Genomic DNA, 113,178 nt, shown 5'->3' on the forward strand with positions numbered 1-113,178 from the left:
AGGCAGCTCCACTTGTGCCTCAGCATGGGCTGCCCTTTGGAATAAGGAACAGGCTGCCAGGGGAACTTGTGGCTGCCCCATCCCTGGCAGTGTCCAAGGCCAGGTTGGATGGGACTTCAAGCAATCTGGGATAGTGGAAGGTGTCCCTGCCCATGGCAGGGGGTGAAGCTGGATAGGCTTTGAGGTCCCTTCCAACTCCAACCATTCCATGATTCCGTGATCTCAAGCATGGGCTTCCCTTTAACTCTCACCAGGTGGTTTATTTCCCTATCAGTCCCTCTGCTCTTCCAGAAACCATCCATGAGTGCAGGCCAGAGCATCCTGCTGGGACAAGCCACTGGCAGCTGGATTTGGAGCAGAAGTGGACAAACCATGTGTGACAGGTGAGGTCCAAATCCACTCTCTGTGATGTGGTTTGCAGAAAGATGAGACAGGAGCCTTTACACAGCCCCCAACCCTTTCAAAGGGAGGATATTTCCTGCTCACAACAATTTCTGTGCCCTCTTGCTTTCTCACTCTGCAGGAACAGGACACCATCCCCCAGAAGAGGCTTTCCAGAGCCTTATCCAGCCTGGCCTTGGACACTTCCAGGGATAGGAATTCCCTCCTGCCTTTCTCATAATCCGTGTAAAATCCATAAACCAAAATGTCACAGTCAGACAGCAAAGTTGTGGCTTCTCCCGGGCTGGGACATGGGACTGGAGAGGATGAGAGTGTTCCCACTCTCTCCAGAGCCTCCAGGGGAGGATGGGAGCTGACAGGTATGGACACAGCACCATGAGCACCACTCTGAGCCCGAGGGTCTCAGGGCTGGGGCTGGGGCAGAGGCTCTCTCTGCTCCCCCGGGCTTGGATTCAGCACTCCACTGATTCAGAGCGACCCTGCCTGACTCACCCCAGAGCGGGGCTGAGCCTTTCCAAAGGAAAACTCGCATTAAACTGTGCCACAAGACTCTGGCGACCATATGGAGCTGGGAGAGGGGTGGGGGCCAGCCCTGACCTTTATTGTAGGGAGGGCAGCAGTGCTGACCCTGTCCCTGCCCCCCGGGGTGGCTGTTCCCAGGGCACTCAGGTTGTTCCACAGGGCTCCCTGCTAAATAAGACAATTAAATCCTTGAGCCCAGGTTTTAGTGTTTCCATGTGCAGCCAAGTATCTTAATCTGGGCTGTTTGGGGAATTTTTATCCCGTGGATCCCTTGGTATGCCTGGAATGTTTGCTTTTCCTACTGTGTGCGTGTGTTTGAGGCACTCCTGTAAAAACAAGAGCTTCCTGCCTGCCTTGTAAACCTTCCCTTGATTGGCAGAGTGGCCTTTGGTGATTAATCAAGGGGCACGGCGGAGCTGACACCCTCCAGGAGCTTGCTCCTTGCAAATCCCCAGCACGGTGGTGGGGGACCTGGGAAGGGACCCCGGGAGCTGGCTGCTCTCCAGAGCCGTGTGGTGACATCGGTTTTCGGTAAGAGCCTGGGAGAGGAAGGACCAAACGGAAATTCCAGAGAGCTAAGGAAATGCTCCAGAGGGCCGGGACTTCAGAGGCATTTTCTATTGTATCATGGGGATAAAACACGCGGCTCCGCTCGGAGGGATTCGCTCGGTGGCCAAACCTTCCCACCTTGGCTGGGCTGGGAAAGAGGAGATTCATCCCAACCAAACCTTCCCACCTTGCCTGGGCTGGGAAGGAGGAGATTTGTCCCAACCAAACCTTCCCATCTTGGCTGGGCTGGGAAAGAGAACATTAATTCCAATGAAACCTTCCCACCTTGGCTGGGCTGGGAAGGGGGAGGTTCACTCCATGGATGGGTAAAGGTTTCTCCAGGAGATGGACACAGGATAGGAGAGACTGCAGAGAGGAACCACCTTGTTGGTGTTGCTGGGTTCCTTCATGTTCCTGTTGGAGGCTTCCAGGTGTCACAGGCTCTGCCTGGATGTGGCACAGGGGTTCCAAGTTAGCACTAACCCCTGGAACAGCAAAAACAGCTCCAGCATCTTGGCCAAAGGGCTCTAATTTGTCCCAACTGACACAGCTACTGCTGTTCCAACCCTGAGCTTGGCTGAAGCTGGCTGTGGGATCTTGGTGTTGGGTTGTGCAGGCCACACTTGGGCTGTCCCCATGTCCTCATGATCCCAGGAGGGTCTCAGCTTGGGAAAAAAGCTGGCTGCAGGCTGCCAGCCCTGGGGCCAGCCCCAGACTCGTTGTTGTAAGCAAGGAGACCTTCAGTGTGGGAGCCTGGTGGAAACTTGCCATGGGAGAGGTCAGTACTTGGCATTTTAGAGGGAATAGTGAGATTTAGCAGGAAGTTTTTTACAATGAGGGTGTTAAAACCCTGGCACGGGTTGTCCAGAGAAGCTGGGCTGCCCATCCCTGGAAGTGTTCCAGGCCAGGCTGGACAGGGCTTGGAGCAGCCTGGGACAGTGCAAGGTGTCCCTGCCCATGGCAGAGATTTGGATTGGGTGACCCTTAGAGGGCCCTTCCAACCCAAACCATTCTGTGATTTTTCAACTTCTGGTGTTCCCACCTTTTCCCTTGGCTTTTGCTCACTGCTAGAGGCAGGATCTGTGCTGTGTGCCAGGACAGGGCCAGGGTCAGGATGAGGAGCTCCAGGAGCAGAGCACTGTGAGCAGGAAGCCAAGGAGGGTCTGTGTGTCTGTCCCAGCTGAGCTGTGGGAGGAGGGACAGTTGGGAAGGAGCAGAGGAGCACTCAGGGCACGCAGGGGCACTCAGGACCTGCAGGAGCACTCAGGACACACAGGAGCACTCAGGGCACACAGGAGTACTCAGGACACACGTGTGGCTGCTCTCTGGACCATAGGAAGCTGATCTTTAGGGCTGCTTCCAAGCCAAGCCATTCTGCGATTCTGTGGAAGAGCATTTCAGCCACACACAGCAGTGACAGTGTGGGCAGAGCCCTGCAGCCTCTCCCTGCTCTTGGACAAACTGCTCTTGAGGCCCTGCCTGTTTATCCTGCTGACATCAGAGGTGCTGGTGATGGGTCCCCCTGGAGCCCATCTCTCCACATCTATGAGTTCATCCCTGCTCCATCTTTTGCAGGCAGTGCTGGGTTTGGAGGTGCTGCTCCACCCTCACACCATCTGTGCTCCCTCCATGCACCTGCCTGGAGGATGCTCTTTGCTGCCCACTCTCCACACCTGTCCCGAGGCCACTCCAGCCTCTCTCCCAGCCATCATCAACAGCAGCTCAAAAACTCATAGCAAGAGGGTCAGGGGTGTTTTCCAGGCTTTTTGTGTCCCCAAGCAATGAGCCCCACAGCCATTCAACTCTGTTGACTGTGACCATCCTGGTGACAACCTCACTGCCAGGGGATGTTCAGTGCCATCAAGGCCACCTCCATGTCCAGCACATTGTTCCCTTGTGTTCTCACCACCACAGAGGTGGCTCCAGTGTTTGGGTGCAGCTGACAATGATCCCAGAGGTGACACAGAGCTGCTCTGTCCCACCCTGTCCCACCCTGAGTGGCCTCCTGGCCAGCTCTAATTCATTACCACAGAGTGTCTGGAAGGCCCCAGCACTTGTGGGAGCCCAAGGGAGCAGGCAGCAGACAGGTGAGGCAGCAAGACCATGACAATTCCTGCTGCCTTTGGGATCCTGGGATGAAGAACAACCCCTGGACAATGCTGTCCATTCCCTTTCTTGTTTCACTAAGCCTCTCCCTGCACTGGGGACAACCTGCCTTTTAAGTGTCATCACTGGGCACTGGAGTGAACAGCCCTTTTCTCTCTCCTCAACCTCTCCTCAGCCAGGGTTGCTCTTCCAGCATGAATAGTTCTCACTTATTCTGTGTTTGGGAACATGAGTCTGAGCTGATTTTGCCCTGGCTGCATCCCTGTCAGGTTTTCCTCATAGCCAGGAAGATGTGACATTCGTTAGGGATCCAGATATGTGGGCTTATTTTCATCCCTAAAGAGCAACGGGTGTCTTGTGTCCCCCTGTCCCCCCCGGGTTCTACCCCCTCCTTTTGCAAGTGGTGGCTCCAAACTGGGATTTGGCCCTGGGGAGGGGCCACAGGCCCATCCATCCTCCTGGATGTGCTCCAGGGTCAAGTGGGCAAACATGGTCAGCCAGGGGCTGCTGGTGGCCACCTGCCTGTGACACTTGCCCGGTGTCTCTGTGTCACCCCACGTCCCCACCGAGCTCTGGGGCACGGGGTGGAGCCTCCCCTCTCCCAGAGCCACGGGGAGTTCCCTGCCAGGTGGGCAGGAAATCACACCCAGCACTTTGAATTTCTCAGGAAAAAGAGAAAATTCCTCAAAGGTGCCAAAAAAACAGTGAGGGGCTTTGCTATGGAAATGTGGAGCTGTGTCCCCTGGGGCTGGTGGCTCCACCTTTGTCACTGCTGGCATCTCCTTGGCAGTTCCCTGGACTGAGTCCCACTGGGGCTGGCAGGTCAGGAACAAGCCCCTTGCAGGAAACAGGGAAATAAAGGAAAGCAGAAAAGAACAATTTAACATCCAAGAATGGAAATGACTCAGTGAGATTAAAATGCAGGGAAGATGAGAAAGAGGAGGGTCCTGGCCCTGTTTTCAGCCACATTTTTCCCCTCTCAAAATTCCTGTGAAGGGGCTTTGTGAAGGAGCCTGTGGCATCACCTCCCTGAGTGTCTGATTGATCAAGAACTGTGGCAGGAGTTCCTGGGAGTGGGGATGTGCCCTGGGTTATCCAAGGGACAGATATGGAATCTATAGATCAGCTATAGAAGAGGAGAGAATCCAGGAGAAGGTGGGATTGGGAGGAGCAGGAGCATTCCAACTTTCTGTGATCCCTACCTGGGGCAGATCCAGCATCCCTCTGAAAAAAGGGAATCTCAGGGGTCTGGCTCTGGGACAGACACCTGAGGCATGGAGGGGCTGGCTACCCCTAGAGCGATGGGACAGGTGGGAACAGTGCTGGATTCATGTCTTGGGGGTGGCTGCCCATGGGGATGTCCCCATCAGCCTCTTTCAGATGGGATCGGTTCTGGTCTCCTCATTGCTCCAGCTGTGTGGGGACACAGCATCAGTCTTGATGGGGACTGCTGGGGTTTTTCCCTGGTTTGAGGGGGATCTTCCATTCCTTCGTCCACTGAGGAAGAGCCATATCAGTCACCAGCTCACAAAGCAGGAACAGGAGTGAGGGGATTTGGCACAACCAGGAGCATCCCAATCCCAGCCATGCCCTCCCCAATGACATCAAGATGTGTTCCCTGTTGGGGCTTTGGGAACAGAATTCACTCTGTTGCACAGCAGCACCCCAAGTCACACATTCCCAAGGTGGGGGGCAGGGATAGACCTGGGACACCTCAAAATGATGCATATTTCAGAGAAAGGACAGGGAAGATGAGTTGACTGAGGCCTGGCAGCTTGAGGGGGCATCTCCAGGAGGACAGGATCCCTCTGGCTGGGATGGTGGGAGCAGGGGAAGGGCTGGGGTGGTGCCTTGGCTCCCTGCCCATGGGGATGCAGTTCCCTTTGGGGGCAGCTTGGGGAATCCTGTTCCCACACAGCACTTGTGTGATTCCTTGAACTCCAACTCTCCTTCCTACCTGGCTGCACTTTGAATCCAGAGTTTGGGACAGAAGCAGGTACTTGGAGGAAGCTTTATCAGGAAGATTGCCATGAAGAGGTTTGGGGGGTTCAGCATGGTCACAGGACACTGCCACTGGGGCTCAGTGGTCACAGGATGCTGTCACCACTGTCGCCCGCACCCAGGGAGATGTGCTGAGGCTGCAAACCCCCTCTCCATCCCAGGCACCTTCCTCTGCCCACAATGCCCCAGTTTTCCAGGCTCAGCACGGCTGAGGGCTGAGGCATTTTGGAAGCCTGAAGACAGGCGAGGTGATCTCATCCCGCGGGTATTTTCTTGGCTCACTCTCGGCGCTCCAACGCCTCGGCGATAAGGCTGGGCTGAGGTCAGTGGGAGGGATTGGCATTGCGGAGCCGTGTGTCACCCCGCCGAGCCTGGGACACCGCACCTGCGCCTTCCTGGCTCCACACAGATCCCCCAGACCCTGCTCCGTCCTCCAGGATGCTCCACATGGGAAAAGGGTCCATGCAGGCACCCAAAGGTGCCCCCACCACTTCCCACAGGTCCAGCTGCTAGTTCACCTTCTCACGGAGGAAACAAAAGGTTTGAGGCTTTTCTTACCTTCTGCATTAGAAAGAAGGAAACTCTTCAGATCACTTTCCAAAGGGGTGTTATCAGGCCAGGAGGGGTTTCCTGCTGCCAGAAATAGAGCAGTGTTAAGATAGGGAGGGAAGCAGGATGACACAGGCACAGATAAGGAAGGCCAGGGGGATGAGCCAGGAGAGGAACCCTGGCTGCTGGGGGAGCTGGGCTGGCTCCCTTGGAGCTCAGGTGGGAGCCCCATCCACCTGGGAAAGAACAGGGCCAGTTGGGTCCTTTTGGAGATTCTGCTGCTGGCTTGGTATATTGGAGTGGTACGTCATCCATCCATCCATCCATCCATCCATCCATCCATCCATCCATCCATCCATCCCTCCCTGTGGTGCTGGGCCTGGGCCAGTGTTCCCAGACTCTGCATGTGCCTGAGGACACAGGGACAAGTGTTGTGCTCTCATCTCCTCCCCACACAAAACTAGACTCTCACTGGGACTTCAGGGTTGGTGCCAATTCCCACATTTCAACTTGCATCAGGATTTGACTTGTCACTGGGAAAACTGGGCTGAAAAACCTATTTCTTGAGCTGCCAGGTGCTCCTCTTCCTCCAAGCACTGACTCCATCTCTCTGCATTTTCTTTCCATCCTCTCCCGCCTTTGAGTCTGGCACTGCTACACGTTGGAGATTATTTTTCCCCCCATCTTTTGGGAGATAACCCAGAGGCAGTGAGCTGTGCCTGCAGCCCTGTGCCTGCTATTGCACCAGGGCTGATACCAGAGTGTGATGGAGCAGAAAAACAAGGAGAGGAGGCTGGAGACCCCCATGTCCCCCTCCGCAGATCAGCCTCCCGGCTCTGTGCCAGTCAGAAGATGCCGAGTTCCCTCAAAAGAATGGGAGCTTAATGTCCCGGAGCTAATAAGCAATTTTCCCCTGCACCTGCCTCTCCCCACCGCCTCCCCTGCAGCCATCTGCCATCTCAGGGCCTCTGGACTCTGCACTGACAGCCTGGGGCTGACACAGGGCTGGTGTTTCACTGCTTTGGGGATGGGGGTGCTCAGTGTCCCCCCAGAGATGAGCTGGGTGCTTTGAAAGGGGAGTTTGGCTCCTGATGGCTTTTTCCATCCCTGTGTCCCCCCAGGGAGGTGAAGGGGAAACCGAGGCTGGGAGAGCAGCAGGGGAACATCCAAAGGTGCCAAGCCAGACATGAGCTGGCAGGAATTACTGCACCCACAGGGAGCTGGCATCCCCAGCCAGGGGTGTGTGAAAGAGGGGCTCTGGGGAAGGAGATGTGAGGATGGAGGACACAAGCAGATGATGCAAGAGGGAGGAATGCAAGGAGAGGGATGTGAAGAGGGGATGCAAGGAGGGGGAAGGTGAGGAGGGGGGATGCGAGGTGGGGGATGCAAGAAGGGGGATGTGAAATATGAAGAGGGGGACATGAGGAGGGGGATGTGAGGAGAAAGACACGAGGAGGAATGTGAGATGGGGAATGAGAGGATAGGGGTGTGAGGGGGGATGTGAGGGGGGGGATGTGAGGAGGGGGATGTGAGGAGAGGGACACGAGGAGGAATGTGAGATGGGGAATGTGAGGATAGGGGTGTGAGGGGGGGGATGTGAGGAGGGGGATGTGAGGAGAGGGACACGAGGAAGGGGAATGAGAGGAAGGGGAATGAGAGGAGGGGGGATGAGAGGACGGAGAATACGAGGCGGGGGGATGCGAAGAGGGGGAATGTAAGGAGGGGGGTGCGAGAAGGGGGGCCCGCGGGGGGCAGAGCAGATGGGCCCGCAGACTGGGGGTTGCCCCGGCCCCGCAGACAAAGGCTGGGGCAGATTTACGGCCCGGGACAGCTGGCGGGCACAGCCGCCCCCCCGCCCGCAGCTGCCGCTCCCGCTCCCGAACGCGCTCCTGCGCCGCCGGCGGCCCCGGGGCGGAGCGGGGCGGGCCCGGCCCCACATTCCGGGCATAGCAGAGCCCGGCCCGGCCCCCGCGGCCCCGGGACGCTCAGAGCCGCCGCAGCACCGCTCCGCTCCGCCATGCCCGGGTGAGTTCTGCCGCCGGGACCCCCGACCGGCACCGGGAGCCCCCGATACCGGGACCCCCCGGCTCCGGGATCCCCCCGACCGGCACCGGGATCCCCTCGACGGGCACCGGGACCCTCCAGCGCCGGGTATTCCCCGGTACTGGACCCCCCCCCCCCCCCCGGCACAGGGAACCCCTCACCACTGGGACGCCCCAGACCGGGATCGGGACCCCCGACAGGCACTGGGAACCCCCCGACCGGCACCGAGACCCCCCCGGCAAGGGGATGCCCCTCGGGGAAAGGCCGCCCTCCCGGCACCCCAAACCCCCAGCAGGGATCGGGACTCCCTCGGCACCGGGACCCCCCGGACCAGGACCCCCGGGACCCCCCCGGACCGCCATCCTCCCGGCCGGGACTGGGCCCCCCCCCGGGACTGGGACTCTTTGACCGGGATCGAATCCCCCCCGGCCCAGGGAAGTCCCCAGCCGGGACTGGGATCCCTCCACGGGAAAAAGACGCCCCTCGGAACCGGGACCTTTCTCCTTGGGACCGGGACTGGCCCACCTCGGCACCTGGACCCTCCCGGGGAAAAGACCCTCTCCCTGGCGGGATCCACCCCCAGGGACTGGGAACCCTCCCAGCCGGGGCCGGAACATCCCGACGGCATCTAAAGCCCCCCCGGAAAAATCCCAGGACCCTCACCGGGGCTGGGACACTTCTGCAAGCCCAGGAGCTCCGTGTCCGGGGATGACGGGTCCTGTCCATCTCCCGGCGGCTCCTGTGGGGCCGCTTCATCCCCCGTTCCCGGGCCGGGGCCAGTCCCGGCTCCGTGGGGCTCCGGAGCCATCCCAGCCCCAGCCCCAGCCCCAGCCCGGCCGCGGGTGCGCTGAGGGTGCCGGGGCTCGGCCACCCCAGTGCGGAGGCTGCTCCGCCACGGGCTCCCACCCCTCCGGCACGTCCCGGCCACATTCCTGGCAAACAATCCCGCGTCCATCAGGATCCGCGCCGTCCTGCCCCGACCGCTTCCCAACCCTCCCGTTTGTCCCTCTCGCAGGTGTCCCGGCGCGGCCACTTGCTGTTGAGTCCCCCGGGACGGCCTTTCTCGGGTGGAAACGTGGCTCTGCCGCCGGCACGGACGGACATGAGGACGGCGGAGGACTCGAACGGGACGGTGCTGCACCGCCTGATCCAGGAGCAGCTGCGCTATGGGAACCTGACGGAGAACCGCACTCTGCTGGCCATCCAGCAGCAGGCCCTGCGCGGCGGCGGCGCCGGGAGCCCCCGCTCCTCCCTGGAGAGCCTCAGCCCGGAGGAGAGCCAGATGGTGCAGCAATCCACGCGGCAGGAGCCGCAGGGCCAGGAGCATCACTCCGACCACGTCTACCTGGAGAACAGCGTGTATCGGCTGTGCCCGCCCAAGGGCGAGGAGCTCCCCACGTACGAGGAGGCCAAGGCGCATTCCCAGCTCCTGGCCTCGCAGCGGGGAGCGGCGGGCGGGGGGCCCCGGGCCGAGAACGCCCCTCGCGGGGCCGACAGCGGGGCCCGGCGCCCCGACGAGGCGCTCAAGGACCTGAAGCACGGCCACGTGCGGTCGCTGAGCGAGCGGCTCATGCGGATGTCGCTGGAGCGGAACGGGGCCAAGGCGCAGAGCCCCATCAGCGCTTCCCACAGCTTCCCGCAGCTCTCCCGCCAGCTGGTCCCCCTGCGCGGGCAGCACCCCGAGGGCACGGAGCCGCGGGGACCGCCCCCGGAGTATCCCTACGTCATCCCTGCCCAGGACGCTTACCTGGCCGAGCCCCGACCCTGCTCCCGGGAAGGTGCTGGATTTCAGCATCCTGAGATCAGGTAAACGGTGGCCCCTGGGCTCTGCTTTTGGATGCCTCCCAGGAATGTCCAGGATTGGTGTTTGGAATTTACAGCATGTGAAGGGCAGTGGGGGCCCAGAGCAGCTGCTCCTGCGCTCTCTGGCTCAGGCTGTGGAGGTCTACTGGGAACCCCCAACTCTGCTCCTGTCCCCAGTTCCCCCAGCATGCCCGGGCTTTTCCAACCAGTGATGAAAATCCCATTCCTACAGACCCTGTCCCCTCCCCATGCACCAGAGGACTCTGGGGGTAACTTAGGGGATAATCTAGGAGCTGGAAGCAGCCCAGGAAACAGCTAAATGTGGAATAGATATGGGGCAGGGTGGAAGACAAATATGCTCCCTTCTCCACGAAAACCCATCCCATGGTCCTGAGCTGGGAATGTCCGTGTAACTTGGAATTGCTGCTGAGCAAAGTCTGGGCTGGTGCCAAGTGGTCTGTGGCCCTTTGGCAGCTCAATGCCTCCGGCAAGGCCCCAGGCTGACTGTGAGATGGACATCTGGGGGTCCAGGAATTTGGAAACAACCTCTTCCAGTGTGAAAAATGATGGGAAGAAGGGAATTGGTGGCTCAATGGGAGGACACACTGCTCCCAGCTCTGCTGATCTATCCAGGCAGAGAGCGATAGCATCTCCAGCAGGAAAACCTTCTCCTTCCAGGGAACAAAGAGGGGAAGGGGAGCTGCGAGGAAGATGTATTTATTCTTCCTTGCTCCTATATCATCCCGCAGGAATGCAGGCCCTTGGCGGGCGGCCCGCGGGGAGCGCAGCGGGGCCGGGCCGTGCACAGACACCCTGCCCAGGGCTTTCCAGGAGGGATGTTGGGATGGGATTCTGGGGCAGTGGCACAAGGGGCAGCCAGGCCAGTCTGGTTCCTCTGAATATAAAAAGGACATATCCATAGTTTGGCAGTGAGGACCTATGTCAGGAGCCTTTGCTTTGTCCAGAAAATAAAGAAAATGCTGGCTTCCAAGGTGCATCCTATGCCAGGTTGCCTGCAGCACTCCCAGCAAGAGAAGGGCCTAGGGGGTTGGGAGCCCATCCAGACCCACTGGCCAGGTCCTTGAGGGGTCAGGTCAAGGCATCCCTGCAAGATGGGATTTGTGGTTAGAGAGCAAGCGCTTCCCAGTTCTAAAAACCAGGACAGGCCCTTCCACCTCCTTCGAGGTGACCTGGAGTCAGCAGCGCGTGCTTGATGGGATGCTGGAGCTGCAGCCAGCTCTCCCACCCTGCCAAACCCTGACAGCCTGTCCTCGCTCCCCGCAGGGTGCTGCCCACCCCGGTGCCGGCCGCCTTCCTGCCGCTGTGTCCGGGCACGCTGGGTCCGGCTGGCGTGGAGGCGCTGGTCAGTGCCCAGGCCGTGTCGGCCGGCAGCCGCCTGGCCCGGGCTGACGCCGTCCTCAGGGAGAACGAGAGGCTCCAGCGCGAGAGCGAGAAGCTGCGGCGGGAGCTGGAGAGCTGTGCCGAGAAGGCCAGCCGCATCCAGAAGGTGAGGGGATGAATGGTGGCAGCCCCGTGTCCCCCTCCCCTGCCCAGGGGGATGCTCGACCAGCTGCTGTGAAAATTCACCCCCTTTAGTGATTTAATCCTTTCTCCTCCTCCCGCCGGCGGCTCGTTCCCCTCGGAGCAGCTGCAGAGCGGCAGCCGGGACTGGGGAGAAGGAGCCCATTCTCCAGTGGCCCCCATCCCGGCCACCACAGAAAGCCCTTTGTGTGGCTGTGTACAAGGGGAGGCTGTTCCCTGTGGCTGGGCTATGGCAGAGCCAAAATCTGTGGAGAGACTCTTCCGTAAGAAAAAACACTGAAAAAATCAGTTCCCCCCAAAAAAATATGTGCTAGGGGTCAACTTGGGGTGCACTTGAGCTCCTCTGGCAGCTCAGGTTGGGCTGAGCACCCTGGCTGGGCTTTGGCCAGCATCTCCCTTTCCTTTCCTCATTCCATGAATATCTAACCCTGGCCTGTCCCTTCCTCCACCCCAGCTGGAGAGCGAGATCCAGCGCATCTCAGAGGATTACGAAAACCTCGTCAAGGCATCTTCCAAGCGGGAAGCCTTGGAGAAAGCCATGAGGAACAAGAGAGATTGTGAGATGCGACGGCTCCAGGACTTCAACCGGGACCTGAAAGGTGAGGGACCCCCCTGTGTCCCCATCCCTCTGGGTGCTCAGTGTCCCCCGGCTGTTTCCATGGGAAACCAGATTTTTCCCACTTCCTCCTGCCCAAATCTTGTATTTAAATCTTAATTGGCTTTGATTGTTTTGTACCAGAGCGGTTGGAATCAGCGAACAAACAGCTGGCCAGCAAGACCCAGGAAAACCAGGAGAGCAACCAGGGCAGCGTGGCCAAACTCCTGGCACAGAGTAAGTCCCGGGGGACACCATCCTTGCCCGATTCCCCGTGGCGTCTGCGAGCAGGGCTCTGCTGGAGGAGGAGGCGGGTGTCGGCTCGGGCGGCAGCTCTCGCCCTTCCCCAGGGAGGATGGAGCAGCTCTTGGCGCTGGACTCGAGCCATTAATCCCGGCGGCCGGCCGGCGGCGTGACCCGCATTCCCCACATTCCTGCCGCAGCGCCGGCTCTTCCAGCACCAAGCCCGCACTCCCGCCCCACGCCAGCCCGGCCGTTCTCTCCCTCCTCCCTCCTGCACTTCGCAGCCATGCCAGCCTGGGCTTTTTTGGGAGAAAATGTACTTAAATTTTAGCATAGGGACGTGCTGTTGGTCAGGAAGAATTTCCTCCCCCATTCCCTAAGGTGGCTGGACTCATGCCAGGCAGGTTTCACCCTTCCCGAGCAAAAATTTAGGCTGGAATGTGGCACGTGGAGGCTTTTGGCCATCTGCCCGGGTGGCTGGAATGGCCCTGACCCCCATTCGATAGAAGAGCTGGAGGAAGGGGTGGCACGGCCAGATGACGGGAAGCAAAAAATCCCCGCTGGGTTTCACGGGCCAGCCTTGGGGAAGCCAAACGTCTGAGATTTGCGGGGTTCCCTTGCAGACTATGAGCACCAGCAGGAGAAGGAGAAGCTGGAGCGGGAGGTGTCCCTGCTGCGCAGCGCCAACGAGGACCAGCGGCGGCGGGCAGAGCTGCTGGAGCAGGCGCTGGGCAGCGCCCAGGCGCGGGCGGCCAAGGCAGAGGCCGAGCTCCGGAAGAAACGAGCCTACGTGGAGAAGGTGGAGCGGCTGCAGGCAGCCCTGGGGCAGCTCCAGGCCGCCTGCGAGAAGCGGGAGCAGCTGGAGCTGCGGCTCCGCACCCGCCTGGAGCAGGAGCTGAAGATGCTGCGGGCTCAGCAGGTGGGTGCTGGCGGCCGCGGTGGCTCCGGCGGGACACGGCGGTGCCGCCTCCTCCCGGCGCCTCCTCATCCTCACCGGGGCTTTGTTTTGGCCGCTGCAGAGGCAGGCGGGCACCGCCAGCGGGGGGACGCCGGAGCTGAGCGCCCACACGCTGTCGGAGCAGCTGAGGGAGAGGGAGGAGAAGATCCTGGCGCTGGAGGCCGACATGACCAAGTGGGAGCAGAAGTACCTGGAGGAGTGCACCATGCGCCAGTTCGCCATGGACGCCGCGGCCACGGCGGCCGCCCAGCGCGACACCACCCTCATCAGCCACTCCCCGCGGCACTCCCCCAACAGCAGCTTCAACGAGGACCTTCTCCTGGCCAGCCACAAGCACCAGGAGATGGAGAACAGGTAAGTCCCACCTTGCCAGAAGCATTTAACGCACATCAAACTTTCTCTGGGGTCTGGTTGGGCCGCGCATGGATCCTCCTCTCCCTATCCAGCTCCTCTTCCAGCTTCTGCCTTTCCTGCTCTCCAGGTTGAAAGCCCTTCATGCCCAAATCCTGGAGAAGGATGCTGTCATCAAGGTCCTGCAGCAGCGCTCGCGGAGGGACCCCAGCAAAGCCCTTCAGGGCTCCCTGCGGCCGGCCAAATCCGTGCCCTCCATCTTCGCTGCCTCCGCCGCCCCGAGCTGGCCAGGGGCTGGCCAGAGTGACCGGCCATCCGAGGGCAGCTCCCGTGGCAGCACAGGTAAATAGGGACATCTGCCTGCTCCCTGTTATCACTAGGCAGCGGGGACCTGCTTGCAATTTTCCCCTGTGGTTTTGGAGTTAGAGAGCGTGGGGAGGGGTGATTCCTCCAGGACCAGCCAGCAATCACAGAATCCCAGAATGGTTGGGGTTGGAAGGGACCCTTAAGCTCATCTTGTTCCACCCTTTGCCCCATGGGCAGAGACACATTCCACTAGACCAGGTTGCTTCAAGCCCCATCCAACCTGGCCTTGAAAACTTGAATCCCTTGCCTTGAATCCCTAACAGAGTCTCCTCCAGCAGGCAAAGCCACCGCTGAAGGGACAGCAGTGTCCACGGCCCTTCCCCTGCCATCCCACTCGAAGCACGGCAGTAAGGATGGCAGCACGCAGACAGACGGGGCGGCCGGGAGCAACGGGCAGGGCGAGGGCACCGGAGTGCTGGGTGAGTCCCCTTGGATGCCACAGGGCAGGGAGTTGGGGTGTCCCAGCCACCACGTGGGTTTAGCATCCCTGGGATGGGTATTGCACAAGCATCAGCAATTTTTTAAAGGCATTTTTAAGGCCCCAGTTGAATTGGCTGGGTTCAAATACCTGTGAAATCCCTGTAAATCAATCCCTTCTTTCTCTGCAGAGAGCTTGGCCACTGCCAGAGCCCCGGACCTGTCTGACATGGTGGAGATCCTGATTTAAGGCCACCCAGGGCTGCACGGTGGCCCCTCCACCCTTCCTGCCAGCACGTCGGGATGGAGAAGCGTCTGGGAAGGAGGGACCGAGCCGGGAGCTCAGCAGTGTCCCCTCAGCCAGTCTCGGCAGTGACTCTGGGCTGTGGGAGGGTCACTGTCCCCCCTGGGGCCCACAAGGGTTCCCGGCTGCGCAGGGCGCGCTGGAGCCCGGAGACCCCATGGTGGCTTCATCCCCGTCCCAGCTCCATCCCAGCTCCATCCCCATCCCAGCTTCCACCTCTGGGTTTTGGCCACCCAGGTGCTTGGCTTCTGACTGGAAAATCCCTCTCTGATGGCCTGAACTGTACCCACAAGCTGAAGTCTCTGCATGAGGGCAGAGCTGGGAGGGATCCTCTGTGGGTCCCATCGGCCACCTGGATCCACATGGCCGAGCCAAGCCCTGGGAACACCAAACTTCCACCACCTGCATCCTGCCCCTGGGTTTTCATCATGGGCTTCGTGATGGGGTGACAGTGAAACAAAAATGACAATGGAGGGGATGAAAGGTTGAGGTGAAAGGCTCCGAGGATGCCAATGGAGGTGGTGGGATGTGCTGCCCCTCTCCTGGCCACATCCCATGGCTACAGGCAGCTGGCTTCTGCCATAGCCAGCGCCAACATCCCGCTCCTCAGAGCTTCCCATTCTTGCCCTTCGTGTAAATATATATATTTTTCTTTATTTCTATCCCCTTTCAACGCGTGCATTTGCTGGCCAACTGCATTTTTTATTTTTCTCTCTCCAGACACGTAAAAAATGCGTTCGGTTCTCGTGCATTGTTTACAAAATGGAAAAGAAACAAAAAATTATGAAAGAGGAAAAAAAACCCCAAACCCCATGACTTAATATATTTTATATTAATATTGGTATTTCTTTTTAAGTATTTTTTCGTGCTGTGAACTTTTTTCCTGCCAAAGACGACAAGTTCTCGTTTGTGCATTTTAAGTTATCTTTAAGTATTTAAACATAAACCTGGCTGTTTCGTTACGCCGCCCTATACCGAGATTGCTGTAGCATTCCACTTGGTATAACAATATTTTAATAAAAAAACTCAAATATTGATCCATGGATTCTCTTTTCTTCCATGTAAGGTGGAGAGATGAAGGTGCTGCCAGGGGAAGAGGGTGTGGGATTGTTGATCCCCTGGTTCACATGTCCTTCCCAGCTCCCCAGGGCAGAGATTTGGGGTGCAGCTGCATGGGAGAGGGGAAAAATGCTCAAGAGCATTTCTGCATTCCCCAAAATCCCATTGGGGATGTCCCCTTACCTTCATAAGGGAAAAGGATGGAGTTGCCTAAAAGTGTTGATGTCATTTCCCTCCTGCTCTGGCATCCCTGCATCCCTGTGTCCTTGGTTTCTGCATCCTTGTGACCCTTGCACCCTGTTGTCCTTTATCCCTGCATCCCATAACTGCATCCTGATGGGATCCTCCTCCTCTTCCTCACAAAGCCCCTTCCTGCCCTCCTAAGCCCCTGCCACAGGGACTTCCTGATGCCTTCCAGCATGGATGGACCTGGTTCCCAATCTCTCCTTGGCTTTGTCAGCCATCTCCAAGCCCTCCCCACTCTGCCTGGCTCCTTGATCTTCCAGAAGACCAGAAGTTTTCCAGGTGTTGGACTTTTCTTTTTGATGACTGTGGTGTTAATGCTTCCCAGGGAACATCCCTGGGGACTCTGCCATCTTCAGCCAGGCCAAGGCTTTCCTTTGTGGCACCCCTTTGTGGCACCCCTGGGAGCTCATCTTTGTTATCCCACTGTCCCTGGGGACCAGCAGCTCTTGTGCTCTGCAATGGGGTTTAGCTTGGATTGTGCAGAACAACAGCATCAGAAAACAGTTTTGCTGCCAGCTCTTCCATGGAATTATGGAATCATGGAATCGTTTAGGCTGGAAAAGCACTTTAAGGTCATCAAGTCCAACTGTTAACGCAGCACTGCCAAAGCCACCACTAAACCATGTCCCCAGGTACCACATCTACATGTTTTTCAATACTTCCAAGGATGGTGATTCCATCCCTTCCCTGGGCAGGATGCCTTAGGACTCCATTGAGGATCACTGGTCTCGGTGGGACAGTGATGCTGAATCCCAGCTGAGCCCCAACCTTCTCACTCAGGAAGAAGTATGGCTAAAAAATGAAAATCTGGGTCTTTCTATGGCTGTAGGACAGGTCCCCATCGCTGAGGAGCAGGTTAGGGAGACTCGGAGCAGTGTGAAGCTTGGAGCCGGGATCCTCCTTGCACCTCTGGCTTCTCCTGGGTGTTGCAAGCAGGGAAATCAGCTCCGCCCATGCAGAAGGCTGAGAAGGACCCTGAAACGGGGCCAGGGATGGGAAGAACAGGGTGGGAAGTTCACAGGGAACTGCTGAGGTTGGGAATATGTCCAGGGGATCCTGGCGGCCTCCAGCCAGGGCTGTACCTGCCCTGCCTCCCCCAGCTCCTGCAGCTCCAGAGCCCAGGAAGGCCGGCAGCATTCCTGGCATACCGCAGCTCTCACACCCCACGCTTTATTTACCCGAATCCGGATGCAGAGTGGCCTGGCTGCAGGTCTGGCTGTTTGCAGGGAGCCTTCTGGGGCCAGGGATTCAGGGAATGGGCTCCTGTGGAGAGCTTTGCCCATTGATCCTCACCCTCAGGGATCTCAGTCTCAGGCAGTTAGAAAAAAAGCACAAAGCCCACCTGTGGATACAGGAATTGGGCTGTAGGGTGAGGATTCCTAAATCCAGCAGGTAGAGCAGGAGGTCCCAGTTCTGCCTGCCACAGTTTTAAGGAGCCCTGTGCTTTGGTAGGGATGCTGTTCAGCCAGAGCAACATCCCAAAGGAGCTGCACACCTTGGCCATGGAAGCTGCTGTGGGTTGTGTTATCACCTGCTCTGTCCTCACAGCCATTTCTGTCTGCCCTTCCCACACCGTCTCCCTGGATTTCACCATCAGCATTGCCTGGACCCACTGCCCTCTATCCCATGTCTGTCCTTTACCCCATGGCATGGCTGAAATCCCACGTGGGAGCCAAACCTCCTGCTCCCATCCCTGTGCCTGTGATCTCTGCCCTTGATCCTGGCATCCTTGTGTCCCTGCATCCCTGTGTCCTTACATTTCTGTGTGCTTAATCTCTACACACCTGTATCCCTGCATCCTCAATCCTCACATCCCTGTCTAGGACACAGGGCTCCCATGCCCTGGGAGGGGTGCTGGAGATGCCTGCAGAGCTGCTGGCTGGGCTGGCACCTGGATGTGATTCCTCCTGTGGGCTGCACATCCCCGTCCTTGGAGAGATGGGAAAGGCCCAGCAGGCTCTGCTCGAAGTGCCACCAGTGTCACCTTGGTGGCTTTGGGTGGAATGCCCTATCCTGGGGCAGCAGCTCTTGTGGGTGACAGGGAGATGGCTCTGCTGCTCCAGGGCTGTCTGGGGAGTTCTGGTCCCTCTGTGGTCACAGTGGGCTGGGACAAGGCCCAGGATCTCCTTGGGGCTCCCTGGCTGTCCACCAAGCCCCATTCCCAGCCAGGAACACTTCATTCCCTTGGTGCCACACCACAGCAGCCTTGCTGTAGCTTTGGTTCCTGCTTTTCCTCATTTCTCTTTGGAGAACACTGGAACTCAGTCCTTGGAGCATCTTTGAATTTTGGCATGTCCTTTGTGGGCCCTGGTTCCTCCTCCTCATGTCCTCGTGCATCCCCACTCCTTTTCCACTTGCTGAATGCTACAGCTGAATGGGGAGAGACAAGCTCATCACACTCTCCTTTGTATGGAAAACTGTTTTTAAAAAAACCCCAAAAAATCCTCACTGGAATTTGGGAGAAAGGGAATTTCACCCCCCTTCCAAATAATCCCGATCCTGGTGGAGGAAGTCTGGCAGGGCTGCGGGCCAGCCCTGCAGGCGCTTCCCAGCAAACCAGTCAGGCAAACCGGGTGCTTTCTCTCGCCTCAAGTCCCGGCTTGCTCGTTGGACCGGCAGGAATGAAGCTCTCCCCGCCGGTCCTGCTGAACCCTTCCCTTCCCCCTCCCTCCCTCTCTCATCCCACCCCTTTCCCGGAGGTCCCCCAAGCCTCCAGGCTCCTCTCTGTGTCCAGAGCTTGTTGGGGGGTGCCCCCTGGGCTTTCTTCTGCCAGGGGGTCAACGCTCCCTTCCCGAATTCCTTTCATCGGGATTTGCATTCCATTGCAGAATGAGGCACCCCAAGGTATCCCCTCCCTTCAGAACATCAGCATGTCTTGATTTTTGCATTCCCATGGCCCTGCACCCCTCTTGTCTTCGATCCCTGTATCTCTGAGTCGCCAGTCCTTGCATCCCTGTCCCCGTGGCTTCCCGTGCCCCTGCGAGGGTGTGGCTGGAGATGCCCCTGTGACAGGGATGGGATGGCAGGATGGGGGTTGTTGTTTAGGGGTTGGCCATGACACCCTCCGGGACGCTCCATCCCCTCAGCCTTGGAGCACGTTCCAGCTTGGGAGCCCCCTCCCCATCGCCCCCAGCCCCAGGGCCACCTGAAACCTTTCCTGCAGGACCCTTGGTGGGGTGGGGACTGCCCAGGTGTCCTGGTGGGGCTGCCCAGCTCCTGCTCCCACAGGCAGGATCACCAGCCGGGCTTTGCTGGGCTCAGCAGGAGCGGTCGGACCCGCGGTGCGAGCGCGGCGAATTCCTCATTCCTCTTCCCTGCGCTGTGCTGCCTGCCTGCCATCTTTGCATGCAAACAGTAAACAGGCTGTTATTATCCTGGATGCTTTGAATAACTGTGGCTATTTTTTCTCTTCCCAGTATTCTAAAAAGGCAAAAAATTCCCTGCGGTTTCTGAGTCAACTTTTTTTTTTCTTCTCCTCCCTCTCTTTTCTTTCCTTCCCACCACCTCTGTGACCTTGAAAAACCAGGCGGATGAGCTCCCTGGCTGTCTCTGCTCGCACCCTCTCCCCGGCCGTGCTCCGGCTGCCGCTCCCGCTGCTCCCCGTGGCCGGAACGATGGAATTCGGGGCTGAGCCTGGTGGTGGCGGCAGCATCGGCGTGGCAATGGTGGGCAGGATCCGGCCTGCTGGGCATCTTCACTCATCTCCTCCCTTGGATGAGGAGCTAGAGATGCTCACCGAGGAGTTAGGGATGCCAGAGGAGGCTGGGGATGCTTGAGGAGCTGGGGATGCCAGAGGACAATGGGGATGCTGAAGGCACTGGGGATTCTGGAGGTGCTGAGAATGCTGCAAGGTTCTGGGGAGGTGCTGGGGATGCTGGAGGCATCCAGGATGCTCAGGGTGCTGGGGATGTTCAAGGTCCTGGGGATGCTCGAGGAGGTTTGGGATGCTCAAAGATGCTGTGGGTCCTTGCAGTTCTGGGGATCATTGAGGTGCTGGGGATGCTGGAGGTGGCCAGGGATGCTGAAGGCACTGAGGGGGCTCCAGTGGATGCAACTCACATGGACATCTGGGGCATGGGCATGGGATGCTGCCTGTGCTCCTCACTTTGCATCCCCAAGAGCTGGAAGGTGTGTCCAGGAATGATGTGGTCAGTTGGGAGTTGAGAGGGACATGAGAACAGCCTGACCATGCAGCCCTTGCAGGCAGCAGGCACTCCCTGCTTCTTTCCACAGGTCTCCTGACAGGGCTGAGACTCCTTCCTTCCCTTCTCTGCCTCCTCATCCTCCCTTGGAAAGCTTTGCCTGGACCAGGGCCTTTGGCAGAGGGTGTCAGGGGCCAGACAGAGCATGGGATGGGATGGGATCAGGCATCCTGCTAGATCTGATGGGGGTTTTTTTGGGGGTTTTTTTGTGACAGGTCCTGGCACACAGGGGTGGATCCAGCATGTAGCAAAGCAAAAGTCCTTGGGGTGATGGGCCACATCCCACCACAGGGTGCTGCAACATGCTCTGGAGTAATATCTGGAGGGAATCAGGAATGAATTAACTGGATGGGGAAAAATTGTGGTCATTAGAAGCTCATTTGGAAGCAAATGGGCTTGGAAAGGGCATTTCCTCAGCTGGAGGGGGAAATGACATCCAGCTGCAGGAGACAGGGATGGCCAGAGCCATTGCTCCAGGCAGGGAAAGCTTTTAAAACCCACCCAACTTCATTTCCCAGGTCTCTCTCTCCCGGTACAGAGTCATTATACACTAATGCTGCTCAGGCCATTTCAAGTGAAACTTCAGTTTCAAGTTTTTTCCCATTTTCCAGAACTGCCTTGGGGGTTGTTTGTTTGTTTGTTTTAATTAAAAAAAAAAAAAAAAACTTGTCTTCTTTCCTCCAGGAAAAATGGGATGTTTAGCCTCTCTGCCCACTGCAGGGGAAACATTTCATTGTGATTTTCCTTTCCTCTCCTCCCCCCTTTGGAGCTGAAACTCTTCCGAATAAACAAGCATTTAAGAATGTGTGTTGGTTAATGAAAGAGAAGGGGCCCATATCCCACTTCCCCAGAAAATCACAGAAATACTGAATTTTCGGGAAAACATTTGGCTTCAGACCAAAGGAAAAATGTAACTCTGGACACTTGAAACTGTATATGTACAAAGTTTCCTTGAAACACGGTGGGAGGGAGAATCACTTTCCTTGACTTTCCTAATTTTTCATTCGAGAAAGCTGGAGAATAAAAAAAATATCCAGGTTTCAGGGAGAAAAACACAAACAGAGAAAGGCAGAATGTGAATTTTGGCCTCGATGGAAAATGACACAGGCTGGAAAATATTCCCACCCGCATTTTTACAGCCTTAAAGTGCGATCCTGTTATTTTTTTTCCCTCTTGCATTGGGTCCAACATGAAGTAACACTACCCAGCCTAGAGATCCCATGGCATGTCCCAGGAATTTGTAAGCAATGTTGTATTTGCCGAGTAAACAGGGGTCGGGACAGAGGGTAGGTCAGGGCCACGTGTGTCCAGAGCCACTGGAGAGCAGCTCCTGCCACTTTTGGGAAGGGAGGGCAAGCCCCCACCACCCTGACTGGCCATCCTGGAACTCCAGGCATGTCTTGGATCTACCAAAAGTTTAGGAGCGTGTTTCCAAGGCAACCAAAACATTATTTTTTCCAGCTGCCTCAAAAAAAAAAAAAAAAAAAAAAAAAAAAAAAAAAAAAAAAAAAAAAAAAAAGTGGAATTAGAGAGAGAGAAAAAAAAAATGGAACCATCAGAGGAAATTCTAAGAAAGTGAAATCACATGGAAAACTGGCAGGCTGATCCCTCTCCCTGGCCCTCTCTGAGGAATGCTGGATGCATACAAGCAGGGAAGATGCTCGTGGTTGTCTCTAAGCACACCAGGGCTGCCCTCGCCAGCCGAGGCTATTCCTGAGCTGCTGCCCCATGCCCAGACCAGGAGCGGCTCCATCCCGGAATAGAGGCCCCCATGGAGACGTTACCCCATGGCAGCTATTCTGGGTTGTGTCCCTCCAGAGTTAAATGTGTCTCCAGCACCAGGGAGGCTCTGTCCCTGTGGCCTAAACACAGCTTGTCCTGCCCAAAAGCCCCAATATTTTGGTCCTTGCTCCTTCCTCTTCCATCCTTTTTCTCCCCATCTCCCGCAGCTTTGTGTCTGTTTAATCAGCAGCTTTGCTTTCCTTCCCCATGTTCAGCTGTCTCCAAGGCTGAGCAGTGCCTGGAGCCACCATGGTTTGGGAATGCCCATGGATCAGTGGGGAGGAATGCTCAGCACTGCCCAGCACCCCAGCACAGGGCTCACAGGCAAATCAGGAAGATTGGCTTGCAAATCCCAGGAATTTTTTTGCACTCTGCTCTCTTGTTTACGGCTGCTTGCAGGGTGTAATCCCTGCTGTCCTCCTCTTCTATGTCAGGCATTTGCTGGAAGTGATTCCTGTCCTGCCACAGAGCTGCATGCAGGAGAGTGTGAGGGAAGCTGGGCAGACAATGCAGGAAAACCCACTCTGGATTTGCAAGGTCCAAAACAGCGGTAAGAGAGAAGGAAACCCATGGAAAAGAGGGATGTCTGCCACGGCTGCAGCAGAGCTCAGGGAGGCAGCTCATGGCTTTGTGGTCAGGGAAACAGGAGTGAATGGGAATGGACATCTCCCTTGAGAGTGCTGCACCATGAGTTGGCTTGGGAGGTTCTGCAGAGAGCTTGGAGAAAGTGTCATTCTGTGGTGAAGCAAGACAGTCATTCCATCACATCACACCCCTTGGCCCCTGCCTGCTTCCAGGCAGGACAACCAGTCCTAGCCCTTCCAAACCACACACTCTTCATGCTCCACCAAACACCATCCCCATTCCCATGGTCCAAAGACCATCTCCAGTCCATGGTCCACCTCCACTCCCAGTGCTCCTTGGAGGCTGGTGCCCTGCCAGTGGGAGAGCACTGAAAACAACCCCAAAGCTGGAACATTTCCAGCTCCACAACTTCTCCTGGCTTCAGCACCAGGGAGCCTTGGGGCTGGAACCAGGGATCCTTGGGGTGACTAAACACTGAGGGATGGAATCCTGAGGAACACAGGTTCCTGTCAAGCTGTGGATCCCTCTGGCTGTTTACACACACACACACACACACACACACACACACACACACACACACACAGTCATGGGCAGCACAACCAAGGCACGGCTGTGCATGTCCCCAACTGTCACATCTCACTCACAGGCCAGGGAACAAAATCCTGGGATAACAAAGCAGGAGAATTTCAGGGTGAGCTCTACCACCATGAAACAGTCTGGAGAAGAGAGAGCTTTGGGGTTACCCAACTGCAGCCTTCCAGTGTCTGTAAGGGGCTCCAAGAGAGCAGAAAAAGGACTTTGAACAAGGGCATGGAGGGACGGGACAAGGAAGAATGGCTTCCTGCTGACAGAGGGCAGGGTTAGGTGGGATACTGGGAAAAAATTCTTCCCTGTGAGGGCAGTGAGGCCCTGGAAGAGGTTGCTTAGAGAAGTTGTGGCTGCCCCGTCCCTGGAAGTGTTCCCGACCAGGTTGGACGGGGCTTGGAGCAACCTGGGATAGTGGAAGGTGTCCTTGCCCATGGCAGAGGGTGGAATGAGATGGCTTTAAGGTGTCTTCTAACCCTGGGATTCAGATCTGGGGCTTCAGTGATTCCCTCCTGGAGACAAGAATTTGCCAGGTAACCCCGTGTGCTCCCCGAGCCTGACTTTGAGAGCACGACTAGAAAGCGCTGGCTGGCTCCAACGTGCTGAGGCAAGCGCTGCCTCTTCCTGCAGGTTCTGCAACAAACTGCTGCTGCTTTGCTTTTGTGCAACACCTGGAGCCTTTCCAGAGGCTCGGCAGGTAGGGAGGTATGGCAGGCTGTGCTGGGAATGCTGCTGGGTCAGCCTGCGGTCCCACACCGCCAGCTTACTGCCGAACCCCGTTCCTGGCACAGCGTGTTGGGAATGCTGCTGCACTCACCCCCTCCCCAGGAGCAGATTTTGTGATACCTTCTTTTCTTTTATCCTCTTCTCAAATGGTTACCCAATGCACTGGGGAAAACACTCTTCTCGTATTCAGATTTTGTTCAAAAATTCCACAAATTCTTTCAAAACTCCCCAACTTTCTCAGCTTTGCTGTAATCTTGGGGCTTCACCGTCCTCCAAAATCTGTGGAATGAGCAGCATTTCCTGGTGTTGAAATGCTGATGTAACAGGGTGGTGAATCAGTGGGGATCTTTCTGCCTGAACCGTGTTGTATCACTGTTAGTGCTGAAGTTTTGCTATTTTAATCCACAAAGCCCCACACAATCCAGCCGGAGTAAATGGCGAGTAACCTCGCTGTATCCAGTTTCAAACCTAGGAACTGGTGAGAACTGTATTAATGCAAAACTATTCTGATTCATGGGACCCTGCTCCAAACAGACTGGATGCCATGCAGTAATCCAAGTAACATTGTAAAGTGTATAAATAGCCCTCGCCGGGTGTGTCGGAGGGGCAGGGGGAATTAGAGCAGCCCTGTTTGCCTTGGAAAGATGAGCTGAAAGCCAGCTATGGGCCTGGGGCTTGAATTCACACTCAGTCCTGGTTCCTGCCATGTTACAGACACTAAAATGAGTTGGCTTTGCTTCATACCTTCAGCTGCACTGCCTTTTCCGGGTCTCTAAGTAACACCCATCAACCCGGGGTGCTGGTCCCTAAATTCTGATTTCCTTCCCTGCCAGCAGCTCACTGAGGATGGGTTTGGCTTCTCCAAAGTTAGAGCTGCCTGCTGCCCTGAACCCAACTCCTCAGCTAGCAGCATCCTCATGTTCTCCCAGCTTTTCCAAGAAAAAGCTGACGCAGCTGCAGATTGAGGGGCAGAGGCCACAGAGCCACCAAAACAAGGACAAACAAGGAATGAGTCCCCAGATGCCGTGGCATGACGTGGGGAGATCTTTGCAAGTGACAGGGGAGCTCATCCCCCCAGGTTATGGCAGCCTGGTCACCGGGGGCCGAGTCTTGCTCAGACCCCAGCGTCCCCCTCCTCCAGGGTGAATGAACTCCAGTGCTGGAGTTTGGAGCGGACACTATGTCCACATTCTTCAGCGCAGGGCCGGGAATGTCAGCTCCTGTCCCGACGCCAGGGGCTTGCATTCCTCCCCGATGCTGCTCCCAAAGAATGCCAGCCCAGAGGGTGCCGGGGAGAGGGTGCTGCTCACTCCGGGGGGATGAGGGGAGACGTGTTCGACCTGCAGAAAAGCCTTTCCCGAGCTGGCAGAGCCGGGCAGGCGTTAGCACATGTGTGCTGCCGTGTGTTTACTAAACACTGCTCCCAGCGAGAGGGAATGGCTGGAATTCACCCCCTCGCTCCCCACCAGACCCCAAGGACATGCAGGCGGACCAGGGGAATTCGCTCCTCCAGCCTGTTGCCATGGCTGCATATTTCAGAGACTCAAGCAGCGAAAAAAATAAAAGAAGAAAACCAAAACATTTCAATGGGAGAGAAGAAAAATAGGAGGGGGAAAAATGCAGAAGAGTAATGAGAAGGATGAGCGAGTCCAAGAAATGTATTAGATCATCCTTAGAAACTGGTGTCTGAGGAGTTCTCCGCAGCTCAGGCTGTTCCAATATTTATTGTGTGTTATTCAAACCATGACTCCTGGCACCAGCTGAGGCTCTGCAGCACTGTGCACTGCTCAGGAACGTTGTTAAAAGTTGGTCCCGGGCTCCAGGAGCGCTTGAGAGGGGCTGGAAGCAAAACATCCCTGCTGGCTGAGGAAGGCAGCGTCCTCCAGATGAGCTGCTGGCAGGATGGCAGCAGGGCTGGATCCTGAGAGCAGGACCCACTGTGGAGCTGGCAAACAGCAGTGTGGGATATAAACTCCTAAGTTATAAGATCAAATCCTTGGAGAGGCTGAGCAAGGACAGGCAAGGGCTGGCTCCAGCATGAGAGTAGAGTGAGCTGAGCAGCAAGCTGAGCCTGAACAAAGGGGAGATGCACACCTGTAGGCAGGAAGGTATCCTGGCTCCTCTGATAGTGGAGGGATTTGTTACTATCAGTGCGCTGGGTATTTAAAGTCACTCTGTGGGCAGTTTTCTATGAGTAGATTGTGGCACACAGATTGCTCCCTGTGCTTCGTGTCTGTGACACTCTGGAAAAGCATCCCTTTCTTGTGCAGAGGCAGTGCACAGCATTGGGAGCCTGGAGTTCCCACTCTGGCCAGGGTGATGCAAGTCTGGCTCATGTATCCCTGTGGTACCAATTGGAGTTCACAGGGGAGCCACAGGCATGCCAGAATCCAGCTGGGTTTAACACCCTGCAATGATCTGGCACCTTTGGCTCTCATATCTCCTGGAAGAAACTGGATTTGCAGCAATGTTTATTCTTTTGTGGGATTCCCACTGTTAATTACACGATCTGGAATGATGGTGCCATGGCCTCTGCTCCATGCCAGGAATGCCAGGGCTGTCTGACCACATGCAAGAGCTGGTCAGGAGTTGGATGCAAACAGGAACCATTTCCCAAGGGGTGAAATCAGAAAATCAGGTTTGGGTGGGAAGGGACCTTAAAGACCATCTATCTTCACCCCCTGTCATGGGTAAGGACGCCTTCCACTATCCCATGCTCCTCCAAGCCCTGTCTAACCTGGTCTGGAACACTTCCAAGGATGGAACTGGGGCTCCAAGCCCTTCCAACCTGTGCCAGGGCCTCTCCACCCTCAGAGGGAAGAATTTCTTCCCAATATCCCACCTAACGCTGCCCTCTGGCAGTGGGAAACCATTCCCTCTTGTCTTGCCACTCCAGGCCTTTGTCCCAGGTCCCTCTAGAGCTCTCCCGGAGCCCCTTTAGCTTTGGAAGTTGCAGTGAGGTGATCCCTTCCCCTTCCCCTTCCCCTTCCCCTTCCCCTTCCCCTTCCCCTTCCCCTTCCCCTTCCCCTTCCCCTTCCCCTTCCCCTTCCCCTTCCCCTTCCCCTTCCCCTTCCCCTTCCCCTTCCCCTCCCCGCGGGTCCCTCTCCCGCGCCGACAGCGACACCTGGCGGCCCGCGCCGCCCCTGCACCCACGCACGGGGCCCGAAATCCTGGAGCGTGTCCAGGGAAAGAAACGAAGCTGGGGAAGGGGCTGGAGCACCAGGAGCGGCTGAGGGAGCTGGGAAAGGGGCTCAGCCTGGAGAAAAGGAGGATCAGAGGGAACCTTCTGGCACTGCACAACTCCCTGACAGGAGGGGGCAGCCGGGGGTTCGGGCTCTGGTCCAGGGAACAGGGATAGGACAAGGAGGAAAACAGCCTCGAGTTGTGCTAGGGGAGGTTTAGATGGGATATGAAGGAAAATTTCTTCATGGAAAGGGCTGCTCAGTCCTGGAAAAGCTGCCCAGGTGGTGAAGTCCCCCCTCCTGGAAGGATTTAAAAGCCATGTGGGTGTTGCACTTGTGGACATGGGTCGGTGGGAGCCTTGGCAATGCTGAGGGAACAGTTGGATTCTGTGGTCTTAGAGGGCTTTTCTAACTTAAATGGTTCTGTGAGTCCATCTTTACATTGTGTTTAGTCACCCATTCCCCACAGCGGAGTGTGGCAGTGGTGTTTTCCAGCCAAGGCCTTTCCCCCATGATTCATTCAGGAACATTTCTCCCTGTCTGGTTTCATTCTGCTCACAATAATGAGTCTTTAATGACAAACCCATTGCATGTTCAGGACAAAGCTTAGAAATGAGGAATACGGAATCTGTTTCCCTGTCCAGGTGAGGTTGTGAGCATGGGCAGTGAGATGCAAATATCACTAACCTAAAAAAAAAAAATTGAAGTGAAATGCATGGCTGTAAACTGTCCATACAGCTTTCACCTCATGAAAATGCCCGTGGATGGTTTTCTAAGACCTGCCTTTTGCTTTATGTGGAGTTCAAGAGATATTAAGCAGAAGAAAGTTCCTTTCCAGCTGACCTAACCCTCACCCTGCTCCACAAAGAGATGCCTCCAGTAGGAAACGGGACAGAATTAATTGCTGTGACCCATCCGTGTCCAGCCCAGCCACCCGCAGCTCAAGAAAATGCTGAAATAAGACCTATGGAAGTGGTTCAAGGTCAGACTTCTGCTTCACAGGGAAAACCCAAGGAAATGCAGCTTATTTCACTCATGCAAGCAAGACAGCTGAGCACAGTGATCACAAAGCAAGAAAATGTCCCAGGATTTTTGTCATCACAATGGAGGCAAAATTTTAATCAGCTGGTGAAAATGTGTGAGGATCCTGCAGCCATTTTTCCAAACAATGGCAAGACCTGGCCTGTGCAAGTTCCTGCTTCCAGGACCCTCTCTTGCTTCCAGAATCCCTTCTCACTGTCTGTGGGGCTTTAAAAGATTTCCTAGCACAGAAATCAACGTGGGAATATCATAGGTTTTACAAAAAGCATTTGAAAATGTTTTGGATTTTTTTTTAATTTTTTGAGAGAAGTTTTCATTGAATTTTGGTTATATAGGTCTTCATGTGGTGGGAGCTGCTGGAGAGCAAATGGTCTGGCCAGAATTCTGAAATCACCCAGGAATGGCTGGAGGAGGACAGGTTGCCTTTCCAAATCCTTTTTTCTGACTCTTCCCACAATTTCAAGATGAGGATCTATGAAAGCACAGCAGCACTGAAAGAACAGAATAGAGCCAAAGGCACAAAGCATTTTAATGAGGCAAAAACATCCTGCTAAGTCTTTTAGTTTATTGGTGTTGAGCCTGTTCCAAGCCCAAAGAAAAGGATTCTGAATCTATTAAAATAGTTGGCTTGTGGGATCTGCAATGTAAGCATGATTAAAATCCATCTATTTTTATCCATATGAGAATATATTAGCCAGAGGAATCTGGTTTTTTCAGAAGTAAAATATATTTGTCTTCAATAAAAGCGTGCAGGTGAGCTCAGCTTGAAACAGCATTGTCCAGTGCTGGGAAAAGAGAAAGATACCTGGGTTTGCTGCTTCCCAGCCCCTTTGTTGGCTGCTGCTGGTGACATTCCAAGAATTGTAATGCCACTTGCACAGAAAATGGGAGACAAGAGTTAGATCTCTGTAACCTGAAGAAATTCAGGCTTGCTGCTGCCCAGAGCAATCTAAACCCTGCGAGTAGTGGGAGAGTCCTGTTCTTTCCTGCTTCCAGTTTTGATGGATCCAGGGGGGCCACAATCTCTTCTGTAGAGGGTGTGGGATCTGCTCAGTACTTCGCTCTGCTTCTCATTTATTCAAGTGAAAATGGGGATTTTAATACTTTCTCAGAAAGAAAGTCACATAAATATTTTCCACTTCCTGGGCAAATGCTCCAATTGTGCCTTCTGTAGAAGAGGGATGGGATACAGTGACTCCTACAATTAATTATCTCCATTCCTGTATTGTGTGTGGGCTCTGAAAAACCGTGGTAAACCATAAACCAGCTTTGACTGCCAGAGCACAGAGAAACACTTGCATAAGTGACCTGTAAAACACAACCACATCAGTTTATAACTGCTGCTCTGTTGGCTTCCCAAGGGGAAAGGGGAAGTAATGGAGAAGACTGAGCTCTCTGGGGATGGGTACTGTGTTTGGACTCATGTGCTGAACTACAATGAAAGGTCTGCTGTTTGAGAAGACACCTAATAAAACCCGTGGAGACAAATTTTGAAGGATCATTTGCACTGAAAAGCCAACAGAAGACCAAGCAGGAGCAGGTTCAGGTGCCTGCTTTCCTTCTTTTCTCCCTCTGACAGATACTCATCCAATTTTCCCTCAATTTTTTCCATTGAAAATGGTTTGATTTGTCATTTTCTGTCCCAATACCAACTCTCACCTGAGCATCAAGCTCTGATTGAGTGCAGAACAAATTGTAACAGCATTATAAGCCTTGTTGAGCAACATCCATGGCCCATATCCTGGCATCCACTGGCAAGGAAAATGCTCCCAATGTCACACACATCAGCCAGCAATGCCTGGGTGTCCTAGGGAGGGAAGGGGTGAGACAGCCAGCCCCCAAACACAAACAATTTATTTCATATTTAGCAATATCATGGCATGCACACTCCCCTTATAAGGCAAACACAGGAATGGCATGTGCCTTCCCAACCACATGCTGAAACCGTATTCCGAGGCTCTGCTCTCCCCCAGCCTCCCTTGCTTAATGCCACAGCAACTCCAGCCAGCTTCATGTTCTCAGGATGTTTTTTCCATTAAATGCTACATTTCCAGGAACTTGTACACACATTTCCCTCTGCTGCTCTGTGAGTGACTTTTCATCTTTGTATATCCCAGCCCGAGCAGTCCGACTGCAGCAATGGAGCAGCCAGCCCTTCCTTCTCCAGGGAAGCTTTATGAACCTGTTTGCACAATTAGGAAATAAATAAGGGGAAAATAGAAGTCTGGTGCAAAGGGGAGCAGGTTGGAAGGCTGAAGGCTTTTATCTTTGCCTCAGTGTTATTCCAGAAACAGGGAACACCAGCCTTCCCAGTGCTGCCTGTTTACAGTTGATGTAACAGGACAAAAAGAGTTTGAGGGAAGGTCTGTACATTTTAAACTTTGAAATTTCAGCTCTTCCCTTCCCTGGAAGACTCCACGGGTCAGTGCTGATTTGAGTGAAGCCATCTGTCTATTTATATTACTCAATATGTTGTCCATTCTCTCATTCTCAGTTCTCCTCGTGCTTTGAGAAAAGGCATGGCAAATTCAGAGATGTGGGAGAAAACAAGCAGCAGGCTGCCGGTTTGTTCCACTCTGATGAGTGAGGAGAACTGGAAATCCTGGGGCACTGCGCTCTGTGAAAGACAGAAGTGAGAAAGCCCTCAGGAAATGGCAGGAAGTGAAGCAGAACAAATGAATGGTCTTATCTCCACTCAGAGTTGTATGGACACATCCTTGCCCATGGATAGGGGCCAATAAAAACTATTTTAAGGGGAATACTAAATGATAAAGAGGTTAATCCATACTAAATAGCTTAGGGAGCCTGCCGCTTGCACAAGCTCAGCTGTGCCATCCTTTCCTAGCACACCTAAATCTGAAGCCCCTCTTGCCCATTTCTAATGCCCATCCATGAGCAAAGCCAAAGCTCTGGAGCATTTCTGCAGAGAAGCCTTGGGGGCAGAGATCCTTGTGCAAGTGATGAGCTGAAGATTCCAGGGACACAGAACCAAGGTGCAGTTGTGCTGGAAGCCATCCAAGCACTGAGGTCACCTGGTACTCATAAAGGAGAGAAGCTGTTTGACGGGAAAAATGTTGGAAGACTGATTGGAAGAAGCAGCAGGACTTCATTCCTATGTCTATGTGAAGGGGCCAGCTCTCCTCTCCAGGGAATGCTGCACAGTCACTTACAATCATAAAGAGGAGGTGGGAAAAGCCACCCCCCATTGCAGCAGCATGTGTGAGCGAGTCTGGACACGGAGCAGTCATTCCCAAAGCCCTGTCTCCCATCTTCCAGCACCCACGTAAACATCCCTATATCATGTGTCTTCCATGAGGCCCTCATGTATCAAATTCCTATCAGTGCCATTAATTGTCAGCTATTTGCTTTTACAGATTTGTTTTACATCAGAAATGAATCCCAGCTCTTCCGTGTCTCTTGGGACATGGAGGTGGTAACTGCTGATACAATCAGGCTGGGAGCACATGCAGTGAGGCATCCCAGTGTCTATCCAAGCAAAACTTTTCCATACGAGTGCTGCAAGTTCACAGCTATTGCTAGCAGCTTGCCACAGACAGACTTTGTGTATCCTCTTGCAATATAATCTTCCCCAGAATGGTTTTGAAAGACCGTGAACTCGATCCTGCCAAAAATAGTCTGTGCAGCCAAAAAAAATCAACACAAGGTCTTCAGTGTTTGAGCTGGCCTGTGAGTTGCATTTTTCACCTTTCTCCAACGAGATGTTTCTTGACATCCATGAAACCTTCATTTGGCTTCTAATACCCCCAATTATCCTTGCAGCCTGCATTTTAATTACAACATCAGAGCCCAGCCAGCAATTGGCTTGATGGGCAAGAGGGGCCCAGCCAGGCCCGTAGCCCCGTGAGCGGCTGTGCACAGGCTGGCAGCTGCAGCCCAAGAATGTGTTTATTTGTGTTTGGTTTATGTGGCTTTGGTGACCTTTGGTTAAAATCAGCCAGTGGCTTCCAGGAGGCAAAGTTACATACTCACTGAAAAGAAATGCAGGGAAATAACCCCGCACGGGCCCTTCTGCTGAACGTCACATTTGTGCTGAATATTGTGTCCCTATGCCCAAGGCAGGGGTGGCTAAGGTTAAAGTCATGTTTGTTATCCATGGTGGCTGCATGAATATTGGTCCTTGTGAAGGACCAATAAGAAATAAATTTGGGGAAAATGGGGCTCAGTGGAAAATGTAAAATGGACCCCCATGCTGGGGTTCCTGTGGGTCCTGCCACTGTTACAGGGTGTTACAGCCTAGGAGTGTTCATGTTTTTCTGTCTCTTCTTCTGACTCTTTGAGAAATTAATGGATAAAAGGAGCTGTTTGTCTCCTGCCTTGTACCAACACCATGTTTTCAACCTTGCTGGTCTCGTCCAACGTCCAGAGAGCAGCAGCAATTTCTGCTGTTCCTTCATGCTCATTGTGAGTGAAGCAGGGACCTCTCCAAGTGATAAATCCATGCCAACACTCGGGTGGCTTTGGCAGTGTCTTCCCACACAAGCTGCCTGCTAATATCACCAGAAAAGGGCATTGAAAGTTTGCTTGGTCTCTGTCTGGTGAGCCTCAGTCTTGGTTTTGATCACATCAGATACCACACGTTGTCTGTCTGTCCGCGAGTCCCTCAGTGAGGTGCATCAGAAACCACGTGGAGTCTGGGATTTAGGCTACGTCTGCAGGGCAAATAAACACAGATGCCCAGGCGCCGGGTCTCCAGGCTGAGGAAATGGCCTGTGGAGAAGCTATGATGTGGAGGGCTCTCTCAGCAACCAGCACTGTGCAGCCTGGGCCACATCTCCCAACTACAGACCTGCATGTAATTTCCAGCTCCATTCCAGTTTCGTATTTTACTTTTTTTATGCCTGACACTGTTTAAGTAAGTGATGGATATTGTGGGGAGGAGTGCGAGCAATTTCTCTTTCACCTCAGCAATTAGAAGAGCAGAACTTCCTATACACTTTCCACTCTTATGATTATGAGCTGAAAGACTCAGTGATTAAACCCCACCATGGCCAATTAGCCTGCAGTGTCCTCCTGTCACAGTATCCCACAGGAGAAAATTCCTCCCAGCAGGTCAGGAGGGAGCATAGAATTCAAAGCCATTAAGGGATTTAATGGTCATAAGTGAATATTGTGATGCTTCTGCTGAAAATCTCAACCAAGCAAGCAGCTCCCAGTGAGGGATTTGCTAATAGCAAAGCTGTCACTGCTCTGGGGGTTCCAGAGGAGCTGGAGAGCAGACAGGTGTGACAGCAGGTGGGAAGGTGACAATGCAGGTGGCTCTTCAGCCCGAATGAGGTGTGTTTAGGTCAGCAGCCAGCTCAGAAAACCAAAATCCCCTTCCTAAGCCTATTGGAACAGAGGTTTTGTGTTTCAGGGGAAAGGTGGACACCTTGAAAAAGAGTTTTGCACCAAACTGCCACAGAAATCCTTACTTTTGAAATTCTGCACAGCAGATGATTTTGGGAAAAGGTCAGGAATGTTTGTATAGGAGATTCAAAGCCTCACACTGGAATTTAATGTTGTTTGCATCGTTGGACTTGATTATTATTGCATTCTTTTAAAATATATCAGCTGTCAAGCAGCCCTGCTGCTGGCATTCCATACTGTAACGGAACAGGAGATGTGTTTACAGTTTGGATTTTACTTCAGGATCATTACAGGCAGCAATGGCTTGGCTGGAGCTGAAATCCCCATCCTCTGTGGGCCAAAGGCCCTTTGTTACAATGAAATGAAATGCTGCTGCTTCTTTAGCTCTGAAAGGACCGTAAGATAAAAAAGCAGATTAAAACATTAAATATAACATCAGTATGTTTTATATACTTATAAACAGTGCATTAAAAAAAAAAAACAAACCAAACTTTTTTTTTTGTTAAAAAAATTACCAAAAAAGGAAATTCTCTTAAACTAAAACACTGGTATTTCAGTGGTATTTCTAGTTGGGAAAGCTTCTGAGAAGTGTGTTGAGTTTTGGGTAGTGGGGGAGCTACAGGAGTGGCTTCTTTGAGAAGCTGCCAGAATCTTCCCCTGTGTCTGACGGAGCTGATGTCGTCCAGCTCCAAAACAGACTTCTCATTATCCTACCAATCTGATTGGTAATAAATTCCATACATTTCCTCAAACTGAGTCTGATTTGCCCATGACAGTAACTGCTGAGTGGTCTCTCCCTGTTTTTATCCCAATTTAGGAGCGTTACATTTTTCTCTCCCCTGTCCAGCTGATGGAGCAGCTTTGGTGGGCACCAGGCATCCCACAGTCTGTCATCCTGGGATTATCTTTTATCAGGGATGTTTTGCCAGAGCATTTCCAGTCGTGGCCGTGACCCTTTGGCCCATCCTGGATGGATGGCTGGGGCGGGCTGGGAGGGTTTAGGGATGGAGGCAATGACAGCTAAGCCGGAGCATGGGGATGTGCAGTGTCTCAGGGCGAGCATGAGGTGATTCAGTGGGTGACCCCAGGATGGGGTCAAATGCCACAAAGGACCAGGACAAGGCTTTGGAGATGCTGGTCAATGGTGGCTGGACACGAGCCCAGGTGTGCCCGTGTGGGCAAGGGGCCATGGGGTCCAGCAGGACCAGGGCAGTGACTGGGCACTGTGAGGCCCCTTGGGTGCTGTGTCCACTTCTGGCCCTCACAAGAAGAAGGGCGTTGAGAGGCTGCAGCGTTGTCCAGGGAAGGGAATGGATCTGGGGAAGGGGCTGGAGCACCAGGAGTGGCTGAGGGAGCTGGGAAAGGGGCTCAGCCTGGAGAAAAGGAGGCTCAGGGGGAACCTTCTGGCTCTGCACAACTCCCTGACAGGAGGGGACAACCAGATGGGGGTCGGGCCCTGCTTCCAGGGAACAGGGACAGGATAAAAGGGAACGGCCTCAGGCTGTGCCAGGAGAGGTTCATATCGGACATCATGGAAAGGGTGGCCAGGCATTGCAAGGGAAGTTTGGAGTGCCCATCCTTGGAGGTGTCCAAGGAAGGCCTGGACGTGGCACTCAGCGCTCTGGGCTGGGTGACAAGGTGGGGATCGGTCACAGGTTGGTGATAGCCTTCGAAGTTTCCTCCGGCCTCAGTGATTCTGTCACTCTGTGACCGGCACTGAGGCAGGGACCGGGAGGCTCTCCCTCCTCCCCTTCCTCCCGGCGGCGGGCGGGATGCGGGAAGAGGCGGGAAGAGCCGTGAGGGGGTCCCGCCCCCCCCGCCCGCGCTGAGGGGGCGCCCGCGGCGGCTGGAGCGGCGCGTGCGCGGGGCGGGGCCTGGCGGCGGCCGCGCCGTGCGAGGGTCCGGCGGGGCGGGGGGTTCCGCCCGCTTCCCCCCGGCCCTGCGTCCGTCCCTCCGTCCCCGCGGAGCGATGGTGCCGCGGCGCCGGGAGCCCGGCGGGGGGCGGCGGGGCCGGGCCCGCCAGGCGGCGGGGGAGGCGGGCGCGGGGCCGCGGCGGGGCCGGCGGGTGCGGGGCCCGCGCCGCCATGTCCTCCGCCTCCTGCCGCCGCCGCTGCTGCTGCTGGTGCTGGTGCTGCCCGCCGGCGTCCAGGGCCAGCCCGGCCCCGGCCCGCACGCCCCGGACTGGCCCCCCGGCGGCCCCGGGCCCAGCCTCAGCATCTACCTGAGCGAGGAGGAGGTGCGGCAGCTGATCGGTGAGTGCGACACGGGGCCCGGGGCGGCGCGGGGCTGAGCTGGGGGAGTCCGGCCGCTCAGGAGGGGCTGAGGGGAGCTCTCTGGGCCGGGGTGGAAGTTTAGGGGGCTGGAAAAGGATAAGGGACTGCGGGTCTGGGCTGGGAATGGTGGGCGTCAGCAGGACCCGAGGAGGCTGTGGGGTCCAGGAGGGAATTGGGGGTGTCTGTGGGAATGTTGGGAGGGAAGCAGACCTGGGATGCGGGGGAGGGTGGAGAGGGCTCCTAGTGGGGATGAAGGCTCTCGAGCTCATGAGGGGATGGGGGTCTGTGGGTCTGGGGTGGGAATGGGTGAATCCAGGGACTTGTGTGGGTTCTGTGGGAGTGGCTGTGAGCGAGGATGAAGGAGTTGTGGCTCGGGAGGGTGGGGGTGAGGCTCAGGGTGGGGATGGTGGGTGTCAGCAGCACCAGGGCTTTGCTATGGGCTCTGGGAGACGGGGGATGTCTGTGGGACTCCTGCGGGGAATGCAGATTTGGGGGTGCACAGGAGGATGGAAAGGGTCCCGAGCAGGGATGAGGGGATGGCGAACTATGGGACTGGGGTGGGGATGGGCGATTCCAGGGATCTAAGAGTTTTGTAGCACTGGGGTCATGGTGAGAATGGATGAGTCAAAGAGGTCTCTGTGCTGCCTTGTGTGTGTGTGGTTGGGGGAAGAAAAGAGCACATTAGCTTCACCCTAATGGTGAGGGGCTCCCCAGACTGGAGCAACCAGGGATGGTGTCCTGTGGGAGCAGGGTAAGCCCTGGAAGAGGTGGGCTCTGGCCCATGATTTAATTAGCCAGGCAAGTGACATGCAGAGGGCAGAGGGGAGACCTGGCAATAATTGGGTGTGTGTGTGAAAGGAATCTTAATTTCTAGGCAGGCTGACAATTGCTGCGCAAGGACTTGGAGGCAGTTCTTGAAGTCCCCCATCTGGCCCGCTTTGGAAGGCTTTCACAGGAGTTCTGTGCTTGGAGAGTCTGACTTAAACAAAGATTTGTTTTCTGTAGGCTTTGGCTTGCATAGGCTCTTGTTTAGAGTTGGTGGCTGGACTCTCAAAACAAATCTGTTGGTGTCTCCGGTGATTTGTTTTTCCCAAGTGCCCTGTATCTCTGCAAGCTGGAAAACTGGCAGTGCAGGACTTTATTTGCGTCAAATGGACAAAATAAAAATATCTCCAGTCAATTTGCACTCTGTGAGCACACAGCTGACCCAAGTCAGGGGCTCTGGGGACTGAAGAACTCTGCAAACATTTTTCCCTCATGGTTTGCCCTGGTGATCAGCGTCCTGCTGTTGTCATTTGTACGTTGCACGTGCCTGCTGCCAGATGCTCCTGTACAGATAGAGGTTGGAAATGTCTGCCTTGCTGGTGAGCTGGGATTCTAAATAAGTAGTTCATCTTGGGAGTACTGAATGGCAAGGTTTGAGCTCTCCCCTGTCTAGTGCCTGAAATCTCTGTTAGTTGAATTTGTTCATGTTTCTGTGGCCCACTGGCATAATTATTCATCATGGAGTAGCAACTGAGGAAGCAAGATGTGCTGTTACTATTTTTTAAGCTAAATTTCTTCCTGTAACCTCCCTTATGGGTGTCTATTACTGCATGGCTGAAGGGCACTTACTACTCAGCTGTCTGTAGCTGGTTTATATCACTTTAAGTATCTGACATGAATGATCTGTTCTGCCTCTGTGACTCCAGAGTCTCAGATAAATTGGAATCTAATGTGGAGGTAAACTGGGACTTCCTTCAGTTAGTGGGATTCAGATCACTGGAAATCCGTTGCACACTAAACTTCCAGGATCTAAATTGTGTTGTTGGCATGAGCAGATTTCATTTTAGGGGTATCTCTGGGTGTGCTCTCTGCTGTAGGTGAGGTGTAGTTTAAGGAGGCATTTAGACACAGGCCAATTTACCAATAACTTCATGTATTCCTCTGGCAGAATAAAATCCAGAGGGACAGACAGTTTTGTTCCAGGTCTCTACAATTCTGGAAACAAACGTAGGTTTTAATGTGTTCCATTTTGTAGTGTCTGATTGGGGTTTACCTCCAATCAAGTTCATGGTTTAAGGCCTCATACTGATGTGTGAACTTGGAAAGAGCAGTGAGGGGGTTCAGCTTCTGGAACTTCCCTGAAAACCCGTGGTTCAGCAGATGCTGGGATAGTCAGTCACGGGGGATAGAAAAATGAGGTTGTGAAGTGAAGTGTTAAGTTCAGTGAAGCTGCTAATAGAAACTGGATTCTTTCACCTTTTGTCTCTAAACAAACTCTTGTCTCTGTTACCGCCTTGCTGTGCTGAACAGAAACTCTCAGACTTTTCTGCTTATAAACCCAAGTGTTACATGGAATTACTGCAGTTACTGTGCTGTTTTCATGCTTCTAAATATCGTCCCTGTACATTTTCAGGTGACAAATCTGGTTAGGAATAAAAGTAAGCACACATGCTGAATTAGTCACAGGCAGGGATGCAGAGCTGGAGCATCCCCAGGGGTTGGTGGCAGCTCTGTGGGGCCGTATCCCCACATGGTCTCTCCATCAGCCAGGCTGACACGGCTCAGTGGAGTGTCTGGTGCTGCTGCTTTCCCTCATCCTGGGCTTCAGGGTCTTGCAGAACCATGGTTTGTGTTTTAATCAGGTTGTGGCTCTTGTAAGTGAAATAGGAACGTGTTGCAGATTATTTGTGGCTGCTGTTTTTTGTGGCATGAAGGAAGGACAAATATGGTGATTTACAGTGAAAACTGCCTGCTCCTTTCCTGTGTGCTCACGCCAGATTTCCACCATCGGGGTGTGGAATTCTGACCATGTGTCTGCCTTAGGAGGAATTGTTTTGTATTCTTCAGGAGTCTGTGTAGAAGAAAACTGGAGGAAACTGGCTCATCTTGTTGTGTGAGGTGGATCTTTATTTCGAAACGCTGCGGAATTCTCAGGGTCTGAAACCAGGGCTTGCTCTATGGCAGGCATATGGTGTCTCTGTCAGAAATATCTCTTGCCATTCCCATGGAAAATATTCCCAGCCATCCAGACTACAAGCCTTTGGGAAAAATATTGTGCGGTTTTCACATAGTTGGATGTGTCAGATTCTCCTTGCACCCGGCAGGATTCCAGCAGGAGAGGGGATGGAGCAGGAAGGAGGTTTGGCTGAGATGACTCTAGCGATGGCAGCAGGAACCAGAGGTGTCAGGGTGAGAGCAGTGATCAGGTACAGCCTGAGGGGGAGCTGGGAAGGAGGAAGGGGAGTGCTGCTTTTTGGGGAGAGACATCCAGAGCACCATAACCATTTTAGGGGTGTCTGTGAACTCTCTTGGCACCATCATCTGTAGCTTTTTGGAGCTGATTTATCTGGAGAATCCTTCTTGGTGTTTTGCTTACACCTGAAGAAAGTTTTTTTTAGTCTTACATAGTGACTGTACAGATGTGAGAGCACCACCTGATCCTATCCCTCTTTCCAGTGACCACCTTGTGGTGCTGGACACGCAGGTGGTGTGAAGTTAGTGGTGAATTACTCAGTAGGAGGTCTCTATTTGATTTAGTGACTTTCATTCCAGTTTTCCCATGAAATAAGAATGTGCTGTTTGCCTCATGTTGAAATGCTCCACTCTTCTGCTTTTCACAGGATCCTGGGATGTGAAGGCTGGTATCGCCCTGTTTAGCAGGTAGCAATCTAAGGTTTAGAGAATAAGGTAGAAAATATTCATTATTATTAGATAGCTCATTTTTGTAACTAAGGATTAGATCTAGTCTGTTTCAGTACGTGGTGTTATTTGGCATTTTGTGCATTCCCGGTGTATCTTTTAGACCTTGATTTTGAGTTCCCAGCAGTTCTGAGCTCAGCCTCACAGGAGACCTTAGGTTCTACCCTCTGATTCTGAGGACCAGAATCAAGAGCTGCCTGTGAAAACTTAGCATAAGCAGTTCTCCTGGCATTGCAGGCTGTTGTTTTGCACCATTCATGGCAGCAATAAGGTGCTTAAGCAGTGAGGACAACCCTTTTTGTCCCTGCAGGGTTGATTTTTTTTTTTTTTTTTGCAGACTTCATGTATTTCAGCTGTGAAATTGTCTCGTGGATAACCCTCCTGTCACATGGCTCTGGGTCTTTTTAGGAGTCTGGTCTGGCTGTTAGCTGAGACTTTAGTCCCATGGGGGGAAAATACCACCACGTTATTGTGTAGCTAAGAGCTATCATAATGCATATATATACAGGGGCTAAATTAGAATTGCAGGGGAATTTAAAAGTCAAAAGTCCTACAATGTTTACATTGAGTTTCCAAATTTAGTGTTCTCTGGCCTAGTTCCTTCTGAGCAATCACTGAATGCTGTCTGTTGTTAGTTTTATATTTGCACTCACTCAATTACAGAGTTAAATTAATTTCACTTATGTGACTTGTACTTACGTGTTCTAGAATTTCATTAAAAGCCATTGTGCAGTTTACTAAAATGAGTTGTCTGGCTGGAAGATGCAACATCAATGCGAAATCTATTACAGCAGAGGGTTGTTTGTTTGGTTTTTAAATTGAGGTGGTGACTCACAGGGTGGTTGAGGTTGGCAGGGACCTCTGGAGGTCATCTGGTCCCACTCCCTGCTCAAACTGGGCCACCCAGAGCTGCTTGTCCAGCACCACATCCCAGAGCTTTTGAACATCTCAGAGCATGGAGACTTCACCCCCTCTGTGGGCAGCCTGTGCCAGCACTCAGTCACCCTCACTGTGTGAGTTTTCCTTGCTGTTCAGGCAGACCCTCCTGTGTTTCAGTTTGTGCCTGTTTTTTGGATCTTGTCACCGGGCACCAGTGGGAACCTGCTTCCATCCTCTCTGCACACACCTTTGATTATTTCTATACATTGATGAGATCCCCCTGAGCCAGCTCTTCTCCAGGCTGGACAGCTCTAGCTTCCCCTGTGTCTTGTCATGGTTGAGGTGTTGCAGTTCCTTTAATCCCCTTTATGGTCCTTCAGTGAACCCTCTCCTGTAGCTCTGTGCCTCTTCTCTTGGGAAGCCTATTGCTCCAGGTGTGCCTTCACCAGGGCTGAGCAGAGTCCTGGGAAATTACAGGCCAAATGCAATTTTATATGTTAGAAATGGAGTCTAAACATCATCTTATTGCAGCAGATGATGTTAATTGACTTCATTTTATACTGTGAATCAGCAGTGTTGGTGTCTCGGTTTTGGGGAGTTGACCACAGGAGTTCCCATCAAAAGTGCTTTATGGCACTTGCATTGGTCTATAGTGGCTGGAAATCCTCTTTTTCCTTTGTTGCTTGGTTGTTATGAAAGGGAGCTGAAAGTGTGTATTCTTTGTGATTCTTGAAAAGCTTCAGGGCCTTGTTAAAGTCCCACTCAGCCTGTCTTGGACAGCATCACAGCCTGGAGCTGTGCTCTGAGTGAGGGTTGTTAGCAGCACCCAAGATCATTTTCCCTGGGAGTTGGGGAACTCACAGGTACTAGAAAAAATGCAGCAAAGAGCCTCTAAAGTTGCGGGAGAATGAAGGAGATGTCCCCCAAGGAGCAGATGTTTGAGTGTCCCAAGATATGGAAGCAGATGTGTGTGTGTGGTACATGACTTAACCATTCAAGATCAGGTTCTCTTGACTATGTGTTCTGAAATCTTCATTTCATAGCTTTTAAGTGCTTGGCTCTGAAGAGCAGAAGCTTTTTGCAGGCTGTATTTTTGCAGCGTTCCACATGCCTGTCTTTGCAGGAGTACAAAATCCCACTTCATGGCACCAGTAGAAAGAGAAGATTTACATAAGTGCACACCTGCATGGAAAGTTATTTCTAATCCTCACAGACACCACACACTGAAACAAAACTGAACTACTTAAAATGTTCTGATATATCCAGTGAAGTGCAAGTGCTGTTTTAGGATAATAATCATTTTACCTCACTCTGTTAAGCCCTTTAGCCCAGTGACAGTCTGTGATGGCTGTACAGTAGCCGATGGGTTTGGGATTGTGGGCAGGTGTTACCCAGCCTGGTCTGGAGCAGTGGGCCCGGGGACAGGCAGATATTCAGGGCTGTGCTGCAGCAGCAGGTCGTGACAAGTTCTCTGCAGCAGCCTGTGTCTGTTCTGGAGCCTCCCATTGTGCCTGGGTGTCTGTTGATGTGATTTTCCCAGCACCGTGGTTCACATCCATATTGAGGCTTCTGGGAATGAGCTGCAGTTGGAGTTCCTCTGTCCCTTTCCATCCTGTTACCTCCCCTTTAGTTTGCACAGTTCTAATAACAGTGCACTGCCATTTCTTTAGAGATATGCAAAATTGTATAATCCACTGCAATATTGGTAATGCTTGCAAACCTGCAGAAGAATAAGCTTCTAGAAGGTTGAAATAGCCAGTGGAAGGCCTTCCTCCTAGAGGAGGCAGGCTCTGGCCTGGATTAGGATTGCTTTGAAACCATATTCTGTGATGCCACTAAGGTGGAAGTCTGTGAAACAAACCAGTCCTTGCACGTGTTGATGTGCTCAGCATTGCTGAGGTGGGTGGTTGATTTCTGAATCCTGCTTTACCACGTCAGCCGATGTGTTGGGATTTACACTGCTGGGGGCTCTGTCTGAATCCTGCCTGGAGAAAGCTCTTTCCATCTGCAAACTGGTGTCCAGGCGGGACTGCACGGGCGGAGCGTGGCTGGGCTGCCTTGTGCAGCTCTGTCTGTGCTCAGGCCTGGGAGGAAACAGCCATTTCAGCTCCCCAGAGGCCAAGGTCTGTCTAGTGATAAATGTTTGTGGCTCTTATAACATTTGTGTGTCAGGGACTTGGAAGAAACCTGACCTTTGAGACTGGAGACTGTCATGGTGGTAGTGAGGGGAAAAATTCCCAAAGCTGCATTCCTCACTCCTGTGACTTTACACCTGCATTCTGTTTGGCAGCATCCTATTTATCACTGCTGATTGTTTGGCTTCTTTCTCCCTCCAGTGCACAGACCGAATGGGAGTGAAAGAGAGGAAATGGAGGCACAGCTCCCTGCATGCATGAGAAAAGCCAGCAAGAAGGGCTCAGGATACTGGGAGGAAGGCAGGGACTGAAACTGCTCCGAAACACCACCTGCACAGAGAGAAATACAGGAGATAGGGGTCGTGTTCACAGGCATGAAAAATCCCAGGGTGGTGTTTTCCTGAGAGTGGGAGCTGTGGAGGCAGCTGTACTGTACACTGAGTATTTTAAAGGATGAAGCCTTGTGTTTTTCTCCTCCCCTTCTGCTATTCAGAGTTGTGTTTGGATACTGGAAAAGCTGAATTAATGAGACGAATTCCAAATGCGTTGATTCACGGTTGTGCTGAGCTCTAGTGAAATGGCTTGATGACTAATTCCTACCTGAAACTATCCAGACTGGAATATCACGGAGGCTCCTATTTCCTTGCAGTGGATGGGTGTTAAGTCAGAGTTATTCCTCTGTACTTTGGTGTGCAGGATTGAACCGCACTCGACGTCTCAGCCGTGAGAGCAGGGAGTACAAGCTGCAGTGCATTTAATGAGTTGTGCCTGGTGAATTGAGCTTTTTTCCCTGGAATGGCAGCAGCACCAGCAGCTCCCATGTCGGGATGAATGCTAACACTCTCTGCAAACGCCTTATGGTGGCACAAAGGGCGCGGTGGCAGAGGCTTCAAATGCATTATTCCTCTTCCATCGCCGCCTTTGTCCTTCTTTCAAGCGGATAACTCACATATTTGCACTGACTGCTCCCGAGAGCTGGGAGCAGAAGCAACAGCATGAAACTAATGTGATGCTTTAGAATTTCCCTGCCACTTACTGGGTGTTGAATAGCTGTAATTAAATTAACCAGTATATTGATTTCAGCACGCTGCTTGGGAAAGAGCAGAGTGGGAACACAGGCATGGGAGCTGCTGCTTGGGAGGGTTGGAAAGCTAGAGGAGGCTGATAAACTAATGATGGTTCTCCTCTCCAGTATGTTTGGGCCTTTTTTGAACTAAGTTAAAGGCCTTGTAGAGTAATTCCTAATTAAAAAAAAAAAACCAAAAAACAAACCAATAAGCTCTGTGGGTTTAGAGATGGCCACAGGAGCGAACAGACCTGGGTTAGTTTGTTTAGAGCTTGGTTTTGTATTAAACAATCACTCTAATGCTGTTCAAAGCATCTCAGAAAATGTGGACAGTCCATATGCCTTCAGCAATCCTGTCAGGCACAGGACCAGGAGTATGGGCTGCGAGGCTGAGAGATCTGAAACACTGAGGGAGAGGATGTGTCTGTTCGTCCTAATCAACATTAAATTCGTTTGTACATTGTCAGGTACTCATTACTGGAATAGCCATGGCATTGGCCTGGACGCTCTTCTGGAGGTGACTCAGGGTCTTTTCTACAGGGACAACCAAATCAACATGTGGATTCATGTTGCTTTAACTAAATGAAATAAAAATAAAATGGCACAACTTCTCTGGGTAGGTGACACTGAAACACCACAGACACACGTTACTCACGAGCCCAAATGACACCCGGCACACCTCTGTGAGGTGGTGGTGTTTTAGCTGGGAAGATGACAGCAGCTCCTTCCAAAGCTTTGGGGCACTACTGAGCATTTGATCAGAGGCTGTTTTATTTTGAGGGCTGTGCTCCTGGCAACTGCAGTTCATGAGGAGGGAACCTTTTGGTTTTCTGTTCTCAGTGTTTGCTTTCATTCTAATTCAAAAGGAGCATCAAACTTCATATTACAGTAATGATGAATTTTGCCATAGCTGCTAAGTTAAATTTTTATTTCATAAGAATATAAGTTATTTTATAAGATCTTTCTAAGAATAAAGCTGTTTTCTATATTTCCCTAAAGTTAGGAAACTCTGTAATACAAAAAACCAAATCTTTCAGTTGCTTCCAACCTTGTACCTGTGCCATTCCTATTCCCACTTGTCCCATCTCCCCTTGCCCTCTGTGTAGGTCCTTGCCACTAATTTTCCTCTGCCTTCAAGTATCCATTTTATGCATCTCAACTGCGTTTTTCCCTTTGGAATCTGTGCTCCAGGTAATTCATGTACACCATCCTGCCTATTAACAGCAGTGTGGGTGCTGATTTTGGTGAGTTTTCTAGGTTTGCTTTTTTTTTTTTTTTTCTTGAAATGGCCGATTTTCATTTAGAAAGGTGTTCTCAGGGGGAGAGTTCAATTGCATTTTCCTCTGAGGTGAGATATGATATTTGGGTTTTGGTTTGGGGTCCCCCCCCAATTAAGAAGTGTAATTTAACTATTTCTACAGGGAGCTTTATATCCTACCTAGCAGAAAAGTGAAGATTTTTTTCCTGTAGCTGAAGGAGAGAAGAACAAGCAGGTGGTTGGAATGTAATTGTTGTTGCTGTTCAGAGACAAAGGGTAAGCAGGTGGGTCCTAGGAAGAATAAATATCCTCTATTTAGTATGGATTGAGGAAAATATTGATTATTCTTCAGCAGGTGGCATCTCCTAGGGGAACTTCTTCCTGTGGAAGTGAAGAAGTCTTCCCTCTGACTTTCCAAAAGGCCTTTCAGTGGATAAAATCCCGTTTGCCTGGGGTGTTGAATTTGCAAATTGTATTTAACAGTATCAATGAGGTGAATTGGGGGTGAACTGCCTGTGAAGATTCACAAGGACTTAATGAGAGCTCTCAGCTCAGAGTTTTTCTCTCTCTTTTGCTGGATGTTGGGCAGCTTCCTACTAAGATTTCCTGCCGAGGAGTCTTGGTCGGTTTTCAAGGGTGCATTAATCGCCTTGAAGTTATGTTGGGTATTTCCTCAAATTGAATGCCTTGCAAGTTGTATTCCCACTCAGCTCATGAGAAATTAACTCTGCACAGGTAACAAACAACCACAGCCCATGTTCCCTCTGCTGTTGCTCCTTGGGGTTGAGTGAGCTTGCAGAGCTGTGAGTATTGCTGCGTTTGTGCTGCTGCTTTGTCTTTTGGGTTGACACTGATCACCATCCTTTGGCAGTCCCCGCTGCCTGTGTTAGGAGACTGAAAAGCTGCTTCTTCATCATCTCCACGTTGCTGAAGGTTTAACTTGGTTTTGCCCTGTTCTATATTTCATCAGTCATCTTTTCCAGAGACTCCTAATGTTTAAGATGTTTAAAAACAAGTATTTCAGCCCAAAATCCTGACCAGCAACTCTAACTGGCAGACTGTAGCTTTGTGGAGAGCTTAAGTAAAAATGCAGGTGGAAGGCTGTGGTCAGTTATTTATTTTAGTAAAGCAAATTTCACTTGGTTGTTGTATACACTGGATATGCACAAATATTATGTGAGTAGTTTTTTGTGTGTCTGTATTTTCAGAGGTTTAGTATTACGTTCCCAATAGTTTGCTATTTTCTAAACTAAATCGATCCACGTGGATCAGTTTGCATTTTTTTCCTTGTATCTTTGAACTCCCAGCTGTATTTTCAGCCCTGGGCAAGCTGATTGTTGAATTAATTAAGTCCATTCAAACTAATAAGGCTTGCTGTGGGAACGTGCTCTTTCTACCCTGTAAAAAAAAAAAAAAAAAAAAGGTAAATTTCAGTCATCAAGAGCTGTTTTTTAATTCTGCAGTCACATTTCCTTGTGTTTGGGCTGTATTTTCCAGTGGGCATTTGCAGAACCTGCTGCAAAACCAGCAAAGTTTAGCATTTAAAGTCAGTGTTTCAGACTTAGGGTGCACTTTAAATGAAAGGAAAATGGAAGTAAGAAGAAGCTGTCTTTCTTCAGTAAGGTAAATTGTCCAGTGGTGGGAGAATCCAGTGTGTTTATGGAGTGGGATGAGCAGGCTTGGGAGAGGGGTGTTGAACCTTGAGGTTTGTACTCTAATGAGTGTTCATCCTGGTGTGGAGGCTTCTGGTCTGGCCAGAGAACTAACCCCAGAGGAGCTGCTCAGGAGCAGAGGCCTCATTCTCTGGAGTACATTATAGAACAAATAAAATATTTATATAAAGATCATAACTCACTGAACTGGGTAAATCTTCCCTGTTAATTGGTTTCAGTGGCTGTGAGTCAGGATCAGGAGTGGCTCTGCTCTGGGTGGGCTGTGGTGGTTTGATGTCACACACTGTGGAGATTTCTCAGCTGCTGATGAAGAAACTCTTCTAAATTACAGACTAGAGCATTAAGAAAACAGTCCTCAATTTCAGTCATTTCTCTGCTGGGGAGCCACTGGACAGATAATTGTCAGCTGTTGTTACCAGACTGCTTTTAATGAGATGCTGCATTTTGCAATATTCTGACCCTAGTCCAATAGGAAACTTTTGCTTTGCACACTCATTTTGGATCTCCCCATTTAAGACAAAATCTGTCAGAATTATGTTAGGGAGGTTTGAAGTGTTTTAGTAATGAAGTGAAACCCCAGGTAAGAGACTCCTAAACACTGTTGTCATCATGAAGAGCATCATGTTGGTGCTGGTGCATGTTGCAGGATAGATTTGCTTCATGAAAGTAAAATCCAATTTTCCCATGGTGGCAGAGACAAGTTTCTTTTGCGTATTGTGCTTAAAATGAAAAAAAAAAAAAAAAAAAAAAGAGTTGAAGCTATACTGCATTTGCACAAGGACATTTGCAAAGAAGTGTTTTGTTAGGCTGCGAGACTGACATGATTCAATTTTGTCATGAACACAAGGGCTGCCCAGCATCCTTGGCATCTGGGAATGAAAGTTGGCCTCTCCCCTTCCTTTCTGAGCTTCTTCAGATGCTTTGTTATGTTAAACAGTGCAAAGAATGACAGACTTTCTCTGTGCTGCTGCTTAAATTTACCTTTTTGTTTGCCTTCAACTTTAATTTATTCTTTCAAGTCTGTGCCCAAGGTACAAAGATGGGGAAGTTAATAATGAGATTCAGAGGTTGCCTAGGTAAAAGGTTGGTGGTTTTGCCTCGAAGTCCAGCAGAGCATGAGCAGAGCTTTGCTCCCAACTGATTTTGTGTGTGGTGGTGTAGGTTGGTCAAGTCCAAGTAAGGAGAAACCAGATCCTTCCTTGCTGTGCCTTGTCTGCATATGGACTTGTTTAGGGAGCTTTGCCAAAGCAAAGCTTTTCAAACTGGTCCGCATCGATCACCAATATTCTGCTTAAACCAACACAAGCTACTTTTCCTCCTCTGCAATTTGTGGTATTTCTTTGTAAGGCTCGGCACCCCTTTATTTAGGTTTTGCCACTTTGCCTAGGAAATTGTCCAGGAGCTGCTCATTTCCTGGAGCTCTTTGTATTGCATCTGTGTTTTCCTCCTAGAGCTATCTGTTTTCTCCTTTTATTATTCCGTTTAGGACACAGAACATTAAATCCATCTTGGATTTGCCCTACTTAGTGCAAAGGAAGAATTGAGCACTTTCAGAGGAACCCAGCATCTTGCAGAATGACATTTTCCCTCCCCTCACCCACCAGTAAGGAGGTTTAGGTTTAGTAGTTTACTGACCATTCTTGAAATCTGAAACAACTGAGAAACTAGAACTTGTTTCTCTTTTCCTCTGCAACCTGCTACCTCAGCTGGTGCATCTTATGCTGCTGCTGATTTTGAAAGAAATTTACACTAAAAAAGTGAAAAGTTGAGGTCACTGCTTTAGGCTGTATTGGCAGTGACCTGCTTCACTTGATGCCATTTTTCTAAGCTACCTGTGTCCAAAGCATGCCTTGGAAAAACCTTACAGTATCTGGTGAAGTCACAGGAGTGTTTTATTTTAAGATCCATCTAAGTGCTGCTGCAGTCTCACCTTCCCTGTGGAATGCTCCTAGGCATCTTCACTAATCCAGGGAGTTAAACTCACTGAGGAGTGTTCCCCCACTTGTTTTCTCTTCCTGCCGAGTGCCAGCTTGACTCCTTGCACTTGGCTCGCTGAAGGCTTAGATAAGGAACGTTGCCAGGCATGTGTGAGTGTGCAAGTCTGAAGGAAAAAGGGGAACTGCAGAATTAGAGCAATTCTGAGTTAGACTTCAGCTGTCATGGTGAGACTCAGATCCCACACCCCATCAGTGAACCACGGCTCTGGCTCACACTGCTCTTCTCTGCAGTGCCCTGTGTGATTCCTGACCTGGCCATGCCTTCCCAGTGCCTTCCCTTACAGCTGGAATGTGGTGCAGCTCCTGGGATCAGGATCAGCCCTGGGCTCCCCTGTGCTGCAGAACACACTAGCCTGCCTGGCTGCCTGCCTGCAGCGCAGGCTGGGCCTTTTTCTCGCTGGCAGGTTCAGCTGCAAAGTTTTGTGTGTTTTGCTGGCCTGATTGAGATAAATTATACAGGCAGAGTGCTTGGGGAATTCGAGATTGAGTTAGGGAAGTAGTGAGGGGGTGAAAAATTAGGAATGGAAGGATGGTCTGGAATCAGATCTGTCCTGTGGTGGATTGGAGGTGGAGAGATGGGAGCTTGCTTGTCTGGGGAGGGCTCTGGTTCTTAGCTGTGCGTGGGAAATAGAATTTTGTCTGTAGTTCACTGATGGGAAAAGATGTTCTAGAGAGAAAATGTCTTAATTGTTGATAAGCTTAAAAAAGGGGAAATTACTGTACGGTATTGAAACAGTGACATTTCCCAAGGATGTATCCATTGGTTTCCAGGCTTGGAGAAAATATTTACCCGGATTCCTAGGAGAAAAAAGATCTAATGAGAAGCAATTGGGAGATACTGCCTGTGAGTTTAGTCACAGAATCATGGAAAGGTTTGGGTTGGAAGGGACCTTAAAGCCCATCCAGTCCCACCCCCTGCCTGGGGCAGGGACACCTTCTACTGTCCCAGGTTGCTCCAAGTCCTGTCCAGCCTGGCCTTGGACACTTCCAGGGATGGGGCAGCCACAGCTTCTCTGGGTAACATATGCCAGGGCCCCACCACCCTCACAAGGAAGAATTTCTTCCCAATATCCCATCTAACCCTGCCCTCTGGCAGTGGGAAGCCATTCCCCCTTGTCCTGGCCTTTGTCAAAAGTCCCACTCCAGCCTTCTTGAGGAACTTCCTAAAGTTTGTGATCCACGAGCACTGGAAGCACAGAGGATCTGCTGTTAAAGTGTCACTGTGTCCTCTTTAGCTCCCTGATGGGAACAGAACTCTGAGTCAGACAATCTTCTGCCTTTTTTAGGAATTCAGAGCTGTAGTACAAAACCTCCAAAATTATTTTTCTATTACAGTCTTGAAGCATAATATTTTGAAGCAGTACAATACAACATTGATTCTCACGCAGCTCTTCTATTTTGCTTGTGAAGTTCATATAATTAGTGTCTCCTGTTAGTGTGGAGCTTTTTCTGGCAGTCAGCACAAAACATTAGTGTTCTATAAAATGAAATTACTCAGTGTTGTAGCACAATTAAAGCTTAGAGATTTGATTGATCTTCTGTAGGGTAATTTGCTTTTGTACACTTTTAGATGATATTGCACATCGAGATGCTTCTGGCAGCTTCAGGATTGAATTTTATATTGCTTTTATGAAGCTGGGTTTTGCAATAGGTAATTTTTATTGCTGTTTACCTGTTTGATTAAAATGACCGGTTTCTCTGCAAAGTTTCTATTGAATCAAGGATTATCATCCTGAAATTCTGAAATGTTTCTGTGAACCTCGGATTGCTGGGACCACTTGGCAACAAGAGGTTTTCTTTATTTTAGAGGCAGTTTCTTTGTTCCAGTTGCGTTGTTTCACATTGCTAATCCTTTTGTTTCCCTAATTTTTAAAATTATTTGTACTTAATGGGGTTCATTTGAATGAAGGTTCTGCCTTTAAACCTTCCCATCTTGATTGGATCTATTGCCAAGTCTCTGATAGTTCTGAGCTCTTCTCCAGGCTCCTTCTGTGTTTGCTAACTCTGAGTTGGGTTTCATGTATAAACATGCAGACATATAAAAATTATCTGGGCAGGGATTTTTGAAGTTTGCTGTTGCTTTTAAGTGTTTTCAAAATTTTGTGTCTGGGGCTGTGTGGGCTTCACCCTCCTCCCTGTTTTGCTGGTTTTTGCATTTCCCATTTATTTTTAAGTGGAAATGGGGACTTTGTGTACAAGGACTATTGAACTTCTCTTTCAGATACGGTCTCAGACTGTTTGCATTCAACACTTAGATGCTCCTGCATCTTTTTCTGCTCAGTATCTTGTGTGAGATCATTTCTCCCTGGGATTACTCCATTATCTTGATGCCTTTCATGCATTCAGTCTTAGGAGTTCTCCCCCTCACCACTCCCAGTATCTGTGATTAAACTGTGGGGATTTGGTTAAGCTTTGGGACCCTGATGAGCCAGCAGGGAATAAAAGTGGTTATTAGCAACAAGAATGAAGAGGAACATCTTGACTGCATTTTTGTATCTTGTGGAAACAAGGTGGATTAAATCAAGTTCTGAAATAAGAGAAAATGTCACTTTGTACTGGTCTGTACCAGTTTTTGCACTAAACAGGAGGACTTACTTCTTTTGAGCTCATGCTCCCTTTCTTCAAATGCAGCTTATCTACACAGTTCATTGCTCTTGGATTTATTTTTCCTTAATTTCTTAAGAAAACCCAACCTCTCATGATTGCCGGGATTCTTGAAATTATTTTAGGATGCCTTAAATGCTTGAAGTCACAGCCTCTCCAAAAATCTTGACTTTCTAGCCATAAAAAAAATAATTAATGGAATTACAGAATGGTTTAGGTTGGAAAAAGCCCATCCAGTTCTACCCCCTGCCATAGGCAGGGACACCTTCCACTATCCCAGGCTGCTCCAAGCCCCGTCCAACCTGGCCTGGAACACTTCCAGGGATGGGGCAGCCATAGCTTCTCTGGGCAACTGTGCCAGGCCTCATCACCCTCACAGGGAAGAGTTTCTTCCTGATATCCCATCTAAATCTCTCCTCTCTTAGTTTAAAACCATTCCCCCTTGTCCTGTCACTGTCTCACTTTGAAAAACATTTTCCTGTTTTTTAAAAGCCCCCTTTAGATACTGGAAGGCCGTGAGGAGGCATCCCAGAGTCTGCTATCTCCATTCCCATTTGCTCTGTTGCTGTTTGATTTGAATTCCTTTCTCTGTGTGGAATATTCACTGTGATTTACCCCATTGTTCTCCTGCCATGTCCGAGAGCCTTGGTACCTGTAACTGGGAGCACTGCAGGAGGAGCCAAATGGTACTGACTGCAAATCCAGTGTGGTTTTGTCCTGAGGATATGGAGCTGGGGTTAATTTAACCCCTGCAGGGAAGCAGTGCTTACCCTCCCACCACTAATTGCTATTGACACCCAGGGCAAGCTGCAGGGTCCTACCCTGTGTTCAACGTGACCTTGGATCAAGTGCCACAAAAAATAACAGCAGCTGCAGTGTCTATAATATCAGAGACTGTGTCTTATCTAGGGAAATGCACCTTAGTGCCCTGAAATGAATAGTTTTGTGGGGCTTTCAGGTCTCTAGGGGTATTTAAATGGTCAGAGAGCAAAGGGTAGACATGAAATGTTGGTATTGCTGGGTGTACAAATGTCACCTCTCACTCTGCATGAGGATATTGGTATTGCTGGGTGTACAAATGTCACCTCTCACTCTGCATGAGGAAGAGCGACTTCTTACATGAACAGACTGAGATAGGACAACGGGGAATGGCTTTAAACTGTTAAAGAGAGATTTGGATTAGATATTAGGAAGAAAGTGTTCCCTGTGAGGGTGGTTAGGCCTGGCACAGGTTACCCAGAGCAGCTGTGGCTGCCCCATCCCAGGAAGTGTCCAAGGCCAGGCTGGATGGGGCTTGGAGCAGCCTGGGCTAGTGGAAGGTGTGGCAGGGGGTGGAAATGGATAAGCTTTAAGGTGTCTCTTCCCACCCAAACCATTCTGGGATTCTAATTACCTTGAAGTTAATTCCATAATGCCTAAGTGTCTCGGGCTCAGGAAGTGAGCTATTCCAGAAAGAATTACGTGTGATAACCAACTGATAATCCAGAGCAGTTTGGTTTGAGTGAACACAGTTGTAAAGAAAATGAGCTGTGATTCCCAGAAGCAGAACAGGGGATGTTCAGGAGAGCCTGTAATGACTCTCCTGGATGTTTGTATGAAAAGTTGTGTTTCCTTCCATTACATTCCAGCTTTTAGCTGTTCCTTAGGCTGTGGCACCTCTCTGAAGTGATTTCTCTGTCAGGCTTTGGCGCAGTCTGTGAGAGCTGACAGCTGTGAGTGAGCCTTGGTCTCCAAACCTGCCTCGGAATTTATGGACTGGGGGAAGTGTTTGCTTAAACATGCACATATAAGTGGAGCTGGTGGTCCTGAAAGTTGTTTGTTCCAATGTGTTTGGTCCTGTTCTTCCTTGCCTTACTGTTCTCTTTCTTCTTACAGGTCTGGATGCAGAGTTGTCTTACGTGAGGAATGATGTGGTCAATCACTATGCCTTGTCCTTCAATCTCCTCATACCCAGCGAGACCAACAATCTCCACTTCACCTGGCATGCCAAGTCCAAGGTGAGCAGGCATGATTTCTGCTCTGGCTACTTGAGATACAAGCTGTTCTACTTGGTGAATACCCAAGTTATCATTTAATGACTTTTTTTCTCCACAAAAATTAGCATATGCAAGGTGCAAAATACTTGTTTGTATGACTGCAGGCAATAAGTTATAATGGCATACATCCAAGCTGTTCCTTAGAAAACTGAAGCACTCATTTCAAAGTATTTTATACTTCTTGCTCCTGGCAAGGTCTGTGTATGCACACAAGCCACTGGCTCTGGAATCTCTTCCCTTGGTGCATTGGACACACAGAAGGGCAGCCATGAACTAAAGCCTCTGGAAATCATATGCAGAGCAATTGTTGTAGAGATTTCTAGAAACATATGCTTGGAGACAAGGAGAGCCTATAAAAGCAGCATCCAGTATGTTATTACTGAGCCCTGATTAAATGGAAAGGGTTTTTATGTCACTTAATCACCGTGCCTGGAGCATGCAGCAGCAGCTGTCAGAGAGATTGCGTATGCTCTTACATTCTGAAGCATTTCCAGTTACTTAACAATTTATTTTCATATATGAAATGATCTGTTTAGTCTCTGCCAGATGTTCATTCTGTTTTTTTCAAACTTGAGTGATGGTTGTTCTCCTGCCCTTAAGCAGGAAAGGCTGCAGTAGGAGCAGTATCATTGAAAACTCTACCGGTGCAGGTCCTGAAGATTCGCCCTGCCATTGTTCTCTCCTTTGAGGTGTAACTCGTTAAGAGGAGTGACTTTTGGCCGGCAGAGGAGTTGGGTTGAGTGCCAGCCAGCCTTGATCCTGTATTCCACATGCACAGTGGCAGTTCAGTCACTTGTCATTTGAGTAGGACTTCTCTTGTCACAGCTTCAGCTGAGGCTCCCTGCATCCCTGGCCCTGCCCTGCGTTTCCTTGGGCCTGGCTGTGAATTCTGGGGAGGAATTTTGGAGCTTGTGTAGCCCTGCTTCCCATTCCTGTGATTCTGCCCCTCAGCATCTTCCCTTCTAACTTGGTGTGGTGAGACTTGGAGGAGCTCAGAAACTGGGTTGTGTCTCTTCCCTTGGCATCTTGACTGAAGTAAATTGATAACAGAAATGAACCGTATTATGTTTTAGAAAGGGAGAAAAAACTATTGGGATGAAGTCAAACAAATTAATTCAGCTGAGGGTGGAGGGGTAGGGTGAGTTTCCAAGAGGAGCTTATAGCTTCGAGTAGATCCTGTACTTCTATTTGAATGAATGTTTGCAGAGTCAGCTTCTTAAGTGGAAACAAAATCTTGACTATAGTTGAAAAAACTATTTCTAAGCAATTTTTTTTGTAAAACTGACTATGGGAGGGGGAATTTTTTCTAGCAGCTTTAACAAACTGTCTTTTTTGAACAAGTAAGTTTAAAAGTATCATTGAGTGAGATTTGTAGGGGAATTGTTTTAATACAAGCACTCCAAATTCTGCCCCAGATTTTAAGGAATGATTTTGAGAGGAGCTTCTGTTTTGGCTTTCTTAATTTGAACTGTCACAACAGTCTTGATACTAAAATGTCACGTAAAAGCTGGAATATGGACGCCTAAAATTACCAGCATTCATTGAAAATAATGCATGGCTTTTTATTTTCAAGAAGAGTTATGAAAAGGGATGTTGCACTTCTTTATACTCCTAGACAGATTTCTGATGTGTTTTTTCTCTCCCAACTCTTGTTACAGGTTGAGTATAAACTGGGATTTCAGGTCCATGATCCTATGGCTATGGCTCTGCCCCAGGCCAACATTTCTCTTCAAGGAGAAGTTCCTCGCACCCTCTCAGGTAAACTCCCCACCCCCATCCAGCTCTTGGATGAATAATGATCATTTAGCCACAAATCCAGTTTTAGTAATCTGTGAATGCTTAATAAAATTGACAAAAATGAATTTAAAATCCCTGTCCTTTAATGCTCTAATAGCTGAAGTGATGAGGCATGAAGACTAAAATAGCATTTCTTAGGATCGAGTTCTTCATAATGTGATCCTTTACGATGTTTGTAATGTACTTCAAAAGGCCCTTATTTAACTGTTCTCTGATCCCAGTGTGTGGGGCTGCCCCACTCCCCTGCTGAGCTCTGTAACCCCTGTTTTATGTTCGCAGTGTTCCGTGTCGAACTCTCCTGCACCGGCAGACTCGACTCCGACGTCACTATACTGATGCAGCTCAACTTAACGATCAATTCCTCAAAAAACATCACAGTTTTAAATTTCAAACGAAGGAAAATGTGCTACAAAAGTAAGAGATAAAGTTTCGAGTGTTTAAAAGTTTTTGCTGTTTAAGTGTGGTAGGAAAAGGAAGTGGGATGGTTTATATCCAGGACAGGAGTAACAGAGTGAGTTTTGGGGAGGATCAGAAGAAATCAACTAAAATTCTGCCTTTCAGAAAGGAATGGGGACTTTTGGTTAAAGCAGAAGTTGGTGAATGAACAATTTTCCCCAAGAGTTCTGCTGCACTGACTGACCTTTTTATAGCTATATAACAAAAAGCATTTTCTCTCTGTTTGGAAAGATAAAACCAGTTCCCTCAAAACTGCAACATTCTGAGAATTCAAAATGTTCTAAGAGTTACCAAGAAAATCAACTTACTTTATAAATTATGATAAAATTGGCTATTTAGTGAGTGTAGGAGGTGTTAGTCTGTTAGATGTGAAGTACAAAATGATCTTGGGAGTTAATCCAGATTTTGGAAATCTTAAATTGACTCTTCTGTGTTACCACTTGGGAATCTGCAGGCATAATTTATTCTTGGGTTGTTCCTGTTTACTGTTGCTGCTTCCTGGAATTTTCATAGGATTTTCTAGTATTTTCATAGACATCAGAAGAAAATAATTTTGAAGAATCCCAAAATACGTTCCCTCCTTAAAAATGCCTGTGGTGTCCCATTCCTAGGCAGGATTTGAGGATGGCCATTTCTCTCTTTGCGTGCTCCTTCTGCTTCTATTTAGCTTACCTGGAGCCTTTGAGGACAGTATTTGTCTTTCCACAGGGGGGGTTATAATTTTTCTTGAGTATAAATATTTAAGGATGAGCTCAGGGAAGGTGGATGAAAGAGCCAACCATGCCTTGTAGCACATAACATTGAGGCACTCATCTTCCTTGCATTGAGGCTTCAGGAATACCATTCTTAATTCAAAGTGTGTATCTCCTTCTAGTAAAATGGAGGTCTGGCTGATAATGTTGATATTTTTACCTTTATTTCATGTTTTTTGGGATATTTTTTCAAATACTCCAGATGGGGCAAGTCAGCCCTGCTGGTCCATTCACGGTGTACTGAGCTGTGGATGTGTGATGGGGCTTTCCATAAGCACCACACAGTTGTCTGGGGGGTGAGACAGCTACTGCCTGAACCATCAAAAGTGCTCCTTACAAGGATCTCGTATCTGCAGGTTCATAAAAACAAACAAACAAACAAACAAAAAGGCTTTCTTTGTTGTGTGTTGATTGGTGTAGAGCATATGGGGCTTTCTGATTGAATTTAATGCAGAAGTTAGGAATATGCAGGAACTTGCTAGTGGTTTTGCTCAGGGCATTCCTGATAGTTCCTTCTCAAGTTCAAAAAAGAGATGAAAAAAGAAAAATTCTTAGATTTTTCCCTCCCTTGGATTACTTTTTCCTAAGCTGCTCTGGCTTACCAAGGAGTGGGAAGGGGCTGTGCTGTGTTGGACACAACTGAGAGCAGGAAGGGGGAGTATGCAAGTGAGACTGTGCCTGTGCAGCCACAGAAATCTGTGGGATTCCTTCAGCTGCCTGCACATCCTCAGGGGGCTTCATCTGGAGGCATCTCCTGCATTCCCCAGGTTTGCACTGCTCCTCTTGGTAGCCAGACTCAGAGTAAGCTTAATGAAGATTTGCCCACTTTCTAAAGGACTGCTACCACACATGAGCTGAGTATTGTCCTCCTGCTTTCACTTGCATGGTTATGAGTATTTCAGTGGACATCACCTCTTCCATCCGTCTGTTTTAACTCTTTGACTCCTGACTGGCATCAGCTGAGAAGGCACAATGCCTGTGGTTGCATCTCTCATCCCTTCCTAGGGCGGGCAACATTAGACTGGAGCCAGGATTGCCTCTAAAAGATCAGGGTAGTCTTGCCTGAACATTCCAGCAATGATTTTCTCTCCTGTAGGAACTGATTCTGTGAGGTCTTTGTTTAGTGCCTTAGCAAACTCATTCTCTGCAGCTCTTCTTTCTGCTGCTTTGGACCTTGGACAAGCTGCAGGGTTTTACATGGATTCAGTGGGTTCAAGCTTTGCCTCCCTGCACTTGTGTGTCAGTGGTGAAATACCTGACCTGTGTGTTTCAGTGTGATTTTAATTCTGCCTGGTTTGGTATTTAAATGGAAACGTAGGGATCAGTGTAGTCCTTGAGTCAACTCTTCTCTTTGGAAAAGCAGATGTGTTTTTCCATACCTGAGACAATGTGAAGGGCTGCAGTAATAAATGTACTCCAAACTTAATGGCTTTCTCTCATCTCTTTAGAGCTTGAACCAGAACTCAAATCTCCAACAGCTGATAAAAACAACAGCAAGACTATCTGTAAGTAATCCTGAATGTACAACTTGGAGTGTAAAAAGTGAAAAACTTTATATGTGCTTTGATTTAACAGCTTTCCCTATGAACGCAGTCCCCAGGTAGTCTGTACTATACCTAGTATTGCAGTGGTGTTTTGGTAATTAATTGTTTTAATTGGTGAAGAGGAAAAAACCCTATTCCAAGTCTTGTAAAAACTTTTGTATGGTCTGTTAGGGGCTCTGGTTTCCATACATGACTCTGATCTATTTTCTTGACCTTAGGACCTGTCTGGTTTGCTGTTTTAATTTATCACTGTTGAAGGAATAGAATGAGGTAGTTTCCTTTCCTCCCCTTCTACCTGGAAATGTCATTGGCTGACTGTGGCTCCATAATACGCAAAATGGGAGTTGGAAAGCAGTGGGAAAGAATGCTCAGTGCTCTCTTTACCTCCCACTGTCTCCTCCAGGGTAGTTGTTCTCCAGGATGCCTTATTGAACATTTGGGACGGCTGAGGCTGCTGCCTCTCCCTGCCTCCAGCCCCCCTCTGCTTTTGTTGCTGTAACAAACTAACAAAATGTCATTTCTTGGGGGTTTTGTTTGGGGTTTTTTGTTGGTTTTTCTCCTTTTTGAGAAGAGTTCAGTAACTTCCCACATCTGTTGCAGTCGATCCTGTAAACGCAGCTCCCACCACTTCGACGCGGGTGTTCTATATCAGTGTGGGTGTGTGCTGTGCTGTGATATTCCTGGTGGCAATAATCCTGGCTGTCCTGCACCTGCACAGCATGAAAAGGATAGAGTTGGATGACAGGTATGTGTTCAAGCTTTACCAGTGTGGTTTTGGGACATATTTACTCAGATTTCAGGTCTCAAAATGAGCACTCTGTGGTAGTTTGCGTTTTCTGCTCTCAATGGCAAGCTGTAGCAGATAGTGCCTGTGTGGGGTTGTGGTGAGAGCTGTGCTGCAGAAAGGCAGCAGTTGGAGGTGCTCTGCTGTTTATGAGGTGGAAGGATTGTTCAGGTTTTGCCAGAATATTTGTGTGGAGTGGGAAGATTCAGATAGAATCAGATCTGCAGGGATTGTCAGGATTGAGGGGAAAATTGACACTGGCACACTGGAAAGGCAAGCTGAGGGAGCTGGAGGTCTTCATACTGGAGAAGAGAAGGCTCCAGGGAGACCTTAGAGCCCCTTTTAGTGCCTGAAGGAGCTCCTGGACAAGGGCCTGGAATGCCAAGACAAGGGGGAATGGCTTCCCACTTCCAGAGAGTTTTTACCTTTATTTTACCTTAGATGGGACATTGGGAAGAAAATTTTCCCTGTGAGGGTGAGGAGGCCCTGGCACAGAAGCTGTGGCTGCTCCAACCCTAGAAGTGTCCAAGGCCAGGCTAGATGAGGCTTGGAGCAACCTGGGACAGTGGAAGGTGTCCCTGCCCCTGGCAGGGGGTGGGACTGGATGAGCTTTAAGGTCCCTTCCCACCCAAACCATTCCATGATACATGATTGGATGAAAACATTTGGGTTTTGCTGACATCTGCAGGAGACTGAATTTCAATTTTCTCTACTTTGATCGATTTCCCAGTATTCCCTTTGGCCTGAGGGTACAGTCTGAGCATTACAACTGCTTGGTTAGAAAACTGGCAGTGTTGGCCTCTCCCAAGTATATTTCCAATCCGGAAAAACCGTAGCACATGCATGGAAAAGGGACTTGTAACTTGAGTCCAAGGGCATTGGAGTGGGGATTAAACACTGAGGAGAAGGGAGGCTGGAAAAGCAGGTGGGCTGAGGCTGTGTGAACAGCCTGCATGAGATGCAACTGTTCAGGAGCAGGCAGTGTGAAACTGGATCCCTTGGAGAGCAGTCGGCCTGTGGGTGGTCACCCCTGTGAAAGGATATCTTGAGCTAAAGGATGTCTTGAACTGCTTCTGTGCTGCCTGCAGCCTCATGGAGTAGCTTTATCTTTTCATCCTTCTCTTTATCCATTCATCTGTTCCTTTCAGTTTTCTCCCTGCCCTTCCCTCCCCTGGTGTCCCCAGCCCATGTGGCTTTAGTGGTGCCACTGCATTGAGCAGTTGTGGTTTCTCAATTGATTGTAACAAAATGAACTCTTCAGCCTCCCTCAATTACTTTGTGGCTGATTGTTTGAGGGGTTTTAATCAGCTGAAGGTGTTAAAGGATGTGTGGCTTGCTTTAACTCAGAAAGGAAAAATGTTACATTTATAGTGTGGGATAGTGTCATCTGTGAGGTTTTGAGATGTCTGACCCAGCAGTGTGATCAGATACCCTTTCATCTACTCCATTGCGCTGGATTTCTGTGGAGATACAATGTAAAAATCTTGAAAAAACAACTGAATTTCTGTGGAGATAAAGCTACAAATCCATCTACTCTTAGTGCTCTGTGGTTTGCAGGTGTCAATAACTTCCTCTGAATCACCACATATATACTACTGATAAATTCTGATAAATTCAGGGAGCTCTCCCTGTCCATGGAAGAGGATTGGAACAAGATAATCTTCAAGGTCCCTTTCAACCCAGACCATTGTGTGATTTTATGAAGTTTGTGCACCTCCTGGGTTTAGCTCTTCAAGCATCCTGTCATGAGTTGGTTTTTGAGCCTGAAGGTGCCTGGCCTGGCAGAGCTGTGGATGTGCTGCTGTGTAAAAGCTGTTGCTCAGGCAGTGCCAGAGCGAAGGTGTAACAGAAGCAAAATGTGCCTGAAAATCAGGAGCTGTGGGGTTTGTTTTGAACAAACTCACAGAGGGAAGGAAGAACTTCTGATTTGTTTGTGAAAAATAATCTCAGACTGTTTCTGTAAAAGGTTCCTGAATGGAATATCACAGTGTCATTAGGATTAACGACCTCCCGGGAGCAACAGAGCCTGGAAAACCCACTGGTGCTCTTAATTTCAACCACCAGAACTAAATAAAATAGAGGAGGGTTGTTAACTGGAAGCTCAAGCCAGGCAGCTGAGTTTACAGGCTGCATATGGATTATTTAGGAACATTGTATTGGAAGTCCACAGAAATGCTGCAAACCTCAGAGCAAAGGCACTGGAAAAGTGCCAAGGAAAGCTGGCATAGCTTAACAGCAGGATAATGGGAATCATTAGAGCAAGAAGGCATCGTTCAAATAGCTGACAGAATATGCAAGTGAGGAAGCTCAGGAAGCGAGTTAAACCTAAAAACCAGAATGAATCCAACCCAAAAGGGAGTTTTTCAATCTTGAAACAGGCATTCAAAGAATAATTCCTTCCTCACACTTGCCTCCAGCCAAAGGAATCTGCAGGGCTAGTGGGTGATCAGGTTACAAAAGGAGTTTCCAGCCGGAGCAAGAAAAGGAAATGCAAGTTGTGCCGTGGTGTTTGATGTGGTGACCATGCCAAGACTCTCCTTCCTGGGGAGCTCGCTGCAGAGTGGATCATACTGAAGCAGCTTGTGGATACAACAGTGGGAACAGTTTAAATAAGTAGTAATAAGTTGCCAGCACCAAAGGATATTGATTCAAAAACTCTGAAGGAAGTTTAAAGGGGAGGAGCCTAGACCAGCATCTGTGGCTTTTAGGCTCATGCTAAATGCTGGAACCCTGCACCTGGAAGAGAGGGAATGTGGGAATAACTGTAAAAAAAAGATTCCAGGGAGAGATTGAGGCCAGCTATAAATGAGTAAGTTTGTATAGTGAGATTCAGTAGATTCTGTTCCAAAGAAGAAAATGTCAGTGGGTGCATCCATGGTAGTGGTGTAATGGGGAAGAGTGGACTTGGATTTCTGGTTTTTAAAAGAAGCTTGGCTTCAAAGGTAGCAGTGGGCCTGGAGGGCATCACCAGCCATGTCTGACAATCCTACAGGGATGGCTGGCACTGCTAGGTCAGTGCTCAGCAGCAGCCCAAGAAACCTTAAATGTTGATTATTTGGCAAAGCAGAGGCTGTATCCCAAACCAGTTTCCTCTTTGTCCTCCCAATACAGTCAGCAGTGGAGAAGCTTTGAAGTTGGATTAAGTCGGGGGGACGTTTGTGTCTATTTGGGGGGGAAGAACATCAGAAAAGCTTCTGGCCCTGCCATCTGACCTGCTAACAGGGTTTTGGTCCATTACAACTCCAACAGCCCTTTTTGTAGAGTTTTGACTATGAAAATAAGACAGAAGTTTACCTACTGTGCTTTAGGCTGGGGTTTACGTGTCTCGTGGGTACTCTGTGGACCCCTGGTCCTTCTGCCCAAAGAAAGCATCTCAAAAAGCACATTTTAGGTGGTGCTGGTACCCTTCAGGGGCAACCCTTTAGGTAGAGCTGGTGCCCCTTTAGGGGAAACGGTGCCCTTAGGGAGGGGCATGACAAAGTAGGGTAGAGCACTTTGGGCTGTAAAATAGAGCCCTTGTGTGAATGAGACATCAGTGCCACAAGAGAAATGTGTTCAAATCTTCCCTGGAATATAATAGTTGTTCTTGGCATGACAGGGTAATTCTGGCAAGGAATGTTTTGTCACTTTGATTATTCAAAAGTGGGGAGAAGCACTAGGAGATAGAGCAAATTATGGAAAGCAAATAGGAGGAAGCTGTTCACGCTTAGTGCCAAGATTTTTGAGTTGCCTGAAATACATTTTCATGTGGGAGAGACTTGAAAAACTCTGCTCTTTTAAAGTCTTACCTGGAAAATCTCCTGGTCTTGACCTCAACAGGTTAATTTGGAATGTGTTGGAATGGCAGGCAGTGATGTTGATCTGCATTTCTGTTTCCCCACAGCATCAGTGACAGCAGCAGCTCTCAGGGGCTGTCGCAGCCCTCCACGCAGACGACACAGTACCTGCGAGCTGACACGCCCAACAATGCCACACCAGTAACCAGTAAGTGTTAATCTAAGCACAGACCCTCCTGCCACGCTGCTTTGGGGTCAAGTGCAAGACAAGAACATGAATAATTCTCTGGATCTGTCACTTTGCCTCTTGAATTCACACAACGTGTGTTTTATCCAGCCACGCCATAGTCAGGAGTGAGTTTGGGGGGCATGTGAGTGCTCATATGAGACTGGGTTTGTCCCTTGGGTTGTTCTCCCTGCACCCAGAGCAGTCAGCCAGCCAGACTTCACCAGGAGCTGGGAACCATCTGTGTTTTAACATTGGGAAGAGCCTGCCTTGTGCAGTCCAAGCAGAGGAGAGAGAACAGGATGTGTCCATCCAGCCCTGGGATCAGTTACTAAAGCAGGTGATGCCTTGCGCATGAATCCTTATGGTTGTGTTATTCTTGTCATCTGTTGCTTACAGCTTTGCTTTGAATGATATGCAATAGCTGAAGAGGGCAATGAGTGGAAAGGAGGGGTGGTAGCAGTTTAGATACTGAGCTGGTAACTGATACCACAGAATATCCCAGCTGAAAGGACCCACAGGGAGTGTCCAGTCCAACCGCTGGCCCTGCACAGACACCCCAACAATCCCAGCCTGTGCCTGGGAGCATTGTTCAAACACGTCTGGAGCTCTGACAGCCTCGGGGCTGTGCCCATTCCCTGGGGAGCCTGGGCAGTGCCCAGCACCCTGTGGGAGAAGAACCTTTTCCTGATTTCCAACCTAAACTCCCCTGACACAGCTCCAGCCATTCCTTGGGGTCCTCCTGTCCCTGGTTACAGAGAGAAGAGCTCAGAGCTGCCCCTTGGGAGGAGTTGCAGGCTGGGATCAGGTCTCAGTCTCCTCCAGGTTGAATAGACCAAGTGCTCTCAGCTGTGTTCTGGGTTAATTTTGCGGTTAACATATTTATTACCTGTGGAATTTTTACTCCTCAAATTATAGTCTGGTGGAGGGCTATCCCGTCCAGCACTGCTCCAGGGAAGAGACTGTTCCTGCTGGAGGGAAGGTGGACAGCAGAGGGACACACATGGGGTTTTTTTAAAGCAACTAGTAGGACCCCAAAATCTCTTCCATTGTCCTCTGATGGCACTTGCTGATAGTGACTGTCCCATCATGAGGGAGCACAGCAGAAAGGCCATCATTACTCTCAGCCCTCCTGTGTTCTCCTTTTTTCCTCCCTATGTGTGGAAGCAGGTGTTTACCTGAGGTTGAACTGCACCTCTGGGAGAGACTTGGCTCGCTTCTAAATTGTACTGTATCTCCCTAAAAAAAGTAAAATATCTTATTTGTCACCTGAGTTCATCTTTCCCTTGCAAAGAGCTGCCTTCAAAATGCATTTGGTATAAGCATTAATTTAAAAGCAGGCTTTTAAGAATTTAATATATGAAATGTTAAAAAAATTCATTTTCACAGACTTTGGAAGAGACCTTATCCTGCAAAATATTCTAGAGCTGGTTTCTCTCTTGTCACCTGAGTCCCTCCGCAGTCTTTTTATTTTCTGTCTCTTAGAATGACAGAATCATTTAGGTTGGAAAAGCCCTCCCAGCTCATCAAGTTCAACTGTTCCCCCAGCACTGCCAAGGCCACCCATGTCCGCAAGTGCCATACAGCTTTTAACTCCCTCCAGGGGTGGGGACTCCACCAGCTGGGCAGCTGTGCCAGGGCTGGACAGCGCTTTGGAAATGGAATTTTCCCTCATGTCCAATCTAAACCTCTCTTGGTGCAACTTGAAGCTGTTTCCCCTCATCCTGTCCCTCTTCCCTGGGAGCAGAGCCCAAATCCCCCAGCTTTCCCCTCCTGTCAGGGAGTTGTGCAGAGCCACAGGGTCCCCCCTGAGCCTCCTTTTCTCCAGGCTGAGCCCCTTTCCCAGCTCCCTCAGCCTCTCCTGGTGCTCCAGAGCCTTCCTCAGCTTCCTTCCCTTCCCTGGACATGTTCCAGCCCCTCAGTGTCTTGTTCCAGCTCAGGCTGAGCTGTTGATGTCCAGTCTAACTCGGGGGTTTTTTTGGGTTTCTAAGTGACTCAGGTTACTTTGGCTGAGTTCCAGTTGCTGGAATGTTGTCCTTCAGAATCCTCTGGCCAAGGGCAGGGGACCAAGCCCGGGGTGATGGTTCAACCCTCCTCACCCTGCCCAGTGTGGTGGCCACTGTGCCTGAGTGGCACCGGTTTGCTGGGGGCAGCTCTTGCTTTGCAGTGTCCTTTACCTGCTTTGGGACACCCCCAGTGGCATTGGAAGTGGTGAACATTAGGAGAAGAAGAGAAAAGGTTGGATGCGTGTAAAAAGCAGGATTGACATTCTTGGTCATTCCACAGTTGCATAATTTTGTTTTCAGTAACGTTTAAATTTTGAAGGAAGTATTACCAGAGTAATTCTCAAGATTTCTCTAATAATTCATACACATGTACAAAAATATTTTGGCTTTTCTGACTCTGCTGGTGTATCTAGATGTCTGGAAGTGCCGGAAGAGGGCACTGGTAGTTTATTAATGTCCTGCTGGTATAAGGCATCTTCCCAGCTCCAAGTTTTCCAACAGTCTGTTTCCTCCTCCTGAGGGCAGTGTTGATCATCTTCAGTACAGGAGCTTCCTTCACCTGGAGTTAATAATAAAAGTTGTTTGCATGATACTATACAGAGCTCCTGTTTGTTTTCTTACCCTGCAGATGATTATTCTTGTGTTTTTCGTTGCTATCATCTTTTTAAAATTAATATATAATATATTTAAGATTGTGCTGCTCTCTTGTGTGTGGAGCCCTAGCTGGTCAGAGGTGGAGCCCTGTGCCTGTTCTCATTCCAAGGGTATTTATGTTGGATTGTTTGGCTCTGCTGGCTCCTCAGGTTATCCCACATTACGGATAGAGAAGAATGATCTGAAAAGTGTCACTCTCATGGAGGCCAAAGCTAAAGTGAAGGACATAGCCATCTCCAGGGAGAGGATCACCCTCAAAGATGTGCTCCAAGAAGGTATTTACAGCACTCAGACACTTCATTCTTACAACATGGTGTAGATATATAAATACAAATATATAGATGTTTATTTAGAGATTTTTCCGAAATCATTCACAGATGACATTTCTGATCTTTATAGCTTTGGTGGAGGGGAGGAATGTTGAGTTATCGTTGCATTTGGGGTGTGGGGAAAGTGGCTTCCAGAATTCATTAGGCTGGGAGAGCGACCAGGTGTGCTCAGTAAATCATTCAGCTTGTCTGTCTTAATAACCTGCTCCCTGAAATGAAGGGTGGCTGAGGAGGGAGGTAGCCAGTCAGGGCTCTCAGTGCTAAGGTAACTCACTTTGGGAAGTTCCTGCAGGAGAACTGCTCTTAACAACATAAAAATCAAAGCAAAACCAACCCAAAGCCCAGAAAAACTTCAGTTGTCCAAATTGGTGTCTCAGTTTGATAACTTTGATTTGGAAATCTGATCAGCACATGCAACATTTACAGCCTGATACAAAAGAATCAGAGATTACCTGATTGTTTTCATGGAATATCATGAGTTGGAAGGACCCACAAGGATCATCCAGTTCCTGAATTGTTCACTCTTTGTTTAATGGGCACTTTGAAAGTGTTCATGCCCAAGAATCGAGAAGAATCAATTCATGTTGATAACTGATTTTGAAAAATAGGCTTAAATGTTTAGTTTTCTTTGTCAATCACCTTTCCTGCTGGAATTTTGAGTCTCTGTCCCCTGAGAAATCAAATTTCCCCAAGCTGGAGATTAAAGATAATCATCCTTTAGAGGCAGAATGCTTTGTGTTAGCCTGAGCAGCACTGGAGGATGTTCCCATTCTTGTTCAGTGTGTGCCTCTGAACCTCTGAGGAGGCAGCTCCATGCTCACTTCCAGTGTGGCCTCTGCAAAAACCTTCCTTGTGAGATGTGCTTTGTGTTCCTCTGGGTTGCCTGGAGCTGGGATGTTGGGAGTCATCCATGACTAGAAGTGACTCAGTGCCTCAGCAGTGCTTCAGATATTTGGTGGCAGAGCTGCCCTGTTCTGCCAGATGAGGCATAAGGAGGTGTTGAATGCAGTTTGGACTCAGTTAATCCTGGGATCTCATTTCTTAGCCTCCAGCTGTTAATTTGACTCAGAACCTTCAAAAGTTAATCACAGAGTCACTAAGGTTAGAAAAGCCCTTTAAGGTCATCGAGTCCAAACACTCCCCCAGCACTGCCAATTTCACCCATGTCCGCAAGTCACGTGTCAGAGGACTTAAAAGACCTGACTGTAGTGGTGTTGAGTCTCTGCCATTGAAGAACAAAAAAGCTTCAGAGGGGAAGAAGGGGATAAAGTAAATGTATGCATGGGAGACTTTTACAGAGCTTGGCCACAGATTCATTATAAACTTCATGTAGCTTCTATAGCTTCACCTGCTTTAACATTTTGGAAATACGTATTTCTTGAAGGCACTTTCTTGAAGTCTTCAAGAACCAAAACAGGAGGATTTTAGTTGCTGTTAAATAATTCATGGTGTTTTGGTTGCCTGATAATCTCCCAAGTTCAGCTGCTGCTTAGTGAGATTGCAGTTGGAAGACCTCTGTCATGCAGGGTTTCCTTGCAGCCCCAGGGTACGTGACAGAAACGTTGCACTGCCCCTGTAAGGTGTTTAGAAACAAATAAGACCTGTGTTTCATACAAAAAAAAAAAAAAAAAAAAATATATATATATATATCTTTCAACCTGGCCAGGCAGGAGGAATCCCTGGGAAGGGACTGTAATGCTGGAATGGACTGTGTGGAGATGATGCACACCTTGGTGCAAAAAAGTGTTGCCAAGCTGAGGAGTAAAAACCAATTAATTCTGTGTGTTACCAGTTGTTCTCAGCCCAGCTCCTCAGAGTAGCTCCTCTTCCTGCAGTAGCATCAGTAACATCCTGTGAATGGAAAGATGCTGGAGAGTCTGAAAGATCCCCAAATTAACCCAGCACCTTCCAGCTGAGGTGAAACTTGTGAATAATGTGATGCTGACTATTTCAGAGTGTTGCCTGTGTGCTGGCTGGCCAGAATAGCTGTTTCCTTGTGAATGTTTCCAAAGGAACTTGGTCCTTGTGAGAAGTGCCTTAGCTTAGAATTCCAGACTGGGTGGGTGAGAAAAGGGAACTGGAGTTCTTAGTGCAGGGAGTTGACTGAAGTGCCACAAATAAACCATCATCATATTGATATTTCATTTCACTGGGCTCTGCTGCTATCACTAGTTCACTCTCAAGCTTGTCCCCTTTCGGCATTTACTGCCTGTAGTTGTGAATCCCCCTCGTGCTGGAGAGAGGTTGGGTTCTCTCTTAGTGACTTTATAGGGTTTAGAGCCTTTAACTGCAGCCATTCCTCACTTTCTGCTGTGAAAGGTACTGTTTGCTTAAGATACTCCTAATGTTATCAGTGTTCCTTAACCACACGTTACTAATTGGATGTTTGTTCCTAGGCACGTTTGGGCGCATTTTCCATGGAATTCTAATAGAAGAAAAAGACCCCAGTAAAGAAAAACAAGTTTTTGTCAAAACTGTTAAAGGTATGTTTGTTAAAGGAGCAGGTTTGTGTGCAGGTGTTTGAATTGTGCTGCAGGCTGAGGGTGCCAAACTTGGCTTTACAACAGTCCCCTTCTCTCCTAAATATGCAAATGATGAAAAGCAAAAGCAATTTGGATGCTTCCTTCAGCCACAGAGAACAGCAATCTTATATGGAAGAAAAATGCATGTGTTCTTGCAGTGCCTTCAGTCATTGCCCTTGAGTACTTCTGTTTATTATTCTTCTAAGTAAAAAAATTATTTTTTTCCCCAGCATGTCATTGTCTTCCCAGTCACAGTCTTGTTCCCTGCAAATTGCTGAAAATCACCTGAAATGCATCTTAAAAATCTTTTACAAATAAAATGCATGGCTGTACAAAAGACAGGGCATGGTTTCTGCCCTCCTTAAGCTTTGCAACTGAAGCGTGAGAATTGGCATTTAGAGCTGTATTTATCCAAATACAACACCTGTATTCAGGAAATACCTTGCTGGAGTCATTGAAATGGGGATGAGTAGACTTAAGGAAGAAGATTGGTGTAGATGACAATGTTGCAAATGTCCTACATATCTGTCACATGTATCCTATGTGTATATTACAAGTATCCTACATGTATCCCTAGGTTATGTGTATCTACATGTATCCATCTACCATTCCTCTGCAATCATTGCAGGTTCTCTGGTACCTCACAAGAGTTTTGCCAAACTCCTGGTACAGTGGTTGTTTTGCCACTTAGTTTTGTCATTTCAGTTGGGTGTCTTACTGCCTTTAGTTTTTCATTTAACAACATCTTTAATTCTTCCTTGCAAAAGAAATAAGTGTCTATAAAAATTTCAACTCATTCTACTTTTTTTTTTTTTTTTTTTTTTTGCCTGGCTATTAATTTTTGAAGATACTGATTGGAAAATGGTGGAGGCGCTGAATTTTGTTCTTGAGTCTTTCTGCTACCCATTTATTCCCTGCCTACTTTAAGAAAAATACATTGCTTAAAGGAAGCAGCCACCTTGGTCTGTTTATGACACAATCTAGTTTATTATGTGGTATTCTTTTCTCTCTCATGATGTAGAATGATGGAATGAATCATGGAATGGTTTGGGTTGCTTCCACTAACCCAGATTACTCCAAGCCCTGTCCAACCTGACATGGTTGGACACTTCTGGGGATGGGGCAGCCACAGCTTCTCTGGTCAGCCTGTGCCAGGGCCTCCCCACCCTCCCAGGGAAGAATTTCTTCCCAATGTCCCATCTAACCCTGCCCTCTGGCAGCTTAAAACTTGTCCTGTCATTTCATCCCTTGTCCCAAGTCCCTCCAGCTCTCCTGGAGCCCCTTTAGGTGCTGGAAGGGGCACTAAGTTCTCCCTGGAGCCTTCTCTTCTCCAGGTGAACACCCCCTGTTCTCCCAGGCTTGTCTTATTTAAAAACTAAAAATTATGCTTCTTTCCAGGATTTTGGGAACATTTTCTGAGTTCTGCCTTCTTCTGTTCCCTTTCCCTGCCAAACAGGTTTTTTTTGGGTTGTTTTTTTTTTTTTTTCCTTGGCTCTTATTTAATATAGTTCTCAAAAACTTAGCCCTTGGCACACGAGCTACTTTTTATAGCATTGGATTAAACAACATAACAACATTTGTTAAAACTGATCTTAATTTAGCTGCCTCCCATGACCTCTTATTAAACTGCTTTCCCAAAATGGGACTTCCAATGCACTCCTGAATCCATAATTCTCCCTTACCATGGCTTGTGTTTATGAGACAGCCGTGTCCTACAGGAAAAAAGCTCTTCACTTTGCAGAGAAGGATTCACTGCAGTGAACTGGAGTATGGTCTTTAGGGAGTGATGGCATTCATAAGATCACTGTAGAGAACCCCCCCAGCATTAAAAAGGATCTGTATGTAAAAAGTGTACAGTAGGTTTTGCTGATACTTGGGCTTAGGCAGCGGAAGTTTGCAAGGAAAAAAACCTGTAACATCCCTTCTCCTCACAGGAGCTCACTTGCAGTGCTGATATCACACATCTTCATTTTCACACCCTAGCCTGTGATTGCTGTGTGTGCAGCTGGGACATGTAATACGTTGGGAATTTGATCTGGTTGGAAGAAAAAACCTGCAAAATTCTGTTGTAACCAGAGTTTTTCCTTGATCTCAGTCATTCTGTGGCCACACACACACTGCAGTTCTGGCACGAACAGGAGCAGGGCAGGACCATAAAAGCTTGATGGGTATGAGAACCATTAAACTGACTTAAGTATCTCTTTGCTGAAGGCAATAAAGCCTGAGGGTCATGGAAAATAGACAAGGAATATTTTCCTTCCTTAAAGCATGGATAATAGACAAGTCTGTGGAATTAAATTAACCCTTCCCGAAAGTACAAGCTGCTCCAGAACTGTCTTGTTTTACCCAGAGGTGCACTCTGAAAGTGATAAAATGAAGTCCAGTGGCACCCCAAATATCAGGAAACAAGGTGGGGGGGGGGGGGGTTGTTGGGGGGGAGTATCCCAGATCTTTGGAAAATGGGATCCTTATTTTAGTAGTATCGTGAAGAAGAATAACCTCCTTGAGAGAAGAAACACCTCTGTTTTCTCACCAATATCAGAGCTGGAGAAACTGAAGACACTGTTCTGACATTAGGGTAGTTGTTATGACTTTAAACCTGGAATTTCAAGAGAATCCTTGAATCCCAGAATGGTTTGGGTTGGAAGGGGCCTTAAAGCCCATCCACTCCCACCTCTGCCCTGGGCAGGGACACCTTCCATGGACCAGGTTGCTCCAAGCCCTGTCCACCTGGCCTGGGACACTTCCAGGGATCCAGGGGCAGCCACAGCTTCTCTGGGTACCCTGTGCCACTGTCTGACCTCACAGGGAAGAATAAATAAATAATTTTTTAAAAAATTGTCTTCCTTATGTCCAATGTAAATCTACCCTTTTCCTGTTTAAAACTGTTGCCCCTTGTCCTATCCCTGCAAGCCATGATCAAAAGTCTGTCTCAGTCTTTCTTACAATCCACAAGCCACAAAGGTGTTCTTGGAAAATTTTCTTCTTCAGCCTGGACACCCTCAGCCCAACAAGTGTTATGGATGGGCCGTGAGCTTGGATTTCTTGGCTGTTAGGAGAAGAGCTCTGCACCACTCGGGCAGGTGTCAAGGTTGTGCTCTTCAAGGAGTGGTGTCTGAATGAAAATCCATGAAGAAAAGTCATGCCTTAAGTGCCTGTCACAATGGATCTCTTTTTATGTGTCCCTCCTTCAGTTGTCAGTGTATTAAAGCATCCATACCCTTTCAAGAGGGGTTATTTCCAATAATGTGGACAGAGGGAATGTGCTGTTCCTGTGCCAGGAAAGGGCAATGTTGTGGCTATTGTGTTCATCAGGTGATAGTTATATCTGGAGGTATTTCCTGCTCTGGAGGGGAGAGTGGGTGCAGCCTTGTCAGTTTGTCTCTTCACTGTATTCTTCTCCCATGGTTGATTGTTGCCCCCAAAGGATCAAAAGCACAGCTGGTTGACTGCAGTAACTGCAGCAGCCCTTCCCACTTCCCTTCCCCGATGTTTTCCAGAACTCCAGTGAGATGCAGAGCATTGCTATAAACCAGGAGAGTGCTCAGTGAAAATAGGATCCCTGGATTTCTCTGAACTTTTGTGCTTGTTCCCCTTCTGAACTGATTTGCTCTTAAAGGAGTCAGTAATGCATGAAAACCGAGAAAGCCTCGACCTGCCTGAGAAGTGGAAGAGCCCATCCTGGAATATTCTGTATTCCCTGTTGTTTCAAGCTGGAGTAGAACTATTAGGTCAGACTCTAAAATAGCAAGTTTGAGTCTGGTTAAGCAATATCAATGCAGGGGTTGAATAGCTTGGAGTGTGCTTGTTTCAGCATGGTCTGACTGGTTTCTCATCCACCACAGAATTTGGGGTCTTTGATTTGAACACTTGATGAAGCTATTGAAGAACTTTTGAAGTGATTCAGTGATTACTTGTTCTGCAGCTCTTAAATTAAAGGGGTGTAAAAGTTGGAGACGCTTCTCTTGAAGCCTCAACACCACATCTCTTATAAAGACTTGCTGAAGGAGGATTTATCCCTGGGTTTAAAAGAGTTTTTTCTCTCATGGAGCTTTAGTTCACTCCGGGGAGAAAGTTGTAACATGCCCATGGCAGTGACAAAGTTTCTACATGCAGGTTCATGAAACAGATGAGTTTATAAGGTTTTTTAATGTTGTATCATCTGTGTCTGGATGCCTGAGCCTTCTCATAAGTGCAGTGCCTTGTGCCAAGGGGAGCTTAAAAGGAAAATGGATCTCTCTTGGCTTTCTGGAAGCTCTAATAACTTCAGACTACCAAGATCCCAAGCTCTGGGGAAAAGGTGTGACTTGTTCAGACTGTCCTGCACCCTTCATATTGGCCATACAGTTGCATTGTCTTTGCACTTCACATTTCCACTGTGTTCATTTGCTAGGCAAGGTGCTCAAAGTCACAATGACTTTCACACTTACAACATTTCAGTGGAAAATTTGCCTTTGTTCTGTCTTCAAACAGGCACTGATGAAGATTGAGGATGTGTGTCATTGCCAGCAAGAACAAGGATCTAGAATATTATCTAGAATATTTGGGATTTTGGAATCTTTGGATCAACACATCTTGAAAAAGTTCTTTGTTAGAAAGATGAGAGACGTAGCTGGCATTTGCTTTCTTTGTTGTGTTTTTTGTTCTACAGAAAAAATGCGTTATAAGGGTGGAATGCTTCACTTTCCAATCAGAGGTTTCCAATCCCTCTCAGTTTTGGAAATGTCTCTGATGGCGTGTTTCTCCAAGCTGGCGTTGCATCTCTTGCTAGGGTTTAACAGATCCCTTCACTCTTTCTCTTTTAAATCATCTGATGTCAGAGGAGGAAGAAAACACACACGTTTCACCTTTGATTTAAAGAACACATTGTTTAATGGTGCTTTTCCTGTCAAGGAGAAAAATCTTAGTAAAACAAATGGAATTGTGTTATTCCAGGAACATATGAAGTGAGGGTGAGCTGCGCAGAGCCCTGACTCATTTGGGATGTTCTGGCCAAGGTACACTTTTGGTAAAAACAACCCAGTGTGCAGTTCAAGATAACCTGGCTGCTCCCATTTCATGTTCTAACCACTTAACATTTTTCTGAGGTACAAGGAAGAAGTGCTTGGAAACAAACCACCCATGGAAAGCACTGGAAACAAAATCAGTGTTGACAAAGGTCAGCTCTTTAAACTTTATTGTTCTACCAACTTTTAACAAAGCTTTGAGTTCTGTCATCTTTGGTCACTAAAAGACTTTCAGCATTCTTGGCTACCTCTGACATTTTACTATTTAGATTCTTTAAATTTATTGCTAGTCTAGTTAAGGGAAGATACCCCATCCCTGGAAGTGTTCAGGGCAGGTTGGATGGGGCTTGGAGCATCGTGGTCTAGTGCAAGGTGTCCCTGGCCATGGCAGGAGGTGGAGCAGGATGAGCTTTAAGGTCCCTTCCAACCGAAACCATTCCATGATTGCAAGGTTGGTGACCCTTTAGGACTTCATGCAGTTGAGAAGTGTAGGAATAGAAATCCTGAAAATTCAGGCTGTGCCAAGCAGGAAAAAGCAATGGGCACATTTAGGGGATTTAAGTGTGGACAAGCAGCTCTGTCTTAACCAAGGTGGAAGTTTCTTGTTTACACTAAACAGATACCAGAACTTGGAGCAGCCACAGTTGTGCTCAAGGGGTCATGTTTAAATTGACGGAATTTGCTGTTCTGGGCAGTTAATTCCTACAAGCACAGCCTTATGAGAATAGTTCTAAGTTTAAGTTCATACCTTAAACATACAGTATTTGAATTAATTGTTTGAAGTATTTAACCTCCCAAAATCAGAGTGCCGGGTCCTATTTCTGAAGAATATAGCTTATGCAAAAAAAAAAAAAAAAAAAAAAAAAAAAAAAAAAAAAAAAATCAAGAGCTATTCCTCATCTGAGCTAAATTATTGAGTGTCTTTATAAAGATAAAAGGAAGATATTTGAATTTAAAGAATTGGAGACAAGTAGCAAATTTCTGAATATCAGCCTAAAAATGCACTTGATTTGTCATTTAATCCTAGTTCTTTAAGAAAATACCCTGAGACACTTAAAGCAGGAGAGTGTGCTTCAGAAAATACTGAGGGGATGATTTCCAAAGTATTGTACTACATCATTTAAAGATTTATTATTCCATGTGCGAAAAATTTTCACCTGCAGGACACTTTAATTTACAGTTAAAATCTCTACTTGTACATCAGTTTTATTATGTGCTGCCCCTTGACCTTTGGAGGATGACATCAGTGATGTCTCTCTTTCCCAGTTTCACTTTGCACTTACTTAACACTTCTAGGTTCATTTTGAGTTAAATGGATTATTGAGTAAAGGGCCTTTTACTTCCTCCTCTTTGCTGCTGATTCTTGGATTCTGGTGTTACTGTTACACAAGGAATTAAAACTATCTGCAAATCCTGCTTTTCTCTGTCTTTTCCTGTGGTTTAAAACTGCATGTGCATTAGTAATGTAGGATAACCAGAATAACATTCCCTATTTTAGCAGTGTCACGTTGACTCAGTCCCAGGATTTATTAAAATTAGTCTTGGATTTGTCAGTGTGAGCTGCCTTGCTTTGCAAAATAAACCCTTGTGGTTGATACTTGATGCCTGGATACCAGGACTGGAAGAGAAATCCTGCTCTCTGGAAATTTTATCAGGACTAAGTGCAGTGTCCCATGCTGTAACTTCCTGCTGTGGTTTGGTGTGCATGTCTTACCTACTCAATTCCAGGAGACTGGAATTCTGTAGGATGCTGGGCTGCCTTGGAAAGCAGGGGGACATTGATTTGTGGAAGTGATGACCTGAGCACCTCCTGCAGCTCTGAGCTGCAAACAGGAGCACAGGGTGCTGTGCTCAGTCCATGGCAGGAGGAAGCATCAAATGCTCCACTTGGCCACGTCTCACTCCTGGGGTCTCGACATTTTAAAGCTGAAATATTTTTTATATGTACTTATTTTTTATATGTACTTTCCTTTCAGCCTTTGAAAAAGCAGGTTGGATCATGACTCCTTGCATTCCTTTAGCATCCTTCTGGTGAAGGAAGGTTATCTGCTAGGAGCATTAAAGATGTCCTGTGCAACAGATGTGAGCACAGGCATTGAATTTCTTCCAAAGACTTGTGTAGAAGGGTTAAAGCAGTACTCAGGCATGCATTCTCTTTGAACTGGGGTGGAATTCTGCCTTGGGAGGAGTTTTACCTAATTAATTGCCATGCAGAAGCAGCAGTAATTAACAAGGATGTGTTGATACTGGGAGCATTTATCACCTGGAGCTGCTCTAGTCCTACACTCTCAGTTCCTGTGGCCACACTCTGTGACCACTGTGCCTGCCTGTGTGCTGTCACCCTTCAACAACTGGAGCTTGTGTGCTTTGTCCTGGGATGTTTGGCAAAGCTCACAAGGCTGAAAAATAAAGATAATAGAAACTTGTGAAAACCAGCAGGTGTGTAGAAAATGGGCTGTATGAGTTTTGTGATATGGAGGGGTATTACCTTGCAATATGAAACAGGAGGAAGTTCACAGGGGAACAAGCCATTACAAATGATCCAAAGATGAGAAAAAATGCAGCTAAAACATCTTCTTAAATATTGCTGTTCATCAGAAGCCTTGGAGCTCCTGGCTGTAGCATTTACAGAGCTGCTTCTGACAGGAGTGCTGAGAAAATCTGCTGTTACTGCCTTTAGCAGACTATGAGAGGGTTCAAATGTGACTCAGTTCAATTTTGAAACCTGTGGTTACATGGATTTTCAGGTTCTGCTTTGTCTTCTGAAGAAACAAATTTCAGTGACCATTCTACAATCAGAAGTCTTTAAAATTGTGATGCTGCCTGAGAGGGGGTTCTGGTGGGGTGGGTGTCAGTCTGTGCTCCCAGGGAACAAGGGACAGGACAAGAAAAAATTGCCTCACATTTCCCCAGGGGAAGTTTAGGTTGGATATTAGGGAAAATTTCTTCCCAGAAAGGCTGCCCAGCCCTGGCACAGCTGCCCAGGGCAGTGGTGGAGTCCCCATCTCTGGAGGGGATTTCACAGACGTGTGGATGTGGCACTTGGGCACATGGATTAGGAGTGGCTTTGGCAGTGCTGGAGGAACAACTGGACTTGATGCTTTTGGAGGGATTTTCTAACCTAAAGGATTCTGTGGTCCTACTTAAGCTGTGCTTTGTTGTTTTGAGGCTCTGGGAGGTCTGACTTAAAAAGTGCCTCATAAAAACATCCAGCTAATCAGCTCCCCTCTGCAATATCCAGGTAATTGCTGCTTTTCATCTCTGCTACATCCTTTGGGGTGTGGAGTGACTTTTCCCTGATGAAGCAGAGCCTGGTGCCCTGCAGCTGATGACTGCCTGGTCTCAGAGCAGGCAATTTCCTTCAATTTAGTGTCATCACAGAACTTCTCCAAGATCTTTTCATGTGATGATTCATGTGATCAAAGAATGATAATGAACAAAGATTTTAAATACATTGTTGCAGCTGGATTTTAAGAAGTCGGTAAAAATGCAATAGGTGTTTTTTCTCCCTATGAACCAGGCAGGGCCCCAGGACAGAGGAATCAGCCTCCTCTGTAAAATCAGCAGTGCCAAGACCCCCATTGTCCCTGGCTGCATACAAATCCTGCTATATCAGGAGATAAACCTGCAGCTGCATCACAGCTTGGAATCCTGCCTTGTTCTTGCCCTGGGCCTCAGGGCAGCTTTTCACAGCCAGGCTTTTGGGTAAAACCTGGGCTTGGAGAGCATCTTCCTCTCTGGAATGCACTTACATCTATCTCAGTCTTGGTTTTAAGCATCTTCTGAAAGTTGGACCCTTTTTGGTCCTGACGGAGCATCTGGAATATTTCTGGGTGTTAAATCTTCCTCTGAGCTCACCTGAAGTTGCTGTTGCTCTTTGGTTTCTCAGCTGTTTGGTGCATGATCACCTCGTGGAAACCTGGCTGCTCCCCATGACTACCCAACTGTAACTCCATTCATGGCTGAGCACTGACATGTTCTTAATCACAAATGATGGTAATACCTCAGTTTAGCTTTTTTCAGGGCTTTGAGGAAGTTTTGCAACGAGCCCTTGTTGCCTCGCCCTGGAGCACTCAACTTAAATTCAGGGCTGTTCCTGGTGCCCAGATTTAATAAATAGGAGACTGTGACCTCCTCAGTTGTGTCTCCAAGTAGCTGTTAAAATTTCAGAGGTTTCTGGCTCTGTGGGAGGCTTTCCCCCCCTCTCTCCTCTGCAGCTGTGTGTGGCTGTGCTCACACCCAGCATCTTCACGGATCCAGGGCAGACAAAAGGAGCCACAAAAGCCTGTGGGCATCCCGTGGGTTTGACAGCATCCTTCCCCTGTTTTGTTTGAGTGGCTGCACAAACAACTCTGAGAAGAAAACAGAGTGTGTGTAAGCACTCAGGGATTGACACAGTTTGGGGAATTTGGGATTATCCATTGACCCAGGCAGGAAGATGAAATTTGTAGGATTCATGTATGTACTTGTAAAAATGTCTCAGCAAGCTGGGATTGCTGTGGCACAGCTGTCACTGGCTTGACTCTGGGACTTTCTTATCAAAACTAGAAAAGATGGGTTTGCTGGTTTGGTTTTAAGGGTTTTCAGTACAGAATGGTCAGATTTACCAGGCCCTCACAACAAAAAAAGTAATATTGCCAAAATCACCTTCATCCTGGCCTGTGAAGATTTATGTGTTGGTTGCTCAAAAGTGGTTATAGTCTACTAAATGTGACAAAGTTTGTTTAACTGAACTTTTTCCTTTGTAACTATGAAAATGGCCTTAAAAGGAAGCCTGATTGCCATGGGGACTGTTGCAGTAGCAGTATTTAGGTGTTCTTTTCCCCCTTTTGACAAGAATCACTCCAAGAAGTGGTGATTAATAATGTGTTTTGAATTATATCTAGTACAAACCCACAATAATCAAATTGTGTGGTGGTTCTAAATTGGCACTGGTCTCAGCTAGGGGAGGATTAGCCTTGAACACTATTGTTTGTTCTGAGTCTGTTGAATTTGTTGGTGTTGGGTAAGTTTTTTTCCATGTAGAAAACAAGGAAATAATATTGATAAGCAAACACAATATGGATGGTGGGACTGTTTCACAAGATAAGATTTCAGTTTCCGTATATACTTGCCTGGGAGTCAATCGTCTTTTTGGGTGCTCAGCCACTATAATGTGGAGAGAAAACAACCGGACGTCACAGTGACCTGCTGGAAACTTCCCTGAGTGCTGGAAAGGGAAAGGCATGGGCAGAAGAGTCACCATGAAGAGATGAATGGGTGCATTGTCCAAACCAGCCTGACTCGTTCTGTAGATTTTAAATCCACTCTTAAACAGTCTCTGATTTAAAGCTTCAAATTATTGCTTGGTGGCTCTTATAATTAAAAGCAAACCAGTTGAGCAAGTGCAGGGCCAGAGAGTGTGTGAGGAGTTAATCAGCTTAAACTCACACCCAGGAATCTCTTTCCTTCCTTCATTGTGTGCTGGGTGAAGAGATTGAGGTCTTTGGACCCTGTAATTAATTACTGCTTCTACACCTGAAGGTCTGTACAGGTAATCTGCTCTTCTGACTGCTCAGAATCTGCTTTTCCACCTCCATTTTTAATGCTGGCTTTTAGAACTGCCTGATTCAGTCATTCAGGGCTGTGTAACTTTGTTTTAATGTAGGATCTTGGTTTTTCTTTCCTCTTTCCAAGCCTTTTTCATCTGTCTTGTACATAATCAAATTCATCAAGTGTCCAGCCCACAGGGGTAAGACCTTCTCTTTCTCCTGCTTTTGTTGGAGAGCAGACCAGAGACCTCAGCTGGCCATGGCTTCAATGTCTCCTGCACTGCAAGAACCTGTTCATACCATCCCCACATACAGACTTGTTATCAAATAGAAGGGAATCATAGATTTGTTTATGTTGGAAAAACCCTCCAAGACCATCGAGTCCAACCATTCCCCCAGCTCTGTCAAGGTCACCACTGACCCATGTCCTGAAGTGCCACACCCACACAGATTTGAATCCCTCCAGATTTAAATCCTCAATCACTGCCCCAGGCAGCCTGTTCCATTGTCTGACCATCCTCTCTGTCAGTAAATATTCCCCAATATCCAGCATGAACCTCCCCTGGTGCAACTTGAAGCTGTTTCTTCTCATCCTGTCGCTGTTCCCTGGGAGCAGAGCCCAACCCCCCTGGCTTTCCCCTCCTGTCAGGGAGTTGTGCAGAGCCACAGGGTTCCCTCTGGGCCTCCTTTTCTCCAGGCTGAGCCCCTTTCCCAGCTCCCTCAGCTGCTCCTGGTGCTCCAGCCCCTTCCCCAGCTCCATTCCCTTTCCTGGACACATTCCAGCCCCTTAATGTCCTTGAAGTGATGGGCCCAAAAGCACTGGCTGATGCATCCCATAATTGTCACTAATTTAGTGGCAGTTCTGAGCTTCTCCAGAGTGCTCCCATCACTCTTCATTCAGCCAGAGTCTTGTTTTCTTTTGCAGGGCTCAGGCTCAGTTAGGAAGGGGTGTCAGGGCTATACAGGGAGCAGGATCAGACCTTGGAGCAGGGACAAGAGCAGAGAATTTCTTGCCTATTCTTCCTCCCAGGACAGTAAAACCTTGGCTTGGCTCATCCACAACATGCAAATTCCCCCTAGTGCTGCAAGGAGAGCTCCTTGGGCTGTGCTAGGCTCTCCTGTGCCAGCTCCCTGCCAGAACTAGTCCCAGCACGAGGGAGACACAGAAAATGCTCCCAGGTGTGAGGAGGGTGGGTTTGGGAGAGCTCTCATTGACGTCTCCTTGAGCTTCCCTGGAGGTTCTTGCCACCAAAGGGTGAAAAAAAGCCCCAAACACACAAAGTCATGGGAAGGGGGTTTCAGGCACCACTTGTGCTTCTGCCCAGTGGATGCACTGACTGCTGTGGGTTACTGGAGTTATCACAGGTGCCTGAATTTTAGCTGGCAGCAGTGGTTTTATTTATTTATTATTTTGTAAAGGTGGGAGTGAGAATAGCAAACAGTTCCAAGGTTACCAGGAGTCAAGTATGTCAAGCAGAGAGCAAGGAAATAAATAAATCTAGACATAAACAGCCTCCAGCCATGTGGCAGTAAACACAACTGTACCTGGAGTGGTAATTCAGCAGCAAAGCAGTGTCCTCAGAGCACATTTGTGCTTGGGAAGCACTTGGCACATCCCCTTGCTTCCATGGGCACCAGTCCTGTGCAGGATGGGACCACACTGTCCAGTGCAGTCGCCTTGTGCATGCCCAGAAGCTGTCAGGAAGTGCAGAGCCACAGCCTGTCAGCACCTGGAATGTGCTTGATTTCCTTTCTGGGCTTCACCCCGCTCTTTTAAGCAGAAGTGAGCCTCAGAACTTGGCCTTGAACTTTGGGGCTTCTTATAAGTGCCATTTTAAGAAAGGAGGCAAACAAGTTTTGTTCATGCTCAAATGACCTCAAGTGACTTGCAGATCTGGACTGAATTTTAATTAATATGTTGATTTGTTTCCAAAGTTTATCTGTGGTTCCTTTTTCCCTCAGATCAAGCCTCAGAGGTGCAGGTGACAATGATGCTGACGGAAAGCTGTAAACTCAGAGGGCTTCACCACAGGTAGGGCAGGCAGGGCTGGTGACAAATCCGTGTCATTGTGAGGTGAAGTACCTGGGTTAAAGCTCCCTGGGGAGGGGAGCTCTTTGTTGGGAATTTAACAACACTTCCATGGAATCATGGAATGCCAGGGTGGTTTGGGTGGGAAGGGACCTTAAAGCTCATCTCTGCCATAGGCAGGGACACCTTCCACTAGCCCAGGCTACACCAAGCCCTGTCCAACCTGACACTTCCAGGGATCCAGGGGCAGCTGCAGCTGCTCTGGGCAACCTGTGCCAGGGCCTCCTCACCCTCACAGGGAAGAATTTCTTCCTAAGATCCCATCTATCCCTATCTGGCAGTGGGAAGCCATTCCCCCTTTTGCTGTCACTCCAGGCCCTTGTCTAAAGTCCCTCTCCAGCTCCCCTAGAGTCCCTTTAGGCACTGGAAAGGGCTCTGAGGTCTCTCCTGGATCCTTTCCAGGCTGGACATTCCCAGCTCTCCAAGCCGTATATAATAATAATAAAGGCCGTGCCTAAAATATAGAAGTAGCAGGTTCTTGGTGAAACATACCTAAAATAGAAACAAAATGAGCCTGCCCCTCTCTCATCACTCCAAATGAGCTGTTATCCTCCCTTTTATATGTAAACTTCCTTAAAAAAGTTGAAGAAGTTTTTCTCCTCTACACTGCCTATAAAGCTGGGACCTTCTTGACTCTCTAGAGCTTATGGATGTGAGACCTGGCTGTGAGAAATTTTCAGGAAAGAGTAAGAAAATTCAAAGTTAAAACCAGTTTGTAAGTAATTGGTGACTTTTACTAATGGATTTCAATGGAAAATACAGGTATTTTAAAAAGTGATTAATGGAAATTGAAACTGTATCCAGTTGGGTTTGAGTTTCTGTGAATTTCCATATTGATATATGTAATATTTTATATTTCTTCTAAGGAAGATGTGCAGAGACACTGCAGCATGGGGGTTATCTGAGCCACAGAAGGCTTGGAAAGGCTCTTAAAGTGGCTGATTCAGAACTAAAATCTTCTGTCACTTTGCAGCAGTTCAAACAATGATGTTCTGACTCTTTTTGGTTAAACTGCTGTAATGGAAGCGTATACTTTGTATCTGTAGTTGGTATAGAATGCTACACCTCCCAGTTTAGGATAGCACTTTGTGTATACATGGTAACCTGCATTCACAACAGTTTATGTCAATCCTCTTGGACCAAGTGAAAACATTTGGGGGGTTCTTCATGATTGGAAAGTAGTCAAATATTTTGTTTATTAAAAGAGATACTGTCTATGGCTTCAGTTATTTGGACATGTGCTCTGCAATTCCTAATACAAGATTAAATGGTTTTCTTCCATGTTGAATTAATTTTGTTACTGTGTTTAGGAATCAAAAGTATTTTTATCAAATGTCAGTTCCATAACATCAGGAATTTCTGTCTTCCAGGAATCTGCTGCCTATCACTCATGTCTGTATAGAGGAGGGAGAGAAACCAATGGTGCTTCTGCCCTACATGAACTGGGGGAACCTTAAACTCTTCCTGCGACAGTGCAAATTGGTGGAGGCCAACAATCCTCAGGTACCCTTGGGCATGTGGGGCTTTGTGCCCATTAAACCTCCATTTGCTGTGGCACTTGAGTTTGTGCCACCAGAGGAGTAGTTGTGGCACTCTCCTGTTCAGTGTGATGGCAGAAGAGCTGCAGAGGTGGCTCCCCAGCAAGTGTTTGTCTTGATTCCCACCAGGAAAGCATTCCTGACTGTTTATCCTGGGTGTTCAGAGGGCAGGAAGCTGAGTCACCTCTTATTAGGGTGGGAGTTCAGTCAATGCATCCTAAGATTATATCAACAATTAGAGAAAATTGTGGATTAAGTTAAGGGAAATCATGAATGGAGAAATTTCAGATTTATTGATACTACTTTTGGTATCCCAAGATATAAATACATGCAAGATTTTAATTACGATGGGACTGTGAAGTTGTAAAAGGAGCTGAAGCAACAGCCTTTGTTACTGATTTTGAAGAGCAACAAGGATTTTGACTGTGCTGCTGCTTGGAAATGAGCTGGTTTCCTGGGAAATAAAATGAAAAAGGTGTGGGAAGAGGGGTAAAATGGACCATTTTTGCCTATGTCCACTTCCAATCAAAGGAAAAGTCAGTACAAAGAGTGAGGCACTTGCAAGATGGAAGTATTTTCCTTCAGCACATCAAAAAAAGAAGTTAAAATTTAGAGTGAGTCACCATCATGAGTGTTCATAGGTGGGTTTGTCTGGGGGACTGGAAGAGGAGGGAGCACTGGGACACAGCAAACCCATTAAGCCTGCAGGCTGTGGGCTGAAGGGGCTGATGGCTGCTGCTCTGGGCTCTTGCAGGCCATTTCCCAGCAGGATCTGGTACATATGGCCATCCAGATCGCCTGTGGGATGAGCTACCTGGCCAGACGGGAGGTGATCCACAAAGACCTGGCTGCAAGGAACTGTGTGTAAGTACTGTCCCCTCTGCACCTGCAGCTCCCTGCACTCAGCCTCAGCTCTGCTTCAAAATGCAGGTTTGGGGTTGCTAGTGTAGTCAGTGATGTTGTTTTCCTCCAAAGCAAGGGGATCCAGGAATCGTGGTTCTAAAGGATGCAGAACATCCTCTCTGTAAATGCTTCAGCTGGGTTTGTCTATCACTTTTTCAAAGGCTTGAAAAAAATTGAAGCTTCCCTTCAACTTTAATAAAAACTTGGAATATCTTTCACAGTTTATCGATGGATAGGTTTTTGTTTGAAGTTGGTTTTCTTAATTTTTTCTGCTTAAAAACTGAGTTAAAGACTTTGTTCAGTGGTAGATTTCTTAGTTGCCAAATGATGGATAGATACAAATGTGCTTTGGAATGGCTGGAATGCCAGAAAGGGATTTGAGACCATCTTCCGGCTGGAATACACTTCAGAATGTAGAATGGAGGTGTTTGATGGCCTTCTAGGAACCTAGTCACTCAGTGAGCACCATCTCTGCTCTTGTGCCCTGAAAAGATGCTCAGTGTGATGAGGTTCCTGACTGATTCTGTTCCTAATTTATATTGCTCTTCCTCACTGGTGAGCATATTGAGTTGGAAGTGGGACCACGGGAGACAAAGATCACAAACATCAGGGGCATCACCTGGAGCTTTAGATCTGAGAATATATTTTTATTTATTTTTCATATCGGAGGATGGTTTGGATAGGGAGGGACCTTCAGGCCCATTTAATTCCACCCCCTGCCATGGATTGGAAAGAGAAAGAGGTGACAGTAGCCAAAGCCCCTGAAGGACTTAGTTTCACCTGCCCATCTTTGTTTCCCAGGTTTGCTCTGGGTGGTGAAAGGCTGGGAAGTGCATCAGACTCATGTCCTAATTTTGGGAAAGGAGCCAGGAGTCCAGTGATCTTGGCAGGTTCAAGGGAGGAAATGCTTTTGGTCTCACGTACCCATGGCACAGCCAGGTCCAATTACAGTGGACATGAGGATTACACAAGTCAGGGCTCTCTAATCACTGGGGAATTGCCCTTTGGATTGAATTTGTTTTCAAACAGGTCTTCTAGGAATTTCTCTGAACTCTTAATAATGGCTAGATCGGAATTTTCCTGGCGTGTAAGTTTTGAGGACAAGGAACTGGCCTGAAAGTGCATAGAAATAAAATAAATAAAAAGGTATCTGAGATAGTAAAGAGAGAAACACATAGATACACAAATAGATAGAGCATTTACATTTCATTTTTCTCATCAAAATAAAGAAATAATTGGCAAGATGAGAAGACAACAAAAGCCAATTTGTTACAATACCCCCAACCCAATGTTTCTTCTGTATTTTTGTCATACAATGTTGAATCCAACATCTTTGTCATATTCTGAAGTCAGCTGTTTATGAGAACACTGAGATTTATTAATACAATTTTGAAGTGCAAAGAGTTCGAATCACATCCCAGAGAGGGCAAATTCTCTGTGCTATTTTGAGTCATCTTTTCTTGATTAAAGTAAGTTTCCCTTAGTACCCAGTTTCTCACAAGCATCGATATCTCTTGTGGAGGGAATTTTCAGCAGATGCTTGATCAGAAACATGCTTTTGGACCACAAAAAGAGTACTGCTTGCTTAAAGATATTATTGGCTCTTGCTTTGCTTAAATCTTTGCCTCATTATTGCCAGAGAGGTACTAGAGCTGCAAAGGGTTTAATTGCTCTGATAGGGAATCTCTAAAAGAGCAGGAGTAACTTGAGGCAGTTACTTGTTTGCTTTAACGGTAATTTTTTGCACTTGTAAATGTTTGGTTTTATTTAATCAAGCCTGCTGATTTTTCTAGTGCTTATCAGTTGGCACAGAATAACTTGGTGCCGTGATAATATTTGCTAATCAACACAGAGTAAGTGTGTCTTGATGCAGGAGAGTGCCAGTGCTCGGGACATGGGTTAGCAGTCCCCAGTTGGGTGCCGGGTGTGGAGCTGAGGGTTGAGCAGGGCTGTTTGCTGTGGGGCTGCACTGCCGGGGTTGGTGAACGCTGCTGTTCTCTGTGCCGCAGCATCGACGACGCGCTGCAGGTGAAGATCACGGACAACGCGCTGTCCCGGGACCTGTTCCCCATGGACTACCACTGCCTGGGAGACAACGAGAACAGGCCAGTCCGCTGGATGGCTCTGGAAAGCCTGGTCAACAACGAATTCTCCAGTGCTAGTGATGTGGTGAGGGTTTTATTAATGTGTTTTGTTGACTGTTTTATCTTTTTTCAGCTGTTGGAGAATCACAGAATCCCAGAATGGTTAGGGTTGGTAGGGACATTAAAGCCCATTTAATTCCACCGCCTGCTGTGGACTGGGACACCTTCCACTGTCCCAGGTTGCTCCAAGCCTGGCCTGGAACACTTCCAGGGATGGGGCAGCCAGAGCTGCTGCTGGGTACCCTGTGCCAAGGCCTCACCACCATAGGGAGGAATTTCTTCCCAATATCCCATCTAATTCTGCTCTCTGGCAGTGAGAAGCCATTCCCCCTTGTCCTGACCTTCCATCTCTTGTCCAAAGTCCCTCTCCAGCACTCTTGGAGCTCCTTTATGCACTGGAAGGTGCTGTGATGTTTCCCTGGAGCCTTCTCTTCTCAAAGTCAACCCCCCCCAGTTCTCCCAGCCTGGCTCCAGAGCAGAGGGGTTCCAGCCCTTGGAGCATTTCTCTGGCCTCCTCTGGACTCACTCCAGCAGCTCCAGCATCCTTCTGATGTTGGGGACCCAGAGGAGGGGATCATGGCACTGGATACGTAACAGTGGCTTGTTCAGAGCAGCATCTCTGCAACCACTCTTGCATCAGCTGCTCATGGCAGATGGTTCAGAGGTCACAACAAAAGTGCCCCTTGCTTCCTGTTCCCTTGGGAGTGCTGGGAACAGTCAAATTCAGAGTGCTGCACTGGGACTAGTCTACTTTTCATAAAGTATCCCAAGTTGGAAGGGACTCAAAAGGATCATTCAGTCCAGCTTCTGGCCCTGCACAGGACACCCCAGCAATCCCACTCTGTGGCTGGGAGCATTGTCCAAATGCTCCTGGAGCTCTGGCAGCCTTGGGGCCATGCCCATTCCCTGGGGATCCTGTTCAGTCCTGTTCTTTTTCTCCTGTGTTGGATTCCTGAGCATACACTCCAAATATACTTCCAGCACCCTCTGGAAGTAAAGGTGGACATCCATTGCTCACCCTCTGTCTCCCTTCATAAATCCACACTGGCTGTTCCCAGGCATCCCTATGCCTCATACACATGGGAGTGAGTTCCAGGATAACAAGCTCCTCAACATTAGCAGGACAGGAGCTGGTGTTTGACTGTGTGGTCCATAGTCTTCTGAATCTGAATCCCAGCTCTTCCAGAGGATGCCTTCATTCCTGTGTTCACCCAGTTGAGGTGACCTTTCAGAGATAAGAGCAGTGTTGCTCAGCCTGTTCCCCTCCGTGCCCTTGGATGCATCCCATCCAGGATAGTGGTCTGGTGCCAGTTTGAGAAACTTCAGAGAAGTTCTGGTTGGATTTTTTTCTTCCATGGTGTCTGTACTAGTGCTGCAGCCATATAAACAAGAAAAAAGAAGGAAGGAAGGGAAGGTGCCAGTTGTGCTCCACATGTGTATTTGTTGGAAAACACACGGGAGTTTGTGTTTTACCAAACTTGAAGACAGAAGAGGAAATGGAAGTTGCCTGTAAAAGCATGTTTTTAGAGCCCTAAATTAACTCAATCAAGTTGTGGGTTGTTTTATTTTTACTTTCTTTTAAAAATCTGGAACGTGGAAAGCATTTGCTGTTTGTGAGGACTGGGAAATCAAAGCTTATGTAACAGTGGCAGTGAGATGTGGAATTTTATTAGGATGAGTAAATCTCAGTATTGTAACCATTTTTGAAAACCCCAGTGCAATTCAGCATCTCTTCCAGCCCATTTAAACCCAGAAGCCTTTTTTCATTGCTTAGGGATAAATGCCACCCACCTTTTAACACACAGTTCTAACTGCAGACACGTGGCCATCTGCGTTTTGGAGAGTTCAAAAGTGAACAGTTTTTCTGGATGTAGAAAACACCATGTGCCCTAAATATCAGCTTTGCATCTACCTGGACTGCTTTCACAAAAAGCTGATGTCAGATGTTTTTGTGGGTTTGGTAGGAACAAACCCAGTGATCCATTGCATGTAACAGGGAACGGGTGATGAAGTGTGGTACAAACAGCATCTGTGTCTGCAGAGATGCCATGGGATGTGTTCCAGGCTCGCTTTTCAGAAGACTTTCTTTCAAATGTGTTCGCTGGCTTGAAACTTTCCCAATAATGTGTTGCTCCCCTGCCAACAGCTTTATCAGTCAGCCAGAGTGTAGGAAAACAAACCACGATTCCTGCTGAATCTTAATTCTGTGGTTTTCCTGCTGTTGGGCATGAAGCTTTTCATCTCTTCATGCCATTTTCATATAACTACCTATGGAATTAGGACAGCTGTTTTCCCAGAGTGGTTTTGCTTGAATCACTCTCATCTTCATGACTACCCCTTGTCCCTCAGCACTCTTCTTCACTGCAGGTAAAAAGGGACTTTATTTCCTTTGATGGCTGTTTGGAGCAGAGCCTCATCTGCACCCCTGCCCTTCTCTGCCCTTCCCACCTGAAAATATCCCTTCCCTAAGGTTTGGGTCAAGGCAGTGGTGGGATTTCTCTTGATTAAAACAAGAAACATGTCAGCCTTGCAGGATTCTGCCCCTTTTTAATGGATGATGATGTGTAACTTGAGTTGTGAGTCACAAGTGTGCAGTATCAGCCCCATCTCTGTTTGGTCTCCTGAGTCTCTGGATACCAGATAATAAATCATTTTCCTTGTACTTGGCTTGTGTGTGAATTAATTGATGGATTTTTCATCACTTTAAGCTCTTTCTGGCAGGGGTTGCCAGCTGAATGTGTTGGATGATGATCCAACTGTCAGGTTTACTGAGATGAAATCTCTTTTTTTCCTGAGTCAGATTCCTGAGGATACTCTCCAAATATACAGATTATTCAGAATCAAAAAATTATAATTTCATTCAGTTTGGCGTTTTAATCCTTTGAAGTTCACAGACTTTTTTTAAGGATTTTTGGAGGCATTTTTAAGAAGTAAAATATAAAAAAAACCCCCACAACAGTTTAATACTAGATAATCATTCAGTGTTCAGTATTATTTAGACTTCTGTAATGTCATGTTAAAAAATTGCATGATTTTTAGCACTGATATCTTAGTGCAGTAAGATTTTAAGTTTAGTTCAGATGGGAGGGACCTTAAGACCATCTGGATCCTACTCCCTGCTGTGGACAGGGAGTCACTGTCCCAGGTTTCTCCAAGCCCCATCCAGCCTGACTATGGACACTTCCAGGGATGGGGCAGCCACAGCTTCTCTAGGCAGTTTAACACCAGTTCTGTGATTCTCAATTAGCCCTGTTCAAGACCTACTGAATTTAGTTATATAGAGCATTTATGTAAAGCTTTCTTACTGTGTGTAATCTTCCTTACAGCTGATTTTGTGGGCTGTCTGGAGGAGCTGTGGGGGCTCAGCATGTTGTGTTAATGCCTGCAGTGTTCCTTTGCAGTGGGCCTTCGGGGTGACGCTGTGGGAGCTGATGACCCTGGGCCAGACCCCGTACGTGGACATCGACCCCTTCGAGATGGCAGCTTATTTAAAGGATGGCTATCGAATAGCTCAGCCCATCAACTGCCCCGATGAACTGTGAGTGCCTCTGCTGGGGGAGGAGAAGGGGGCTGGTTTGTGTTTGGTGTGTTAAGCCAGGCTGCCCAAAGAGAGAGCCAGGGTTGCCTTTCCCTGCCTGTTTGTTCTGCCGGTCAGACAAACCCTGGGCTGAACATTGCTCATGAAACACTGCCTCCAGCTCTGGGGTCCCCAGCATCAGAAGGATGTGGAGCTGATGGAGTGAGTCCAGAGATGGAGATACTCTGATGGCTGGAGACCCCTCTGTTCTGGAGACAGTCTGGGAGTGTTCAGCCTGGACCAGAGAAGGCTCCTGGAAGACCTTAGAGCCCCTTCCAATGCCTAAATAGGCTCCAGGAGAGCTGGAAAGGGACTTGGGACAAAGGCTGGAAGGACCAGACAAGGGAGAATGGCTTCCACTGCTAGGGGGCATGGTTGGATGGGATATTGGGAAGGAATTCCTCGTGGGAGGGTGATGAGGCCCTGGTACAGGTGCCCAGAGAAGCTGTGGCTGCCCCTGGATCCCTTGAAGAGTTCTAGGACAGGCTGGACAGGGCTTGGAGCAGCCTGGGCTAGTGGAAGATGTCCCTGCCCATGGCAGGGGTGGGATCGGATAATCTTCAAGGTCCCGTCCAACCCAATCCATTCCATGCTTTTATAGCAGTTGAGCAATTTCCAGTGAACTATGTACTACTCCTTCCTGGATTGCCGTGGGTTATATCCTTAATCAAGCCAAGACCTCTGGTGACAGCCCCTTTGCTCAATCATTCCACATGTCCATCCTTGGAAGGAGCTGTTCAGCATTATGAACCATAAGATCCAGGGCTCCTCGTCTCTCTCTGGTTGCTCAGCCAGTTTCCCAGTGGCGATGCTGTTTTGCCTTCAGGCTGGGGCTGTGGTTGCCTGGCTGACGTTCCCCTGTGCTCCATGTGCCTCTGTTGCAGGTTTGCTGTGATGGCCTGCTGTTGGGCCCTAGATCCTGAGGAGAGACCCAAGTTTCAGCAGCTGGTGCAATGTCTCACTGAATTCCATGCAGCATTGGGAGCCTACGTCTGAACCAGCAGCAGAAGATGGAATTCCCTGCTTGGGAGAAGCCAAGGCATCCATCTGCAGCTCCATGCATCCCTCGGACTCGCACACGTGATGTGTATAAAGCAACACTACAGGGAGAAAGCACTTCTTCCAAAACACTGTGCCTTAGAATGCCTTAGTAGTCTCAAGTTTTTTTGTAAGACCTCTTGTTGTTGAATATTTTCTAGATAACACTTTTGCTAAGTTAAATTGACACCTTTTTGGTTTGCCATCAGGATTTGTAAAGTGTAGAGATAGTGAACTGAAACATGAGATTTGGATGGACTTTGCACTCTGACAACAGACACGTGATTTTTTCGAAAGGGTTTATGGAACTGGTAGAAAAGTGAGGAGAGGGGAAATGAAAAGCCACAATGCAGAAAATTTTCCCTGCTTTTAAAAAAATGTTGAAACGGAATCTTTCTGACCAGCTCTAGTGTTTGTACTTGTATGTATCTGGAATAGCTTTTTAGTATCAACTTCTTCTATTTTGAGACAACAGCACATTATGGTTGGATCCACACATCTTACCTTTTTAACCCACTCACAAATGTTCTTTGGAAAAGCTGGTCTTCAGGATACAACATCTCCTTTCTAAAGTGATGATGTAAAAGTGATCCCAGTTTACCTCATGCAGAGAGTGGTGAAAGTGGGGTAAGAATGGTGCCCCTCCTTTCACATCAAAGGGTTTTTGAGATGGTTTTATGTGCTAACTAAAGGCCTTCAGAGAAGCGCCAGAGCAGCCCCTGTGTGGGAGTCTGTCACCTCAGGCTTCTGCCCTGCAGTTTCTCTTGTTCAAAAAGGTACTGCTTGTTTTTTATGGGATTTTATGGCCTGAAATGGGCTTAAATATATAAATATATATTTGTAAAGACACTTGCAGAGTAAAGAATGTTTTTCTATTACATCTAATGTGAAAGCTTGGTCCCTCACCTTGCCCTGTGTGTGGATTGTGCAGGTTGGTGGTGGTTAGGTTGGAGTTGGCAGGAAGGGAAGGTGGATTACCTTCCTCCCTGTGGAACTGGTCCTGAGACTTCCTGCTGCTTTCCTTAACCCAGAGATCCATTCCACTCCAGGTTGTTTTGAGTTGAACATTGCTTAAGAGGACTGAACATGTTTCTTCAGCAAAATGTGTGATAGATTCAGACTTTTTTATATGTAACAAAGTTATTTGCAGGATAGCTCCCAGTTCTCCTGGTAAACTGTAGGCTGCATCCTCTGCCTGGTGGCACCACGGGGAGGGTTGTGCTTCAGCACAGTGTGAGACATGAAAAGTTGCCTTTTGTCTCTCACCATTTGCAGCCGAGCACCCACTGCCTCAAGTGTTTGTGCAACTACAGGAGTGGAACATTGCCCTGACAGGCTCCGGAGCCATCAGAGCATTTTAGGAGACTGTTGTGCAAGTGCAAGCAGCTGGATTTGGCTGGGTCATGCAGATGTGCAGCTTCTGTTCTTTCCAGAGTGTTGAACCTTGCTGAAGAAAATTAATCCTGTCTAATTAGTGTCACATGAGTCAGGGCCTTCTGTAGTCTGTGTCTCAAAACGCCAGAGCTTTCCTGTCTGTACTCCGATGTTTGTTACCTGTGGCTAGTGACCCAAGCCTTGCTTTATCCTGGAAGGAAATTTTCTTGCTGGCTCAAGTTTAGGCATGTTGTGATGGGCTGTGCTTGCCTGATGGAATTGAAACTGGTCTTGTTTGGTTGAGTTTGGAGTGGCTGAGTCTGGGGACAGCAGCAGGGCTTTGGGTGTGTGGTCTCTCCATTCTGACCTGGGGAACTGGTACCAGTGGCAGGACTTGACGGTGACGTGGATGTTGAAGTCAGCAGTGGCAGTTCCTGACATCCAGATCAGTGTTCCAACAGGATCTGCAGAGATCACAGCTCTAAAAGTGAGGTTGGAGAACAGCCCAGGGTGAAAATGATCCACCTGTTGTTATATGCCCGAGGCAGAGTCGCATGGACACAGGATGTGCATTGTGCAAGTTCTGCTCACACCCCAGGGCTGTCACAGGTGACATCTGACCAGTGTGGGTTGGACGTGGCTCAGAGATGTGCTGCACCTCAACCTGCTCCACTCAGAGCTGTGGGAAATGCGTCAGCTTTCCCTTCCCTAGGCTGCTTCTCCCATGCTTTCATCCACAGAGACTGGGAAGTGATTCAGCATAGGTTAGGGCACAAATACAACTCTTAATTTTGGAAATTTGCTTTCAGTTAATCAGGGTTCATCTGCAGGGATGAGGCTGCTGCCACCTGCTCCACCCAGGGCAGTGGTTCAGCATAGGTTAGGGTACAGATACAACTCTTAATTTTGGAAATTTGCTTTCATTTAATCAGGGTTCATCTATAGGGGTGAGGCTGCTGCCACCTGCTCCACCCAGGGCAGTGGTGGAGTCCCCATCCCTGGAAGTGTTCAGAAAACAGGTGGATGTGGCACTTCATGATATAGTTTGTTGGGCATGGTGGGCTGTGATCAAAGGTTGGACTCAATGATCTTTGAAATCTTGTCCAGCCCTAATGATTCAGTGCTTCTATGATAGGCATTTTTCTGATAGCAGAGCTACCTTGAGTAGATTCCTTGCAGGAATTTGTTGTACATGAGACTGCAAATAGCTTTCCTGCAAGGATTTTGCTGTATGTTAGTGTGTATCTTAGCTCTATGGGCTTTTGGGGAAACTTGAGGAGCAAGTCACTTGGGTAGAAGATTGGAAAGACAGACTTCCTGGAAGGAGAACATTGTTGGTAACTTCCAGTCTTAAAGTACATGGAGAAGTCTCAATGTGACCCTGGGGAGAGCTGGATGGAGCATGGCTGGGAGGTGAGGCAAAGAGATGAGGAGCAGAAAGCCGTGGTTACAGGAAAGAAGAAACGAGGAAGAATTTGGCTCCCAGTTTTTTTTTCCTTGGGAGGGTAATGCCAGAAGTAAAAATGAGGCGCAAAGGAGTAAAAGGCAAGAGGTGTTGGGCATTAAGTTAGGGGCTTAAGTAGGAAGTTGGCTGAAGGACAGAGTAGGATGAGATTCCCTTTGAGGACAGAAGACAGAGTTCTTGGGTGGGCTCGGATGGAGTGATCACTCTGGAGTGAAGAGAAGGATCAAACCATGGGGAGAGGAGAAGGCTGAGAGCAGACAGGGCTTCTTAAGTGATGGGAGAGCTGTGGAGGTGTTCAGGGAGATGAAGAGCACCTGGAAAACAGCACTCAGAGAATGGCTGCTCTGTGGTTTTTCCATGTAACTCAAGACACCTTGGAGGATCAAAACACTTTCCTTGTTCAGCCTCAAGTCCTTTGTTTCCCCTTGTAGCTGTGTCCAGATTGGCAGCAAAGGACAAAGTGGACATGGCAGAAGAAGGTGGGAATGAAGAGGAGACCTTATTTTATTAAATTATTTTCTTCCCTGGAGTTTTACACTTGGAATCAGCACCCCCAGAGTGTTCAACAACCTTTGTGCTGGAGTCTGAGAAGGCTTCCAGCTCTTTTGTGTGGAAAGGCTCATGTTGTGTGTTCTAAACTACAGTGTGGAAAGGTCACCTAGTGTTTGTCAGAGGCAAGTGGAAATACTGCCAAAACAGTGGAACTCCTCTCAGGGCATTGAGTTGAAACATTTTTGTGGTAGCTGATGGATGGGAATCATTTTGAAGAAAATGAGGATTAAAAACAATAAAGAGAAAAAGTCACCAGTCCAAGTGCCAGTGTTAAAACTCTCACTTGGCACATGAAGGGTGTCCATGCAATCCCACTGGGAAGCAGCGTCCTTGGAGCGTTTTGTACCTCACATCAAGTATTTTTTCAACACAACGTGTGCAAATGACCCTTTTTTTTTTTTTTTTTTTTGGCCCATAGATTTTGAGTGCTTGAGGCTGTGGTAACTCAACTTGAGAAATCCCTGTCTGATAGGTGAATTCCTGCTGGTGCCAGTGGATTATCGCAGGATGCTGTTTGATCTCAGCACAGGAATTTCAGTGAGGAGCCATTGGAAGAAATTAAAGAAATGTGTTTAAAATATGCAAAAGGGCTATGAGAACTGGTGTGAGGGATCCAAGTAGCTCCACTGGGGTCACAGAGTGCCTGATAAGGAGCCAGCCTGGCAGGGGAAATCTGTGGAGCTGCTGCTGGGGGGGTGAGGCACTTAACACCCTGGCACGTCCAGATTCTTCCAACCAGATAAGGACATTCCTGCAGCCATCCGTGGGCTCCACACCATGATGCTCCTGGTAATTGCTGCTTCCTCACAGGTGAGGATGTGGAGAACCTACATGTGCTCTGGGAGTGCCTTGCAAATATCAGATGGAAGTGGCATTGCAGAGAGGCAGTGTTTTGGGCTGGAGGGAATGTGCTTTATTCCTGATGGCTCACCCTGTTCCTGCAGGGAGTGTGCTGTGCCTGTCCTGACCTCAGGCTGGGTCTTGCTTGGAGCAACATCTGAGTGCTGCTGAGAAGGGGCTTGTGTTGCTGTGCAGCAGCTCTGAGCAGGAGGCAAGGTTTGGCTGGAAGATTTAGTGGGTGTTTTGGGTCAGTTTTGGCACTGGGTGTTGGACTCAGCAGAGCTTGGCATGTTCTCACATGGCTGAGCTTGATGTTGTGGTGCCAGACATGGTGGCTTTCCAGAAGCTTCCAATGAAAACATTCTTCCACTAAGAAATCCAAGAATTAGATACGCGAAATAATATCCCCAAGTCTGTTTTTGATCCATGTGCCAGCTTCTGTGCATTCCTAGAGTGGGAGAGGCTGGATCATCAACCTGTCTGATCCTCTCCCTCCTTTCTGCCCCCAGCCCCTTCTACAGCTCCATACTCTCAGCTTCCACCTGGGTTTGTTAAACAGGATGACTTAGTTTATTTCAGCTCTTTCTTTGCTTGGGAAGTTTTATCTCAGGCTCTTCAATTGTGTCACAATCCCATAGCTTTGGACCTGATGAGCTGGGTTATGTCTGGGAGAAACCCTCTGGGATCCAAGAACTCTTGCCTTGCCTTGCATCCATGTGGAGCCAAAACACAGCAAGTAACCAGAAACCCTGGCACTGGCTGAGCTGCAAGGAGTCCCCCAGCCCAAGGAATTTGGTTCATGGGGTCAGACTGGAACCACCTGGTAAGGGAAGGATCTGTGTGGTTCTGCTCATGTCACCCTGGAGATGACAAGATGTCTGGGACCTGTCCAGATGTGGGAGAGACCCAGAGCAGAGGCTGGCACTTGAGGCTTGTTCTTGGAGCTGTCCAACACCTTCAAACGAGGCATTTTCACTGCTGGAATGGGTTAGAAATCCCAGTTCTGTGCAGGTCCCAGGTTTGCCTGCCCTGTAAAAGCCAGTTGCCCTAAGGGTGGAAGTTAGGGGAGATGGCTCCAATATATTTGTGATGCTTCAGTCTCTGGAATAGACTTGGAGAAGCTGGAAGCTGAAATGAGTGCTGAGTGCATTTCTGCTGCAAGACTGGGATGAAATCTCCTCTGGATGTGCCTGAGATGTGATAGCCTGTGCAGGATGCAAATCAAATGCTGCAGCCAACATATAAAAGTTGTTTTCAAGCTTACCTGGTCCTGAGACTGCTCAGCTCAGGCCCTCTGTGTCCCACCTCATTCCAGGCAGCCCTGGGTCAACACTGCTGTGAACACATCTTGTTTCTTGAAGCCCCTTGCCCACAGAGAATCCAGCTGTTCTCAATCCTTCCTTTCCAAATGGAGCAGAGCTGGTGGGACTTGTAAATAGAGCTGCCCTCCAAGCCTTGTCTCTGATCCAGAAGAAACCCAGGGGTGGGTACACCTCTGTGTAAACCTCCCCTGTGGGGTCAGGCTGAGGAGGTTGAGGTTTCTTCCTCAACCTTCTTTTTCTGTAGAAAAGAAGGTTATATGGAGATCTTAGAGCAGCCTTCCAGGATCTGAGGAGACTACAGGGAGGCCAGAGAGGGATTCTTCATCAGGAACTGGAGTGACAGGAAAAGAGGGAATTGATTTAAACTGACAGTAGGTTTAGATGGAAAATTGGGAAGAACTTCCTGTGGGGGTGATGAGGCGCCGGCACAGGTTGCTCAGAGCAGCTGTGGCTGCTCCATCCCTGGAAGTGTCCAAGGCCAGGTTGGACAGAGCTTGGAGCAACCTGGGACAGTGGAAGGTGTCCCTGCTCATGGCAGGGGCTGGAATGGGATGAACTTTAGGATCCCATCCAAAACTTAATATTCTGGGATTCCATGTAGAGAAAGTGTTATGCTGGGGGTGATTCATGCTCTACAAGGAAAAAAAAGTGCATTATCTGTCTGGGTGATGCAAATGGGACAGAGGCTGGGAACAGCTCTCTAGGAAATGCTGAAGGACAGTAAATAATAGGGTTTGATGGAAAAGACTTGAAGGAATAGGGAAGTGGAGCAACTAAACTTGTCTTTGCAGACTTAGGTCTTAGGCGGTGGGGAGACAGGAAGCTGCTGTGGAAAGATGATATTGATACCATGGGTATGACAAAAGCATGAGCTGAGCAGGGAGATGGTCAAATACCAAGGGAGAACAGCTGTGTTGGGTAAATGTAATGTTTGGAGCGTCTCATTTTATATATAAACAATGTTTCATGGAGCAGCTGGATGGGACACCCCTCGGAAAGAACCCTGGCTGATGCAGAGGACCAGGCATGGAATTAGTGGAGAGCTGCTCTGTACCAGTGACCAAACTGGTGTTGGATCTGCAGTCCTGCTGGGCAGAGAAAGAAAATGAGCAAAGGGGGTGAAAACCAGGAAAAAACCACAGTGAAACACAAAACCACACAACAAAATCCCACAAATAAATTTGTATTTAATCTTGAAAGAAATGGTGGCTGAGGCTGCTTTGCTGAAGGATTTATAGGAGCACCAAGAAATGGTGGGGAGGCAAGGCCAGGGGAAGTTTACATTGGATATGAAGGAAAATCTCTTTGCCAAAAAGGTGTTGAGACATTGGAATGGGCTACCCAGTGTAGTAGTAGAATTCCTGTCGCTGGAGGGATTTAAAAGCTGTGTGGATGTGGCACTTGGGGACATTATTAGAGGTGGCATTGGCAGTGCTTGGGTGGGGTTGGACTCAATGATCCTGGAAGGTTTTTCCATCCTGTTAGTTGTCAGTTAACTGGAAATAGCACAGGGGAAATTAAACATGGGAAGTGGGAGTTGCTGGCAGCTCCTCTGGGAGTGAGAAACCTGTGCTGCATCTCCAAGGGGGCCCTTCCATAGGGTGCATTGTAGATTAACTACCAAATTTTACTTCTGAAGCAAAGGAGTGGTTTAATGGGGAACTGAGGAGACAATTGGCCTTGAATTCTTACAAAACCATGAAGGGATGGTGAAAACCCACTGAAAAGTTTGCTGGCTTGATTCTCTTCAGCAGGATGGTGCTGGCAGCTGAGTTGCGGGCCCAGCTGGTCTACAAATGCCCATTGTAGGCTGGGTGATGGCAGCAGTTTGAATGGGAATCAGGGCCATCTCCGTAAAAATTGTGTTTTCAATGCCACTGTCCAGCAGAAATCCCAGCTGTTCCCCTTGGAAGACAAGTGAAGCTTCAGGTGATGCCATGTCAGTCCTTCCTTCTCTGACGTCATGTTACCTCAGGATATCTTGGTCCTGCCTGCAGAAACCATTCCTAACTTTGTTTTGGCACTGTTGGGATATAACAAAAAACGTGGATTCTGGGAAGAGCTGCGAGATCCAGCACTGCTCAGCTTTTGGGAAAACAGGATTGCACGTCAGAGCCAGGTTTGAGTGTCTGCAGGGAGTTGTTGTGCCCTGGGGGATCCGTGCTGGATCCTTGGTGCCCTGGGATGGTGTTGGCTGCTGCCCAATCCCCCGTGGTGCCAGCACTGCAGAACGTCAGAGCCTTGGCTTTTGGGATGCATCCTCCAAAGACTCTCAGCCAGAAAGCTGTACCTGGGAGCAACAGGAATGCAGCTTCCAAGAAACAGGAGGACTTCTTGGGATGGAACCAACCACCCTTGCGTTGCTGCTGCAGGTCTGAAGCAGTGTGGTCACCCAGGCTGGGACTACCTCTGGGGTGGCTGCTCCTTCTTAACCCCTGCTGTGATTCCTGGACCCGCAGAGGAGATGCTGCTGTTCTGTTGATGTTGTTGTCCTGGTTCTGACTTTACTCACCAGATACAATCCCCTTCCCTTGAATGTTAAAAATCAGTGTCCAAGTAATTTTTGGAGCAAAAGTTTGATGAGGAGCAGCTGGGGGAGCTCAGCCTGGAGAAAAGAAGGCTCAGGGGGGCCCTTCTCACTCTGTCCAGCTCCCTGACAGGAGGGTGAGGCTGGGGGAATTTGGTCTCTGTTCCCAGGGAACAAGTGGAGATGGCCTCAGATTGCACTGGGGGATGTTTAGGTTGGATATTAACAAAACATTTCTTTACAGAAGGGGCCAGGGGGCCATAACACCAAACAATTAATTCCTGGTGTGGGTAAACTCTGGATTTACCTATCACTGCAGTGAAATTTGTCGTCTTTTCCCCTCTCTGATCCATTCCACACAACACCTCACATTCAGTTCCCTGCTGAGAAACAAGTGATGTTGTCATGGAGCATTGGAATTACAGTAAGTCTTTAGGGATAAATTAAAGTTAATGGAGCTCCTGACCCAGGTGTTAGATTTGTCATTCTCCCTTGTGTAACACTGGTGTAATGAGGAGTGCCCCACAGTGTGGACAATTATCCATACTGGAAAGCTTCACCATGACTCCCAAACAAGGGAAAAAAGACTTTCATGATGAAAAGCTTAGTGCCCGAAGTTGTACAACACAGGGTTTTGCTGCAAGAAGGGACTTGTGGATATTGTCTCCAAGTCTATAGAAACACATAATTCTCTCAAAGCTGCTTTGTTCCTTTAGGTAGCCTGAGCCATGCTGGGTGTGTGTCTCTAATCTTAAAATCTATGAGCTTTAAGGAAAAAATTAAGTTAATTAAAGCATTTTTACATGTATTGTCAGGCGGTACTTCTGAGTGTGGGACCAGACTGCCTGGATCCATGATCACTGAAACACAGGAATCTCTTACCATTATCCCCTCCCAAGACCTGCTTAATTTGGACCAGAGTAGTTTGAAACTCTGATGTTTAGGGAATTAATATCTTACTTCTCAACATGTCTGCTCAATAGAATCCCAGGGGGGAAATTGGGAGCCGTAGGAAGGAGAGGTGGGTGGGAGAGCACATTAAGCAGCCACCACTCCCATTAATACATTTCCTCCTAGCAAGTCGTTCATGAGATGCTCTGGATTTGCAGGAAGCTTGAGTGCTGCCACTTCTTTTTATCTCCTTCCTGTGTCCTGGCAGAGTTCATGTGACAGTAATTGATGACAGGTTTGTGTTTTCCTCCAGTTCCCTGGAGCAGAAACTCTCCCTTCCCTTTGCTGCTGGCAGTGAAGTCGTGGTTCTGAGGGCCTTGGTGGTCAGATCCCCATGTGGAGCTTGTTGACTCCCCCCATGTACATTCCTCAGCCAGGAGCAACATCTTGTACCACTTCCAAAGTTCATTTGGACTTCTTTCCCCTGACATTGGTGCTGGGCAGGTCTTTGGGGTTCCAAAACCTGAGGGTTTCCTGGATTTCCTGTCCCTGTGGGGTAAGGTTGCAGCAGGGCCACAGCCCAGGTTTGGTGAGCTGATGTTGCTGCCTGTGGCATCCAGCACGGATTGGATGTCAGAGCCACAGAGGACACCAGAAAACTGCTTTAATTTACTCCCTTAAAAATGTCAGGGTCTGGAGTCCTGTCCTTATGTGAACACCTCATCGAGGTGCTGCAGCAAGTTCCCAACCCTGAAAAACCAAAACCTGGAAAATAAATGGGCTCTATATGGGAAAATGTCTTCATGAATGTCACTTTTAAAAAATATTTAACTGGTTTTGGGGTTCTTTTCCATGTTGGAGGAAAACTGCTTTCCTTCATGGATGGCACAGATGCTGGTAACATGTCAATCCTTGAGCATCACCCAGAGCTTGGACAGCCCCAGCACAGGAAAGAAGGAAATTGTTGGTATTCTGCAAAAATATGGTAATCTGGGAGGCCGTTTGGTGGAGGAAGCAGCTCTAAGTGTCGATTCATTTCTCAGAGTTTGTTTTTAATTTCCCAATCTCAAGTTTTCATTCTTTCCTTGTGCAGCTGAGAAACATCCCTGTGCTGGGCTGATTCCCCAGCGTGGGCAGCAGGAAAGGGACTGGGATTCTGCCCCTCTGCCCCACTCAGGTGAGACCCCACCTGCAGAGCTGCCCCAGCCCTGGGGCCCAGCACAGGAAGGAGCTGGAGCTGCTGGGGAGAGTCCAGAGGAGGCACCAGGGTGATCAGAGGGATGGAGCAGCTCTGCTGGGAGGAAAGGCTGGGAGAGCTGGGATTGTTCAGCCTGGAGAAGAGAAGGTGATTGTGGTCTTTCAGTGTCTGAAAGTGAGAGAAAGACTTTGGAGAAGGGATAGAGTGACAGAGCAAGGGGGAATGGCTTCAAGCTGAAAGAGAGTGGGTTTAGATTAAATGTTAAAAAGCAATTCTTTCCTGTGAGGGAGGTGAGGCCCTGGCACACTTGCCCAGAGCATCTATGGCTGCCCCATCCCTGGAAGTGTCCAAGGCCACATTGGACGGGGCTTGGAGCAACCTGGGATAATGGAAGATGTCCCTGCCCATGGCAGGGGTGGAACAGGATGAGCTTCAAGGTCCCTTCCAACCCAAACCATTCCATGACTGCATGAAGAAAAGTCACTCACTTTGCTCAGCTGCTGTGTCTCTTGTTGCAGGCCTCCACAACCTTCTCAGGAGCTGCAAAGGGCAACTCAGAAATCACAGAAGCTTCCCCAAGTCTCTTTGTTTGCAGCAGGTGGTACTTGGAAGGATAAGGGGAATGTGTCCTGGCAGGTGCTGGCTTGTCCTGGGAGCTTGTCCTCTTCTTTCAGGTGAGTTCTGCTGTCAGGACATATTTGGGGCTACTATGAGTTCCTCTTTTGGGAATTCCATCCCTTGGATGCTTCAGGCTTGTTCTACCTCTACCAGCAGTGAGGTGAGCACATGCCATGGGAAGGGGATGCTCTTGGAGAGTAAAGCCCACATGCCCTGGGACTGCTGGCGGGGGCTGCTCCAGCTGGTCCCTAAAGGTAAATGAGGGTAAAAAGGCTGGCAGAGACCCCCTCTGTCCCAGCACAGGGCACAGGAGGACCTGGAATGTGCAGCCCCCATGGGTGAATCCTGGTGGGATGTGCAAAGCAGCCTCTCTTCTCCCTGTCCCTGTGAATCCTCTGCAAAACATGGCTGTAGCTGTCCTATGCACCCCAGGATTTCCTTCATCAGGGATCTTTAGGGTAAATTCCTCTGTAATTGAGTCATGCAAAGCTGTCAAGTGATCTGTAAACCCAGTTTTTGTGTGGGGACTCTCCTGCTCCAAAGAGATCCAAAATTTTCCAAGCCCTTTGGCCACACTTTGGTGAGAGAATGCTCAAGTCCTTATGTAGTTTTGCTGCATCCTGGTTCCACTGCAGAGGGTTTGATGCCACCAAAGGCTCATGAACTTGCTTGACACGTTCAGAATGTACTTCCCCATTGCAGCTTGTGCCAAGCTGTCCCTGTGGGTGGCACGTTCCAACCTGGCACGCTCCAGCCCTGAGAGCCTCATTCCTTGGCTTGTCCAAACAAAGGCAGGTGGCTGATGTGCTCAGCGAGGGAAGCAGGAGCCACACTCTGAGCTCAGCCTGAAGGAAACAAACAAGTGGGAGCTGTACCCAGTGTGGGGAGGCCTCCAGAAACAACAGAGCTGTTATCCAGGCTGAGGGCTGGGCAGGGCCCAGAGAGAGGTGGGAGCAGCCAGCACAGCTCCACAGGGCAGCTCCTCCACGTGCCCTGGGCAATCAAAGCAGCACCTGCATGGCAGCACCTGAGCCAACACTGGCAGGAGGCAGCACGGGGTCAAGAGGGCTGGCAGCTTCCTCAGGCACCTTTTCTAAGCTCCCAGGAATGTCAGAACCTGGAGCAAAACATGACTGCATTACCCTTTGACCCCAGCAAGGTGTGGAATTCCCAGGAATGAGCTGGCTTTGCTTCCCAAATGTCTCCCAGGATTCCAGCACAGCACTGGGTCACCTGTCCCTGCTGCTGTGTCCAGGGCTGTTCCATGAGAAGATAGTAGATATTATGAAAAATTTTGCAACAGAAACGGTTGTCAGGCATTGGAATGTGCTGCCCAGGGAAGTGGTGGAGTCACCATCCCTGGAAGCGTTCCCGAAACATGGGGATGTGTCACTTGGGTTAGTGTTGAACTCTCTGGTGCTGGTTGATGGTTGGACTTGGTGATCTCAGAGGACTTTCCCAACCTTGAGGCTTCCATGACTGTTGGGAGCAGGGCAGTAAAGATGCTCCCCCATCACACAGAGACCATTAGCTTGCCTCTGGCAGAGGGATCCTCCAGCCCAGCAGCACACAGGATGGTCACACCTGGGCTGGGAAGAGCAGGCAGGTGCCACCTGCACTGCCGGGCCACCCCTGGGCACCTCCCTGGTGCCACAGAGCCTCGAGGGGCCGTGCCCTGCTGGCATCCCTGGCTGCAGGCTGGGCTCAGGTCAGCAGGGTGGCTCCGTGTGCTCTGGGATGAGGCCGGGCTGTGGCACATCCTCCCCTCAGAACCTCCCGGTGGTTTGTTTGCTGAGGGAGATAAAGGCTGGCGTGGGCTCAGCCGCACATGGGGCTGTGGCTCTTGCGCAACCCCATGAGAACGAAAACAAAACCCCAGTCCTTCCTCTTCCCTTCACCCCTGGCATTTAGTGGAAATGCTGATGGGCCTGGTCGGTATTTTTATGTTTGTTTGTTGCTTTCGTTCTGGCCGAAGTTCATGTTGCTGCAGATTTTCGGTTAAGCTTTTTCCTGGAAAGCTCTTCCATGGATGAGGAGTGCCCAGAGGAGACTTGGGGCTCTGTGCAGGTGCTTCAGGGGAGGTAGTGGTGGGATAAACTGGCCAGGGCCATCTCCTGGGGCCAGCAGGAAAGCTTCAGCCTGGAAGATGGAGGAAAACTTGGATGAGGCCAAGACACTTGAACATTATGAAGATCACAAACCCAGTGGGGAGCACACAAGGGAATCATGGAACGGTTTGGGTTGTAAGGGACCTTTAAAAGTCATCCAGACCAATCCTCCTGGTGTGAGCAGGGAGCTGGACCTGGGAGAAATTCAGATACCACTGAGGATATGCAGGAAGAGCTGAGGAGCAGCAAATGTCAGAGCTGAGCGACACAATGGCAGGGTGGGGTGGCTGCCTGTCACCTGTCCCCACCACGCCCCGGGATGGAGCCAGGTGTTTGCTGAGCTGCAGTGTTGTCCTTACAGTGAGGAATCTCCATCCTGGAAGCCACGGGGGCAGGAAAAGGGCCTCAGCAGCAGAGGTGGTGCTGGAAAATGGTCTCCTGGGCTGTGAGGATATTGCAGTGACCCAGAGCCCAGCCAGAAGGGCAGAGCTGGGTGTCACACTGTGGCTCTGTGAGCACAGTGGGTGTTACTTGCAGGGTGCCTTGGTAGGGTGAGGTATTCAGTGTAACTTTCCATGAAAAATCTCACCCTGGGCTTTTTGCAGAATCACAGAATGATTTGCTTTGAAAGAGACTTTAAAGCCCAACCAGTCCCACCCCCTGCCATGGGCAGGAACACCTTCCACTAGCCCAGGTTGCTCCAAGCCCTGTCCAACCTGGCCTTGGATGCTTTCAGGGTTGGAGGCAGCCCCAGATTCTCTGGACATCCCTGTGTCAGGGCCTCACCTCACTCATAGGGAACAATTTTTTCCCACTGTCCAATCTAAATCTCTCTTCTTTCAGTTTAAAACCCTTTCCTCTTATCCTATCACTATTTTCTTGTGTAAAATTTCATTCTCTCTCTTTTATAAGCCCCTGTAAGAACCAAAAGGCTCTAATAAGGTCTCCCTAAACTTTTTCTTCTCCAGGTGAACACCCCCAGCTCTCTCAGCGTGTTGGTGGCAGCTTCTGCTCTTCCCAGTGCTCTGTTCCTTTGCTCTTGTCCTCTCCAGGCACTGGTGTCCAGCAGCCCTGGTGGTATTCTTGCAGAGAGGAGAAGGCTGGCTCATGTTGACTCAGCTCCTGGAGGGAACCTTCTTTGTGGGGGTGAAGTGTTTAAAGTCTCTTGTCAGCCCTGGGCAGGTGCTCCAGGAAGGTGGGCACGATGTGGTTGTCCAGATTTTGTATCCCTGGATGTTCCCCCTGGGCCCCTCTGGTGGGACCCTTCCCCTGGAGCTGTTTCCTCCAGCACAACCCCTCCTGGCACGAGCTGCTGGATGCCCTCATTGGACCAAAATAGAACAATGACTTCCAGGGTTTTCCTCTGAGAGTGTCTTGAGGGAGAACAAATGGGAAGGACTCAAACAAGCCATCTGCTCCCCTCCCATCCGGCCGTGCTGGGCCAGGCCCTAGATAAGGGTGGGTGAAAGGAGAGGTTTGCCAGGAGGGTTGGTGTGAAGGGCGTGAGAGGGGGCAGCACACAGGAGTCCCTTGAATCCCACCACACCAGGGACCACTAGGGAGGAGAGGGCAACAGAGCCCATGAGAAACTGCTGTACCAGCCAGCCTTACCCTGGGCACCTCCTGCCCTGGGCATCCCTGTCTTCTGCTCTGAACCCTGGCTGGGCTGTAGAGCAGGGACTCCAGCAAACACAGGCAGCTTGGATTGGGCCTGACCTGGTCCTTGGAGCTGGAGAAGGGAAGCCTGGGGGAGGGAGTATCTCCTGATGTCCTGGTTAGAGGCAGGACCTCGCCAACAGGTATTGCCATGGGCAGGGTGAGTTACAGGAGCCCTGGCACAGGGAGATGCCAGGGCCTGGCTCTCCTGGTGGTGCCTGGGGTCTGGTGATCCCAGCCTGGTGTGGAGGGAGTGGGCAGGACTTGGACACTGGCCATGCCCATGGGTGTGCTGTGCCCTTGTCCCCAGGCCAGCACTGTCTGTCACACCTGGGTGAGCCACCGGCTTCCCTCCTGCACCTGGTGAGACCCAGTTTGCCAGCAGGATCCTGCAGCTGGAGGGGGAGGCACACCAAGCTGGGAGATCTTCCCAGAAAGCAGGGCATGATCCCCACAGGGTTTGTAGCTGGAGCTGTCACATCCTTGTGGGTTCCTATCTCTGAGTGTTGTAGATTGTGTTTCCCTGACCTCAGATGTCCTCCTGGCTCTGCTTGTTTGGTGAGGACTGAAGGCTGGGAGGGAGGCTGGTGCCTTGCTGGTGCCTCAGATTCTGCTCTGCTGAAACAAGGAAAGTTTCTGTCTTTCCTCTGACCCTGAGGGCCCCCAAGTCCTTGTTGAGCCCAGCCTGGGGGCTGAGTTACATTGGCAGTGCTGGGTGACCTTGGTGTTTGCAGTTCTCCTGCCTTTGTTTTGGCAAAAGACAGGTCCTGGCAGCCCTGCTGGCAATGAGGAACCTTGTGTCTGTAGCAGGAATGGGAAGATTGGCATGCAAAGCCAGGACAATAGGATGGTCAAGCATGATGACTAGAAGCAGCTCCTTTCCTGTTTTCCACGAGTCTTTCCAGCTGCTCCCTCAAGCTGGTGCCAGCCTGGCCATGTCCCAGACATTCCCTGATGCCCAGGCTCTTGCTGTGGGTTGGGTCTGAGTGTCCTGAAGATGTTTGTCTGCTCCAGGAAAAACCCCAGGCTGAAGCTCCAAGCCTTGGCTGCTCCACTCCTCTGCAAGAGGCAGCACGTCGTGGCCTCTGTCCCTGTGCTGGGCAGGACAGGGAGGGATGAACCTGGGCCTGTTCCCAGCACTGCACATCCCTTGGCACACAGGATAACCCTCCTGTGGGCTGGAGCCACGAGCAGCCCCTGCCAGGGCTGTGCCTCCTCCAGCCCTGTGCCTTGGCCACGGTGGGTCCTGCTGAGGGACCGCTGAGCCCTGGGGGCTGCCTGGGCATGACCCAGCCTCCGGCAGGGATCAGGCCAAGGATCAGGCTGGCTCAGGTGTCCAGGTGCAGCAGATGGGTTGATGCAATGTGCCTGTTCCTGCTCGGCAGGGAGTGTTGCTCACCTGCCCGGGGAGGCACGCGCGATCCTCGGCTTGGCACCGCCTGCCAAGCCTTAATCTCCCCTGTTTGACAGCTGGAGCTCTGCTGACGTCAATGCCATGGCTCAGGGGGCTTTGGGGGAAGAATGGGCAAGTCTCCGCACACGTGGGCTTAGCAGGAAAACAACACACTGAAACCACAGAGGGAGGGCAGGGAGAAGGGGAAGGAGGAGCTGGAGAAAGGACAAGGGTGCAGTGCCAAGGGACGCTGCTCCTGTGCTGACTCACAGCCAGCTCTGCCTGGCTGGGCACCATCACTGATGCAGGAAATGCCACCCTGTGTGTCCAGCTTGCTGGGAATCACTGCATGATTCCCTTCCCCACCCATGCTGAGGGTTTGTATATGGCCTGGAAGCATGTAACCTGCTCTCCTGATCCCACAGCTGGGACCACTGCTGTGGGGAGCTGGATGTTGTCTGGACTGCTGGATGACAGCTGCTGTCCTCTCATCCTTGTCTCAAGGCCTAGGGAAGAAGTGTGGATCTGTCCCTCCCTTCACTCTATGTCATTAAAGAAACTTCTCACCCCTGTCTGGATTGTGCCAGCTTTGGACATTACTGTCCTGCCTCAAGGGAACATTTCAGGATGCTCCTTGGAAGCCGTGCCCATGTCACTTTTGGCTTTTCTCAGCTCAGCTCTGCTACTCTCCTCATGAAGGAAATAGGTCCTGTGAATAGGTAATGGGAACAACACCCTGTGTCACCTATGGGCTGATCCTTCTTCCACAAGTCCACAGGTATCCAGGGTGATCCTTGTGGTGCTCACTGCCCTGGGGAATGCTGAGCATCCATTGTTTCTCCTTGCAGGAATGGTCTAGGTCCAGCTTCCTTGTGTCTGTCTTGCAAAGCCTCACTTATCTTTGGAGCCTGGATAAAGCTCTCTGGAGAGTCTTGGCATGGAAATCATTGCTGCTTCCACTTGTGACCTCAGCAACACATCCTGATGGCAATTGTTCTCCAAGCTGGAAATCCTGTCTGCTGTGCTGCAAGACTCGTGCTCCCCAAGCAGCTCGAGGTCTTTGGCCAAAGCAGTCAACCCTTCCTGCAGGGAAATCACTCTTGTCCTGTGGCACGGGGCAGCCACCCCTGGCACAGGCTGATCCACTCCCTGGGCTGGGCTGCTCTGCTTTGACATCCTTAAAAATATTTTATATTAAAAAAAAAAAAAAAGGCAGCAATCCAAAGAGTGAGGAGACAAAAGAAGAGGAAGTCAGGAGTTACTACAAGTAGCGTTGAAGAGATTTTATTTTTTCCTGGCTTAGAAAGCAACTTGGTGGCAACTGTGCTGAAGCTCAACTTGGGTCATACCTGAGAAGTGAAAAACCCTGAAAGCCATTCCAAGTCTTGAGCTGAAAGCCAGGAGGGTCAAAGAACCCTGTAAATAATCCACTTCTCAAATGTAAGTTGTTTTCTTCTGCCCCTCACCCCTGCAGCACAAACAAACCCAAGTAACCCTGGAGTAAATTACTCGACATCTTGCCTTAGGTTGCCTATGGTTAAGTTTGCACCACTGGCATGGGGCAGTGTTGCTTCCTGAGCACCTATTTTTGAGGCCTTGGAAAATGAAAGTTGGATGATATCCACCAGGCAAGGCTTTTAGCAAAGTGTCTCAGTTTTCAGATCTCCTGGGAAACCTCAACCGTGGCTTGGTCCAGAGGAGGGGAAGTAGCACAAGTTGTGCCATGGTGAGTTTTTCTGGAGAAAGCTGGATTCCTCACTGTGATTAGTCAAATGCTGTGATTCAGCCCTCTCTCACTAAATGAGGCATCCAAAACTATGCAGGGAGTTTCTCTTCCTTGAAATTCTGCTCCAGAGGGTACATGTGGGCTGCATAACTCAAGTTTTCCTTCATAGAGATAAAAATTGCACTCAATTACCCAAAATAAGCCTCCTTTGATCACTTTTATTAAATGAGCATCCTCTGTGTATGACCTTTTCTTCTTGTCCACTTTGCCCCAGGGTGCAGTGGCAAACTCCACTATTTTCTAGCTGATATCCCAACAATATTTTCTGCCTGATATTCCAGCCAAGACTTCTCGTGTGCACATTCTGTAGGACACACTCTTCAGTCCAGCCCAGGATCTGGAGACCCATGATCAGTTCTGGCCATGGTGAAGGCAGTTTGAATATCAAAATAATGAACAAATCAGAAGAAATTACCATAAGCATGCCAGAAGCTACCCTAGAAACTCAGCTGGGAAGATTTAGGAGGAGTTTTGTGCACACCTTTAGCAAGAGAAGGCTGAGGAGAAGAGGTGATGCTTTGGTTAGAAATGTTAATAAAAGTTGCTGCTTTCTCCTACAGACCTGACCTACTGCCCCAATGACCTCAGTGTTGGAACATGCTGTGATTTTAGCCATGACTTTCAAAATTTGTGCTCACTTGAAGCACCAGGGAGACAGGGAACTGAGTGATCACATGGAAAAGATGCAGCCCAGTGGCACAAAGGTGAGGGGTCAGAGTGGGTCATGGTCTTCTCTGGAATCCCTGAGCCCTCTTGTCCATTAAAAAGTGGGATCTGTGCTTCAGGTTTTCTTCCAGGCTCATCTTTGTAACCCCTGTGAGGGGTGTGGGGGTAAAGTTGCTGCTGGTGCAGCTGAGTTTGTAGAGGCTGAGAGGATCCCTCTCCAAAACACCCCAGGCTGGGTTTGGGCTGAGTCTACACCTTGCCAGGAGGGGCTGCCAGCCTTGGCTGGATCATTGCAGGGGAGGGAGAGTCACCTAATCCCTTCCACCACTGAACAGCAGCATCTCATCAGGATCTGCCTTTCTCTCTGAGCCACAGTGGCTGGTGCCACCTCCCTGGTGGTCAAGGACCAGGGCTCCCAAACCCCTCTTTGAAACACTGACAGGCCAAAAACATCAGCGCAGGCTCAGCTCTGCTTCCTAAGGAGCTCCCATTGTTTCACTGGTTCCAGGAGCCAGGGATTGTCTGCCTGAGGGTGGGTTCCTTTGGGCTCTTTTCAGTCAAAAATGACATGCTTTCCATGGAAGAAAGGTTGTGAAAAGCTGACGTCTGAGAATCCAGGCATTTCAGTTCTGCTGGTCAAAGGGCTCCCTGTGGGCAAAGCCTGGCCGGGCTGTGTCCTTGCAGACTCCAGTGGTTTTGCAACACACAATTCCTTTTTCTTGTTCTTTCAGCTCTGGGAAGAGCACGGCTGGTGCTGAGAACTCAGCCCAGCCTTCCTGCTCATGGCTTCCTCCATTTCAGACAGTCAATGTCCCCTCCTGTGCCTCAGCACTGATCCCACCCTGCCACACTTGTCCGTGTGATGATTCCAGATGTGGAACACAGAATCCCAGATGTGAAACAGAAACCCACACTGGTTTAGGCTGGGCAGAACCTTAATGCTCATCTCATTTCACACCCTGCCATGGGCAGGGACACCTTCCACTAGTCCAGGTGGTTCCAAGCTCTGTCCAACCTGGCCTTGGATATTCCAGGGGTGGGGCAGCCACAGCTGCTCTGGGCCACCTGGGATATGTTTATGGAGAGATCCTCTTGAATGCATTGCAAAGGGCTCTGGGATAATTCAACTCCCAAGAAATGGAGGGGAGAGATGAAGAAGCATCCCAAGGAAGGAGAGGCCAGAAGGATTTTCCCATCCTTTGCTGCCTGGACCACTGAGTGCTGTGTGTCCTTGGTGCTGAGATGGGGGCCACAGGGAAACAGAGGCAGAGCTGTGGGATAGTAGAGGAGAAAAGTAATATATATATAAACACCAGACTCCTAGAACCCAGACTCCTTAGCCTTTCTAGTAACTCTAGTAACTCTAGTAACCTTAGCTTGACGTTCATCCATTTCTCCAAACCAGGGGCTGACGCTTCCCTGACTGTTCACTTCTGCGAAATGGCCTCTTGAGTTCACTGAGATCATCAGGCAGAACACACTGGTCTGTGGCTGGTTCTGTGGTTTGGGAGTTTTTACTAGCAAGGAATGTTTTGGGAAAATTGTCTTACTCTATGAAACCTCCTCTTCAGCCCCAAATCCAGCAGCTTTCAGAGAAAAATCAGAAGATGTGGGCAAAGCTTCCCCCCTCACTCTCCCCACCTCCCTGCAGGTTTCCTAAATCCACGAAACTGGGTGGAGGAGGCTCTTCCTTAATCTCAAAAATGCAAGGCTCAGGTTGGTTGTGCCAGACTCCTGGTCAGCCTGGTTTCTGTGAGCATGAAAGACCTCAATGAGAAGCTCTCTCCACCACATCAGCCAATATAAAAACCTGCTTCTGGAAAAGTACTTTCTTCCTGCCTTTTAAAGCCAACTGCAGGGTGTTCCTGGTGGAGCCAGAACATTTTCCAAGGGCTAAATAATTATGTTTAATTAGTTTTCATTAAGATGATGCCAATCCACCCTTCTCTTTGGAAACTCAGCTCCTGAAAGGGCTTGAAAACAATGAAGCAGGGAAAATATTGTACCTGTACCTCACTCGTTTCCATCTGTCATGGAAAAGGACCACCACACTCCCAAACTCCCTGGGGAAAGGGACCAACAGATTGCACATTAGATGTCCATCCTGGTCATGGTCATGGGAAGCCATGGAATGTCCTGCTGGGGGACACTGGGGTTTCCCCTCTGGCCCTTGAGTTAGTTACACTGTCTGCACAGCCCAGCTGGCACAAAGCCACCTGTGGCAGTGGATCCTTGGTCCTCATCATTGGTTTCCATTTCACAGCACCATTGTTCCATTTGGAGCATTAAATCCTAGAATCACAGAATGGTTTGGGTGGGAAGGGACCTGTCCATTCTGTTCCATTCACCTGCCATGGGCAGGGACACCTTCCACTATTCCAGGTTGCTCCAAGCCCCGTCTAACCTGGCCTTGGACACTTCCAGGGATGGGGCATCCACAGCTTCTCTAGAAACCCATTCCTCTGCTTGAATCTATGGTGTTTGACAAAAAAATGGTTTCCTTAAATTCTGCCTCTTATTATTCTCATTTCTGCTGTTTTCCATTGAGCTTGAGTGCAACACATTCACATTTAATTAAAGGAATTGAATTTGGGAGCAAAACTTTTTTGGGTCTGCTTTTACCTGGGTACACCCTTGTTTGGGCTTTTCTCTGCTGAAATAATTGATTTTCTTCCTGAATCCTTCCCAAGGAGAACTCTTCCTAAAGAGTTTCTTGTACCCATGTAATGGTGGAAGAAAACAAAACCCACCACCCAGATGGCTCCACATCTCCAGCTGTGTTACCAATGCAGGCGCCTCTTCCTCTGGTCCCGATCCAGGCCCCAGCAGTGGCAGGGGAAATTCCCAGTCCAGAGGAAGCCATACCAGCATTCCAGTCAGCCTTTTCAAAATACTTGCTGAGGAAAAGCACACACCCTCCCCTCCGTTTGAGTCCATAGAGTGTCCTGTTTACCTTTCTTCTTGGACACTGCAGGAGAATGTCCCATTATCACCTGGCCCAAGAAAAAGGGAATTATCCATGAAGGCTTGAAAAATCCCCTGTCCTGGCACTTTTCTGAGTTGAAGAGGTGCCAAGAGCCCAGGTGAGAATTCCTGGGATGGGGATTGCGAAAGAGGCTAAAGAACATTTGAGACTTGGCACAGTGAGGTGGGGACGGCTCTGCCTTAAGGAGTTACAGGTCTGCTCTCCCTCTTTGCACCCCAGACCCGTTGGGTTTGCTCTGTGCCATAAGCCTCTGCTTCTGTGAATTGTGGTGTTGTCTGGCAAGGAGAAAGGGACTGGGTGCTGCAGAGGGAAATGTTGGCCTGGGAACCCATCAGAGACACCTTGTGCCCCTGGACTGGATGGCAGGAGCAGGAGAGGGGCTGGATCTCCCTGGGTACATTGCTGTGCAAAGAATGAGAAATTGCTTCTTAAAGGACCTCACCATATAAACACTGAGTGTGTTAAATCAAACCCCACATCACACTCTGGGTCTTATGTTCTCACTATTCCTCTGTGACTCCCAGGAATGTTTCCAACAAGAAGATGGCAGTCTAAGCACAACATGGTGCACACTCCATGTGGATGGGGCTTGGAACAACCTGGGCTGGTGGAAAGTGTCCCTGCCCATGTCAGGGCTTTGGAATGAGATGGGCTTTAAGGTCCCTTCCAACTCAAACCATCCTGGGATTCAGTGGTTCTATGATCTGCCTGCTGCAACCCCAGGGAACTGCACTGTACCAAACTCTCCATTTGGAGTGTCTTCGGACTGTCCCAAAGGTAGCTGGAACACCCCAGTGAGACCCCAACCCAGTGCTATGTACCCAACCAGGTTGTCCCTTCCCCATGAGACAGCACTGCCATGCCCTGGAATGTGTCCACGGGCTCTGGGATGAGAACCACCCCTGTGGGGACTGGTGGGAGACATGCAGCCCCTGCTTTGGCACTGGTGCCCTCCTCACAATGAGGGGCACAACCTGCTGCCCTCCCCAGGGAATTTGGGTGCTGAAGGTGCTGTTCCTGAGGCTGGTCCCTCCAGGAGAGATGTTGGCTGTCTCTCAGTGCTCTGTGAGTGGCTCTGTCTCTTATCTCTGGTGATGGAGGGCTGTGCTGCAGAACGAGGAGTCCCGGGCTGGGGTCCAGCTGGGGATGCCAACAGCTCAGGACAGGCTGAGCACAGAACAGTTCCTCCTGGTTTGATGCTGCTGGTCTCTTGTGAAACGTCCTGGCTGCATCGAGGATCAGGGATGGCTCTGGACACACGGGCTGGAGGAGGCAGGGAAAGGCCAAAGACAGTGCCAAATCCTGCTCCTTCAACCTCTCTGTGACCTGTGAGGAGGATGCCCCGTGTCTTACATCAATAGTTATTTTCCCAAGAATCCATCTCTAGACCATGGCACAGCACTGCTCCATGAAAACCCAGAAACTTTGTCCATCTGGATGACACCACCTGCATTCAAGTGGCAGAGACCTGCTGCCTGTACCCACCTGTCTGATGGCTTCTGTCCACACCAGGCTGTGATCTTTCCCCTCTAGGTCCCACACAGCCCCAAGTTTGCATCATATCCTTGGCATCTCTTCTGGGAGTTTTCCTGGCTGACAGGACAGGTTGATGTACCTGTCCTTGGGTCCTCCCCAGCATTTTGGAGGGGCAGGACCTCCTGCCAGTGCCAGCACCAGCAACCTCTGCAGGAGTTAATTCTCCTTCACTTGAGTGAGTTAGGAACCTGCTTCCTGATGCATGGATGGACCAGGCAAGATCTGCACTGCTGTTTGTGGCAGCAGAGGGCAACTGGCTGAGTCTTAATTCCTTGTAGCATCTTCCCATCCCTCTGCTGCTGCTCTGTTTGTGCCCAGACTGGGTTTGAGTTGACATCGTTCTTCTGAGAGCAAACCTCCTGGTGGGACTGGAGAAGGAGATGAGTCTCCAGGTGCCTACGGCCTTCTGTTGCCATCAAGAGCCCACAGAGAGGGCAGCTTGGATCCCTGGAAGACC

General features: G+C 49.2%; 2 protein-coding genes across 4 annotated transcripts; both read left to right on the forward strand.

Annotated features, from left to right (window-relative positions):
- The first annotated feature begins 8,106 nt into the window (after positions 1-8,106).
- AMOTL2 (angiomotin like 2) lies at positions 8,107-15,781 on the forward strand. 3 transcript variants are annotated; one of them, XM_083868513.1, is made up of 10 exons: positions 8,107-8,154; positions 9,188-9,978; positions 11,260-11,482; positions 11,972-12,116; positions 12,257-12,349; positions 12,979-13,274; positions 13,375-13,667; positions 13,795-14,006; positions 14,294-14,449; positions 14,639-15,781. In XM_083868513.1, the coding sequence occupies exons 2-10, from the start codon at positions 9,275-9,277 to the stop codon at positions 14,695-14,697; spliced, it is 2,181 nt and encodes a 726-aa protein (XP_083724639.1). In that variant the 5' UTR covers positions 8,107-8,154; positions 9,188-9,274; the 3' UTR covers positions 14,698-15,781. The 3 variants fall into 3 exon arrangements, with proteins under 3 accessions (XP_083724639.1, XP_083724640.1, XP_083724641.1); XM_083868514.1 differs by having other exon boundaries at positions 14,306-14,449; XM_083868515.1 differs by having other exon boundaries at positions 14,309-14,449.
- Positions 15,782-35,495: 19,714 nt separating this feature from the next.
- On the forward strand, positions 35,496-90,652 carry RYK (receptor like tyrosine kinase; the record flags this gene model as incomplete). Its single annotated transcript, XM_083868883.1, has 15 exons — positions 35,496-35,778; positions 52,971-53,092; positions 54,790-54,889; positions 55,208-55,342; positions 57,585-57,641; positions 58,281-58,425; positions 62,348-62,448; positions 65,276-65,401; positions 67,852-67,938; positions 80,477-80,546; positions 81,974-82,106; positions 82,896-83,005; positions 85,054-85,213; positions 88,590-88,726; positions 89,650-90,652. The coding sequence occupies 15 exons, from the start codon at positions 35,496-35,498 to the stop codon at positions 89,759-89,761; spliced, it is 1,878 nt and encodes a 625-aa protein (XP_083725009.1). The 3' UTR covers positions 89,762-90,652.
- Positions 90,653-113,178: the final 22,526 nt, after the last annotated feature.

The sequence above is a fragment of the Zosterops lateralis genome (genome assembly GCF_965231275.1).
Source record: "Zosterops lateralis genome assembly, chromosome: 10".
Taxonomy (NCBI): Eukaryota; Metazoa; Chordata; class Aves; order Passeriformes; family Zosteropidae; genus Zosterops; species Zosterops lateralis.

Excerpts from the sequence above, each read along its gene's own strand:
- AMOTL2 (XM_083868513.1), top strand. The coding sequence starts at position 9,275 with ATGAGGACGGCGGAGGACTCGAACGGGACGGTGCTGCACCGCCTGATC. Across the intron at positions 12,117-12,256 it reads CTTCAACCGGGACCTGAAAG|AGCGGTTGGAATCAGCGAAC; the intron begins GTGAGGGACCCC and ends GTTTTGTACCAG. Across the intron at positions 13,275-13,374 it reads AGATGCTGCGGGCTCAGCAG|AGGCAGGCGGGCACCGCCAG; the intron begins GTGGGTGCTGGC and ends TGGCCGCTGCAG.